At 45.5% G+C, this 144179-nt stretch overlaps 1 protein-coding gene across 1 annotated transcript; it reads left to right on the top strand.

The window, feature by feature from the left end:
- Nucleotides 1-77805: 77805 nt before the first annotated feature.
- Nucleotides 77806-143582, top strand: LOC121293342 (aldo-keto reductase family 1 member B1-like). Its single transcript, XM_041216306.1, has 10 exons — nucleotides 77806-77978; nucleotides 114550-114717; nucleotides 115366-115482; nucleotides 119483-119560; nucleotides 119853-119975; nucleotides 120129-120235; nucleotides 130974-131055; nucleotides 132645-132728; nucleotides 133806-133888; nucleotides 143107-143582. Exons 1-10 carry the CDS (start codon nucleotides 77919-77921, stop codon nucleotides 143147-143149), a joined length of 945 nt encoding a protein of 314 aa, XP_041072240.1. The 5' UTR covers nucleotides 77806-77918; the 3' UTR covers nucleotides 143150-143582.
- Nucleotides 143583-144179: the final 597 nt, after the last annotated feature.

Below are 144179 nucleotides of genomic sequence, written 5' to 3'. Positions count from 1 at the left end.
ACAGCTCTCATTATACAGACTTGGTGGTGAAAAAAACTCCCATTCGTGAAAGCATCAAAGCTTTTAAATCTCTTCAAATGGTTAATTCCTTATATAAGTGAGGGAGACCTAGGCCTAGAGATAAGGAGACCTAACCTAAGGATTTTTAACAGTCAGTTTTAAACATTCCTGTTGGACGTTGCAACATCCAGCTCTGTCCTAATCAGGCAACAGCCACTCCTGCGCTGGTCCTCTCAGCAACCACATGACCAAATACAGGTAATATCCAATTACATTGTGGCGTGTTGCTGTTCAGTGTACTTTGCCCCAGTGCCATAAGGACAGACATCACGGCAAAGTGTTGAGGGTCTGCTGAAACCACCTCCTCCTCTCCACTGTATAAGCATGGAGCATTCCATTCATAGAGTCGTAGAGGTCTACAGTGCAGAAAGAGGCCCTTTGGCCCATTGAGTCTGCGCCGGTCAAACAAGTACCTAACTATTCTAATCCCATTTTTCAGCACTAGGCCCAAAGCCTTGTATGCCATGGCATCACAAGTGCACATCCAAATACTTCTTAAAAGTTATGAGGCTTTCTGCCTTTACTACCCTTTCCAACAGTGAGTTCCAGAGTGGCACCACACTCTGGGTGCGAAAATTCTTCCTTATATCCCCTCTAAACCTCCTGCCCCTTACCTGAAATCTATGCCCCCTGGTTATTGATCCCTCCACCAAGGGTAAAAGTTCCTTCCTGTCTACCCTATCTATGCCCCTCATAATGTTATACACCTTAATCATGTCCCCCTCAATCTCCTCTGCTCCAGGGAAAATAACCCCAGTCTATCGAATCTCTCCTCATAACTAAAACTCTCCAGTCCAGGCAACATCCTCTGCACTCTCCCTAGCGCAATCATATCCTTCCTATAATGCGAATTCCAGAACTGCACGCAATACTCTAGCTGTGGTCTCCCTGCTCTTATATTCTATGCCTCGGCTAAGAGAGGCAAGTATCCCATATGCCTTCTTAACACCTTATCTCCCTGTCCCGCTACCTTAAGGAACCGGGGGACATGTACACTAAGGTCCCTCTGTCCTCGGTACTTCCCAGGGTCCTACCATTCATCGTGCATTCCTGTGCCTTGTTTGTCCTGCCCAAGTGCATCACATCACCCTTAGCCAAATTAAATTCCATTTGTCACTGATCAGCCCATCTGACCAGTTTTTATGCTCCTGTAATCTAAGGCTATCCTCCTCACTATTTACCACCCCACAATTTTCCTATCATGCACTAACTTACAGAACCACCCTCCTACATTCAAGCTTAAATCATTTATTTATACCACAAACAGCAAGGGACACAACATCAACCCCTGTGGACACACTGGACATAGGCATTCAGTCACAAAAACTCCCCTCGTCCATCACCCTCTGCTTCCTGCCACTCAGCCAATTCTGGATTCAATTTGCCAAATTGCCTTGGATCCCATGGGCTCTTACCTTCGTTATCAGTCTCTCATTCAGGAATATTTTAAGGCAAGAAGACTGGGGAATTGCTGGGGCATAATTCGAGCTGTTTTGTTTTATCTGGAACACTGCTCATGCTCTGGAAACTGCAAATGGAGGAGTACAGAATTATCAGGAGAGAGGCTACTGTAGAAAGAATCTGATTTCAGGACATATCACCCAAAATGTGTGTAAGGCCCCTGCAGAACTTCCCATTTGCTGACCTGTATGGGAATTGCCCGGAATGTTTGAACTTCACAATGTGCAATTCCCATGCTCCTCAGGACTCTCTTAAAAGTCTCCAACACTGAGTTAGACCAAGACTTCGGGCGGTTCCGATGCAGTTAACTGGATAGTTACCCAGGAAATGTTAGACAGAGCAAAGCTAATCTAACACCTGGGTAACGACAGATCTGACCCCCCCAATTAATCATACTCACCCTCAACTCTCCCCTGATCCACCAACCACCCTTCGCAACCTGAGTACCCCTGACACACCTACCCACTCACCCACGTACCAACCTCACCCACCACCCTACCCACTTTCCTCACCCACTTACCCACCAGACCACCTACCCATTCAATCACTTATCAATTCAACCAGTTCACTATCATTCAGACTGGACCTTTAAAGTTACCTAGATAGTGCTGTAAAAATGGTGAAGGACCTGTCACTCCTCACCCCCTCCCCCGCCGATGCTATAGCGCTGCGACTGAGTGTCCAGATGGAAGCTGCGCTCCGTATTTTTGGAGAGGCCGGGATCAGAAGACCAGGCAAGAAATGCGGAGCAGCATCTGAGGGTAAAGTTTGAGTGGAGCGGCAATCCAACAATGATTGCTGTTCACAGAAGATCTGGGACAATAACATTGGTGGATAATTTGTGCCCCAGATTGCTGAGGGAGGCGAGGGAGGAGATTGCAGGGGCTCTGACCCAAATTTTTAATTCCTCTCTGGCCACGGGGGAGGTGCCAGAGGACTGTAGAACAGCTAATGTGGTTCCGCTATTTAGGAAGGGCTGTAGAGATAAGCCAGGGAACTACAGACCAATGAGTCTCACGTCAGTGGTAGGGAAACTATTGGAGAACATTTTGAATCTATCTCCACTTGGAGAGGCAAGGTTTGATCAGAGATAGTCAGCATTGTTTTGTCAGAGGGAGGTCATGCCTAACAAATTTGATTGACTGTTTTGAGGAGGTGACCAGGTGTGTAGATGAGGTTAGTGCAGTTGATGTAGTTTACATGGATTTCAGCAAAGCATTTGACAAGGTCCCACATGGGTCACTTATAAGGAAGGTAAATGCACATGGGATACAGGGTAATTTGATAAGTTGGATTCAAAATTGGCTTAGCTGTGGCAGAGAGGGTGATGACAGAAGGATGCTTTAGGGGCATGTTTGTGGGGTGGAGAAAAAGGCATATTGGACTCATGCCTTAATCAGTCGAGGCATAGATTATAAAAGTAGGGGGGTCAGGTTGGAGTTGTATAGAACCTTGGTGAGGCCACAGCCGGAGTACTGTGTGCAGTTCTGTTCGCCACATTATAAGAAGGATGTGATTGCACTGGAGGAGGTGCAGAGGAGATTCACCAGGATGTTGTCTGGGATGAAACATTTAAGTTATGAAGAGAGGTTGGATAGACTTGGGTTGTTTTCATTGGAGCAGAGAAGACTGAGGGGCAACCTGATCGAGGTGTACAAGATAATGAGGGACATGGACAGGGTGGATAGGGAGCAGCTGTTCCCCTTAGTTGAAGGGTCAGTCACAAGGGGGCATAAGTTCAAGGTGAGGGGCAGGAGGTTTAGGGGGGATGTGAGGAAAAGCTTTTTTCCCAGAGGGTGGTGACGGTCTGGAATGCACTTTCTGGGAGGGTGGTGGAGGCGGGTTGCCTCACATCCTTTAAAAAGTACCTGGTTGAGCACTTGGCACGTCATAACATTCAAGGCTATGGGCCAAGTGCTGATAAATAGGATTAGGTAGGTAGGTCAGGTGTTTGCCATGTGTCAGTGCAGCCTCGATGGACCAAAGGGCCTCTTCTGCACTGTGTGATTCTGTGATTCTGTGAAAATTCTCCCTGTATCCTGGATGTTTGTAAATTGTACAAGGAGATTGCCTGGTTAGCTGTATTTATTCTAACTTCCCTGCGTCTTCACATCCCGAGTGTAGCAAGTAATCAAATTAGGAGATTGGGAGAGAGTTATACAAAGTAATGGAGGCTGGGAGAGAGTTATGTACAGGGCTGGATTTTGGTTACCAAGCAGGGTAGCTCTAGTCAGGAAATTTCCCGACTTGCCAGACGTGCCTCAGAATCGTGGGATTTTTGCCCGGGGTGGGGGTGGTTGTGGGATGAAGTCAGGGTCTCCGATCCCGGAAGCAGGTGCTAGGAGGTGATGGGGGAGGCTGCGTGCTGAGGCAGCCTGGCTAGAAGGCCAGCCTCTGTTCTTTTGGCATTGGGCCTAGTTATTTTAAAAGATTTTAAGTCCTCCAGTGCTTGCCCCTCGAGCCTATTCAACACCCCCATGGCCCCTTATGTTCCCCATACCAATTCAATCCCATTACCCCCAACCTTGGTCCTTCATACAACACCCCCCCCAACCCCCGCTACACACCTCCCTGTACCAACTCAATGCACAGTATCCAACAAGGGCAGACCTCAGGAGCCATATAGGCATTAAAATAGACTTCTAAAACACTCATACAGCTCTCATTATACAGAATTGGTATTGAAAAAAACTCCCATTCGTGAAAGCATCAAAGCTTTTAAATCTCTTCCAATTGTTAATTCCTTATATAAGGGAGGGAGACCTAGGCCTAGAGAGAAGGAGACCTAACCTAAGGATTTTTAACAGTCAGTTTTAAACATTCCTGTTGGAGGTTGCAACATCCAGCTCTGTCCTAATCAGGCAACAGCCACTCCTGCGCTGGTCCTCTCAGCAGCCACATGAACAAATGCAGGTAATATCCAATTACATTGTGGCATGTTGCTGTTCAGTGTACTTTGCCCCAGTGGCATAAGGACAGACAACACGGCAAAGTGTTGGGGGTCTGTTGAAGCATTTAGGATTTCATTTTCCTGGTTGCCACCTCCTCCTCTGCACAGTTATAAACATGGACCCCTCCATTCATAGAATCATAGAGGTCTACAGTGCAAAAAAAGGCCCTTCGGCCCATTGAGTCTGCACCGGTCAAACAAGTACCTAACTATTCTAATCCCATTTTCAGCACTAGGCCCAAAGCCTTGTATGCCATGGTATCATACATACACATCCAAATACTTCTTAAATGTTATGACAGTTTCTGTCTCTACCACCCTTTCAAGCAGTGAGTTCCAGATTCCCACCACCCGCTAGGTGAGAAAATTCTTCCTGACATCCCCTCTAAACCTCCTGCGCCTTAGCTTAAATCTATGCCCCCTGGTTATTGATACCCTATCTCTGCCCCTCATAATGTTATGCACCTTAATCATGTCCCCCCTCAATCTCCTCTGCTGCAGGGAAAATATCTCCAGTCTATCCAATCTCTCCTCATAACTAAAACTCTCCAGTCCAGGCAACATCCTCTGCACTCTCTCTAGTGCAATCATATCCTTCCTATAATGCGGATTCCAGAACTGCACGCAATACTCTAGCTGTGGCCTCCCTGCTCTTATATTCTATGCCTCGGCTATAAGAGGCAAGTATCCCATATGCCTTCTTAACCACGTAATCTCCCTGTCCCGCTACCTTAAGGAATCGGGGGACATGGACACTAAGGTCCCTCTGTCCTCGGTACTTCCCAGGGTCCTACCATTCATTGTGCATTCCTGTGCCTTGTTTGTCCTGCCCAAGTGCATCACCTCACACTTATCCAGATTAAATTCCTTTTGTCACTGATCAGCCCATCTGACCAGTCTTTATGCTCCTGTAATCTAAGGCTATTCGCCTCACTACCACCCCACCAATTTTCGTAACATGCACTAACTTACTGATCAACCCTCCTACATTCAAGTCTAAATCATTTATATGTACCACGAACAGCAAGGGACCCAACATCATTCCCTGTGGACCCACTGGACACTGGCATGCAGTCACAAAAACTCCCCTCGTCCATCACCCTCTGCTTCCTGCCACTCAGCCAATTCTGGATCCAATTTGCCAAATTGCCTTGGATCCCATGGGCTCTTACCTTCATTATCAGTCTCTCATTCAGGAATATTTTAAGGCAAGAAGATTGGGGAATTGCTGGGGCATAATTCAAGCTGTTTCGTTTTATCTGGAACACTGCTCATGATCTGGAAACTGCAAATGGAGATGTACAGAATTATCAGGAGAAAAGCTACTGTAGAAAGAATCTGATTTCAGGACATATGACCCAAGATGTGTGTAAGGCCCCTGCAGAATTTCCCACTCGCTGACCCATGTGGGAATTGCCCGGAATGTTTGAACTTCCCAGTGTCCAATTCCCCTGCTCCTCAGGACCCTCTTAAAAGTCTCCAACTCTGAGTTACACCGAGACTTCAGGCAGTTCCAATGCACTTAACTGTATAGGTACTCAGGAAATGTTAGACAGATAAAAGATAACCTAACACCTGGGTAACTACAGAACTGACCCGCCCCCCCCCTCGCAAATTAATCATACTCCCCCGCAACTCTCTCCTGACCCACCAACCATTCTTCGCAACCTGAATACCCCTGACCCACATACCCACGTACCCACGTACCCATCACACTCACCACCCTATCCACTTACCTCACCCATGTACTCACCTCATCCGCCTCCCTACCCACCCACCACACCCAAGTACACACCTCACCCATCACTCCACCCACTTACCTCACCCACTTTCCTACCCATTCACTCCCTTATCTATTCAACCAGTTCACTATCATTCAGACTGGACCTTTAAACTGACCATACAGCGGCTAGTGCTGTAAAAAGGGTGCAGGTCCTGTCACACCCCACCCCCTCCCCCACCGATGCTACAGCACTGCGATTGAGTGTCCAGATGAAGCTGCGCTGTGTTTTTTTGGAGAGGCCGGGATCAGAAGACCAGGCAAGAAATGCGGAGCAGCATCTGAGGGTGGTAAAGTTCGAGTGTGTGGAGCTGCAATCCAAGAATGATTGCTGTTCACAGAAGATCTGGGCCAATAACATTGGTGGATAATTTGTGTCCCAAACTGCTGAGGGAGGCAAGGGAGGAGATGGCAGGGGCTCTGACCCAAATTTTTACTTCCTCTCTGGCCACGGGGGAGGTTCCAGAGGACTGGAGAACAGCTAATGTGGTTCCACTATTTAAGAAGGGCTGTAGAGATAAGCCATGGAACTACAGACCAGTGAGTCTCACGTCAGTGGTAGGGTAACTATTGGAGAACATTTTGAATCTATATCCACTTGGTGAGGCAAGGTTTGATCAGAGATAGTCAGCATAGTTTTGTCAGAGGGAGGTCATGCCTAACAAATTTGATTGAATGTTTTGAGGAGGTGACCAGGTGTGTAGATGAGGGGAGTGCAGTTGAAGTAGTTTATATGGATTTCAGGAACGCCATTGACGAGGTTCCACATGGGAGAGTTATAAAGAAGGCAAATGCACATGGGATACAGGGTAATTTGATGAAGTGGAATCAGAATTGGCTTAGTTGTAGGAGAGATTGTCATGACAAAAGAATGCTTTAGTGACTGGAAGCCTGTGTCTAGTTGCGTACCACAGGGATCTGTGCTAGTTCCCCTATTATTCGTCATTTATATAAATGACATAGATGACTATGTGTGGGGTAGGATTAGTAAATTTGTGGATGACACAAAGATTGGCCAGGTGGTTAACAGCGAGGTTGAGTGTCTTGGGCTACAGAATATAGATGGGATGGTCAAATGGGCAGATAAGTGACAGATGGAATTTAATCCTGAAAAGTGTGAGGTGATGCACTTTGGAAGGAGTAATTTGACAAGGAAGTAATCACTGAATGTCATGACACTAGGAAGTTCTGAGGAACAAAGAGACCTCGGCATTTGTGTCCATAGATCTCCGAAGGAGGAAAGGCATATTCATGGGGTGGTGAAAAAGGCATATGGGACACTTGCCTTTATCAATTGGGGCATCAATTACATAAGTAGGGAGGTCATGTTGGATTTGTATAGAACCTTGGTGAGGTCACAGCTGGAGTACTGTGTGCAGTTCTGGTCACCACATTATAGGAAGGATGTGATTGCACTGGAGAGGGTGCAGAGGAGATACACCAGGATGTTGCCTGGGATGAAACATTTAAGTTATGAAGAGATGTTGGATAGACTTGGATTGTTTTGGTAGGAACATAGAAGACTAAAAGGGCAACCTGATCAAGGTGTACAGGATTATGAGGGGCATGGACATGGTGAATAGGGAGCAGCTGGTCCCCTTAGTTGAAAGATCAGTCACAAGGGGTCATAAGTTCAAGGTGAGGGGCAGGAAGTTTAGGGGGGATGTGAGGAAAAGCTTTTTTACCCAGTGGGTGCTGACGGTGTGGAATGCACTGACTGGGAGGGTGGTGGAGGCAGGTTGCCTCACATCCTTTAAAAAGTACCTGGATGAACAATTGGCACGCCATAACATTCAAGGCTATGGGCCAAGTGCTGGTAAATGGGATTAGGTAGGTAGGTCAGGTATTTCTCACGTGTCAGTGCAGACTCGATGGGCCAAAGGGCCTCTTCTGCACTGTGTGATTCTGTGATTCTGTGACAATTCTCCCTGTGTCCTGGATGTTTGTAAATTGTACAAGTAGATTGCCTGGTTAGCTGTATTTATTCTAACTTCCCTGCGTCTTCACATCCCGGGTGTTGCAAATACTCAAATTAGGAGATTGGGAGAGATTTATACAAAGAATTGGAGGCTGGGAGAGAGTTACATACAGGGCTGGATTTTGGTTACCAAGTGGGGAAGCTCAAGTCAGGAAATTTCCCGACTTTCCAGACGTGCCTCAGAATCGTGGGATTTTTGCCCGGGGTGGGGGTGGTTGTGGGATGAAGTCAGGGTCTCCGATCCTGGAAGCAGCTGCTAGGAGGTGATGGGGGAGGCTGCATGCTGAGGCAGCCTCGCTAGAAGGCCAGCCTCTGTTCTTTTGGCATTGGGCCTAGTTGTTTTAAAAGATTTTAAGCCCTCCAGTGCTTGCCCCTCACGCCGCTTCAACACCCCCATGGCCCCTTATCTTCCCCATACCAATTCAGTCCCACTACACTCACCCCTAGCCCTTCATACACAGCCCCCTCCCCACACACACCTCCCTGTACCAACTCAATGCACAGTATCCAACAAGGGCAGACCTCAGGAGCCATATAGGCATTAAAATAAACTTCTAAAACTCTCATACAGCTCTCATTATACAGACTTGGTAATGAAAAATACTCCCATTCGTGAAAGCATCAAAGCTTTTAAATCTCTTCAAATGGTTAATTCCTTATATAAGGGAGGGAGACCTAGGCCTAGAGATAAGGAGACCTAACCTAAGGATTTTTAACAGTCAGGTTTAAACATTCCTGTTGGACATTACAACATCCAGCTCTGTCCTAATCAGGCAACAGCCACTCCTGCGCCGGTCCTCTCAGCAGCCACATGAACAAATACAGGTAATATCCAATTACATTGTGGCGTGTTGCTGTTCAGTGTACTTTGCCCCAGTGCCATAAGGACAGACAACACGGCAAAGTGTTGAGGGTCTGTTGAAGCGTTTCAGATTTCATTTTCCTTGTTGCCACCTCCTCCTCTGCACAGTTCTAAACATCGACCCCTCCATTCATAGAGTCATAGAGGTCTACAGTGCAAAAAAAGGCCCTTCAGCCCATTGAGTCTGCACCGGTCAAACAAGTACCTAACTATTCTAATCCCATTTTCCAGCACTAGGCCCAAAGCCTTGTATGCCATGGTATCATACATACACATCCAAATACTTCTTAAATGTTATTACAGTTTCTGTCTCTACCACCCTTTCAAGCAGTGAGTTCCAGATTCACACCACCCTCTAGGTGAGAAAATTCTTCCTGACATCCCCTCCAAACCTCCTGTCTGTTAGCTTAAATCTATGCCCAATGGTTATTGATACCCTATCCACGCCCCTCATAATTTTATGCACCTTCAACATGTCCCCCCTCAATCTCCTCTGCTTCAGGGAAAATAACTCCAGTCTATCCAATCTCTCCTCATAGTGCAGTTGAAGTAGTTTATGTGGACATCAGGAAAGCCTTTGACAAGGTTCCACATGGGAGACTTATAAAGAAGGCAAATGCACATGGGATACAGGGTAATTTGATGAAGTGGATTCAAAATTGGCTTAGTTGTAGGAGAGATTGTCATGAAAAAAGAATGCTTTAGTGACTGGAAGCCAGTGTCTAATTGCGTAACACAGGGATCTGTGCTAGGTCCCCTATTATTCATCATTTATATAAATGACATAGTTGACTATGTGCAGGGTAGGATTAGTAAATTTGTGGATGACACAAAGATTGGCCAGGTGGTTAACAGTGAGGTTGAGTGTCTTGGGCTACAGGATATAGACGGGATGGTCAAATGGGCAGATAAGTGGCAGATGGAATTTAACCCTGAAAAGTGTGAGGCGATGCACTTTGGAACGAGTAATTTGACAAGGAAGTAATCACTGAATGTCATGACACTAGGAAGTTCTGAGGAACAAAGGGACCTTGGCATGTGTGTCCATATATCTCCGAAGGAGTAGAGACATATTCATAGGGTGGTGAAAAAGGCATATGGGACGTTTGCCTTTATCAATTGAGGCATAGATTACATAAGTAAGGAGGTCATGTTGGCGTTGTATAGAACCTTGGTGAGGCCACAGCTGGAGTACTGTGTGCAGTTCTGGTCACTGCATTATAGGAAGGATGTGATTGCACTGGAGAGGGTGCAGAGGAGATTCACCAGGATGTTGCCTGGGATGAAACATTTAAGTTATGATGAGAGGTTGAATAGGCTTGGATTGTTTTCGATGCAGCATAGAAGACTAAAGGGCAACATGATCGAGGTGTACAAGATTATGATGGGCATGGACAGGGTGGATAGGGAGCAGCTGTTCCCCTTAGTTGAAGGGTCAGTCACAAGGGGGCATAAGTTCAAGGTGAAGGGCAGGAGGTTTAGGGGGGATGTGAGGAAAAGCTTTTTTACCCAGAGGGTGGTGACGGTCTGGAATGCACTGACTGGGAGGGTGGTGGAGGTGGGTTGCCTCACATCCTTTAAAAGTACCTGGATGAGCACTTGGCATGTCATAACATTCAAGGCTATGAGCCAAGTGCTGATAAATGGGATTAGGTAGGTAGGTCAGGTGCTTCTCATGTGTCAGTGCAGACTCGATGGGCCAAAGGTCCTCTTCTGCACTGTGTGATTCTGTGATTCTGTGACAAATCTCCCTGTGTCCTGGATGTTTGTAAATTGTACAAGGAGATTGCCTGGTTACCTGTATTTATTCTAACTTCCCTGCGTCTTCACATCCCGGGTGTTGCAAATATTCAAATTAGGAGATTGGGAGAGAGTTATACAAGGTAATGGAGGCTGGGAGAGAGTTATATACAGGGCTGGATTTTGGTTACCAAGCGGGGTAGCTCTAGTCAGGAATTTTCTCGATTCGCCAGACGTGCCTCAGAATTGTGGGATTTTTGCCCGGGGTAGGGGTGGTTGTGAGATGAAGTCAGGGTCTCCGATCCCGGAAGCAGGTGCTAGGAGGTGATGGGGGAGGCTGCGTGCTGAGGCAGCCTGGCTAGAAGGCCAGCCTCTGTTCTTTTGGCATTGGGCCTAGTTGTTTTAAAAGATTTTAAGCCCTCCAGTGCTTGCCCCTCACGCCCCTTCAACAACCCCATGGCCCCTTATGTTCCCCATACCAATTCAATCCCACTACCCCCACCCTTGGCCCTTCATATACACCCCCCCCAAACCTCCCTGTACCAACTCAATGCACAGTATCCAACAAGGGCAGACCTCAGGAGCCATATAGGCATTAATATAAACTTCTAAAACTCTCATACAGCTCTCATTATACAGACTTGGTAATGAAAAAAACTCCCATTCGTGAAAGCATCAAAGCTTTTAAATCTCGTCAAATGGTTAATTCCTTATATAAGGGAGGGAGACCTAGGCCTAGAGAGAAGGAGACCTAACCTAAGGATTTTTAACAGTCAGGTTTAAACATTCCTGTTGGACATTACAACATCCAGCTCTGTCCTAATCAGGCAACAGCCACTCCTGCGCTGGTCCTCTCAGCAGCCACATAACCAAATACAGGTAATATCCAATTACATTGTGGCGTGTTGCTGTTCAGTGTACTTTGCCCCAGTGCCATAAGGACAGACAACACAGCAAAGTGTTGGGGGTCTGTTGTAGCCACCTCCTCCTCTGCACAGTTATAAGCATGGACCCCTCCATTCATAGAGTCAAAGAGCTCTACAGTGCAGAAAGAGTCCCTTTGGCCCATTGAGTCTGCGCCGGTCAAACAACTACCTAACTATTCTAATCCCATTTTTCAGCACTAGGCCCAAAGCCTTGTATGCCATGGCATCACAAGTGCACATCCAAATACTTCTTAAAAGTTATGAGGGTTTCTGCCTTTACCACCCTTTCAGACAGTAGGTTCCAGGTTCACACTACCATCTGGGTGAGAAAATTCTTCCTTATATCCCCTCTAAACCTCCTGCCCTTACCTGAAATGTATGCCCCCTACTTATTGATCCCTCCACCAAGGGCAAAAATTCCTTCTCGTCTACCCTATCTATGCCCCTCATAATTTTATACACCTTAATCATGTCCCCCCTCAATCTCCTCTGCTCCAGGGAAAATAACCCCAGTCTATCCAATCTCTCCTCATAACTAACACTCTCCAGTCCAGGCAACATCCTCTGCACTCTCTCTAGTGCAATCATATCCTTCCTATAATGCGAATTCCTGAACTGCACGGAATACTCTAGCTGTGGCCTCCCTGCTCTTATATTCTATGCCTCAGCTAATAGAGGCAAGTATCACATATGCCTTCTTACCCACCGTATCTCCCTGTCCCCGGTACCTTAAGGGACCGGGCACATGGACACTAAGGTCCCTCTGTCCTCGGTACTTCCCAGGGTCCTACCATTCATCGTGCATTCCTGTGCCTTGTTTGTCCTGCCCAAGTGCATCACCTCACACTTATCCAGATTAAATTCCATTTGTCACTGATCAGCCCATCTCACAAGTCTACATGCTCCAGTAATCTAAAGCTATCCTCCTCAATATTTACCACCACACCAATTTTCGTATCATGCGCTAACTTACTGATCAACCCTCCTACTTTCAAGTCTAAGTTACTTATATATACCACAAACAGCAAGGGACACAACATCAACCCCTGTGGACACACTGGACACAGGCATCCAGTCACAAAAACGCACCTCGACCTTCACCCTCTGCTTCCTGCCACTCAGCCAATTCTGGATCTAATTTGCCAAATTGCCTTGGATCCCATGGGCTCTTACCTTCATTATCAGTCTCTCATTCAGGAATATTTTAAGGCAAGAAGATTGGGGAATTGCTGGGGCATAATTCGAGCTGTTTTGTTTTATCTGGAACACTGCTCATGATCTGGAAACTGCAAATGGAGGAGTACAGAATTATCAGGAGAGAAGCTACTGTAGAAAGAATCTGTTTTCAGGACATATGACCCAAGATGTGTGTAAGGACCCTGCAGAATTTCCCACTCACTGACCTGTGTGGGAATTGCCTGGAAAGTTTGAAATTCCCAATGTGCAATTCCCCTGCTCCTCAGGACCCTCTTAAAAGTCTCCAACTCTGAGTTAGACCAAGACTTCGAGCGGTTCTGATGCACTTAACTGGATAGTTACCCAGGAAATGTTAGACAGAGCAAAGCTAATCTAACACCTGGGTAAGTACAGAACTGACCACCCCAATTTATCATACTCACCCGCAACATTCCCCTGACCCCCCAATCACCCTTCGCAATCTGACTATGCCTGACCCACCGACACACGTACCCACCTCACCCAACACCCTACCCACTTACCTCACCCACGTACCCATGTCACCAACCACCCTACCCACTTACCTCACCCATGTACCCATCTCACCAACCACCCTACCCACTTACCTCATCCACGTACCCACCTCACCCACCACCCTACCCACTTTCCTCACCCATGTACCCACCTCACCCACCACCCTACCCACTTACCTCACCCATGTACCCATCTCACCAACCACCCTACCAACTTACCTCACCCACGTACCCATCTCACCCACCACCCTACAACTTACCTCACCCACGTAGCCATCTCACTCACCACCCTACCCACTTACCTCATCCACGTACCCACCTCACCCACCACCATACCCACTTACCTCATCCACGTACCCACATCTTCCACCACACTATCCACTTACCTCAGCCATGTACCCACCTCCACCCACCACCCTACCCACTTACCTCACCCACTTATCCACCCGACCACCTACCCATTCACTCACTTATCGATTCAACCAGTTTCGTATTATTCAGTTTGGACCTTTAAACTTACCATACAGCAGCTAGTGCTGTAAAAAGGGTGCAGGTCCTGTCACTCCCCACCCCCTCCCCCACCGATGCTACAGCGCTGCGATTGAGTGTCCCGATGGAAGCTGCGCTCCGTATTTTTGGAGAGGCCGGGATCAGAAGACCAGGCAAGAAATGCAGAGCAGCATCTGAGCGTGGTAAAGTTTGAGTGGAGCTGCAATCCCACAATGATTGCTGTTCACAGAAGATCTGGGCCAATAACATTGGTGGATGATTTGCGTCCCAGACTGCTGAGGGAGGCAAGGGAGGAGATCGCAGGAGCTCTGTCCCAAATTTTTAATTCCTCTCTGGCCATGGGGGAGGTGCCAGAGGATTGGAGAACAGCTAATATGTTTCTGCCATTTAAGAAGAAGTGCAGTGTTAAGCCATGGAACTACAGGCCAGTGAGTCTCACGTCAGTGATAGGGAAACTATGGGAGAACATTTTGAATCTATCTCCACTTGGAGAGGCAAGAGATAGTCAGCATGGTTTTGTCAGAGGGAGGTCATGCCTAACAAATTTGATTGAATTTTTTGAGGAGGTGACCAGGTGTGTAGATGAGGGTAGTGCAGTTGATGTAGTTTATATGGATTTCAGCAAAGCCTTTGACAAGGTCCCACATGGGAGACTTATAAAGAAGGCAAATGCACAGGGGATACAGGGTAATTTGATAAGGCAGATTCAAAATTGGCTTAGTTGTAGCAGAAAAGGGTGTTGACAGAAGGATGCTTTAGTGACTAGAAGCCAGTGTCCAGTGGCGTACCACAGAGATCTGTGCTGGGTCCCCTATTATTCATCATTTATACAAATGACTTAGATGAATATGTGGGGAGAGGATTACTAAGTTTGTGGATGACACAAAGATTAGCCAGGTGGTTAACAGTGAGGTTGAGTGTCTTGGGCTACAGGATGTAGACGGGATTGTCAAATGGGCAGATAAGTGGCAGATGGAATTTAATCCTGAAAAGTGTGAGGTGATGCACTTTGGAAGGAGTAATTTGACAGGGAAGTATTCAATGAACGGCATGACACTAGGAAGTTCTGAGGAACAAATGGACCTTGGTGTGTGTGTCCATAGATCACTGAAGGCGGAGGGGCATGTTTGTGGGGTGGTGAAAAAGGCATATGGGACGCTTGCCTTTATCAATCGAGGCATAGATTACATAGGTAGGGAGGTCATGTTGGAGGTGTATAGAACCTTGGTGAGGTCACAGCTGGAGTACTGTGTGCAATTCTGGTCGCCACATTATAGGAAGGATGTGATTGCACTGGAGAGGGTGCAGAGGAGATTCACCAGGATGTTGCCTGGGATGAAACATTTAAGTTATGAAGAGAGGTTGGATAGACTTGAGTTGTTTTCGTTGGAGCAGAGAAGACTGAGGGGCAACCTGATCGAGGTGTACAAGATTATGAGGGGCATGGACAGGGTGGATAGGGAGCAGCTGTTCCCCTTTTTTGAAGGGTCAGTCACAAGGGGGCATAAGTTCAAGGTGAGGGGCAGGAGGTTTAGGGGGAATGTGAGGAAAAGCTTTTTTACCCAGAGGGTGCTGACGGTGTGGAATGCGCTGCCTGGGAGGGTGGTGGAGGCGGGTTGCCTCACATCCTTTAAAAGTACCTGGATGAGCACTTGGCAAGTCATAACATTCAAGGCGATGGGCCAAGTGCTGATGAATGGGATTGGGTAGGTAGGTCAGGTGCTTCTCATGTGTCAGTGCAGACTCAATGGGCCAAAGGTCCTCTTCTGCACTGTGTGATTCTGTGATTCTGTGACAAATCTCCCTGTGTCCTGGATGTTTGTAAATTGTACAAGGAGATTGCCTGGTTACCTGTATTTATTCTAACTTCCCTGCGTCTTCACATCCTGGGTGTTGCAAATATTCAAATTAGGAGATTGGGAGAGAGTTATACAAAGTAATGGAGGCTGGGAGAGAGTTATATACAGGGCTGGATTTTGGTTACCAAACGGGGTAGCTCTAGTCAGGAATTTTCTCGACTTGCCAGACGTGCCTCAGAATTGTGGGATTTTTGCCCGGGGTAGGGGTGGTTGTGGGATGAAGTCAGGGTCTCCGATCCCGGAAGCAGGTGCTAGGAGGTGATGGGGGAGGCTGCGTGCTGAGGCAGCCTGGCTAGAAGGCCAGCCTCTGTTCTTTTGGCATTGGGCCTAGTTGTTTTAAAAGATTTTAAGCCCTCCAGTGCTTGCCCCTCACGCCCCTTCAACAACCCCATGGCCCCTTATGTTCCCCATACCAATTCAATCCCACTACCCCCACCCTTGGCCCTTCATATACACCCCCCCCAAACCTCCCTGTACCAACTCAATGCACAGTATCCAACAAGGGCAGACTTCAGGAGCCATATAGGCATTAAAATAAACTTCTAAAACTCTCATACAGCTCTCATTATACAGACTTGGTAATGAAAAATACTCCCATTCGTGAAAGCATCAAAGCTTTTAAATCTCGTCAAATGGTTAATTCCTTATATAAGGGAGGGAGACCTAGGCCTAGAGATAAGGAGACCTAACCTAAGGATTTTTAACAGTCAGGTTTAAACATTCCTGTTGGACATTACAACATCCAGCTCTGTCCTAATCAGGCAACAGCCGCTCCTGCGCTGGTCCTCTCAGCAGCCACATGAACAAATACAGGTAATATCCAATTACATTGTGGCGTGTTGCTGTTCAGGGTAATTTGCCCCAGTGCCATAAGGACAGACAACACGGCAAAGTGTTGGGGGTCTGTTGTAGCCACCTCCTCCTCTGCACAGTTATAAGCATGGACCCCTCCATTCATAGAGTCAAAGAGCTCTACAGTGCTGAAAGAGGCTCTTTGGCCCATTGAGTCTGCGCCGGTCAAACAACTACCTAACTATTCTAATCCCATTTTTCAGCACTAGGCCCAAAGCCTTGTATGCCATGGCATCACAAGTGCACATCCAAATACTTCTTAAAAGTTATGAGGGTTTCTGCCTTTACCACCCTTTCAGACAGTAAGTTCCAGGTTCACACCACCATCTGGGTGAGAAAATTCTTCCTTATATCCCCTCTAAACCTCCTGCCCTTACCTGAAATGTATGCCCCCTACTTATTGATCCCTCCACCAAGGGCAAAAATTCCTTCCTGTCTACCCTATCTATGCCCCTCATAATTTTATACACCTTAATCATGTCCCCCCTCAATCTCCTCTGCTCCAGGGAAAATAACCCCAGTCTATCCAATCTCTCCTCATAACTAACACTCTCCAGTCCAGGCAACATCCTCTGCACTCTCTCTAGTGCAATCATATCCTTCCTATAATGCGAATTCCTGAACTGCACGGAATACTCTAGCTGTGGCCTCCCTGCTCTTATATTCTATGCCTCAGCTAATAGAGGCAAGTATCACATATGCCTTCTTACCCACCGTATCTCCCTGTCCCCGGTACCTTAAGGGACTGGGCACATGGACACTAAGGTCCCTCTGTCCTCGGTACTTCCCAGGGTCCTACCATTCATCGTGCATTCCTGTGCCTTGTTTGTCCTGCCCAAGTGCATCACCTCACACTTATCCAGATTAAATTCCATTTGTCACTGATCAGCCCATCTCACAAGTCTACATGCTCCAGTAATCTAAAGCTATCCTCCTCAATATTTACCACCACACCAATTTTCGTATCATGCGCTAACTTACTGATCAACCCTCCTACTTTCAAGTCTAAGTTACTTATATATACCACAAACAGCAAGGGACACAACATCAACCCCTGTGGACACACTGGACACAGGCATCCAGTCACAAAAACGCACCTCGACCTTCACCCTCTGCTTCCTGCCACTCAGCCAATTCTGGATCTAATTTGCCAAATTGCCTTGGATCCCTTGGGCTCTTACCTTCATTATCAGTCTCTCATTCAGGAATATTTTAAGGCAAGAAGATTGGGGAATTGCTGGGGCATAATTCGAGCTGTTTTGTTTTATCTGGAACACTGCTCATGATCTGGAAACTGCAAATGGAGGAGTACAGAATTATCAGGAGAGAAGCTACTATAGAAAGAATCTGTTTTCAGGACATATGACCCAAGATGTGTGTAAGGACCCTGCAGAATTTCCCACTCACTGACCTGTGTGGGAATTGCCTGGAAAGTTTGAAATTCCCAATGTGCAATTCCCCTGCTCCTCAGGACCCTCTTAAAAGTCTCCAACTCTGAGTTAGACCAAGACTTCGAGCGGTTCCGATGCACTTAACTGGATAGTTACCCAGGAAATGTTAGACAGAGCAAAGCTAATCTAACACCTGGGTAAGTACAGAACTGACCACCCCAATTTATCATACTCACCCGCAACACTCCCCTGACCCCCCAATCACCCTTCGCAACCTGGCTATGCCTGACCCACCGACACACGTACCCACCTCACCCAACACCCTGCCCGTTTACCTCACACACGTACCCATCTCACCCTCCACCCTACCCACTTACCTCACCCATGTACCCATCTCACCCACCACCCTACCCACTTACCTCATCCACGTACCCACCTCACCCACCACCCTACCCACTTTCCTCACCCATGTACCCACCTCACCCACCACCCTACCCACTTACCTCACCCATGTACCCATCTCACCAACCACCCTACCAACTTACCTCACCCACGTACCCATCTCACCCACCACCCTACAACTTACCTCACCCACGTACCCATCTCACTCACCACCCTACCCACTTACCTCATCCACGTACCCACCTCACCCACCACCATACCCACTTACCTCATCCACATACCCACATCTTCCACCACACTATCCACTTACCTCAGCCATGTACCCACCTCCACCCACCACCCTACCCACTTACCTCACCCACTTATCCACCCGACCACCTACCCATTCACTCATTTATCGATTCACCCAGTTTAGTATCATTCAGTTTGGACCTTTAAACTTACCATACAGCAGCTAGTGCTGTAAAAAGGGTGCAGGTCCTGTCACTCCAGCCTCTGTTCTTTTGGTATTGGGCCAAGTTTTTTTAAAAGATTTTAAGCCCTCCAGTGCTTGCCCCTCACGCCCCTTCAACAACCCCATGGCCCCTTATGTTCCCCATACCAATTCAATCCCACTACCCCTACCCTTGGCCCTTCATACAACCCCATCCCCACCCCCCCACACCTCCCTGTACCAACTCAATGCACAGTATCCAACAAGGGCAGACCTCAGGAGCCATATAGGCATTAAAATAAACTTCTAAAACTCTAATACAGCTCTCATTATACAGACTTGGTAATGAAAAATCTCCCATTCGTGAAAGCATCAAAGCTTTTAAATCTCGTCAAATGGTTAATTCCTTATATAAGGGAGGGAGACCTAGGCCTAGAGATAAGGAGACCTAACCTAAGGATTTTTAACAGTCAGTTTTAAACATTCCTGTTGGACGTTGCAACATCCAGCTCTGTCCTAATCAGGCAATAGCCACTCCTGCGCTGGTCCTCTCAGCAGCCACATGAACAAATGCAGGTAATATCCAATTACATTGTGGCGTGTTGCTGTTCAGTGTACTTTGCCCCAGTGGCATAAGGACAGACATCACGGCAAAGTGTTGAGGGTCTGTTGAAACATTTAGGATTTCATTTTCCTGGTTGCCACCTCCTCCTCTGCACAGTTCTAAACATCGACCCCTCCATTCATAGAGTCACAGAGGTCTACAGTGCAAAAAAAGGCCCTTCAGCCCATTGAGTCTGCACCGGTCAAACAAGTACCTAACTATTCTAATCCCATTTTCCAGCACTAGGCCCAAAGCCTTGTATGCCATGGCATCACAAGTGCAGATCCAAATACTTCATAAATGTTATGACGGTTTCTGTCTCTACCACCCTTTCAAGCAGTGAGTTTCAGAATCGCACCACCATCTGGGAGAGAAAATTCTTCCTTATATCCCCTCTAAACCTCCTGCCACTTACCTTAAATCTATACCCCCTGGTTATAGATCCCTCCACCAAGGGGAAAAGTTCCTTCCTGTCTACCCTATCTATGCCCCTCATAATGTTATACACCTTAATCATGTCCCCCCTCAATCTCCGCTGCTCCAGGGAAAATAACCCCAGTCTATCCAACCTCTCCTCATAACTAAAACTCTCCAGTCCAGGCAACATCCTCTGCACTCTCTCTAGTGCAATCATATCCTTCCTATGATGCGCATTCCAGAACTGCATGCAATACTCTAGCTGTGGCCTCCCTGCTCTTACATTCTACGCCTCAGCAAATAGAGGCAGGTGTCCCATATGCCTTCTTAACACCTTATCTCCCTGTCCCGCTACCTTAAGGGACAGGGGGACATGTACACTAAGGTCCCTCTGTCCTCAGTACTTCCCAGGGTCCTACCATTCATCATACATTCCTTTGCCTTGTTTGTCCTGCCCAAGTGCATCACCTCACACTTATCCAGATTAAATTCCATTTGTCACTGATCAGCCCATCTGACCAGTCTATATGCTCCTGTAATCTAAGGCTATTCTCCTCACTATTTAAGACCCCACCAATTTTCCTATCATCCGCTAACTTACTGATCAACCTCCTACATTCAAGTCTAAATCATTTATTTATACCACAAACAGCAAGGGACACAACATCAATCCCTGTGGACACACTGGACATAGGCATCCAGTCACAAAAACACCCCTCAACCATCACCCTCTGCTTCCTGCCACTCAGCCAATTCTGGATCCAATTTGCCAAATTGCCTTGGATCCCATGGGCTCTTACCTTGGTTATCAGTCTCTCATTCAGGAATATTTTAAGGCAAGAAGACTGGGGAATTGCTGGGGCATAATTCGAGCTATTTCGTTTTATCTGGAACACTGCTCATGCTCTGGAAACTGCAAATGGAGGAGTACAGAATTATCAGGAGAGAAGCTACTGTAGAATGAATCTGATTTCAGGACATATCACCCAAGATGTGTGTAAGGCCCCTGCAGAATTTCCCACTCACTGACCTGTGTGGGAATTGCCCGGAATGTTTGAACTTCCCAACGTGCAAATCCCCTGCTCCTCAGGACCCTCTTAAAAGTCTCCAACTCTGAGTTAGACCAAGACTTCAGGCGCTTCCGATGCACTGAACTGGACAGTTACCCAGGAAATGTTAGACAGAGAAAAGCTAATCTAACACCTGGGTAACTGCAGTACTGACCCCCGCAACCCCCCCCACCCAATTAATCATACTCACCCGCAACTCTCCCCTGACCCACCAATCACCCGTCACAACCTGACAACCCCCGACCCACATACCCACGTACCCACATACCCATCTCACCCACCACTCTATCTACTTACCTCACCGATGTACCCACCTCACCCACCTCCCTACACACTTACCCCACCCAAGTACACACCTCACCCATCAATCCACCCACTGACCTCACCCACTTTCCCACCCATTCATTCCCTTATCTATTCAACCAGTTCACTATCATTCAGACTGGACCTTTACACTTACCGTACAGCAGCTAGTGCTGTAAAAAGGGTGCAGGTCCTGTCACTCCCCACCCCCTCCCCCACCGATGCTACAGCGCTGCGATTGAGTGTCCAGATGGAAGCTGTGCTCCGTATTTTTAGAGAGGCCGGGATCAGAAGACCAGGCAAGAAATGCAGAGCAGCATCTGAGGGTGGTAAATTTCGAGTGTGTGGAGCAGCAATCCAACAATGATTGCTGTTCACAGAAGATCTGAGCCAATAACATTGGTGGATAATTTGTGTCCCAGACTGCTGAGGGAGGCAAGGGAGGAGATTGCAGGGGCTCTAACCCAAATCTTTAATTCTTCTCTGGCTACAGGGGAGGTGCCAGAGAACTGGAGAACAGCTAATGTGTTTCCGCTATTTAAGAAGGGCTGCAGAGTTAAGCCAGGGAACTACAGACCAGTGAGTCTCACGTCAGTGGTAGGGAAACTATTGGAGAACAGTTTGAAGGGGAGAATCTATCTCCACTAGGAGAGGCAAGGTTTGATCAGAGATAGTCAGCATGGTTTTGTCAGAGGGAGGTAATGCCTTACAAATTTGATTGAATGTTTTGAAGAGGTGACCAGGTGTGTATATGAGGGTAGTGCAGTTCAAGTAGTTTATATGGACTTCAGCAAAGCCTTTGACAAGGTTCCACATGGGAGACTTATAAAGAAGGCAAATGCACATGGGATACAGGGTAATTTGATCAAGCGGATTCAAAATTGGCTAAGTTATAGCAGAGATTGTCATGACAAAAGGATGCTTTAGTGAATGCAAGCCAGTGTCCAGTGGCGTACCACAGGGATCTGTGCTAGGTCCCCTATTATTTGTCATTTATATAAACGACATAGATGACTATGTGGGGGGTAGGATTAGTAAATTTGTGGATGACACAAAGATTGGCCGGGTGGTTAACAGTGAGATTGAGTGTCTTGGGCTACAGGATATAGAGGGGATGGTCAAATGGGCAGATAGGTGGCAGATGGAATTTAATCCTGAAAAATGTGAGGTGATGCACTTTGGAAGGAGTAATTTGACAAGGAGGTATTCAATGAATGTCATGACACTAGGAAGTTCTGAGGAACAAAGGGACCTTGGCATGTGTGTCCAAAGATCTCCGAAGGAGGAGAGGCATGTTCATGGGGTGCTGAAAAAGGCATATGGGATGCTTGCCTTTATCAATTGAGGCATAGATTACATAGGTAGGGAGGTCATGTTGGAGAATTATAGAACCTTGGTGAGGTCACAGCTGGAGTACTGTGTGTAGTTCGGTTCGCCGCATTATAGGAAGGATGTGATTGCACTGGAGAGTGTGCAGAGGAGATTCACCAGAATGTTGCCTGGGATGAAACATTTAAGTTATGAAGAGAAGTTGGATAGACTTGGATTGTTTTCGTTGGAGCAGAGAAGACTGAGGGGCGACCTGATCGAGGTATACAAGATTATGAGGGGCATGGACAGAGTGGATTGGGAGCAGCTGTTCCCCTTAGTTGAAGGGTCAGTCACAAGGGGTCATAAGTTCAAGGTGAGGGGCAGGAGGTTTAGTGGGGATGTGAGGAAAAGCTTTTTTACCCAGAGGGTGGTGACAGTTTGGAATGCACTGTATGGGAGGGTGGTGGAGGCGGGTTGCCTCACATCCTTTAAAAAGTACCTGGATGAGCACTTGGCACATCATAACATTCAAGGCTATGAGCCAACTGATGGTAAATGGGATTAGGTAGGTAGGTCAGGTGTTTCTCACGTTTCAGTGCAGACTCGATGGGCCAAAGGGCCTCTTCTGCACTCTGTGATTCTGTGATTCTGTGACAATACTCCCTGTGTCCTGGATGTTTGTAAATTGTACAAGGAGAGTGCCTGGTTACCTGTATTTATTCTAACTTCCCTGCGTCTTCACATCCCGGGTGTTGTAAATATTCAAATTAGGAGATTGGGAGAGAGTTATACAAAGTAATGGAGGCTGGGAGAGAGATATATACAGGGCTGGATTTTGGTTACCAAGCGATGTAGCTCAAGTCAGGAATTTTCTCGACTTGCCAGACGTGCCTCAGAATTGTGGGACTTTTGCCCTGGGTAGGGGTGGTTGTGGGATGAAGTCAGGGTCTCCGATCCTGGAAGCAGGTGCTAGGGGGTGATGGGGGAGGCTGCGTGCTGAGGCAGCCTGGCTAGAAGGCCAGCCTCTGTTCTTTTGGTATTGGTCCGAGTGGTTTTAAAAGATTTTAAGCCCTCCAGTGCTTGCCTCTCACGCCCCTACAATACCCCCCTGGTCCCTTATGTTCCCCATACCAACTCAATCCCATTACCACCACCCTTGGCCCTTCATGCACACCCACCGCCCCCCACACACACACCTCCCTGTACCAACTCAATGCACAGTATCCAACAAGGGCAGACCTCAGGAGCCATTTGGCATTAAAATAAACTTCTAAAACTCTCATACAGCTCTCATTATACAGACTTGATGGTGAAAAATACTCCTATTCGTGAAAGCATCAACGCTTTTAAATCTCGTCAAATGGTTAATTCCTTATATAAGTGAGGGAGACCTAGGCCTAGAGAGAAGGAGACCTAACCTAAGGATTTTTAACAGTCAGTTTTAAACATTCCTGTTGGACATTACAACATCCAGCTCTGTCCTAATCAGGCAACAGCCACTCCTGCGCTGGTCCTCTCAGCAGCCACATGAACAAATGCAGGTAATATCCAATTACATTGTGGCGTGTTGCTGTTCAGGGTACTTTGCCCCAGTGCCATAAGGACAGACAACACGGCAAAGTGTTGAGAGTCTGTTGAAACATTTAGGATTTCATTTTCCTGGTTGCCACCTCCTCCTCTCCACAGTATAAGCATGGAGCACTCCATTCATAGAATCATAGAGGTCTACAGGGCAGAAAGAGGCCCTTTGGCCCATTGAGTCTGCGCCGGTCAAACAAGTACCTAACTATTCTAATCCCATTTTTCAGTACTAGGCCCAAAGCCTTGTATGCCATGGCATCACAAGTGCACATCCAAATACCTCTTAAAAGTTATGAGGGTTTCTGCCTTTACTACCCTTTCCAACAGTGAGTTCCAGATTTGCACCACAATCTGGGTGAGAAAATTCTTTCTTATATCCCAACTAAACCTCCTGCCCCTTACCTGAAATCTATGCCCCATGGTTATTGATCCCTCTACCAAGGGTAAAAGTTCCTTCCTGTCTACACTATCTATGCCCCTCATAATTTTATACACCTTAATCAAGTCGCCCCTCAATCTCTTCTACTCCACGGAAATAACCCCAGTCTATCCAATCTCTCCTCATAACTAAAACTCTCCACTCCAGGCAACATCATCTGCACTCTCTCTAGCGCAATCATATCCTTCCTATAATACGAATTCCTGAACTGCACGGAATAATCTAGCTGTGGCCTCCCTGCACTTATATTCTATGCCTCGGCTAATAGAGGCAAGTATCACATATGTCTTCTTACCCACCTTATCTCCCTGTCCCGCTACCTTAAGGGACCAGGCACATGGACACTAAGGTCCCTCTGTCCTCGGTACTTCCCAGAGTCCTACCATTCATCGTGCATTCCCGTGCCTTGTTTGTCCTGCCCAAGTGCATCAACTCACACTTATCCAGATTAAATTCCATTTGTCACTGATCAGCCCATCTGACCAGTCTGCATGCTCCAGTAACCTAAGTTATCCTCCTCACTATTTACCACCCCACCAATTTTCATATCATGCACTAACTTACTGATCAACCCTCCTACTTTCAAGTCTAAGTTACTTATATATACCACAAACAGCAAGGGACCCAACATCAATCCCTGTGGACACACTGGACAAAGGCATCCAGTCACAAAAACACCCCTAGACCATCACCCTCTGCTTCCTGCCAATCAGCCAATTCTGGATCCAATTTGCCAAATTGCCTTGGATCCCATGGGCTTTTACCTTCGTTATCAGTCTCTCATTCAGGAATATTTTAAGGCAAGAAGACTGGGGAATTGCTGGGGCATAATTCGAGCTGTTTCGTTTTATCTGGAACACTGCTCATGCTCTGGAAACTGCAAATGGAGGAGTACAGAATTATCAGGAGAGAAGCTACTGTAGAAAGAATCTGATTTCAGGACATATGACCCAAGATGTGTGTAAGGCCCTGCAGAATTTCCCACTCGCTGACCTGTGTGGGAATTGCCTGGAATGTTTGAACTTCCCAATGTACAATTCCCCTGCTCCTCAAGACCTCTTAAAAGCCTCCAACTCTGAGTTAGACCAACACTTCGAGTGGTTCCGATGCACTTAACTGGATAGTTACCCAGGAAATGTTAGACAGAGCAAAGCTAATCTAACACCTGGGTAACTACAGAACTGACCACCCCAATTTATCATACTCACCCGAAACTCTCCCCTGACCCCCCAATCACCCTTCGCAATCTGACTGTGCCTGACCCACCAACACACGTACCAACCTCACCCACCACCCTACCCACTTACCTCACCCACGTACCCATGTCACCAACCACCCTACCCACTTACCTCACCCACGTACCCATCTCACCCACCACCCTACCCATTTACCTCACCCATGCACCCATCTCACTCACCACCCTACCCACTTACCTCATCCATGTACCCACCTCACCCACCACCCTACCCACTCACCTCACCCATGCACCCATCTCACTCACCACCCTACCCACTTACCTCATCCACGTACCCACCTCACCCATCACCCTATCCACTTACCTCAGCCATGTACCAACCTCCACCCACCACCTTACCCACTTACCTCAACAATGTACCCACCCAACCACCTACCCATTCACTCACTTATCGATTCAACCAGTTTACTATCATTCAGTTTGGACCTTTAAACTTACCATACAGCAGCTAGTGCTGTAAAAAGGGTGCAGATCCTGTCACTCCCCACCCCCTCCCCCACCGATGCTACAGCGCTGCGATTGAGTGTCCCAATGTATTTTTGGAGAGGCCGGGATCAGAAGACCAGGCAAGAAATGTGGAGCAGCATCTGAGGGTGATAAAGTTCGAGTGGAGCTGCAATCCAACAATGATTGCTGTTCACAGAAGATCTGGGCCAATAAAATGGTGGAAAATTCATGTCCCAGACTGCTGAGGGAAGCAAGGGAGGAGATGGCAGGGGCTTTGACCCAAATTTTTAAATCCTCTCTGGCCATGGGGGAGGTGCCAGAGAACTGGAGAACAGCTAATTTGGTTCTGCTATTTAAGAAGTGCAGAGATAAGCCAGGGAACTACAGACCTGTGAGTCTCAAGTCAGTGGTAGGGAAACTATGGGAGAAGGTTTTGAATCTATCTCCACTTGGAGAGGCAAGGTTTGATCAGAGATAGTCAGCATGGTTTTGTCAGAGGGAGGTCATGCCTAACAAATTTGATTGAATTTTTTGAGGAGGTGACCAGGTGTGTAGATGAGGTTAGTGCAGTTGATGTAGTTTATATGGACTTCAGCAAAGCCTTTGACAAGGTCCCCACATGGGAGACTTATAAAGAAGGCAAATGCACATGGGAGACAGGGTAATATGATAAGGCAGATTCAAAATTGGCTTAGCCGTAGGAGAGAGGCTGATGACAGAATGATGCTTTAGTGACTGGAAGCCAGTGTCCAGTGGCGTACCACAGGGATCTGTGCTAGGTCCCCTATTATTCATCATTTATATAAATGACATAGATGACTATGTGGGGGGTAGGATTAGTAAGATTGTGGATGACACAAAGATTGGCCAGGTGGTTAACAGTGAGGTTGAGTGTCTTGGGCTACAGGATATAGATGGGATGGTCAAATGGGCAGATAAGTGGCAGATGGAATTTAATCCTGAAAAGTGTGAGGTGATGCACTTTGGAAGGAGTAATTTGACAAGGAAGTATTCAATGAACGGCATGACACTAGGAAGTTCTGAGGAACAAAGTAACCTTGGTGTGTGTGTCCATAGATCTCTGAAGGCAGAGGGGCATGTTTGTGGGGTGGTGAAAAAGGCATATGGGACACTTGCCTTTGTCAATCGAGGCATAGATTACATAGGTAGGGAGGTCATGTTGGAGTTGTATAGAAACTTGGTGAGGTCATAGCTGGACTACTGTTTGCAATTCTGGTCGTCACGTTATCGGAAGGATGAGATTGCACTGAAGTGGGTGCAGAGGAGATTCACCAGAATGTTGCCTGGGATGAAACATTTAAGTTATGAAGAGAGGTTGGATAGACTTGAGTTGTTTTCGTTGGAGCAGAGAAGACTGAGGGGCGACCTGATCAAGGTGTACAAGATTATGAGGGGCATGGACAGGGTGGATAGGGAGCAGCTGTTCCCCTTAGTTGAAGGGTCAGTCACAAGGGGTCATAAGTTCAAGGAGAGGGGCAGGAGGTTTAGGGGGGATATGAGGAAAAACTTTTTTTCCCAGAGGGTGATGACGATCTGGAATGCACTGTCTGGGAGGGTGGTGGAGGCGGGTTGTCTCACATTCTTTCAAAAGTACCTGGATGAGCACTTGGCACGTCATAACATTGAAGGATATGGGCCAAGTGCTGATAAATGGGATCAGGTATGTAGGTCAGGTGTTTCTCACGTGTCAGTGCAGACACGATGGGCCAAAGGGCCTCTTCTGCACTGTGTGATTCTGTGATTCTGTGACAATACTCCCTGTGTCCTGGATGTTTGTAAATTGTACAAAGAGATTGCCTGGTTAGCTGTATTTATTCTAACTTCCCTGCATCTTCACATCCCGGGTGTTGCAAATACTCAAATTAGGAGATTGGGAGATAGTTATACAAAGTAATGGAGGCTGGGAGAGAGTTATATACAGGGCTGGATTTTGGTTACCAAGCGGGGTAGCTCAAGTCAGGAAATTTCCTGACTTGCCAGACATGCCTCTGAATCGTGGGATTATTGCCCGGGGTGGGGTTGGTTGTGGGATGAAGTCAGGGTCTCCGATCCCGGAAGCAGCTGCTAGGAGGTGATGGGGGAGGCTGCATGCTGAGGCAGCCTGGCTAGAAGGCCAGCTTCTGTTCTTTTGGCATTGGGCCTAGTTGTTTTAAAAGATTTTAAGCCCTCCAGTGATTGCCCCTCACGCCCCTTCAACAACCCCATGGCCCCTTATGTTCCCCATAGCAGTTCAATCCCACTACCCCCACCCTTGGCCATTCATACAACCCCCAACCCCTACACCCCTACACCTCTCTGTACCAACTCAATGCACAGTATCCAACAAGGGCAGACCTCAGGAGCCATATAGACATTAAAATAAACTTCTAAAACTCTAATACAGCTCTCATTATACAGACTTGGTAATGAAAAAAACTCCCATTCGTGAAAGCATCAAAGCTTTTAAATCTCATCAAATTGTTAATTCCTTATATAAGTGAGGGAGACCTAGGCCTAGAGATAAGGAGACCTAACCTAAGGATTTTTAACAGTCAGTTTTAAACATTCCTGTTGGACATTACAACATCCAGCTCTGTCCTAATCAGGCAACAGCCACTCCTGCGCTGGTCCTCTCAGCAGCCACATGAACAAATACAGGTAATATCCAATTACATTGTGGCGTGTTGCTGTTCAGTGTACTTTGCCCCAGTGCCATAAGGACAGACAACACGGCAAAGTGTTGAGGGTCTGTTGAAGCATTTAGGATTTCATTTTCCTGTTTGCCACCTCCTCCTCTGCACAGTTATAAACATCGAATCCTCCATTCATAGGGTCATAGAGGTCCACAGCACAGAAAAAGGCCCTTCGGCCCATTGAGTCTGCGCTGGTCAAACAAGTACCTTACTATTCTAATCCCATTTTCCAGCACGAGGCCCAAAGCCTTGTATGCCATGGTATCATACGTACACATCCAAATAATTCTTAAATGTTATGATGGTTTCTGTCTCTACCACCCTTTCAAGCAGTGAGTTCCAGATTCCCCTCACCCTCTAGGTGAGAAAGTTCTTCCTTATATCCCCTCTAAACCTCCTGCCCCATACCTTAAATCTATACCCCCTGGTTATTGATCCCTCCACCAAGCGGAAAAGTTCCTTCTTGTCCACCCTATCTATGCCCCTCATAATGTTATACATCTTAATCGTGTCTCTCCTCAATCTCCTCTGCTCCAGGGAAAATAACCCAGTCTATCCAATCTCTCCTCATAATTAAAACTCTCCAGTCCAGGCAACATCCTCTGCACCCTCTCTAGTGCAATCATATCCTTCCTATAATGCGGGTTCCAGAACTACATGCAATGCTCTAGGTGTGGCCTCCCTGGTCTTATATTCTATGCTTCGGCAAATAGAGGCACGTGTCCCATATGCCTTCTTAACCACCTTCTCTCCCTGTCCCGCCACCTTAAGGGACAGGGGGACATGTACACTAAGGTCCCTCTGTCCTCGGTACTTCCCAGGGTCCTACCATTCATCGTGCATTCCTCTGCCTTGTTTGTCCTGCCCAAGTGCATCACCTCACACTTATCCAGATTAAATTCCATTTGATATTGATCAGCCCATCAGACCAGTCTTTATGCTCCTGTAATCTAAAGCTATCCTCCGCACTATTTACCAGCCCACCAATTTTCGTATTGTCCGCTAACTTATTGGTCAACCCTCCTACATTCAAGTCTAAATCATTTATATATACCACAAACAGCAAGGGACCCAACATCAATCCCTGTGGCCCCACTGGACATAGGCATCCAGTCACAAAAACTCCCCTCGACCATCACCCTCTGCTTCCTGCCACTCAGCCTAATCTGGATCCAATTTGCCAAATTGCCTTGGATCCCATGGGCTCTTACCTTCATTATCAGTCTCTCATTCAGGAATATTTTAAGGCAAGAAGATTGGGGAATTGCTGGGGCATAATTCGAGCTGTTTTGTTTTATCTGGAACACTGCTCATGCTCTGGAAACTGCAAATGGAGGAGTACAGAACTATCAGGAGAGAAGCTACTGTAGAAAGAATCTGATTTCAGGACATATGACCCAAGATGTGTGCAAGGCCCCTGCAGAATTTCCCACTCGCTGACCTGTGTGGGAATTGCCCGGAATGTTTGAACTTCCCAACGTGCAATTACACTGCTCCTCAGATTCCTCTTAAAAGTCTCCAACTCTGAGTAAGACCGAAACTTCGGGCGGTTCCAATGCACTTAACTGCATAGTTACTCAGGAAATTTTAGACAGGGAAAAGCTAATCTAACACCTGGGTAAGTACAGAACTGACCGCACCCCCCACTTTAGACATACTCACCCGCAACTCTCTCCTGACCCACCAGCCACCTGTCACAACCTGACAACCCCCGACACGCAAACCCACGTACCCACGTACCCATCTCACCCACCACCCTATCCACTTACCTCACCAATGTACCCACCTCACCCACCTCCCTACCCACTTACCTCACCCAAGTACACACCTCACCCATCAATCCACCCACTTACCTCACCCACTTACCTACCCATTCACTCCCTTATCTATTCAACCAGTTTACTATCATTCAGACTGGACCTTTACACTTACCATACAGCAGCTAGTGCTGTAAAAAGGGTGCTGGTCCTGTCACTCCCCATCACCTCCCCACCGATGCTATAGCGCTGCAACTGAGTGTCCAGATGGAAGCTGCTCTCCGTATTTTTGGAGAGGCCGGGATCAGAAAACCAGGCAAGAAATGCGGAACAGCATCTGAGGGTGGTAAAGTTCAAGTGGAGCGGCAATCCAAAAATGATTGCTGTTCACAAAAGATCTTGGCAAATAACATTGGTGGATAATTTGTGTCCCAGACTGCTGAGGGAGGCAAGGGAGGAGATTGCAGGGGCTCGGACCCAAATTTTTAATTCTCCTCTGGCCACGGGGGAGGCGCCAGAGAACTGGAGAACAGTTAATGTGGTTCCACTATTTAAGAAGGGCTGCAGAGATAAGCCAGGGAACTACAGGCAAGTGAGTGTCACGTCAGTGGTAGGGAAACTATTGGAGAACATTTTGAAGGGGAGAATCTATCTCCACTTGGGGAGGCAAGATTTGATCAGAGATAGTCAGCATGGTTTTGTCAGAGGGAGGTCATGCCTAACAAATTTGATTGAATGTTTTGAGGAGGTGACCAGGTGTGTAGATGAGGGGAGTGCAGTTGAAGTAGTTTATATAGACTTCAGCAAAGCCTTTGACAAGGTTCCACATGGGAGACTTATAAAGAAGGCAAATGCACATGGGATACAGGGTAATTTGATAAAGCGGATTCAAAATTTGTTTAGTTGCAGCAGAGATTGTCATGACAAAAGGATGCTTTATTGACTAGAAGCCAGTATCCAGTGGCGTACCAAAGGGATCTGTGCTAGGTCCCCTATTATTCATCATTTATATAAACGACATAGATGACTATGTGGGGGGTAGGATTAGTAAATTTGTGGATGACACAAAGATTGGCCAGGTGGTTAACAGTGAGGTTGAGTGTCTTGGGCTACAGGATATAGATGAAATGGTCAAATGGGCAGATAAGTGGCAGATGAAATTTAATCCTGAAAAGTGTGAGGTGATGCACTTTGGAACGAGTAATTTGACAAGGAAGTAATCACTGAATGTCATGGCACTAGGAAGTTCTGAGGAACAAAGGGACCTTGGCATGTGTGTCCATAGATCTCCGAAGGAGGAGAGGCATGTTCATGGGGTGGTGAAAAATGCATATGGGACACTTGCCTTCATCAATTGAGGCATAGATTACATAAATAGGGAGGTCATGTTGGAGTTGTGTAGAACCTTGGTGAGGCCACAGCTGGAGTACTGTGTGCAGTTCTGGTCACCACATCATAGGAAGGATGTGATTGCACTGGAGAGGGTGCAGAGGAGATTCACCAGGATGTTGCCTGGGATGAAACATTTAAGTTATGAAGAGAGGTTGGATAGACTTGAGTTGTTTTCGTTGGAGCAGAGAAGACTGAGGGGCGTCCTGATTGAGGTGTACAAGATTATGAGGGGCATGGACAGGGTGGATAGGGAGCAGCTGTTCCCCTTTGTTGAAGGATCAGTCACAAGGGGTCATAGATTCAAGGTGAGGGGCAGGAGGTTTAGGGGGGATGTGAGGTAAAACTATTTTACCCAGAGTGTGATGACGGTTTGGAATGCACTGTCTGGGAGGGTGGTGGAGGCGGGTTGCCTCACAGTCTTTAAAAAGTACCTGCATGAGCACTTGGCACATCATAACATTCAAGGCTAAGGGCCAAGTGCTGGTAAATGGGATTAGGTAGGTAGGTCAGGTGTTTCTCACGTGTCAATGCAGACTCAATGGGCCAAAGGCCCTCTTCTGCACTGTGTGATTCTGTGATTCTGTGACAATACTCCCTGTATCCTGGATGTTTGTAAATTGTACAAGGAGATTGCCTGGTTACCTGTATTTATTCTAACTTCCCTGCATCTTCACATCTCGGGTGTTGCAAGTAATCAAATTAGGAGATTGGGAGAGAGTTATACAAAGTAATGGAGGCTGGGAGAGAGTTATATACAGGGCTGGATTTTGGTTACCAAGCGGGGTAGCTCAAGTCAGGAAATTTCCCGACTTGCCAGACGTGCCACAGAATTGTGGGAATTTTGCCCGGGGTGGGGGTGGTTGTGGGATGAAGTCAGGGCCTCCGATCCCGGAAGCAGGTGCTAGGAGGTGATGGGGGAGGCTGCGTGCTGAGGCAGCCTGGCTAGAAGGCCAGCCTCCGTTCTTTTGGCATTGGTCCGAGTTGTTTTAAAAGATCTTAAGCCCTCCAGTGCTTTCCCCTCGAGCCCATTCAACAACCCCATGGCCCCTTATCTTCCCCATACCAATTCAATACCATTACCCCCACCCTTGGCCCTTCATACAACACCCCCGCACACCCAACACCTCCCTGTATCAACTCAATGCACAGTATCCAACAAGGGCAGACTTCAGGAGCCATATAGGCATTAAAATTAAATTCTCAAACACTAATACAGCTCTCATTATACAGACTTGGTAATGAAAAAAACTTCCATTTGTGAAAGCATCAAAGCTTTTAAATCTCTTCAAATGGTTAATTCCTTATATAAGTGAGGGAGACCTAGGCCTAGAGATAAGGAGACCTAACCTAAGGATTTTTAACAGTCAGTTTTAAACATTCCTGTTGGACATTACAACATCCAGCTCTGTCCTAATCAGGCAACAGCCACTCCTGCGCTGGTCCTCTCAGCAGCCACATGAACAAATGCAGGTAATATCCAATTACATTGTGGCATGTTGCTGTTCAGTGTACTTTGCCCCAGTGCCATAAGGACAGACAACACGGCAAAGTGTTGAGGGTCTGTTGAAGCATTTAGGATTTCATTTAACTGGTTGCAACCTCCTCCTCTGCACAGTTATAAACATCGACCCCTCCATTCATAGAGTCATAGAGGTCTACAGCACAGAAAAAGGCCCTTCGGCCCATTGAGTCTGCGCCGCTCAAACAAGTACCTAACTGTTCTAATCCCATTTTCCAGCACTAGGCCCAAAGCCTTGTATGCCATGGCATCACAAGTGCACATCCAAATACTTCTTAAATGTTATGACAGTTTCTGTCTCTACCACCCTTTCAAGCAGTGAGTTCCAGATTCGCACCGCCCTCTGGGTGAGAAAATTCTTCCTGATATCCCCTTTAAACCTCCTTCCCCTTATCTTAAATCTATGCCCACTGGTTATTATTGATACCTTATCTATGCCCCTCATAATTTTATACACCTTAATCATGTCCCCCCTCAATCTCCTCTGCTCCAGGGAAAATAACCCCAGTCTATCCAATCTCTCCTCATAACTAAAACTCTCCAGTCCAGGCAACTCTCTCTAGTGCAATCATATCCTTCCTATGATGCGCATTCCAGAACTGCACCCAATACTCTAGCTATGGCCTCCCTGCTCTTATATTCTATGCCTCGGCTAATAGCGGCAGGTATCCCATATGACTTCTTAACCACCTTATCTCCCTGTCCCGCTACCTCACGGGGCCGGGGCACATGGACACTAAGGACCCTCTTTCCTCATTACTTCCCAGGGTCCTACCATTCATCGTGCATTCCTGTGCCTAGTTTGTCCTGCCCAAGTGCATCAACTCACTTATCCAGATTAAATTCCATTTGTCACTGATCAGCCCATCTAACCAGTCTTTATGCTCCTGTAATCTAAGGCTATCCTCCTCACTATTTACCACCCCACCAATTTTCCTATCATCCGCTAACTTACAGAACCACCCTCCTACATTCAAGTCTAAATCATTTATATATACCACAAACAGCAAGGGACACAACATCAATCCCTGTGGACCCACTGGACATAGGCATCCAGTCACAAAAACACCCCTTGACCATCACACTCTGCTTCCTGTCACTCAGCCAATTCTGGATCCAATTTGTCAAATTGCCTAGGATCCCATGGGCTCTTGCCTTCGTTATCAGTCTCTCATTCAGGAATATTTTAAGGCAAGAAGACTGCGACTTGCTGCGTCATAATTCAAGCTGTTTGGTTTTATCTGGAACACTGCTCATGCTCTGGAAACTGCAAATGGAGGAGTACAGAATTATCAGGAGAGAAGCTACTGTAGAAAGAATCTGATTTCAGGACATATCACCCAAGATGTGTGTAAGGACCCTGCAGAATTTCCCACTCACTGACCTGTGTGGGAATTGCCTGGAATGTTTGAACTTCCCAATGTGCAATTTCCCTGCTCCTCAGGGCCCTCTTAAAAGTCTCCAACTCTGAGTTAGACCGATACTTCGAGTGGTTCCGATGCACTTAACTGGATAGTTACCCAGGAAATGTTAGACAGAGCAAAGCTAATCTAACACCTGGGTAACTACAGAACTGACCACCCCAATTTATCATACTCACCCGCACCTCTCCCCTGACCCCCCAATCACCCTTCGCAACCTGACTGTGCCTGACCCACCGACACACGTACCCACCTCACCCACCACCCTACCCACTTACCTCACCCACGTACCCATGTCACCAAGCACCCTACCCACTTACCTCACTCACGTACCCATCTTATCCACCACCCTGCCCACTTACCTCACCCATGTACCCATCTCACTCAATACCCTACCCACTTACCTCATCCACATACCCACCTCACCCACCACCCTACCGACTTACCTCATCCACGTACCCACCTCACCCATCACCCTATCCACTTACCTCACCCATGTACCCACCTCCACCCACCACCCTACCCACTTACCTCACCCACGTACCCACCCGACCACCTACCCATTCACTCACTGATCGATTCAACCAGTTTACTATCATTCAGTTTGGACCTTTAAACTTACCATACAGCAGCTAGTGCTGTAAAAAGGGTGCTGGTCCTGTCACCCCCCACCCGCTGATGCTACATCGCTGCGATTGACTGTCCCGATGGAAGCTGCGCTCCGTATTTTTGGAGAGGCCGGGATCAGAAGACCAGGCAAGAAATGCGGAGCAGCATCTGAGGGTGGTAAAGTTCGAGTGGAGCTGCAATCCAACAATGATTGCTGTTCACAGAAGATCTGGGCCAATAACATTGGTGGATAATTTGTGTTCCAGACTGCTGAGGGAGGCAGGGGAGGAGATTGCAGGGGCTCTGACCCAAATTTTTAATTCTTCTCTGGCCACGGGGGAGGTGCCAGAGAACTGGAGAACAGCTAACGTGGTTCCACTATTTAAGAAGCGCTGCAGAGATAAGCCAGGGACCTACAGACCAGTGAGTCTCACGTCAGTGGTAGGGAAACAATTGGAGAACATTTTGAAGGGGAGGATCTATCTTCACTTGGGGAGGCAAGGTTTGATCAGAGATAGTCAGCATGGTTTTGTCAGAGGGAGGTCATGCCTAACAAATTTGATTGAATGTTTTGAGGATGTGACCAGGTGTGTAGATGAGGGTAGTGCAGTTGAAGTAGTTTATATGGACTTCAGCAAAGTCTTTGACAAGGTTCTACATGTGTGTCTTATAAAGAAGGCAAATGCACATGGGATACGGGGTAATTTGATCAAGCGGATTCAAAATTGGCTTAGTTGTAGGAGAGATTGTCATGACAACAGAATGCTTTAGTGACTGGAAGCCAGTGTCCAGTGGCGTACCACAGGGATTTGTGCTAGGTCCCCTATTATTCGTCATTTATATAAACGACATAGATGACTATATGGGTGGTAGGATTAGTAAATTTGTGGATGACACAAAGATTGGCCAGGTGGTTAACAGTGAGGTTGAGTGTCTTAGGCTACAGGATATAGACGGGATTGTCAAATGGGCAGTTAAGTGGCAGATGGAATTTAATCCTGAAAAGTGTGAGGTGATGCACTTTGGAACGAGTAATTTGACAAGGAAGTAATCACTGAATGTCATGACACTAGGAAGTTCTGAGGAACAAAGGGACCTTGGCATGTGTGTCCATAGATCTCCGAAGGAGGAGAGGCATGTTCATGGAGTGGTGAAAAAGGCATATGGGACACTTGCCTTTATCAATTGAGGCATAGATTACATAAATAGCGAGGTCATGTTGGAGTTGTATAGAACCTTGGTGAGGCCACAGCTGGAGTACTGTGTGCAGTTCTAGTCGCCACATTATTGGAAGGATGTGATTGCACAGGAGAGGGTGCAGAGGGGATTCACCAGGATGTTGCCTAGGATGAAACATTTAAGTTATGATGAGAAGTTGGATAGACTTGGATTGTTTTCATTGAAGCAGAGAATACTGAGGGGCGTCCTGATCGAGGTGTACAAGATTATGAGGGGCATGGACAGGGTGGATAGGGAGCAGCTGTTCCCCTTAGTTGAAGGGTCAGTCTCGAGGGGGCATAAGTTCAAGGTGAGGGGCAGGAGGTTTAGGGGGGATGTGAGGAAAAGCTTTTTTACCCAGAGGGTTGTGACAGTTTGGAATGCACTGTCTGGGAGGGTGGTGGAGGTGGGTTGCCTCACATCCTTTAAAAAGTACCTGGGTGAGCACTTGGCACATCATAACATTCAAAGCTATGAGCCAAGTGCTGGTAAATGGGATTAGGTAGGTAGGTCAGGTGTTTCTCACATGTCAGTCCTCTGCACTCTCTCTAGTGCATTCATATCCTTCCTATAATGCGAATTCCAGAAATGCACGCAATACTCTGGCTGTGGCCTCCCTGCTCTTATATTCTATGCCTCGGCTAATAGAGGCAAGTATCACATATGCCTTCTTACCCACCTTATCTCCCTGTCCCGCCATCTTAAGGGACCGGGGACATGCACACCAAGGTCCCTCTGATCCTTGGTACTTCCCAGGGTCCTACCATTCATCGTGCATTCCCGTGCCTTGTTTGTCCTGCCCAAGTGCATCAACTCGCATTTATCCAGATTAAATTCCATTTGTCACTGATCAGCCCGTCTGACCAGTCTATATGCTCCTGTAATCTAAGGTTATCCTCCTCACTATTTACCACCCCACCAATTTTCATATCATGCGCTAACTTACTGATCAACCCTCCTACTTTCAAGTCTAAATTACTTATATATACCACAAACAGCAAGGGACACAACATCAATCCCTGTGGACCCACTGGACATAGGCATCCAGTCACAAAAACGCACCTCAACCATCACCCTCTGCTTCATGCTATTCAGCCAATTCTGGATCCAATTTGCCAAATAGCCTTGGATCCCATGGGCTCTTACCTTCATTATCAGTCTCTCATTCAGGAATATTTTAAGGCAAGAAGATTGGGGAATTGCTGGGGCATAATTCGAGCTGTTTTGTTTTATCTGGAACACTGCTCATGCTCTGGAAACTGCAAATGGAGGAGTACAGAACTATCAGGAGAGAAGCTACTGTAGAAAGAATCTGATTTCAGGACATATGACCCAAGATGTGTGCAAGGCCCCTGCAGAATTTCCCACTCGCTGACCTGTGTGGGAATTGCCCGGAATTTTTGAACTTCCCAACCTGCAATTTCCCTGCTCCTCAGGGCCCTCTTAAAAGTCTCCAACTCTGAGTTACACCGAGACTTCGGGCGGTTCCAATGCACTTAACTGGATAGTTACCCAGGAAATGTTAGACAGATAAAATATAATCTAACACCTGGGTAACTACAGAACTGACCCCCCCCAATTAATCATACTCACCCCCAACTCTCCCCTGATCCACCAACCACCCTTCACAACATGACAATCCCGACCCACATACCCATGTACCAACGTACCTCCTCACCCACCACCCTACCCACTTACCTCACCGATGTACCCACCTCACCCACCTCCTACCCACTTACATCACCCATGTACCCACCTCACCCACCACGCCACCCAATTACCTCACCCCCTTACCCACCCGACCATCTACCCATTCACTCCCTTATCTATTCAACCAGTTCACTATCATTCAGCCTGGACCTTTAAACTTACCATACAGCAGCTAGTGCTGTAAAAAGGATGCACGTCCTGTCACTCCTCACCCCCTCCCCCGCCGATGCTACAGCACTGCGACTGAGTGTCCAGATGGAAGCTGCGCTCTGTATTTTTGGAGAAGCCGGGATCAGAAGACCAGGCAAGAAATGCGGAACAGCATCTGAGGGTGGTAAAGTTCGAGTGTGTGGAGCAGCAATCCAACAATGATTGCTGTTCACAGAAGATCTGAGCCAATAACATTGGTGGATAATGTGTGTACCAGACTGCTGAGGGAGGCGAGAGAGGAGGTTGCAGGGGCTCTGACCCAAATTCCTCTCTGGCTATGGGGGAGTTGCCAGAGGACTGGAGAACAGCTAATGTGGCTCCGCTATTTAAGAAGGGCTGCAGAAATAAGCCAGGGAACTAGAGACCAGTGAGTCTCACGTCAGTGGTAGGGAAACTATTGGAGAAAATTTTGAAGGAGAGAATCTATCTCTAATTGGAGAGGCAAAGTTTGATCAGGGATAGTTAGCATGGTTTTGTCAGAGGGAGGTCATGCCTAACAAATTTGATTGAATGTTTTGAGGAGGTAACCAGGCGTGTAGATGAGTGTAGTGCAGTTGATGTAGTTTATATGGATTTCAGCAAAGCCTTTGACAAGGTTCCACATGGGAGACTTATAAAGAAGGCAAATGCAAATGGGATACAGGGTAATTTGATAAAGCGGATTCAAAATTGGCTTAGTTGTAGGAGACAGAGGCTGATGACAGAAGGATGCTTTAGTGACTGGAAGCCAGTGTCCAGTGGCGCACCACAGGGATTTGTGCTAGGTCCCCTATTATTCTTCATTTATATAAATGACATAGATGACCATGTGGGGGGTAGGATTAGTAAATTTGTGGATGACACGAAGATTGGCCGGGTGGTTATCAGTGAGGTTGAGTGTCTTGGGCTTCAGGATATAGACGGGATGGTCAAATGGGCAAATAATTGGCAGATGGAATTTAATCCTGAAAAGTGTGAGGTGATGCACTTTGGAACGAGTAATTTGACAAGGAAGTAATCACTGAATGTCATGACACCAGGAAGTTCTGAGGAACAAAGGGACCTTGGCATGTGTGTCCTTAGATCTCTGAAGGCAGAGGAGCATGTTCGTGGGGTGGTGAAAAAGGCATATGGGACACTTGCCTTTATCAATCGAGGCATAAATTACATAAGTAGGGAGGTCATGTTGGAGTTGCATACAACCTTGGTGAGGCCACAGCTGGAGTACTGTGTGCAGTTCTGGTCGCCACATTATAGGAAGGATGTGATTGCACTGGAGGAGGTGCAGAGGAGATTCACCAGGATGTTGACTGGGATGAAACATTTAAGTTATGAAGAGAGGTTGGATAGACTTGAGTTGTTTTCGCTGGAGCAGAGAAGACTGAGTGGCTACCTGATCGAGGTGTACAAGATTATGAGGGGCATGGACAGGGTGGATAGGGAGCAGCTGTTCCCCTTAGTTGAAGGGTCAGTCACAAGGGGGCATAAATTCAAGGTGAGGGGCAGGAGGTTTAGGGGGGATGTGAGGAAAAGCTTTTCTACCCAGAGTGTGATGACGGTTTGGAATGCACTGTCTGGGAGGGTGGTGGAGGCGGGTTGCCTCACATCCTTTAAAAACTACCTGCATGAGCACTTGTCACGTCATAACATTCAAAGCTATGAGCCAAGTGCTGGTAAATGGGATTAGGTAGGTAGGTCAGGTGTTTCTCACGTGTCAGTGCAGACTTGATGGGCCAAAGGGCCTCTTCTGCACTGTGTGATTCTGTGATTCTGTGACAATACTCCCTGTGTCCTGGATGTTTGTAAATTGTACAAGGAGATTGCCTGGTTAGCTGTATTTATTCTAACTTCCCTGCGTCTTCACATCCCGGGTGTTGCAAATACTCAAATTAGGAGATTGAGAGAGAGTTATACAAGGTAATGGAGGATGGGAGACAATTATATACAGGGCTGGATTTTGGTTACCAAGCGGGGTAGCTCAAGTCAGGAATTTTCCTGACTTTCCAGACGTGCCTCAGAATCGTGGGATTATTGCCCGGGGTGGGGTTGGTTGTGGGATGAAGTCAGGGTCTCCGATCCCGGAAGCAGGTGCTAGGAGGTGATGGGGGAGGCTGCGTGCTGAGGCAGCCTGGCTAGAAGGCCAGTCTCCTTTCTTCTGGCATTGGTACTCGTTGTTTTAAAAGATTTTAAGCCCTCCATCCAGTGCTTGCCCCTCACGCCCCTTCAACACCCCCATGGCCCCTTATGTTCCCCATACCAATTCAATCCCACTAGCCCCACCCCTGGCCCTTCATACACCCCCTCCCCCAAACCTCCCTGTACCAACTCAATGCACAGTATCCAACAAGGGCAGACCTCAGGAGCCATACAGGCATTAAAACAAACTTCTAAAACTCTAATACAGCTCTCATTATACAGACTTGGTAGTGAAAAAAACTTCCATTCGTGAAAGCATCAAAGCTTTTAAATCTCTTCAAATGGTTAATTCCTTATATAAACAAACTTCTGTTCATTTACCATTTACGTTCATAGCCTCTGTCAGCTGTAAATCAGACTGTGAACTCGGAACACCTGTTGAGATATTTATAGCTTTTGAAACACAGGCAAGCATTCATAATGAATAACCCTTGCGAACATGTTTAAAGATAGCTCTATTGAAACTGCTGCAACAGATGCTACACCAGCTGGCTTGTCAATCAAAACATTCCAACAGAGGGTTTGCTTTAACCATCACTGAAAGATGCAGCCAGCCCTTTTTTTACAGTTTCAAGAGCAGGAAATTTATAAAACATCATATCATGACAATTAAACAAACCTTATCCACCCTTAGTGAAACTTGATGTTCACTCCAACAATTTGTGACTCCCAAACTATGGGCAGAATTTTATGACAGCAGGATATTACGTTCCCGTTATCGTTAATGGGATTTATAACAGCCCGTCGGATTTTATGGCCCAATCTCCACCGAAACAGGGCCGTAAAATTCTGCCCTGTGAGTTAAGGGAAAATGGTTGTCTGCTTGAACTCAGCAAGAATTTCAAATGACCCTGCTGAGCTTGTGTTTCCCTCCTCTGTGATTCACACTCCAGCCCTTTACCCCTACCGGCAACAATGATAACTGTTGGAAATGGGGTGGGACTTCTGCATCCAGTCCCGCCCGCCATTTTCAAAGGTCTACCTTACTCTGTGAAAATCTGGCCTAGAGAGTAAGAGAGGAATGTGAGTAAGGTATACAGAGTAATGGAGGAACGGGAGTAAGTTATACAGAGTAATAGAGGAATGGGAGTGAATTACACAGACTAATGGAGGAATGGGAGTGAGTTATACAGAGTAATGGAGGAATGGCAGTGAGTTACACAGGGTAATAAAGGAATGGCAATGAGTTACACAGAGTATTGGAAGAATGGGAGTAAGGTATACAAAGTAATGGAGGAATGGGAATGAGTTATACAGAGTAATGGAGAAACAGGAGCGAGTTATACAGAGTAATGGAGGAATGGGAGTGAGATTTACAGAATAATAGAGGAATGGGAGTGAGTTACACAGAGTAATGGAGGGATGGGAGTGAGTTACACAGAGTAATGGAGGGATGGGAGTGAGTTACACAGAGTAATGGAAGAATGGGAGTAAGGTATACAGAGTAATGATGGAACGTGAGTGAGTTATACAGAGTAATAGAGGAATGGGAGTGAGTTATACAGAGTAATAGAGGAAAGGGAATGAGTTATACAGAGTAATGGAGAAACAGGAGCGAGTTATACAGAGTAATGGAGGAATGGGAGTGAGTTATACAGAGTAATGGAGGAATGGGAGTGAGTTATACAGAGTAATGGAGGAATGGGAGTGAGTTATACAGAGTAATGGAGGAATGGGAGTGAGTTATACAGAGTAATAGAGGAATGGGAGTGAGTTATACAGAGTAATGGAGGAATGGGAGTGAGTTATACAGAGTAATAGAGGAATGGGAGTGAGTTATACAGAGTAATGGAGGGATGGGAGTGAGTTACACAGAGTAATGGAGGAATGGGAGTGAGTTATACAGAGTAATGGAGGGATGGGAGTGAGTTACACAGAGTAATGGAGGAATGGGAGTGAGTTATACAGAGTAATGGAGGAATGGGAGTGAGTTACACAGAGTAATGGAGGAATGGGAGTGAGATTTACAGAATAATAGAGGAATGGGAGTGAGTTACACAGAGTAATGGAAGAATGGGAGTAAGGTATACAGGGTAATGATGGAACGTGAGTGAGTTATACAGAATAATGGAGGAACGGGAGTGAGTTATACAGAGTAATAGAGGAAAGGGAATGAGTTATACAGAGTAATGGAGGAAAGGGAATGAGTTATACAGAGTAATGATGGAACGTGAGTGAGTTATACAGAATAATGGAGGAACGGGAATGAGTTATACAGAGTAATGGAGGAAGGGGAGTGAGTTATACAGAGTAATGGAGGAAGGAGAGTGAGTTATGCAGAGTAATAGAGGAAGGGGAGTGAGTTATACAGAGTAATAGAGGAAGGGGAGTGAGTTATACAGAGTAATAGAAGAAGGGGAGTGAGTTATACAGAGTAATAGAGGAAGGGGAGTGAGTTATACAGAGTAATGGAGGAAGGAGAGTGAGTTATACAGAGTAATAGAGGAAGGGGAGTGAGTTACACAGAGTAATAGAGGAAGGGGAGTGAGTTATACAGAGTAATAGAGGAAGGGGAGTGAGTTATACAGAGTAATAGAGGAAGGGGAGTGAGTTATACAGAGTAATGGAAGAATGGGAGTAAGGTATACAGAGTAATAGAGGAACGTGAGTGAGTTATACAGTGTAATGGAAGAATGGGAGTAAGGTATACAGAGTAATAGAGGAAGGGGAGTGAGTTATACAGAGTAATGGAAGAATGGGAGTAAGGTATACAGAGTAATAGAGGAAGGGGAGTGAGTTATACAGAGTAATGGAAGAATGGGAGTAAGGTATACAGAGTAATAGAGGAAGGGGAGTGAGTTATACAGAGTAATAGAGGAAGGGTAGTAAGTTATGATAAACCTGACTTATAGGACAGGATTTTCAGGTTGTCGGGTGGGCGGAATGGGTGGGCTCGGGAGCGGCAGGGAAACGGTCCCTTGCCCGCGATCGGCCCCTGACCGCGATTTCACGCTGGCTGACCAATTAAAGGCCACGCTGAAATGCTCAGCGCTGCAGGGGTGGAGGTCGATCGCTGAAGTCAGCGCGGTCGTGGGGGAGCACGGAATGAAAGCTCCCTGAAGGCAGGGATCTGAAAAATTTAAAAATCAAAAATGAAGATTTTGAAAATCTGAAAAAATTGTCCCCACGTAGGACTCACTCACACGAACATAAACATTATAGAAATTAGGTCAAAATCTTTTTTAAAAATTATTGACGGAACTATCATCCTGCCCATAGATGAGGTTTCCTCAAAAATGCAAAGGCCGCCTGTCCGATTCGCCCGCCCACCAACCTTAACGTTGGACAGGCAGCGAAAAGTCTCTCAGTTAATCATGTAATGGCCTTAATTGGCCTCTTAATTGTTGCCGGGCGCACTGCTGACTCTTGCACAGGCCCGCCAAGAGAAATACCATGTGAGTGCACGATGACATAGGGACGCTCACCTGACATCATCACGCACTATTTCACTCCTGATCAGGTTGGGCACGCACCTGCCCGCGGGACTTAAAATTCTGCTCATAATTCTTTGACCTGCAGATTAACAAACTGACCCACTCAAGATGTTGTTAGGGTTAATGGGGCTAGTCACAGACTTGACATTGGCGCTGTTGGGAAATGGTTACCGGAACTGATTACAGATTTAATGAGTTGTGATAAGAGGAGAAAAGAAAATGCAGCAGCTGCTTTGTTAACTTTACTCCCAGCCAATCAACTCTTCACTGATATCTAGCATCAGAATGCTCAAATATGTTACTTTATTTTCAGCAAGTAGATACTCCGCCAATATATAGCTCAAGTATGCTATTAATGTTGGTCATACGACCACCAGAAGTGGCCAGCTCCTGTGGTTGTAGACTCTTTTCCTGATGATCACTCAGACTTTCTCTTTGAGATCTCCGTCAAACAATTTAGTGGGGTCTTCTTCTGTCGACTACAGACCAGGTCTCCGATGTGCTCAATCTTTTACACCTTTTTTCAGGGAATGGGATTGGTTTATTACATCGACCAGCCACGCTGTCCTATGTGTTTCAAGTTGAAGGACACCTGTGCTTCTTGGTGAGAGTCTTTCTCACACGGCCTGCATCATGGCTGCCGCAGATGTTCCTTCATGGCAGAGGCCACAAGACTATGGCAAGCCAGGTAGTACACTTAGAAATGACTGCATTGCAAAACCAAACATCCCGCTTTTCAAACCAACAAAAAGATGCAAACATCCCCTTTTCCCTGCGAACAAAAGAGGAAGTTGCTTGCAATGGTTTGGCAGTCTTATCCAACTGAAATTTGGTTTTCTGCCATTTCTCCTTGAGCTTTTCACTCACTCCTATTACTACTTCTGGTTTCAGTAGCTTTTTTGCTATTGGAAGAGTAGTTTATGTGCAGCGTGATGTTAGTCTTTGGACTGGACTACTTTCCAGGCCTTCAGTTGGTGTTTTCTCCACTTGAGGATTGCCTTTTATACATCTGTGCTAGATTTGCTTGATTTCTTTGGTGATTTTCACTGCTGCCTCAGCCTTTCTATTTGACTGGGGATGGTGCGGAGATGATGTGTAGTGCTGAATTTCCCAATCCTTTGTGAATTGGCTGAATTTTTCACTCGTGAACTGAGAGCCATTGTCACTGATCAGAATTTCTGGAATGCCATAACAACTGAAATGTGCTTTCAGGCATTCTACTATCTCTCATGTCATTGTTGAAGTCAGCTGGTCTAACTCCCAGTGGTCTGAATAGTAGTCAACAGTGACATGATAATCATTCCTGCAAGAGTGAAGAGGTCTACTCTCAGCTTCATCCATCGTCTGTCTGGGATGTCATGCGTCATCAACAGCTCTCTAGCTTGTTTAGCTTGGTGCTCATTACAAGCACCGCACTGGCCAATGTGGTCTTTAATTTCATTGCTCATGTTTGGCCAGTAGAGCACTTCTCTTACCTTCCTCTGACCTGATTCAATTCCTTGATGGCTTGTATGGATTCGCTTCAACATCTCTCCTCACATCTCCTTAGGGATGATGACTCAATTTTCTTTGTACAAGATGCATTTTGGGCTTTCAATTCATCTTGGTTTGCCCAATATGGCCTTGTGACCACTAGTGTGTACATGATGTTCTCAGCCATCCTTTCATTACTGTAGCACTTGGAGAGTTACATTTTGTTGAGTAGTTCACTTGATTTGAGCAAGGCACTTGTCTGTCAGATTCACTGTCTCTGCTGGGTTGATGATTTCCAGCGCATGTCCAGCTGCTGCTTCACATTGAATGTGGAAGATTTCACACTCTGTTGTCACGTCGTCAACTTGCTTCATAGGGAGCGCTGCTCTTGATAGCTTGTCAGCGATTTACATGTCTCCCTTGCTTGTATATCATATCCAGATGATATAGAGCCATAAAAACCATAGAAAAGTTATGGTGCAGAAAGAGGCCATTCAGCCCATCATGTCTGCACCAGCCAAAAAGAGAGGAAAAATTAAACTAGCTGCTCATTTTTAATCCCACTTTCCAGCCCCTGGTCCATAGCCTTGCAGGTTACAGCACTTCAGGTGCAGATCCAGGTACTGTTTAAATGAGCTGAGTGTTTCAGCCTCATGCTCCAATTCAGGCAGCGAATTCCAGATACCCACCACCCCGGGTGAAAAATTTTTTCCTCGTGTCCGCTCCAATCCTTCTACCAATCCACTTAAATCAATGCCCCCTGGTAAATGACCCCCCAGCTAGGGGAAACAGGTCTTTTCTATCTACCCTGTCTAGGCCCTCATAATTTTGTACACCTCAATTAGGTCACCTCTCAGCCTCCTCTGTTCTAAGGAAAACAGCCCCAGCCTATCCAAACTCTCCTCATAGCTGCTGTTTTCCAGCCCTTAGTAAACAAAGTAACAATCTTCACAGACGCTTTGGAGCAGGTGATAGCAGTTTGAGAAAAATGCGTTGTGGTTAGGCTCCACTATTACTTTGTCTCTTCCAAACAGGTGTTGATGAAAATGCTCACCAGCAAAGACAATAGCCAGGCCCTCTTTCTCGATCTGAGCGTAGCATCGTTCTGCCTGCATTAAGGCCCTGGATACAAATACGACCAATTGACCTTGCTGTATTAGAGTTGCTCCCAGACCCGTCTCACTGGTATCATACTGCAAGGTGACTTCATCACTGCCAGCATAGTACCTCAGGCATCTTCAGTTGCAAATTTTTCTTGTTCAGCTTTAGGTTCATCTGGCGAGCTCTCTCTAGCAGTTGTATTAAATTCTGATCATGATCAGTTATGGCTTCTTCCATTGTGTCTCCACATCCATGGACTAGTAGATCATCCACTATGGCTTCCATTCCAGGAAGATCACTATCTCATGCTGTCTGCATGGATACTCTTCTGGAGTCATGGAAATGACAAACAGCATGCACAACCAAATGTATCTCCCGAACGATGTCCAGAATGTCATTAGAAAACTGCTGATCTCATCCAGCTTCACCTGCCAGTAACCATCCTTTGCATCCACGGTATTGAATATCTTTGCCTTGGCAAGTTGTGGCAAAATTCCTTTGATGTTTGTCATGGGGTAGTGAGATCACTTTATTAAGATCCTTTGGGTCTATGCACACTCACAGCTTTCCAGGCTGTTTCACTGTTACCATGCTTCTAATCCAGTCTGTACTGGAGCTGTCACTTTCTTGATTACTCCCCTCTTTTCCAGCTCTTCCATCGTGTGTGAGAAATGCTTCTGCTTCTTGCAGTTAAAACACTGCTTTCCCCATGAGAGACAATCCTTCTTTTCCTTTATATACTGCCCTCTATAGTATTTGCATCCTGCCCTTTGCCTGCAATTGCTCTGCTCTTTTGGCCTATAATGTCTCTCGGTATAATGCATCTCCTGGTCTGCTCTGCCATACGTGTGCTCCAATTGACTTTTCACAAATTCCGCATTTTGACACATCTGTTGCTTTCTTTAGTGTCAGTTTCTCATATTTCATTGGACTTGCTCTCACTGAGGGGTATCTCACACCTAAGACTAATCTATCTTTAACAAAGCCATCTTTTAGCTTTCCAAATTCACATGATTCTGCAAGCTGCATTACATGCAGTTCAATAGTCTCATTTTCACTCTGAGCTCTAGTATTGATGACATAGCATTCATATGTAATATTCACTTAGGGTTCAAAGCATTCATTCAAGACTTTCAAAATCTCTGCCACCTGTTTTCTTTGTCAGTTAGATTTAGGGAGGTATACACTTTGCAGCAATCCCTCCCCAGCAGTGTTAGAAGTGTGGCCACTCTTATCAGTTCAGGATTATTTATTAAGGCTGTTGCAATCTCGTAGTTTTGACATTGCAAGTGGAAAAACTGCAAATGTTGCCATGTATCTCCCTTCATTCCTGCCGGAGAAGGGTGTGGAAAATTTACTGCAGCCATGTTACTCATTCAATAATTTACAGAATCACAGCATCGCACAGTGCAGAAGAGGCCCTTTGGCCCATTGAGCCTGCATTGCCACGTGAGAAACACCTGACCTACCTACTTAATCCCATTTACCAGCACTTGGCCCATAGCCTTGAATGTTATGATATGACAAGTGCTCATCCAGGTGCTTCTTAAAGGATGTGAGGCAACCCGCCTCCACCACTCTCCCAGACAGCGCATTCCAGACTTTCACCACCCTCTGGGTAAAAAAGTATTTCCTCACATCCCCCCTAAACCTCCTGCCCCTCACCTTGAACTTATGTCCCCTTGTGACTGAGCCTTCAACTAAGGGGAACAGCTGCTCCCTATCCACCCTGTCCATGCCCCTCATAATCTTGTACACCTTGATCAGGTTGCCACTCAGTCTTCTCTGCTCCAATGAAAACAACCCAAGTCTATTCAACCTCTCTTCATAATTTAAATGTTTCATCCCAGGCAACATCCTGGTGAATCTCCTCTGCATCTCCTCCAGTGCAATCACATCCTTCCTATAATGTGGCGACCAGAACTGCACACAGTACTCCAGCTGTGGCCTCACCAAGGCAAAACTGCTGCCTTACTTGCAGCCTTCAGTTTGTTTGTTTTTCCTTAACTCCTTTTTTCCCCCATTCTTTCCTTTTGTCCTTTCCAGCAGCTTTGTGCTTCATCAGTGCTATATCCTTCACAACTTTTTAGCCACCTTTTTTGCTGATTTGAACATTCCTGTGTGCCTTTCTGAGCTGTGGCTTCTTTGTACCAGGTCCAGTGTTCAAAAATCTATTTTGTTTCCACTTCTGACACCATGTTTCAAGTTAAAAGACAACAGTACTTCTCAATGCCTTTCTCAGTGAGAGTCTTCATTGGACTGCCTGCAACATGGCCGCCCCAGACTTTCCTTCATGGCAGAGGTCACATGACTATGGTAAGCCATTAGTAATGATTGCATTTCAAAACCCAAATGCTATGAAGCTTCTTTTCAATTATGTTCTGCAGCCTTTATTTTACAAGTGATTTGAATCCATCCAGAAGTTGTCCATCTTTCCTTTGCTTCATTTAGCATTATGCCTTTTTGTGAAGCCCCTTATAGTCATTTTTTCAGGAAGAGATGTTTCTATTTTGCTGGAACACCTTATATCAATTCAAGACCTAGTCTTCGTAACTAAACCACAGGTATCTCCGGCTTGCCTGTAACCTATGCTGTTTTAATTAATGGCATTTGTTTTGGTCTCTTGGCTTGGTTTCTTTTAGAAAAATTGCTGCACAAAAGCTGCTTCCTCAGTTCAGGGCATTTTATCACAAACCTGATGGTCAGCTTTCTCAGTCACTGCCCTGAATTCATCTAACAGGCTTTTTTGTTTTGCCTAAGACAGAGGCTGGAAGTGGAATAAAATTCTCTCAGAGCCCAGCCCACAAGGCTGCAGCAGCAGGTTGTTGGAAGTTCTGGGCTCGAGCGTCAGATCAGATCATGTGAGCTCTTTAGAGTCCAGCTGAAGAACCTTAATGAACCTGTAGAAGTATTACATTAATGAACCTGTAGAAGTATTACAAGATGAAATCTGGTGAACTGACAAAAACCTCATACCCAATTTTAATAGGGTTTTGGTTACAGAATTGTTGAAAAGTAGAAAATCCCCAGGGTCCGGCCTCATTGACCAACTCCACAAGCCAGGCTGGTAAACATGACTCTCTGTCTGTTCAGATGGTTGCACAATTGATGAGGTAGGATTTTTTGCAGTATTCTCTTTCATCCAACGCAGCACAGCTGTCCCATGTTTCCTTCCATCCAGTGCAGCACAGCTGTCCTAGTGTTCCCTTCCATCCAGTGCAGGCACAACTGTCCCAGTGTTCCCTTCCATCCAGTGCAGGCACAGCTGTCCCAGTGTTCCATTCCATACAGTGCAGCACGGCTGTCCCAGTGTTCCCTTTCATGCATTGCAGCACAGCTGTCTCAGGGGCCCCTTCCATTCCAGTGCAGGCACAGCTGTCCCAGTGTTGCCTTCCATACAATGCAGCACAGCTGTCCCAGTGTTCCCTCCCATACAGTGCAGTACAGCTGTCCCAGTGTTGCCTTCAATACATTGCAGCACAGATGTCCCAGTGTTGCCTTCCATACAATGCAGCATAGCTGTCCTAGTGTTCTCTTCCATACATTGCAGCACAGCTGTCCTAGTGTTCCCTTCCATACAGTGCAGCACAGCTGTCCTAGTGTTCCCTTCCACCCAATGCAGCACAGCTGTCCCAGTGTTCCCTTCCATCCAGTGCAGGCACAGCTGTCCCAGTGTTCCATTCCATACAGTGCAGCACGGCTGTCCCAGTGTTCCCTTTCATGCATTGCAGCACAGCTGTCTCAGGGGCCCCTTCCATTCCAGTGCAGGCACAGTTGTCCCAGTGTTGCCTTCCATACAATGCAGCACAGCTGTCCCAGTGTTCCCTCCCATACAGTGCAGTACAGCTGTCCCAGTGTTGCCTTCAATACATTGCAGCACAGATGTCCCAGTGTTGCCTTCCATACAATGCAGCATAGCTGTCCTAGTGTTCTCTTCCATACATTGCAGCACAGCTGTCCTAGTGTTCCCTTCCATACAGTGCAGCACAGCTGTCCTAGTGTTCCCTTCCACCCAATGCAGCACAGCTGTCCCAGTGTTCCCTTCCACCCAATGCAGCACAGCTGTCCCAGTGATCCCTTCCATACATTGCAGGCACAGCTGTCCCAGTGTTCCCTTCCATACAGTGCAAGCACTGTTGTCCCAGTGTTCCAGACCATCCAGTGCAGCACAGCTGTCCCAATGTTGCCTTCCATACAGTGCAGGCTCCTGTTTGCCTCTCTACCTCACTTTCCTCCTTTAAGACACTTCTTAAAACCTACCTCTTTGATCAAGCTTTTACCATTTCCTAATATTACCTAATATCTCTTGATGGGCTCAATGTCTTTTATGTCTTGAGTCTATGAGTTCACTATTCGAGTAAACTCAAATTGCACGCCTTCATGTACACTTGTTAGTTGATGCTTGCAATAAATAATGGAGAGAGACCGACATAACAATAGACTATGATTGTTTATTGCATCAGAGGGCAATCCTTGTGTGCTCCTACAACCCACCTCTACCTCTAGGCTTACAGTTAACCAGTAGCCCACACTGTACATTGATTGGTCAATACTGTCACATGGTTAGTGAATTGCATTCTCTTAAAGGTATATGGTGTTCCACTTAACCACAATGTCATACTTAAAATGCCCCAGCAAAGTTCCTTGGATGTTTCATTATCTTAAAGAGCTATATAATTATAATGTGTTCTAATCATCAATTCCTTTGCTAACTGCATCAAAACCATTCCCATCCATCACTGCTACTGTGATGATACCTGTTGAACAAGTCCTTTCCAGGTGGGGTATGCTACAATTGATCAACAGCAATAAGGGTGTCAGTGATGAAAGTGATGTGTGCAATGCTGGGGATAGGTCAGAATTTCACGTCCTCCATCACCTTCAGGCTTTCAGCCAAAACCTGGCCAAAGCAATAAGTCTTAAAGCAGAAGAGAGGGGTGATGAGGTTTGTAGAGGGGAGGAGTTGGAGGGAATTCAGAGCTCAGGGCCTAAGCAGCTAAAGCTACGGCCATCAATAGTGAGGCAAAGAAAATCAGGGATGATCAAGAGGCCAGAAGCGTGGAGATCTCAGAGGGTGAAGGGCTGATGGATAGGGGTGAGGCCATACATGGATTTGAACACAACGATGAACATTTTAATTTAAGCTGTTGCTGCACGAGGTGAAAATGTTGTTCAACAGGGTGTGGTGGGTGGGTGGGTTTGGTTGGGGGGGAGGCGCAATGAGGGAATGTGATATGGTGTGAGAGTGGATAAGGGACCTGAGCATCCTCAGATACCTTGTGCTGCTACAGGAGAATGAGTGTCTTGCTAGGCTGCTGTGATTAGCTGCAAAGCCCATTAGCAGCTTGTGATCCCACCCTGGGTACTGGAACTCTGCTATTGAAGTTGGTTGATGGAATTTAAACAGAGCCACTGCTGTTTGGAGAGCAGAAGGCAATGTGTAACAACTAATGAGGCGTTCATGGAGGGGGGAATACCATTTGGTAATTGATCTTTTCCTTTGTGCCAACACTTTTAATATAGATTTGGTGCCTGTAAGAGCTGATAATGTCACAGGAATAAAAGTCAACATTAGCTACAGACAGAATCTCTGTAGTTGTTAATTAATGGCCTCCTCTTACTCTTCTTTCAATAAGCCGTACATACAGAATCCATTTAGAATGATACAGCACAAAAGGAGGTCATTTTGACCCATCATGACCATGCCAGCTGTTTGAAAGGGCCATCCAATTAGTTCCATATAATCCAACAAATTTTCCCCTTCTAGCATTTAACTTTAATTCCTTTGTGAAAATTGTTATTGAATCTGCTTCTGCCACTCCTTCAGACACTGCATTCTAGATCATCATAACTCGCTGCATAAAGCAATTCTCCTCATTTCACCTCCCAATTATTGTCAAACTGTGTCATCTGGCTATTAGCTCTCATTCTACTGAAGACAGTTTCTCCTTAGTTATTCTTTCATAACCTTTCATGATTTTGAATGCACCTAATAAATCTGCCCTTCAATTCTGTTTTTTTCTATTCATTCATGGCATTGCTGGAAAGCCAGCATTTATTACCCATCCCTAATTGTCCTTGAGAAGGTGGTGGTGAGCTGCCATCTTGAACCGCTGCAGTCCATGTGGTGTAGGTACACCCACAGTGCTGTTAGGGAGGGAGTTCCAGGATTTTGACCCAGCGACAGTGAAGGAATGGTGATATATTTCCAAGTCAGGATGGTGAGTGGCTTGCAGGGGAGCGTCCTGGTGGTGGTGTTCCCGTCTGTCTGCTGCCTTTGTCCTTCTAGATGGTAGCGAACACTGGTTTGGAAAGTGCTGCCAAAGAAGCCTTGGTGAGTTGCTCCAGTGCATCTTGTAGATGGTACACATTGCTGCCACTATGTGTCGGTGCTGGAGGGAATGAATGTTGGTAAAGTGGTGCATGGGATGTCAGTCAAGTGGGCTGCTTTGTCCTGGATGGTGTCGAGCTTCTTGAGTGTTGTTGGAGCCGCACTCATCCAGGCAAATGGGGATTATTTCATCACACTCCTGACTTGTGCCTTGTAGATAGTGAACAGGCTTTGGGGAGACAGAAGGTGGGTTACTCACTACAGAATCCCCAGCCCTTGACCTGCTCTTGTAGCCATAGTATTTATATGGCTGGTCCAGTTCAGCTTCTGATCATTGGTAATTGTTGGGACTTGTGAATCCCAGTTGCAAGCTTGTTGTGGGATGGCCAAGTTGATACTATAGATAGAATTTATCAGCAGACACTTCTTAGGTGGAACACATTCTGTTTATTTACAAAGACACTCAGCAGCTACTCATGTGTGCTTTCACATCAAACCCTATCTCCATACTACTGACTATTAACTACAGACTGACTACTGAGGTAGCCCATGCTACTCTTCTATTGGTTACACAAGATCATGTGATCTTCCTTTATAACATTCTTCTTAAAGGTATACCACACATTTGGAGAAAACCATAATTACCACATTCCTCCCCCTTTGCTCGGAAATACATTTTACATTTACAATTACAATTTTCTCAAAATAGCAAATTATTTACACTGGTAAGTAATTTACAAATTCAGTCTTTCTGGGGGTTTCTTTTGTCATGTTGAATGCCTCAGTTATACAACTTCAGAATCTTTGTCAGGAACCTCCTTTTCTGGGGTTGTCTGAATATCAGGATCTTCAGTGGGCACCTGCAGATCTGTTTCCTCAGCTCTTGCAGGTACAACAGATACATCTGACACATCTGTACTAGGTTAAGTTCTCTCAACAAGAAACGTTGACCCGGCCAAGAGCACTGGTGGAATCATTTCTTGGTGATTTGTTTCTTTCTTCCTTAGATGATCCACTTGTCTCCGCATGACTCAGCCTTCCACCTCCACGAGGTAAGATAGAGGTCCAGTCACTACACTTAGTAACTACTTTGGTCCTTCTCCAAAGTTCTTCACATATACTGTCTCTCCCACGGTAAATTTCCTCTCATGACTATGACAGTCACGTCTATTTTTCTGGTTTCCCTGACTCCTTTCCAACTCCCCTCTAAATTCGGCATTATTAAGCTCAATCTCATCCTGAGACAGCATTTCAACAATAACTCTGTAGGTGTGGCACCTGTTGTTGTGGGAGGGGTGATCCTATAATGAAAAAGAAAGCATGCTAGCTCAGCTGCTCAGGAATCTCCTGTTAACCTTTTCATGCCTAACTTGAATGTTTTTGAACCGTCCTTTCAACCAGTCCATTTGGGGAAGGGTGGTACGGTGAAGTTTTTACATAAGTGATACCGTTGAGGCTGATAAACCGCTGAAACTCAGCAATCGTAAATTCTGTGCTGTTATCAGAAACGATCACTGCTGGTAGTCCATTAATTGCAAAACTTTGATGTAGCTTCTCAATTGTAGCAGAAGAGGTTGGTGATTTCACTTCATATATGTCCATCCATTTTGAGTGGGCATCAACAATGAGCATAAACATTGTTCCCATGGAAGATCCCACATAGTCAATGTGTAATCATACTCATGGCCTTCCTGGCCACTCCCAAGGGTGTAACGGAGCTGTTGAAGGTAACTTTTGCAACTGCTGATGCTGCACACAGTTCTTCATTAAGCTTTCTATTTCTCCATCCTTCCCAGGCCACCATAGATAGCTGCGTGCTATAGTCTTCATTCGGAAAATTTCTGGGTGTGCACTGTGTCGTTCAATTAACAATGGCTTTCTTCCCTTTGAAGGAACTATCACTCATGCTTCCTACAATAAGATACCATCCTGGCTGGTTATTTCATGTCTTCTGTTGAAGTACAGTTTCATTTTGCCAGATACAGGCTCTTGTGACCAACCATGAAGTACTTGTTTTCATACTTGAGATAGGACTGGGTCCCCACTTGCCCAGTCTCTGATCTGTCTAACACATATCAGTGATGAATCTAAGAAATTTAACAATGACACCAGTTCTTATAGAACTGGGGCACCTTCATTATTTTCTTGTAAAGGCAAATGACTCAGTACATTGGTGTTTGTGATTTGATTTCCAGGCCTACCAACAAAATTGTATTCATATGCTGCCAGGATTAAAGCCTTATTTGTGTTTCTGTATCTACTTTCTATGTGTCTTCTTCTTTCTAACAATGACTTTAGACTCAGCCTTCTTTTCGACTTCCATATTGGCCAGGCTACTCTCAGATGTAAGCTCTACTTGAGTGAACTCAGTGGCTGAGTCTCCCAGGATTTCATCACCTGTCTGCTCCTTAGAAAATTCAGCCACTTTTGCCCCCAAAGTTTCTTTGACTTCATGTAGCTGATCCTCCAGTTCTTTCATCTCTCTTTTGTATTTGTTTGGTGCCTCCTGGAATATTGAGCATTGTTCTGTCTTCTCTGCCAATTCATCCTTCGGTTTATTCAGAGAAGTGTTGAATTCTTTCTGTTTCTTTTCATACTTTTACAGAGGTACAAACTTTGACCTGAGGGAATCGTGTAGTGTATGAAGGCCTTTCAGCAGGTTTTCTTTTCCCTTTCGAAGGTTGCTCACCTCATCTCGAACTCTGTCATTAGGCATGGTCACTTCGAGTTACTTTTGCTGTTCTACCATGTTTTGACTTAAGGCAGCCTGTTTCTCTTCAGGGTGTTACATCCTTACATACTCTTTTTCCAAAGCAGAGACATTTCCAGCTTCCTTTTGGAATCTCAGTGGCCAATCAAGGTTGATTTCCCTCAGCCAGTTTTGCCCTAGAAGTCTTGGTCCTCTGCATCTCAATACCAATGCTGGTAGCTTTGCTGATTGGCTTCTGTAATGGACAGTAACTCTGCTTATGCCTTTGACTGGGATATCTTCACCCATGTAAGTGTTTGATTTGGCATCATTTTTTTCCAAATTTAATTTATATTCACCATAATTCAGATGCTTGAAGGTGTGTTCACCAATTACTGTAGTGGAAACCCCTGTGTCTACTTCCATTCTAATGGGTCTGCCATTCACTTTCACTGTTACATATGTTGGTTCTGTCTTTCCAACCTTCAGATTAAATAATGAATAAATATCTGAATTTTTTGCTTCAGGCTCTTCCACAATGTAAATCTGGGCTTTTTCTTTTGTTTGAAAGTCTGCCTGACTCTTTCTTTGCACTGTCTTAATATGTGTCCATTTCGATGACAATAAAAACATTCGATTTCTTTAAACTGCCAATCATTATAAGTTTGCTTGTTTTCACTGCTAAGTCATTTCTTTTTATTTTTCTGCTAGCGGTGGCTGTTTCCCGCTTCTCGGCATTTTCGTGCCCCTTTTAGCTGGCGCTTCCCACCCAAATTGGAGGACGACAACACTTTGCGCTCCCTGTATGGCTTTTGAATCCTTTATTGTGCTTTTCATGGCCAGTGCTATCTGTAGCACCTTCTTAAAATCCAAATTTGTTTTGGACAGTAATTCCTTCCGAATCGTATCCTTATTCACATTACACACTAAACGATCTCTAAACGTGTTGTTTAGAGATGTACCAAACTCACAATGTTCTGTTAACTGTTTCAAACTTGCCACATAACAAGCAACTGTCTTTCCCCAGGGCTCTATTTCTAGAGTTAAACTTGAACCGTTGCATTGTTACCGAAGGTTTTGGCTGGTAATGATCCTTCACAAGGTCCACCGATTCATCAAATTTTTTTGGATCAGGGCACTGGGTGCTGTAGGCTTTATTCCCATGTGTAGATAAGAGGATCACTCACCTCTTCTCTTCCCCATAATGTCGCTTGCTTGGAAAAAGGATGTGAGGCATTCAATATAATGAGACCGATCATCCGTGGTTGGATCGACAGGATCAATTCTTCCAAATTGCGACATTCTCTGAGGGGATTGCTTTGACAATTTGGACAGAAATTCTACTTACAATTACCGTGTGAGGTATAGCCCCATTTCCTTTCTCTTGAGTTATTTTCCGCTGAATTATTTTACTCTCGACACTAACTTGTTGTATCTTTGCTTAATCCACACTTTATCCTTGCTTCATCCTTGCATTATCCTCATTTTGTCCTCGTCGCCAGTTTGTTGGGACTTGTGAATCCCAGTTGCACACTTGTTGTGGGATGGCCGATTTGTACTATAGAGTTGATCAGCAGACACTTCTTAGGTGGAACACATTCTGTTTATTTACGAAGGTACTCAACAGCTACTCATGTGTGCTTCACATCAAACCCTATCTCCATACTACTGACTACTAATTACTGAGGTAGCCCACGCTACTCTTCTATTGGTAACACAAGATTATGTGATCTTCTTTTATAACATTCTTCTTAAAGGTATACTACACATTTAGATGAAACCATAATTCCCACAGTAATCCTCCCACCCCAAGATGTTGATAGTGGGGGATTCAGCGGAGGTAATGCCATTGAATGTCAAGGGGAGATGGTTGGATTCGCTCTTGTTGGAAATGGTCATTGCCTGGCACTTGTGTCGCATGAACTTATCTGCCAAAGCCTAAATGTTGTCCAGGTCTTGGTGCATTTGGACATGGACTGCTTTAGTATCTGAGGAGTCACAAATGGTGCTGAAAATCATCAGTGAACATCCTCACTTTTGACCTTATGATGGAAGGAAGGTCATTGATGAAGCAGCTGAAGTTGGCTGGGCCTCAGGAGCTCCTGCAATGATGTCCTCGGACTGAGTTGATTGACCTCCAACAACCATAACCACCTTCCTTTGTGCTTGGTATGACTCTAACAAGTGGAGAGTTTTTCTCCTGATCTCCATTGACTCCAGTTTTGCTAGGGCTCCTTGATGCCACACTCGGTCAAATGCTGCCTTGATGTCAAGGGCAGACACTTTCACCTCATCTCTGGAGTTCAGCTCTTTTGTCCATGTTTGAACCAAGGCTGTAATGAGGTCAGGAGCTGAGTGACCCTGGCAGAACCCAAACTGAGTCTCAGTGAGAAGTTTATTTCTGAGTAAATGCCACCTGCTAGCACTGTCGATGGCACCTTCCATTACTTTACTGATCATCGAGAGTAGACTGATGGGGTGGTAATTGGCCAGGTTGGATTTGTTCTGCTTTTTGCGTACAGGACATACCTGGGCAATTTTCCACACCGCCAGGTAGATGCTAGTGTTGTAGTTGTACTGGAACAGCTTGGCTAGGGGCGCAGCAAGTTCTGGAGCACAAGTCTTCAGTATTATTGCCGGAATATGGTCAGAGCTCACAGCCTTTGCAGTATCCAGTGCCTTCAGCTGTTTCTTAATATCACATGGAGTGAACCAAATTGGCTAAAGACTGGCACCTGTGATGCTTGGGACCTCCGGAGGAGGTCAAGATGGATCATCCACTTGGGTCTTCTGGCTGAAGATTGCTGCAAATGCTTCAGCCTTATCTCTTGCATTGATGTGCTGGGCTCCTCCATCATTGAGAATGGAGATATTTGTGGAGTGTCCTCCACCAGTGAGCTGTATAATTGTCCACCACCATCACGACTGGATATGGTAGGACTGCAGAGCTTAGATCTGATCTGTTGGTCATGTGATCTCTTAGCTCTGTCTATCGCATGCTGTTTCTGCTGTTTAGTATGCATGTAGTCCTGTGTTTTGGCTTCAACAGGTTGACATCTCATTTTATATGTGCCTGGTGCTGCTCCTGGCATGCTCTCCTGCACTCTTCATTGAATCAGGGTTAATCCCCTGGCTTGGTGGTAATGGTAGAGTGGGGGATACGCCAGTTTGTGGTTGTATACAATTCTGCTGCTGCTGATGGCCCACAGCCCCTCATGGATTCTCAGTTTTGAGCTGCTAGATCTGTCCAAAACCTATGCCATTTAGCGCTGTGATGGTGCCACTCAAAACAATGGAGGTATACGCAACGTGAAGACAGTGAGGTGGAAGAGAGGTTCAGTGTCAGTCACGGCCCAACAAGGAACATCATCAGTTTGAAGATGCACTTCCGCTGTCTCAATCACCGTGGGTTGTCTCCAGTATGACCCAGTGAAGGTGTCACATATAATTGTTGTGTGCTGCACACTGTACAACATTGCCACTCAGAGGGGTGACAACATCAAGAAGAGGGGGCAAAAGCCTCATTTGTTGAAGAGGATGGGGAAGTGGAAAGTGAAATGAAAGGGGATCCACAGCCACAGGGTGCTGAGCATGTCTGAGCCAATCTGGTTGACTCACAAGAAGAAAGGCACCATGTCATGCTGACCTGCTCCCAACCACCTGGTCACCATTAAGGGCCATATATTCATCCACCTTACCCTGTCTCCATGGGTGGCACATATTCTTGCAATGAAACCCTCACATTGATCTTCCTCTGTCATCACTCTTCATTTTCGAGTGAGCAGTCGGTGCCCCTTGTCCACATAATAATGTGCATCATAATTTCTTAAAGGGGCAACATTATGAGGCCCTCATATGAAGTAGTGCATGCAAGCTAAAGCACAACAATATTCTAATGTGACAATAACACTCCTTCGTTATATAAATACCAGCGCTACCTCAACGAGTGAAAGTGAACTTCTTGAAATGTTTCCGAGTGTTGCAGTGAGCTGCATCCCCATCCCCAAGATCTGCAGATATGGTGGGAGCAGGTGCCTATCTCGATGCCCTGTGGCCTGTAATGACCCATGGCTGGCATCCTGTGACAGCCCCAGGCCTGGATGGGCCAGGGCATCTAAGACTGTCCTACACCAGTCAGGGGAAGTTGGTTATATATAATTTTTCCTAATCTTTACCCAAATAAACTCTGTCATCCCCGCCCCCCCACTGATAGTTGTCCAGTGACCATATCCTTGGACCAGGATTTCGAGCTCAGCGTGTGGGCACGCACCCAACTGTAAAATAACACATGACGATGTCCCAACATCATCATGCACTCACGCGATATTTCGGTCAGTGGGCGCATGAGAGTTGGCAGTGCGCCTGCCAACAATTAACACAGGTTAACAAGTAATTAAGAAGAATTTTTCACTGCCCATTCAATCTTACAGTTGGCGGGCGGGCGAATTGGCCAGGCCGCGGCCTTTGCACTTTTTGCAAAACCTCATCCACGGGCGGGATGGGGTTTCCAGCAGTGAATAAAAAAAAACCAAACCATTTTTAAGAAACTCATTTTTAACATGTCCCTCTTCATGTGACTGAATCACATGTGGGGACGTGTTTATATTATTTGCAGATTCTTCTTCATTTCTCATTCTAAAAATCTTCAGCTCCCCTGAGGCAACTCGGTGCCTTCAGGGAGATTTCAGTGCGCGCTCTCTCTCGCGCACGTGCACGCTTCAGCGCTCGCGCTCCTCCCACCCCCCCCTCACCCTGGCAGTGCTGAGGCTCTCAGCGCGCCTTTCACGTCGGTAATTGTCCAGCATGAAATCGCGGTTGGGGCCCGATGGTGGGAGGTGGACCGTTTCACAGCCACTCCAGGGCCCACCTGCCACACTCACCTGACACTCTTCTTTGTGAAGAATCAAGTCAGTTTTCTATTTGAGGGGTACTACTTAGCTGAAAGTTGCTCCTAACTTCTCAGGTATGAATGTTGCTTGAAATAGGCTTTGCACATCAGATTCTGTGCAGCAGTAATCACTTCAAACCCTGTGCAGGGGATGTTATTTCAAGTGCCTGGCAGTGAATGATTCCGTCAGCAAATCCGGACTGGGAAGGTGCCCTCCCCCGGCATTGCTTCCCAATGGATTATAGCCAAGCCAGTCAGCCAGCTGGATTTTCAATCTTGCATCCTGGTTGGAGTGGGCTCCTTATAGAACCTGTCTAATTATCATCCCATTGGTTTTGAGCCTGGTGATAGGAAAGTTAGGGCTGATATCAGGGAGTTTGTCTTCACATTGGGCCTGAATTTTATCAAAGGGGCAGATGAAATGTGGTAAAGTGAGGTACCCTGTCCCTTTAAGAGAATGCAAGAGTACTGATCATAGCAATTGGGAACTGTAAGGCTAGTTCTGGAGGTTTCTGAGTGAGCACGTATGATCTGGCACTCTGACCTATGTCTCAATAAACCCTCACTGTTTATTCTTACATCAGTCTCTCCCCATTATTGATTGCAAGCAGCAATTAGCAGCACTTGAGGAGAACATAGCATGCAGTTAGAGTTCAATTGGCCAACAAACTCATTTACCCAAGACATATAAGTGGCGAGGAAGATAAAGAACAAAAGAAAATAAATTTCAAGGCAGGCTGAGCAAGCATTGGAAAGGGCATTTGTACTTATCTTATAAAATAGGTGACAGTCGGCAATCGGAGCAGAAAGCAGTGCTGCAGTTTAACATTAAAAAAAACCTGCGGAATCATGATTGTGGGGATCCTGCCAAAACCTGAAAAGAGTGTGAAACCCAGCAGAGAAAAGCCGACAGCTACAGAGACAGAGTTAAAAGAAAAGGTGACTGTGCTTAAAGCAGCAATACATTTAAACTGGTAAATATATGAAAAACAGCTGGACAGAAAATTATAAGAGACCCCAGAGAGAGGGCAACTCCGTATTAAGCCAAACACCTAAATTCGTCATCACCTTGAAAGCCTATCGGAAGTGCCGTCTCCTTGCAGTCATTCACAATACCGCAGTTCGGGCGTGTCGATCCATTCGACCCCATTACAGATGACTGTTCTCACTATGATGAACACTTAGTGTTCTTTTTTACCGCTAATGACATCGCGGGGGAGGAGAAGAGGGCGATTCTTTTGTCCTCATGCGGGAGCAAAACGTGCGGACTGGTCCGCAGCCTTACGTCCCCTAGCACCCCAGACTCAAAGTCTTTCAACGAGTTAATAAAAATTGTACAAAACCACCTGAGACCAAAGCCCTCAGTTTCTAGGCAGCGCTTCAAGTTCAATTCAAGGAACAGGATTCCAGAGGAGACAATAGCTGACTATGTGGCCATTTTAAAGGCATTAACTGAACATTGTGAATTCGGAACGTCCATTAGTGATATGTTGAGAGACCGGCTGATATACGGGATTTGAGATGAAACTATCCAAAGGCATTTGCTCGCCGAACCTAGTCTAGACTTCAATAAGGCATTAGAATTAGCTATCATGATGGAGAGTGATGTTAAAAATTCCAAAATTATAAAAGAGACCCAAAATGGCGCTGTCCAACTGGTTGAGAAAGACAATCTGGCAACAAAAGGTGCAGAAACTTCGGACTCCATGGAAAGACAGGAAACGCTCCCTAGCTCCAGATCACTGAAAACATCAGTACTGCAGTGAAAACCCACTAAATGAGTGAGAGAAATACATCCAGGCCTCCTGTGAGCAAATGACAACTCAAACAAGTTGGGTGCTTTTTCTGCCACTGCTATGGTCACATAATGCGGCACTGCAGAGAAAGGATAAAACAACACTATAAAGGCAGAAGGAAAAATCGTGAAATATGCCTCATGAGAGAGCCACAAGAAATAGAAAACAAAAACAAAAATACCTGGAGAAACTCAGCAGGTCTGGCAGCATTGGCGGAGAGGAACACAGTTAACATTTCAAGTCCGAATGACCATTCAACAGAACTTGTAAAGTCATGTAAAGTCAAGGTGCAATATGAGGAACAGTTTGCAAAATTACCCCTATTTTTAACGTCAGGTAGGGGACTGAGTCCCCTCGGCTGGGAGAGATAAATCTTGAGGGCCCACTAAGTTCCCAATTTGAAACCAGAAATGTTGCTGCAAGGAAAAATGAGTACACAAAGACCCAATGGGAGAAAACTGTAGAAGCGTTACACCGGGACAGAGTTCAAGATGAAGTCAGCGTCCTTCGAAAGGAAATGGAAAATCTATTAAAGAACTTTTGTGCGTGACAAAATTCAATCAGCTTCCAATTTGTGCCACAAAAAAGAACTGAAGAAGAAAAGGAAGAATTAAGCCTGTCTCTGGCCAAGTTAAGGAATGAATTAGCTGAGAAGGGGCAACGATATGCGATCCTCCAGGAAACTATCAATAAGAATAGGAAAGAATTGGAACAGCTGAAGCAGCAGCTGCATAAAAGCCCTGAAGTGTTAAAGCTAGAAGGCCCTGAATTCTCAGGAGAGCTGTCGGAAAACCCAACTACTGAGCTCAGTCACGTTCAGCTCATGCCTGAGTCTAGTCTAACCAACGGCGAAATTAAAGACAGAGATACAGGTCAGTGCTACCAAAAAAAGGACATGCAGGAAGAAAAAGAGAAATTATTGACAGTCCTCAGAAAGAAAAACAAAAATCTCTTTTTTTTCCTTTTCCTCTCCTCACACATCATGTAGCTCATTGCTGTATTGCTTTGTGCTTGCTGCCCTTTATCTGTTTCAGCTTGGAGGGGAGGGGCAGCAGGAGTGAACATGACTGCACCCGGAAGGTGGTGAAATCATCCACTGAGGGACCTAGTGGGCAACTGCCCCTGAAAAGGAGGTCTCAGAAACACCCCAGCCGAGGTTGTTGGGCTACAACACTCAACCCATCAAAAAGGCCTCCTGAGAGCCTTGACCTGTAAATAGTTATCATGTAAATAGTTAATGTGTTTTAAGCTTGCTAGTTGTACTTTTAAGTAAAGGGGGAGGGTTGTGGTAAAGTGAGGTACCCTGTCCCTTTAAGAGAATGCAAGAGTACTGATCATGTGACAGCACTGATGAATCACTGTACAGCATGGGCAACTGAGAACTGTAAGTCTAGTTCTGAAGGTTTCTGAGTGAGCACATATGATCTGGTGCCCTGCCCTATGTCTCAATAAACCATCACTGTTTATTCTTACGTCAATTTCTCCCCATTATTGATTGCTGTTGTGGAGAACATAGGAAGGTATGCAGTTAGAGTTCAATTGGCCAACAAACTCATTTACCCAAGACATAAAATGACCCAACAATAGATTAGAATATAAAAGTAAGGTTATAATGTTGGAATTGTATAAAACATTGGTGAGGCCACAAATGGAGTATTGTGTGCAGTTCTGGTCACCACATTACAGGAAGGACGTAATAGCTCTGGAGAGAGTGCCGAAGAGGTTTACAAGAATGTTGCCAGGGTTAGAAAAGTGTAGCTACGAGGAGAGATTGGATAGGTTGGGGTTATTTTTCCTTAGAAGAAAGAAGGCTGAGAGGTGACTTGATTGAGGTGTACAAAATTATGAGGGGAATAGATAGAGTGGACAGGATAAAATTGTTTCCCTTAATGGAGAATTCCAGAACCAGGAGACATAGGTTCAAGATAAGTGGTAGAAGGTGTAGGGGGGACATGAGGAAGAACTTTTTTACGCAGAGGGTAGTGGGTGTCTGGAATTCACTGCCCAAGTTGGTGGTAGAGGCAGAAACTTAAAACTCTTTAAAAAAGTACCTGGATCTGCACCTAAAATGCTATAAGCTGCAGGGCTAAGGGCCGGGTGCAGGAAGGTGGGATTAGAAAGGGCACCTGGGTGTCCTCGGGCTGGCATGGACAAGATGGGCTGAATGGCCTCCTTCTGCGCTGTAACTTTTCTATGGCTCTATGGTTCTAACAACACAAACAACAACAACAACTTATATTTATATGATGCCTATTATGTTTTGTGATTCCCAGAAGTCTGGAATAGTCTCACTTTTAGACACAGATATTGGAACTGACATCGAATGTATTTCTCAGGTCTTGCCATGTGCTGCAGACTGATTCATTGTTAGTGGGTGCACAGGCTGTGGTGCAGTTGTGAGTGATGTGGCATCCTGGATACTTCTGCATACACGCCCAGAGGAATATAGTTCCTAACTATTTTCAACTATATAACAATTTAACAGACCCTTTGAAATGTCCCTAGGTGCTTCACAGGAGAATTACAAGAGGAAGTATGACATTGAGCCGCTTAAGGAGATATTAGATCAGATGAGCAAAAGCTTGGTCAAAAGCATATTTAAGAAGTGCCTTAAAGGAGGAAAGTGAGGCAGAGAGGTATAGGGAGGGATGTAGAATTCTAGAGACAGGGATCTAAGCAACTGAAGACACAGCCATCAACGGTGGAGCAGTTATAATTTGAAAAGCAGAAGAGGCCAGAACTGGAGGAATGCAGATATATCAGAGGGTTGTGGGATTGAACAAGATTACACTGATAGAGCCAAAGATCGTGGACGGATTTGAAAAAAGGATGAGGGTTTTAAAATCAAGACATTTCTTGACTAGGTGCCAATGTAGGTCAGCAAGTGCAAGGATGACAGGGTAACAAGTTAAGACACGGGCAGCAGAGCTTTGGGTGACCTCAAGCTTATCAAGTGTGGAATGTGGGAGACCAACCAGGAATGTGTGGAATAGAGCCGGTAACAAAGGCACGGATGAGAGTTTCAGCAGCAGGTGAGCTGAGACAGGGGTGAAGTTGAGCAATGTTACGAAGGCAAAAATAGGCGCTCTTAGAGATGATGTAAATATGAGACCAGACTCTCATCTCGGGATCAAGTGCAACTTTGGGGAGATATCTAGTTTCGTGGCCTGCGTGGCAGTACTTCCTCAGTGATTTTTCAAGGAAGAGCCAATTAAGGGCGAACAAGGGGGGGTGTGGCCAGTTGAGGGTAGCGGGTGTGTCATATGCCGGCAGCTCACCATGAGGCACTATTTTTAAAGCCACATGTGCAGCATCCAGGAAGGCCTACAGACACACGTCAAAAGGAGGGGTCCTACAACAATGGAGGCAGTGGAGGAATGGCTTCAACATGAGGAAGGGTCATGATTCAGGACCCCCACCTCTGCCTCCATTCCTGCCACCACAAGGTCAGTAAAATTCTGCCCTTGGAGTGGACTCAGTTTTGGGCACGAAAATCATTAAGTAGGTGATATGGGGACTGGAGGTTTCCTGGATGTGCAGAAGGCATTTGTCAGAATGGTTCCAGGGATGGGGGATTGGAAAATCTGGGCTTGTTCTCCTTGAAGGAAAAGAGAATGAGAGGAGATTTGATGCATATGTACAAGATCATGATAGGTTTCGATCAGAGCTGGGGTCTGGACAGAGTAAATAGGGAGAAGCTGTTCCCATTCATGAAAGTATTGAGAATGAGAGGGCACAGATTTAAAGTAATTGGCAAAAGAAGCAAAAGTGATATGAGGAGAAACATTTATACACTGCGGCAAGTGGTTAGGTCCTGGAATATACTGCCTGAGAGTGTGGTGGGTACAGGGTCAGTCGGGACATTAGGGTCTGGAATGCACTGCCTGAGAGTGTGGTGAAGACGGGGTCAATCGAGTGCTTAAGACCTGGAATATGCTGCCTGAGAGTGTGAGGGAGGCAGGTTCAATTGTAGCATTCAAAAGGGAATTAGACTGTTATCTGAAAAGGAAGAATAGTTATGGGAGAAGGAGGGGCATTGGTATTAGCTGAATTGCTCAATCAGAGAGCCAAAGCAGATACGATGGGCCAAATGGCCTCCTTCTGTTCTATAACAATTCTGTGGATAAGGACGACCAAAAAAAGCTGTCCCCATTAGCTGGTGGCACAAAAACTAGGGGACACAGGTTTAAGTATTTTGGAAAGAGATGCAAGGGGAATGTGAGGAGGAACATTTTTTTAGATAGTGATAGGTATGACCTGAAATTCACTGATCACAAGAATGGTGGAAGCAGAAACAATAAAATATTTCAGAAGAAATTTGTATGCTGGGCAGTTGAAGGAAACTAGTCTGCAGGTCTATGGGGATAGAACAGCGTTTGTCTGACTGACTGACTGACTAGAATGCTCTACAGAAAGCCAGGATGGACTTGATGGGCCGAATGGACTCATTCTGTGGGTGGGCCAACTTGCCTTTCTGATGTGCATTTATCTTGAGATTTTGAGAGGCATTTGGCATTAATTCCTTCTGACATTCTGCATATTTCTCTATGGCACTGTGGAGTTTTTATAGGAATCAGCTACGGTAGTGTGGAATCCATTCTCCCTCCATCCTGTTTCATGAATGAGGCCGAACCATAAAACCAGATGCTTTGGTTGTTTAGAGAGACACTTTCATGTCAAAATAAATGATTTGCAGAATAAAATGAATTGGCCCTCATAAAAAAACAGGTACGATAAAGACTTGCATATCATGAGGTGAGATAAAATGTAAAGCACTGATAGTTAAGGGTAATAACAGAATTGGCTGAGAGACTGAAAATACGTACAAAATTGTTTTTCTCTCTCTATTGTGACTATAAAGGAAGACAAAAGATGGAAATATTCCACACCCCTTTTCCAGAACAATCTATGGCATCAATCACAAAGCTATCTCTGTCTGTCGCAAAACCTGGCATGGATTTTTCACAAAGCAGGAAATGGCTGCTTCTCCCTGGAAGCAAAAGCTATCTCCCAGCTTACTGTAGGAGTGACATTTGGACATTGAGCCTAGGGCTGCAGGGAAATAAAACCAAACCTGATTAGCTCAAGACTTGTGCTATGCTGAGGCCAATATCAGGAGGCAATTAGTTGAGCTAAACTTAGTCTCAGCATCCTTTGAATATAGAAGAAAGGATCATCTAAGATTCCCATGATGATTTGCTATCCAATGCTAGACGTGAATGTGGGAGAGAATTTGGTTACCATGGCACCAAGGTCACTGGGTTGAGGTATCACCCGCAGAACTGTATGGAAGCCTGAGTTAGTACCTTCACGAGTCAACAGGCGATGCGAGTCAGCAGGTAAATGCAGGGGTTTTTTTATACACAAGGTGGTAATGGAATTGGGTAGGGTCAACCATGGTTCAGTAGCAGCACTTTGCCTTTATATCAGAAGGTTGGGTTGGGTATTCAAGTTCCATTCCAGAGACTTGAGCACATAATACAAGCTGACATTGCCAGTGCAGCACTGAGGGAGTTTTTATTCTTTCATGGGATTCAATCATGCCTTTGTGCTCTTGAATTGTTGCCACATCGGAGGTGCCATCTTTCAGATGTGATATTGAACCGAGACTCCTCTGCCCTCTTGGGTAAACGTACTCACTGATTACACCTCTTCTAAACACCAAAGAACGCTTAACAAAAAATCGATTACTCTGAAGTACAGTAACTCCCGTTATTTAGGCTAGAGCCACATTCTAATGGGCTTTGACCTCAGCGGAGCTTCTTTAATAGAATTCCTTCACCCCTCAGTTTCCTGCCCTTTTATGATGGCACCATAATGGGTACAGTGCCCAAGCGGTTATGGTTCTGGATTGCCAACCTGGATCCTACCAAAGAAAGCGCTTGCCTTTATTTTGCACCTTACACAACCTCAAGTCATTGCAAAGGGCTTCACAGCCAATGAAATTCTTTTGAAGTGTAGTCACTGCTGTAGCACAGTCAAACCAAGTCAGAATATGAAATTGATTTAAATAAATCTGATCATTTATGGACTGAAACCAGGAAAATGAAAAGCTGCTATCTTATTATAAAAGCCCAGCAGGCTCACTAACATCCTTCAGAAAAGCAACGTGCCATCTCTCCCAGCTCTGACCTACAGATGACTGCATTCTCATTCTCTGTGGTCTAGGCTTCCTGGTATCAAAGATCTGGAGATGGGGGAATAGATAGTGGCTGTGTCAGTGTCATCCAGAAATAATTTTACAGTCCAGGAGGGGCCCCTCAGCTCATCATGATTCTGCTGTCTTGTTGAAAGAGTTATCTGATGAGTCCCACTGCTCAGCTCTTTACCCTAACTCTGTAAAGTTTTTTTCCAAACATCCAATTCCCTTTTGATGGTTACTGTTGGATCTGCTGCTACCAGACTTTCAAGCAGCATGTTCCAGATAATATCACCCAAAAACAAATGTTAAAATACTTCGCTCCTACTGTCCTGAACATTTTATCTATTTGATGCCCAATTTTTGGCATCACTGCTAAGCAAACTCTTGCGTGATGTGTGATGCACATCTATTTCAGATGCCAAGTGCATTCACCACTCATTCATCTTCTGATAACACTTCAGCTTAGTCTATTCCCATCTGGTGAGCTTAATTCCACCCGACATTTTGCATTAACTCTGCTTCATCCCATTTTAGGCCAATAGAATGATCACATTAACAATCTCTGCATGAGAGGAATGGGCAGAGATTCGAACGTCCAATAATCTGCCACTCCCTTCCCCCGATGGGTGGCATGGGACTCTCAGAAAACGATGGCCTATTTATTTGGCAGCTGGTACCATTTTTCTTTCAGAAAGGCAGACCCTTACAAATTATTTGCTGAACCACAGCAGACTGTTAAGATTTTATACCGAGTGCCGTGAGGAGGCAGGCCCCGACTCTACCTCAGCCAGAGCAGGGATTGAACCCTGTGCATTAATCTGATCCACATGCACATGCTAGCCAGCTGAGCTAATGTTGGCAATCACCCGAGCCATCTTTCCCTTTATCTGGAAGTTGGAAATGATCGTGTCCGCAGGGAACAAGCCTCTGGTTAAAGGGGGGTTTAAAACGTACCCAACATTGCCCTCATCCTGATGGCCACTTTTGTGTGCGGCTGCATCAAGCTGTGCATAGTCTCTCACTACGCAAACACCAAGTGTCACTACGTGCTAAGGTTCTACCTGTTGCCGATGTTGCAAAGGATGGATCTGGCCAAGCTGCTGCGGAATGCTCCAAGTAGTTGCACCGTGCTGTTCCACCTGTCCCTCAAGGAAAAATTTATGCAGAGAAACACCTTTGACCACAAAGCCATCAGGCAGTGGTCAGCACGTAACGTCTTAGAGGCCCTGTGGGAAAAGGAGATGGTGGATCCTATCAGCTGGTTCCCTGAGCAGACTGTCAAAGTCATTTGGCAGAATGCCTCATCGCCAGAACTTTCCAACAAGCACCAAGACCTAGCTTGGCTGGTGGTGAGAAAGGCCCTCCCCATCAGATCCTTCCTACACACCAGGAGTCTCACCCCCTCTGCACTTTGCCCTCGAGGTGGCTGTGGTGGGAAAGAGACCATTGTTCACCTCCTTGTGGAATGTACCTTTGCAAAGAAGGTCTGGAGAGAGATGCAGTGGTTTTTGTTGAGGTTCATCCGGAGCAGTGCTGTGACACAGGACTCTGTGCTCTACAGGCTGTTCCCAGGGACACTCACCGAGACAAACATCAACTGCAGCTGGAGGATCATCAACTCGGTGAAAGACGCTCTTTGGTCTGCCCGAAACTTGTTGGTCTTCCAGCGCAAAGAGTTGTCCCCGACCGAGTGTTGCAGACTGGCACATTCCAAGGTCCAGGACTACTTGCTGAGGGACGCACTAAAGCTTGGGGCAGTCGCTGCAAGGGGGCAATGGGGAAAGGTTGCTATCTAAGACCTTTCTGTCATAGTGCACCGAGGGACTGGAAATTGTATAGACCCCTCAGATTGTACAGCTCACAATAAACGTATTCGTTGAATACTATTTGTATTATAATTGTACTGAAGCACCTCAGAGTGTAACATGATGTATGTTGGTAATTCCAATCCCATTGCACTGTCTGACTGTCTGTAATGACCATATTGAAATGATTGTAATATTCATTGTATTGAATCACGTCGTGATCCACATGTAAAAGTTGAATCCGATTGCACTTTTCGTGATGGCCATTTAGAAATGTTTTGTAATGTTATTTCAGATATTTTATGAATAAAGTATATTTTTTAAAAAAACAGAGCTAATGTATCATAATTGTACTGAAGCACCAAACAGTGCAACATGATGCATGTTGACAACTCCAAAACCATTGCACTGTCTGACTGTCTGTAATGACTATATTGAAATGTCTGTAATATTTGTTGATTGTATTGAAGCACCTCGTGATCCATGTGTAAAAGTTGAATCTGAGTGCAATTTTTGTGATGGCCATTTGGAAATGTTTTGTAATGTTCTTTCAGATAGTTTATGAATAAAGCATATTTTTCCAGACAAAAGCTGAGCCAACCAGCCTCCATGTTCTCAGTACACAAGCTAACACAACATTAATTCAGACAACTGGAATGTGCTGGTTTATCCAATGCTTGTTTGCAACCCTCATTTCAAAATCCCTTCCCTATAGCCTGCGTGCTTAACAATTTCCTTTCCCACACAATTGTTATTTATTTGAAAGCTTCAGCCTTCACATATTTCCCATGTCTCTTAAGCCTATATGAATTCTCTCAGTATCAGCTTACATCCTCTGTTAATGCCATTTCACCTAATTAAACACTTTCTGCTTTATCTTCAAAGCTTGTTACTTTCCATATGTGCGTGTGCTGGTTGTGTCTTGATGTGTGTGTATGTGTGCATGTGTGTGTTGTGTTGATGTTTGTGTGTGTTTGTGTTAATTGGTTTGTGTGCTGGTGTCTGAGGTGGTTTGAATATTTGAGTCTGCCTTGACGTTTTTTATGTTCATGAGCGGTTGGGGGTCCATATGTGAGTTCTTTGAGTTGGTGTGAGTATTGGTGTTTATGTGTGTGTTTTGTTTGTGTTGGTATTTATGGGTTTGTGTTAATGTTTATGAGTTGTTTGTGTTGGTGAATATATTGGTTGATGTTTATGTTTGCTGGTACGCATTTTTTACAGAAGACCATACTGCAGGAGGTGCATGCAGTATGCTTTTGTGCGTGTTTGTATGTTGGTGTGAGTTGATGTTGCTGTATGTGTTAGTGTGCATTTGTATGTTGGTGTGTTTGTGTTTGTATTGGTGTGTGCTCTTCAGTGTGTTTCTGTGCGTATGGATGTATTTGAATGTGTGTGTGTGTGTGTGTGTGTGTGTCCTTGAAGTCTGTTACAATCTGCCTCTGTCTCATTTGTTTATTGCATTTTTTGAATTTCGTATCTTCTGCAGTTTTTAAAATGATGTCCTGTATAACTATGTCCAAGCCATGTATATTAAAGACATATCACAAATGTATGTCACACGTGTGTGCATTGACCTCTGCCCAGGCTATATGTGTCTGTTGGTGTGTATGTGTTGTGTTGGAGTATGTATTGGTGCTTGTGTGTTGGAGTGTATGTGTTCGTGTGTGTGCTGTTCTGTATGTGTGTTTAACCTGTTTCTTTTTAAATGCAATTCATAACCACCACCCACCCTCCTGCTTTGAAGAAATGTAATTTCTTCCTTCTCTCCAAATTCGCTGCTTAAGGCTGAGAGATTACAACATTCCCTGTTTAAAGTTCAGACTTCCAACATTTGCAGCTTGTTCTTAAGAAATTTTTCACCAGTGCATAACTCCTTTAACTCACTCTTTCTTGCTAGCTGTGCCCAAATTCTTTAACTGGCACTGCCTTCGCCCCAGGCAAATAATATCCCTTCAGCTATGAAGAGCATCTGAGTATGAAACCATGTGATACAGAGCAGGAAAGAAAACTTGGAAAAAGGTCAAAGAAAAACACAAGGAGAGTGGGAAAATGAGAAATAAAGATTAAAATACTGTGGAAAGAAAAAAATGAACAGACATTTACATAATACTTCATGAGGATATACTAAAGTCATTTGCAACTGATGAAGCACTTTTGAAGTGTAACTGCTGTTGATATATTTGCAAACACAGTAGCCAATTCGTGAACAGCAAGATTTCTAAAACAGTAAGTGAGATGAGTGACACAAATCCACTACGTACTTCAGTCTATTCTTAACTGGAACTATACACAGCTGTGGTCTGACTGGGGCAATGTACAACTCCAGCATGGCTTCTGCAGATCAGAACTCAACTGATTTAGCAATATAATAACACCATTCCTCTCGCTTTATCTCTGCTTCACAGCATTTTAGACAGATTCCTGGAATGCCCCAATGCAATATTTACTTCACTGCATTGACAAAGTAGAGAGTAAGGTGAGGATGTTAGGTCAGAATGTTAATGCTGTGTCAGGCCAAATGATCCATTAGTTTGGGCATGGAGAAAATTAATGCTCAATTCAGATTGGGATTATCCCGATGTTTTGAAACCGCAGGCTCCTCTCATAGAATGTTCCAGCATATTTCTCTCATTGAGGGCGGGGCTTGGGAGAGTTAGGCGCAACTGGTGCAAAACACTCAGGGCCTGGGGGCTGGGTGAGGTGTCCTGGGCTCAGTGTTGATTTCAATCCAAGTTGAGCAACCTGAGCTGCACACCTGTATGACCAGTTTAAAAAAATTCAGAACCACCAGCCTTGCAGTTCAGATGTTTTTTGAAGTCGGTCTATCAGGTCAGTTTCACTGAGTTGCTGTTCTGCTTCTTCCGAGCTTTGGGCAGCTTCGTGATTCCGACTTTTTATTTGAGTCAGTCAACCATGAAGCTGCCCAAAGATCAAACTGACAGCAGAGCTGTGATTGGAGGAGCAGCAGAGGCAGCAAAGACAGAGTTGCTGCTCCAATGGTGACCTTTCTTCTCCCACTAGCCTCCAAAATTCTTCTAATAATCTTCAGTGAATATAGGTTATTTACTTTTTAAAATCAATTATTCCGGGATTTATGAACCCAACTCATGGGAACAAGAGGAAACAAGGGTGATCAGAAAAGGAGGATGTGGATTTAGGTAGGGCCAGGGGAAAGTCAGATGGAGGTGGCTGGAGAGAGAGAGCCAGAGGTAGGGTTGGAAATAGAACCTCCATCTATAATCACATCAGCCATGGTGAGCAGAAGATGGACAGAAGTTAATATCTCTCACATTTTGCAGGTATCCTTTGGGGGGAAGGTGGTTATCTTTCAAAATCCTTTAGATTCTGGAAAGGTTCCTGCAAATTGGAAAGTAGCAAATGTAACCTCACAATTTAAGAAGGGAGGAAGAAGGAGAATGGAGAACTACAGACCTGTTAGTTGACATCAGCAGTAGGGAAAATGGTAGAATCTATTGTGAAGGATGTGATAACTGGACATTTAGAAAGGAATGATAAAATTACGCATAGTCAACATGGATTTATAAAAGGGAATAAACGGATCATTCTCAGGATGGCAGGCTGTTATTAGTGAAGTATCGCAAGGATCAGTGCTGCGGTCACAGCTGTTCACAATCTATAGAAATGGTTTGGATGTGGGGATCAATTGTAATGTTTCCAAATTTGCTGATGAAACCCAGCTGGGTGGGAATGTAAGTTGTGAGGAGGATGCAAGGAGGCTTCAAGAGGACTTGGACAGGTTAAGTGAATGGGTTAGAACATGGCAGGTGGAATATAATGTGAATAAGTGTGAAGTTATTCACTTTGGCAGAAAAAACAAGAAGGCAGAGCACTTCTTAAATGGTGAGAGGTTGGGAAGTGTGTCTGTTCAAAGGGACCTGGGTGTCCTTGTTCAAGAGTCACTAAAAGCTAGCATTGCAGGTGTAGCAAGCAATTAAGAAGGCAAATGGCATGTTGGCCTTCATCATGAGAATATCTGAGTACAGGAGTAAGGACGTCTTGCTGAAGTTATATAGAGCCTTGGTGAGACCTCACCTGGACTATTGTGCACTGTTTTGGTCCCCTTAGCTAAGGAAGGATATACTTGCCGTAGAAGAAGTGCAATGGAGGTTCACTGGATTAACCCCTGGGATGGTAAGATTGTCTTATGAGGAAAATTTGAGGACACTGGCTCTGTATTCCCTAGAGTTTTGAAGAATGAGGGGTGACCTCATTGAAACTTACAAAATTCTTACATTGCGTGACAGGATGGATGTAGATAAGATGTTTCTCCTGGTTGGTGAATTTAAAATCTGGGGACGTAATCTCAGGATAAAGGGTAGGCCATTTAGGAGAGAGATGACGAGGAATTTTTGGAATTCTCTAACCCAGAGAGCTGTGGAAGCTCAATCATTCAGCATGTTCAAAACAGAAATCAATAAATTTCTGGAGACCAATGACATCAAGGGACATGGAGAAAGTGCTGGAAAGTAGCTTTGAGGTACATGATCAGCCATCATCAAATTGAATGGCAGAGCAGGCTTGATGGGCCGAATAACCTACTCCTGTTCCTATTTCCTATGACTAAAACAGCTGGAATCAAACTGGTCTGTTTTTAAAGTTTCAGTGGAAACCTGGCTGTTGTGTTTTCACTGGAATCAGATAAATAGTTGTGTTTTTGAACTTAAAAATACATTAAAATAAAACTAACATTCTTAAGGAACCAGGGCCAGGGGAGATCCACAGAGTGACATTTCTGTTGATGTAAGTGATTGTTTGTAAACCATTATAAATGGTTCGGGTTTTCAGCAGCATCAGGTTAATGGGCCTAAAAGGCTAAGGCCACCATGCAGTAGTATTTCAGCTGCACTGAACGATTTATGACAACATTTTCCAGGAGGCCAAGGTGAAGAAGCAGACAGTGAAAGAACAGGATGGAGTCTCCGCCAGTAATGAGGCAGGAGCAGGCCCAAAGGAGCAGGCCCAGGGGAGCAGGACCAAGGGAGCAGGCCCGGGGGAGCTGTCATGCAGCCTTGCGCCGGACTGGACCTGGCTGTCATCTACCTCCGCAACACCAACCATTCCCCGGGGAACTGGAACTTCGCTTCTAGTGATACAGAGTTATCATGAGCGAGGTGAGTGAGTGCTGTGTCAGTGTGTCCGAGGAGTGTGGAGGGAGCTTAGGCGGCAGCAAGTGAATGGGACTGTCCCCTCTCCTCCTCCCTTCACTTTCTCAGTCCCTCCCTCTTTCCTTTCTATAACTCTCCAATAATAAAACAATGCGAGCAGCAGCATGGAGATGGTCTTTCTTTTCTATACAGATCAGGTAGTCATTTCTTTTCTATACAGATCAGGTAGTCAAAATATATAAAACAAAACCTGAAAGGTTTTCTTGCAATCTGGGTTGCAAGTATTGAATCTATCCCCCAAATTTGAATTTACTGTCAGTGTCCATATGGTGCAATACACAGAACATGTTAATGAGGCACTCACCAAAATCACTGTTACTGTCTTTGGTGTTACCAATAACTAATAGGATATTTTCCTGTCAAATTAACAATATTGCACGGTGTTGTTAAGGTAAAATTTGTACACTCTGGTTTGTTAATCGTTGGTGTGGAATCATCTTTAAGGCGCGCACACAAATTAACACTGCATTGTGGCTGGTCTTAATATTAATGAACCATGCTGCATATGTCTCAGATGATACTTGTAACCAGGTGCCAGCAATGGGAATTATCATGTTATTAGGACTTTTTTGTGATTGTTTGGTGAATGTTGAAAGAGGAAAAAAAAACATGCACAGTTGACTGGGAGGGTTAAAGTGGGGGAGGGAAGAAGGGTCCCAGGAACAGGAGAAGCCTGGGGCTCATGATTTCGCTTCCTTGGTTGAGGGTAACAACTTATGTCAATAAGTCCATTTCGCAACCAAAAAGCGCTTCACCGACAATTAGTGCAAGAATAGTCAAGATAGGAAATGTGGCAGCTCTTTTACACAGCAAGCTCCCATAAGTTGCAATGAGATAATAACCAGGTACGTTCTGACCAAAGGCCATCCACCTGAAATGTTTATATCTCTTCACTGATATTGCCTGGCTTGCTGAATACTTTCCAAACATTTGCTCCTACCAATAACCATACAATTTGTGTGTGTTTTTTTATGATATTGATTGAGAGTTGGACATTGGCCACAGGGCATCCAGCCTCCTTCTGTGTCCTAAATGACAGGGCAGACAGCAGTCTGAGTTTAATGTCTACAAAAAACAAAAAACTGCGGATGCTGGAAATCCAAAACAAAAACAGAATTACCTGGAAAAACTCAGCAGGTCTGGCAGCATCGGCGGAGAAGAAAAGAGTTGACTTTTCGAGTCCTCATGACCCTTCGACAGAACTAGGCGAATCCCAGGAAGGGGTGAAATATAAGCTGGTTTAAGGTGGGGGGGGGCAGTTGGCAGGGGGAGAGAAGTGGAGGGGGGTGGTGTGGTTGTAGGCAAAAGCAGTGATAGAAGCAGATCATCAAAAGATGTCAGAGACAGCAGAACAAAAGAACACATAGGTGTTGAAGTTGGCGATATTATCTAAATTAGCACATTCATTTAGATAATATCACCAACTTCGACACCTATGTGTTCTTTTGTTCTGTTGTTTGTGACATCTTTTGATGATCTGCTTCTATTACTGCTTGTTTGTCCCTACAAGCACACCCCCCCTCCACTTCTCTCCCCCCCCCCCAACCCCACCCCCCCACCCCCCCCCCCCCCAACTTAAACCAGCTTATATTTCAACCCTTCCTGGTATTCGCCTAGTTCTGTCGAAGGGTCATGAGGACTCGAAACGTCAACTCTTTTCTTCTCCGCCGATGCTGCCAGACTTGCTGAGGTTTTTCCAGGTAATTCTGTTTTTGTTTTGAGTTTAATGTCTGGTCTGACAATGCAGTATTCCTGGATTGTGATGCTGGAGCCTCTGGAGTTGGGGCTGCCAAGCCCTACCTCCATATCTCAGGATGAGTGAAGCCAAATGGCAGCCCCGCCCCCTCCAGGGGAAAGGGGCGGGGCTCCTGCCGTGGGTTGGATTGACACGGCGTGCGGGCCAATGGGAGGCGGGGCCCAGGGGGGCCGGTCCCGCCCAAGTGGCGGCTCGAGCCTCTGGTTCCTATTTAAAAAGGGTAACGGTAGCGGGCAGGGAGCTCAATCTGGAAGCTTCGATCTGCTGGCGGACATGTCGATTCGGCTGCGCGATGGAGTCTGCATACCCATCATCGGCCTGGGCACATGGAAGGTGAGTGAGGGAGGGAGTGAGGGAGGGGAGCCGAGCCCCTCTCTCCGGTACTGGTCGAGGCCGGGCCGGGCCGCCCCCTCCGGGTAGGGAGCGGAATATGAGGCCAACAAAACCCTCAGGGTGGCCCCGGGGGTGTAACTAACCCGTGTGCGTATTGGGCAGGAGGGGGGCTGGCAGGTAAATAAGTGGATATTGGGGATGAGGTTGATTATTGGGCAGGGCTGGTTGATATTGGGGATGAGGGTGATTATTGGGCAGGGCTGGTTGATATTGGGGATGAGGGTGATTATTGGGCAGGTGCTGGTGGATTTTGGGGATGAGGGTGATTATTGGGCAGGGCTGGTTGATATTGGGGATGAGGGTGATTATTGGGCATAGCTGGTGCATATTGGGGATGAGGGTGATTATTGGGCAGGTAAGTGGGTATTGGGGATGAGGGTGATTATTGGGCAGGTAAGTGGGTATTGGGGATGAGGGTGATTATTGGGCAGGTAAGTGGGTATTGGGGATGAGGGTGATTATTGGGCAGGTAAGTGGGTATTGGGGATGAGGGTGATTATTGGGCAGGTAAGTGGGTATTGGGGATGAGGGTGATTATTGGGCAGGTAAGTGGGTATTGGGGATGAGGGTGATTATTGGGCAGGTAAGTGGGTATTGGGGATGAGGGTGATTATTGGGCAGGTAAGTGGGTATTGGGGATGAGGGTGATTATTGGGCAGGTAAGTGGGTATTGGGGATGAGGGTGATTATTGGGCAGGTAAGTGGGTATTGGGGATGAGGGTGATTATTGGGCAGGTAAGTGGGTATTGGGGATGAGGGTGATTATTGGGCAGGTAAGTGGGTATTGGGGATGAGGGTGATTATTGGGCAGGTAAGTGGGTATTTGGGATGAGGGTGATTATTGGGCAGGTAAGTGGGTATTGGGGATGAGGGTGATTATTGGGCAGGTAAGTGGGTATTGGGGATGAGGGTGATTATTGGGCAGGTAAGTGGGTATTGGGGATGAGGGTGATTATTGGGCAGGTAAGTGGGTATTGGGGATGAGGGTGATTATTGGGCAGGTAAGTGGGTATTGGGGATGAGGGTAATTATTGGGCAGGTAAGTGGGTTTTGCGGATGAGGGTGATTATTGGGCAGGGGTGGTGGATATTGGAGATGAGGGTGATTATTGGGCATGAGTGGTTGTTATTGGAGATGAGGGTGATTATTGGGCATGAGTGGTTGTTATTGAGGGTGCGGGTTATTATCCGGCAGGTTAGTGGGTATTGGTGTTGAGGGTGATTATTGGACAGGGGTGGTGGTTATTGGGGATGAGGGTAATTATTGGGCAGGTGCTGGTGGATATTGAGCATGAGGGTGATTATTGGGCAGGTAAGTGGGTGTTGGAGATGAGGGTAATTATTGGGCAGGGTTGGTGGGTATTGGAGATGAGGGTGATTATTGGGCGGGGGTGGTGGATATTGGGGATGAGGATGATTATTGGGCAGGCTGGTAGATATTGGGGATGAGGGTGATTATTGGGCAGGTGCTGGTGGATATTGGGGATGAGGGTGATTATTGGGCAGGGCTGGTTGATATTGGGGATGAGGGTGATTATTGGGCAGGGCTGGTGCATATTGGGGATGAGGGTGATTATTGGGCAGGTAAGTGGGTATTGGGGATGAGGGTGATTATTGGGCAGGTAAGTGGGTATTGGGGATGAGGGTGATTATTGGGCAGGTAAGTGGGTATTGGGGATGAGGGTGATTATTGGGCAGGTAAGTGGGTATTGGGGATGAGGGTGATTATTGGGCAGGTAAGTGGGTATTGGGGATGAGGGTGATTATTGGGCAGGTAAGTGGGTATTGGGGATGAGGGTGATTATTGGGCAGGTAAGTGGGTATTGGGGATGAGGGTGATTATTGGGCAGGTAAGTGGGTTTTGCGGATGAGGGTGATTATTGGGCAGGGGTGGTGGATATTGGAGATGAGGGTGATTATTGGGCATGAGTGGTTGTTATTGGAGATGAGGGTGATTATTGGGCATGAGTGGTTGTTATTGAGGGTGCGGGTTATTATCCGGCAGGTTAGTGGGTATTGGTGTTGAGGGTGATTATTGGACAGGGGTGGTGGTTATTGGGGATGAGGGTAATTATTGGGCAGGTGCTGGTGGATATTGAGCATGAGGGTGATTATTGGGCAGGTAAGTGGGTGTTGGAGATGAGGGTAATTATTGGGCAGGGTTGGTGGGTATTGGAGATGAGGGTGATTATTGGGCAGGGTTGGTGGGTATTGGAGATGAGGGTGATTATTGGGCAGGGGTGGTGGATATTGGGGATGAGGATGATTATTGGGCAGGCTGGTGGATATTGTGGATGAGGGTGATTATTGGATAGGGGTGTTGCACATTGGGGATGTGGATGATTTTTGGGCAGGTAATTGGGTATTGGGGATGAGGCTGATTATTGGGTGGTAAGTGGGTATTGGGTATAAGGGTGAATATTGGGCAGGGCTGGTGGATATTGGGGATGAGGGTGATTATTGGGCAGGGCTGGTGGATATTGGGGATGAGAGTGATTATTGGGCAGGTAAGTGGGTGTTGGGGATGAGGGTGATTATTGGGCAGGTAAGTGGGTATTGGTGATGAGGGTGATTATTGGGCAGGTGCTGGTGGATATTGGGGATGAGGGTGATTATTAGGCAAGGTTGGTAGATATTGGGGATGAGGGTGATTATTGGGCAGAGGTGGTGGATATTGAGGATGAGGGGGATTATTGGGCAGGTAAGTAGGTATTTGGGATGAGGGTGATTATTGAGCAGTTATGTGGGTATGGGGATGAGGGTGATTATTGAGCAGGGGTTGGTGTATATCGGAGATGAGATTGATTATTGGGCAGGGTTGGTAGATATTGGGGATGAGAGTGATTATTGGGCAGGGGTGGTGGATATTGGGGATGAGGGTGATTATTGGATAGGGGTGTTGCACATTGGGGATGTGGATGATTTTTGGGCAGGTAATTGGGTATTGGGGATGAGGCTGATTATTGGGTGGTAAGTGGGTATTGGGTATAAGGGTGAATATTGGGCAGGGCTGGTGGATATTGGGGATGAGGGTGATTATTGGGCAGGGCTGGTGGATATTGGGGATGAGAGTGATTATTGGGCAGATAAGTGGGTGTTGGGGATGAGGGTGATTATTGGGCAGGTAAGTGGGTATTGGGGATGAGGGTGATTATTGGGCAGGTGCTGGTGGATATTGGGGATGAGGGTGATTATTAGGCAAGGTTGGTAGATATTGGGGATGAGGGTGATTATTGGGCAGAGGCGGTGGATTTTGAGGATGAGGGGGATTATTGGGCAGGTAAGTAGGTATTTGGGATGAGGGTGATTATTGAGCAGTTATGTGGGTATGGGGATGAGGGTGATTATTGAGCAGGGGTTGGTGTATATCGGAGATGAGAGTGATTATTGGGCAGGGTTGGTGGATATTGGGGATGAGGATGATTATTGGGCAGGCTGGTGGATATTGGGGATGAGGGTGATTATTGGACAGGGGTGTTGCACATTGGGGATGTGGGTGATTTTTGGGCAGGTAATTGGGTATTGGGGATGAGGCTGATTATTGGGCTGGTAAGTGGGTATTGGGTATAAGGGTGAATATTGGGCAGGGCTGGTGGATATTGGGGATGAGGGTGATTATTAGGCAGGGCTGCTGGATATTGAGGATGAGGGTGATTATTGGGCAGTAGGTATTGAGGATGATTATTGGGCAAGGGTGGTGGATATTGGGGATGAGGGTGATTATTGGGCAGGTAAGTGGGTATTGGGGATGAGCATGATTATTGGGCATTGTTTGTGGATATTGGGGATAAGGTGATTATTGGGCAGTGGGTATTGAGGATCAGAGTGATGATTGGGCAGGGGTGGTGGATATTGGTGATGAGGGTGATTATTGGGTAGGGCTGGTGGATATTGGGGATGAGGTTGATTATTAGGCAGGGCTGGTGGATATTGGAGTTGAGGGTGATTATTGGGCAATGGGTATTGCGGATCAGGGTGATTATTGGGGAGGAGTGGTGGGATATTGGGGATGAGGGTGATTATTGTGCAGCGTTGGTGTCTATTGGTGATGAGGGTGATTATTGGGTAGGGCTGGTGGATATTGGGGATGAGGGTGATTATTTGGCAGGGCTGGTGGATATTGAGGATGAGTTTGATTATTGGGCAGGGCTGGTGGATATTGGGGATGAGGATGATTATTTGGCAGGGCTGGTGGATATTGGGGATGAGGGTTATTATTGGGCAGGTAAGTGGGTATTGGGGATGAGGGTGATTATTGCGTAGGGGTGGTGAATATTGGGGATGAGGGTGATTATCGGGCAGGGGTGGTGGATTTGAGAATAAAGATGATTATTGGGCAGAGTTGATGGACATTCGGGGTGAGGGTGATTATTTGGCAGGGCTGGTGCATATTCGGGGTGAGGGTGATTATTGGGCTGGTAAGTGGCTATTGGGGATGAGGGTGATTATTGGGCAGGTAAGTGGTTGTTGGGGATGAGGATGATTATTGGGCAGGGGCTGGTGGATATTGAGGATGAGGGTGATTATTGGGCAGACGTGGTTATTGAGGATGAGGATGATTATTGGGCAGGTAAGTAGGTATTTGGGATGAGGGTGATTATTGGGCAGGGGTGGTGGGTATTGGGGATGAGGATGATTATTGGGCAGTGCTGGTCGATATTGGGGATGAGAGTGATTATTGGGCAGTGGATATTGAGGATGAGAGTGATTATTGTGCAGGGGTGGCAGATGTTGGGGATGAGGGTGATTATTGGGCAGGGGTGGTGAATATTGGGGATGAGGGTGATTATTCGGCTGTGGTGGTGGATATTCAGGATGAGGCTGATTATTGTGCAGGGCTGGTAGAAATTGGGGATGAGGTTGATTATTGGGACAGGGCAGGTGGATATTGGGGATGAGGTTGATTATTGGGGAGGGGTGGTGGATATTGGGGATGAGGGTGATTATTGGGTAGGGCTGGTGGATATTGGGGATGAGGGTGATTACTGGACATGGGTGTTGAACATTGGGGATGTGAGTGATTATTGGGCAGGTAAGTGGTTATTGGGGTTGAGGGTGATTATTGAGCTGGTAAGTGGGTATTTGGGATGAGAGTGATTATTGAGTATTGTGGATGAGGGTTATTATTGGGCAGCGGTGGTGTCTATGCGGGATGAGGGTGATTATTGGGCTGGTAAGTGGATATTGGGGATGAGAGTGATTATTGGGCAGGGCTGGAAGATATTGGGGTGAGGGGTGATTATTGGGCAGTGGGTATTGAAATGTGTTTGATTATTGGGCAGGGGCTGGTGGATATTGGGGAAGAGGGTGATTATTGGCCAGGGCTGATGGATATTGGGGATGAGGGTGATTATTTGGCAGGTCTGGTGCATATTGGGGTGAGGGTTAATATTGGGCAGGTAAGTGGGTATTGGGGATGAGGGTGATTATTAGTTAGGTGTGGTGAATATTTGGGATGAGGGTGATTATCAGGAGGGGTGGTGGATTTGGGAATAAGGGTGATTATTGGGCAGGGGTGGTGGATATTGGGGATGAGGGTGATTATTGGGCAGTGGGTATTGAAATGAGTTTGATTATTGGGCAGGGGCTGGTGGATATTGGGGATGAGGATGATTATTTGGCAGGGCTTTTGCATATTGGGGATGAGGGTGATTATTGGGCACGGGTGGTGGATTTTTGGAATAAGGGTGATTATTGGGCACGTGTGGTGGATATTGGGAATGAGGGTGATTATTGGGCAGTGGTGGTGGGTATAGGGGATGTGAGTGATTATTGGGCAGGGCAGGTGGATATTGGGGATGAGGGTGATTATTGGGCAGTGGGTATTGAAATGATTTTGATTATTGGGCAGGGGCTGGTGGATATTGGGGATGAGGATGATTATTTGGCAGGGCTGTTGCATATTGGGGATGAGGGTGATTATTGGGCACGGGTGGTGGATTTTTGGAATAAGGGTGATTATTGGGCACGTGTGGTGGATATTGGGAATGAGGGTGATTATTGGGCAGTGGTGGTGGGTATAGGGGATGAGGGTAATTATTGGGCAGCGGCTGGTGGATATTAGGTATGAGGGTGATGATTGGGCAGCGGCTGTTAGACATTGGGGATGAAGGTGATTATTAGACAGGGGTGGTGGACATTGGGGATAAGAGTGATTATTGAGCTCTAAGTGGCTATTGGGAATGAGGTTGATTATTGGGCAGGGTTGGTGGATATTGGGGATGAGGGTGATTATTGGGCAGTGGGTATTGAGGATGAGGGTGATTATTGGGCAGTGGCGATGAATATGGGGGATGAGGGTGATTATTGGGCACGTGCGATGGACCTAGGGGATGTGGGTGATTATTGGGCAGGTAATTGGGTATTGGGGATGAGGATGATTATTGGGCAGGTCTGGTGGATATTGGGGATGAGGGGGATTATTGGGCTGGTAAGTGGGTATTGGGGATGAGAGTGATTATTGGGCAGGGCTGGAAGATATTGGGGTGAGGTGTGATTATTGGGCAGTGGGTACTGAGGATGAGGGTGATTATTGTGTAGGGGTGGTGGATTTTGGGGATGAGGATGATTATTGGGCAGGGCTGGTGGATATTAGGGATGTTGGTGATTATTGGGCAGTACTGCTGGATATTGGGGATGAGGGTGACTATTGGGCAGGACTGGTGGGTATTGAGGATGAGGGTGATTATTGGGCAGCGGTGGTGTCTATGGGGGATGAGGGTGATTATTGGGCAGCGGTGGTGTCTATTGGGAATGAGGGTGATTATTGGGTAGGGCTGGTGGATATTGGGGATGAGGGTGATTATTGGGCAGGTAAGTGGATATTGGCGATGAGGGTGATTATTGGGCACGGCTGGTGGATATGAATTAAGGGTGATTATTCGGCAGGAGTGGTGAATATTGGGGATGAGGGTGATTATCGGGCAGGGGTGGTGGATTTGGGAATAAGGGTGATTATTAGGCAGTGGTGGTTGACTTTGGGGATGAGGTTAATTATTTGGCAGGGCTGGTGCATATTGGGAACGAGGGTGATTATTGGGCAGAGCTGGTGGATATTGGGAATGAGGGTGATTATTGGGGAGGGGTGGTGGATATTGGGGAAGAGGGTGATTATTGGGCAATGGGTATTGAGGATGCGGATGATTATTGTGCAAGGGTGGTGGATATTTGGGATGAGGGTGATTATTGGGCTGTGGTGCTGGATATTCGGAATGAGTGTGATTATTGGGCGGACCTGGTAGAGATTGGGGATGAGGGTGATTATTGGGCAGACCTGGTAGAGATTGGGGATGAGGGTGATTATTGGGCAGACCTGGTAGAGATTGGGGATGAGGATGATTATTGGGCAGAGCTGGTGGATATTGGGAATGAGGGTAATTATTGGTGAGGGGTGGTGGATATTGGGGAAGAGGGTGATTATTGGATAGGGTTGGTGGATATTGGGGATGACGATTATTGGGCAGGGCTGGTGGATATTGGAGATGAGGGTGATTATTGGGCAGGGCTGGTGGATATTGGGGATGAAGGTGGATATTGGGCAGTGCTGCTGGATATTGGGGATGAGGGTGACTATTGGGCAGCGGTGGTAGATATTGAGGATGAGGGTGATTATTAGGCAGTGGGTATTGAGGATGAGGGTCATTATTGGGCCGGGGCAGTGGATATTGGGGATGAGGGGGATTATTGGGCATGTGTGATGGACCTAGGGGATGAGGGTGATTATTGGGCAGGTAAGTGGGTATTGGGGATGAGGATGATCATTGGGTAGGGGTGGTGAATATTGGGGATGAGGGTGATTATTGGGCACTGGTGGTGGATTTGGGAATAAGGGTGATTATTGGGCAGGGGTGGTGGATATTGGGGATGAGGGTGATTATCGGGCAGGGGTGGTGGATTTGGGAATAAGGGTGATTATTGGGCAGGGGTGAAAATATTGGGGATGAGATGATTATTTGGCAGGGCTGTTGCATATTGGGGGTGAGGGTGATTATTGGACTGGTAAGTGGCTATTGGGGATGAGGGTTATTATTGTGTAGGGGTGGTGAATATTGGGAATAAGGGTGATTATTGGGCACGGGTGATGGATATTGGGGATGAGGGTGATTATTGGGCAGGGGCTGGTGGATATTGGGGATGAGGGTGATTATTGGGTAGGGGCTGGTGGATATTGGGGATGAGGGTGAATATTGGGCAGCGGCTGGTAGATATTGGGAATGAGGGTGATTATTAGACAGGGGTAGTGGACATTGGGGATGAGAGTGATTATTGGGCACAAAGTGGGTATTGAGGAAGATGGTGATTATTGTGCAGTTAAGTGGGTATTGGGAATGAGGGTGATTATTGGGCAGGGCTGGTGGATATTGGGGATGAGGGTGATTATTGTGCAGTGGGTATTGAGAATGATGGTGATTTTTGAGCACGGGTGGTGGACATAGGGGATGAGGGTGATTATTGGGCAGATAGGTGGGTATTGGGGATTAGGATGATTATTGGCCAGGGCTGGTGGATATTTGGGGATGAGGGTGATTATTTGGCAGGGCTGGTGCATATTGTGGCTGAGGGTTAATATTGGGCAAGTAAGTGGGTATTGGGGATGAGGGTGATTATTGGGTAGATGTGGTGAATATTGGGGATGAGGGTGATTATTGGGCACTGGTGGTGGATTTGGGAATAAGGGTGATTATTGTGCAGGGGTGGTGGATATTGGGGATGAGAGGTGATTATCGGGCAAGGGTGGTGGATTTGGGAACAAGGGTGATTATTGGGCAGGGGTGGTGGATATTAGGGATGAGGGTGATTATTTGGCAGGGCTCGTGCATATTGGGGATGAGGGTGATTATTGGGTAGGGGTGGTGAATATTGGGGATGAGGGTGATTATTGGGCACGGGTGTTGGATATTGCGGATGAGGGTGATTATTGGGCAGGGCTGGTGGATATTGGGGATGAGGGTGATTATTAGGCAGTGGGTATTGTGGATGAGGGTTATTATTGGGCAGCGGTGTTGTCTATTGGGGATGAGGATGATTATTGGGCAGCGGTGGTGTCTATTGGTGATGAGGGTGTTTATTGGGTAGATGTGGTGAAAATTGGGGATGAGGGTGATTATTGGGCACTGATGGTGGATTTGGGAATAAGGATGATTATTGTGCAGAGGTGGTGGATATTGGGGATGAGCGTGATTATCGGGCAAGGGTGGTGGATTTGGGAACAAGAGTGATTATTGGGCAGGGGTGGTGGATATTAGGGATGAGGGTGATTATTTGGCAGGGCTCGTGCATATTGGGGATGAGGGTGATTATTGGGTAGGGGTGGTAAATATTGGGGATGAGGGTGATTATTGGGCACGGGTGGTGGATATTGCGGATGAGTGTGATTATTGGGCAGGGCTGGTGGATATTGGGGATGAGGGTGATTATTAGGCAGTGGGTATTGTGGATGAGGGTTATTATTGGGCAGCGGTGGTGTCTATTGGGGATGAGGGTGATTATTGGGCAGCGATGGTGTCTATTGGTGATGAGGGTGTTTAATGGGTAGGGCTGGTGGATATTGGGGATGAGGGTGATTATTGGGCAGTTAAGTGGGTATTGGGGATGAGTATGATTATTGGGCAGGGGCTGGTGGATATTGGGGATGAGGGTGATTATTTGACAGGGCTGGTGCATGTTGGGGGTGAGGGATGTTATTGGGCAGGTAAGTGGCTATTGGGGATGAGAGTGATTATTGGGCACTGGTGGTGGATATGAAATAAGGGTGATTATTGGGCAGGAGTGGTGAATATTGGGGATGAGGGTGATTATCGGGCAGGGGTGGTGGATTTGGGAATAAGGGTGATTTTTGGGCAGTGGTGGTTGACTTTGGGGATGAGGGTGATTATTTGGCAGGGCTGGTGCATATTGGGGGTGAGGGTGATTATTGGGCTGGTAAGTGGCTATTGGGAATGACGGTGATTATTAGGTAGGGGTGGTGAATATTGGGGATGAGGGTGGTTATTGGGCAGGGCTGGTAGATATTGGGGATGAGGGTAACTATTGCGGAGGGGTGGTAGATATTGGGGATGAGGTTGATTACTGGGCAGGGCTGGTGGATATTGGGGATGAGGGTGATTATTGGACAGGGGTGTTGAACATTGGGGATGTGAGTGATTATTGGGCAGGGCTGGTGGATATTGGGGATGAGGGTGATTATTAGGTAGTGGGTATTGAGGATGAGGGTGATTATTGGACAGATAGGTGGGTATTGGGGATTAGGATGATTATTGGCCAGGGCTGGTGGATATTTGGGGATGAGGGTTAATATTGGGCAAGTAAGTGGGTATTGGGGATGAGGGTGATTACTGTGCAGGGGTGGTGGATATTGGGGATGAGGGTGATTATCGGGCAAGGGTGGTGGATTTGGGAACAAGGGTGATTATTGGGCAGGGGTGGTGGATATTAGGGATGAGGGTGATTATTTGGCAGGGCTCGTGCATATTGGGGATGAGGGTGATTATTGGGTAGGGGTGGTAAATATTGGGGATGAGTGTGATTATTGGGCACGGGTGGTGGATTTTTGGAATAAGGGTGATTATTGGGCACGGGTGGTGGATGTTGCGGATGAGGGTGATTATTGAGCAGGGCTGGTGGATATTGGGGATGAGGGTGATTATTAGGCAGTGGTATTGAGGATGAGGGTGATTATTGGGCAGGTCTGGTGGATATTGGGGATGAGTGATTATTGGACAGGGTTGCTGTATATTGGGGATGAGGGTGATTATTGGGTAGGTAAGTGGGTATTGGGGATGAGGGTGATTATTGGGTAGGGGTGGTGAATATCGGGGATGAGGGTGATTATCGGGCAGGGTGGTGGATTTGGGAATAAGGGTGATTATTGGGCAGGGGTGGTGGATATTGGGGATGAGGGTGATTATTTGGCAGGGCTGTTGCATATTGGGGATGAGGGTGATTATTGGGCATGGGTGGTGGATTTTTGGAATAAGGGTGATTATTGGGCATGGGTGGTGGATTTTTGGAATAAGGGTGATTATTGGGCACGGGTGGTGGATTTTTGGAATAAGGGTGATTATTGGGCACGTGTGGTGGATATTGCGGATGAGGGTGATTATTGGGCAGTGGTGGTGGGTATAGGGGATGAGGGTGATTATTGTACAGGGGTGTTGAACATTGGGGATGTGAGTGATTATTGGGCAGGGCTGGTGGATATTGGGGATGAGGGTGATTATTGGGCAGTGGGTATTGAAATGAGTTTGATTATTGGGCAGGGGCTGGTGGATATTGGGGATGAGGGTGATTATTTGGCAGGGCTGGTGCATATTGGGGTGAGGGTTAATATTGGGCAGGTAAGTGGGTATTGGGGATGAGGGTGATTATTAGTTAGGTGTGGTGAATATTTGGGATGAGGGTGATTATCAGGCAGGGGTGGTGGATTTGGGAATAAGGGTGATTATTGGGCAGGGGTGGTGGATATTGGGGATGAGGGTGATTATTGGGCAGGGCTGGTGGATATTGGGGATGAGGGTGATTATTGTGCAGTGGGTATTGAGAATGATGGTGATTTTTGAGCACGGGTGGTGGACATAGGGGATGAGGGTGATTATTGGGCAGATAGGTGGGTATTGGGGATTAGGATGATTATTGGCCAGGGCTGGTGGATATTTGGGGATGAGGGTGATTATTTGGCAGGGCTGGTGCATATTGTGGCTGAGGGTTAATATTGGGCAAGTAAGTGGGTATTGGGGATGAGGGTGATTATTGGGTAGATGTGGTGAATATTGGGGATGAGGGTGATTATTGGGCACTGGTGGTGGATTTGGGAATAAGGGTGATTATTGTGCAGGGGTGGTGGATATTGGGGATGAGGGTGATTATCGGGCAAGGGTGGTGGATTTGGGAACAAGGGTGATTATTGGGCAGGGGTGGTGGATATTAGGGATGAGGGTGATTATTTGGCAGGGCTCGTGCATATTGGGGATGAGGGTGATTATTGGGTAGGGGTGGTGAATATTGGGGATGAGGGTGATTATTGGGCACGGGTGTTGGATATTGCGGATGAGGGTGATTATTGGGCAGGGCTGGTGGATATTGGGGATGAGGGTGATTATTAGGCAGTGGGTATTGTGGATGAGGGTTATTATTGGGCAGCGGTGTTGTCTATTGGGGATGAGGATGATTATTGGGCAGCGGTGGTGTCTATTGGTGATGAGGGTGTTTATTGGGTAGATGTGGTGAAAATTGGGGATGAGGGTGATTATTGGGCACTGATGGTGGATTTGGGAATAAGGATGATTATTGTGCAGAGGTGGTGGATATTGGGGATGAGCGTGATTATCGGGCAAGGGTGGTGGATTTGGGAACAAGAGTGATTATTGGGCAGGGGTGGTGGATATTAGGGATGAGGGTGATTATTTGGCAGGGCTCGTGCATATTGGGGATGAGGGTGATTATTGGGTAGGGGTGGTAAATATTGGGGATGAGGGTGATTATTGGGCACGGGTGGTGGATATTGCGGATGAGTGTGATTATTGGGCAGGGCTGGTGGATATTGGGGATGAGGGTGATTATTAGGCAGTGGGTATTGTGGATGAGGGTTATTATTGGGCAGCGGTGGTGTCTATTGGGGATGAGGGTGATTATTGGGCAGCGATGGTGTCTATTGGTGATGAGGGTGTTTAATGGGTAGGGCTGGTGGATATTGGGGATGAGTATGATTATTGGGCAGGGGCTGGTGGATATTGGGGATGAGGGTGATTATTTGACAGGGCTGGTGCATGTTGGGGGTGAGGGATGTTATTGGGCAGGTAAGTGGCTATTGGGGATGAGAGTGATTATTGGGCACTGGTGGTGGATATGAAATAAGGGTGATTATTGGGCAGGAGTGGTGAATATTGGGGATGAGGGTGATTATCGGGCAGGGGTGGTGGATTTGGGAATAAGGGTGATTATTGGGCAGTGGTGGTTGACTTTGGGGATGAGGGTGATTATTTGGCAGGGCTGGTGCATATTGGGGGTGAGGGTGATTATTGGGCTGGTAAGTGGCTATTGGGAATGACGGTGATTATTAGGTAGGGGTGGTGAATATTGGGGATGAGGGTGGTTATTGGGCAGGGCTGGTAGATATTGGGGATGAGGGTAACTATTGCGGAGGGGTGGTAGATATTGGGGATGAGGTTGATTACTGGGCAGGGCTGGTGGATATTGGGGATGAGGGTGATTATTGGACAGGGGTGTTGAACATTGGGGATGTGAGTGATTATTGGGCAGGGCTGGTGGATATTGGGGATGAGGGTGATTATTAGGTAGTGGGTATTGAGGATGAGGGTGATTATTGGACAGATAGGTGGGTATTGGGGATTAGGATGATTATTGGCCAGGGCTGGTGGATATTTGGGGATGAGGGTTAATATTGGGCAAGTAAGTGGGTATTGGGGATGAGGGTGATTACTGTGCAGGGGTGGTGGATATTGGGGATGAGGGTGATTATCGGGCAAGGGTGGTGGATTTGGGAACAAGGGTGATTATTGGGCAGGGGTGATGGATATTAGGGATGAGGGTGATTATTTGGCAGGGCTCGTGCATATTGGGGATGAGGGTGATTATTGGGTAGGGGTGGTAAATATTGGGGATGAGTGTGATTATTGGGCACGGGTGGTGGATTTTTGGAATAAGGGTGATTATTGGGCACGGGTGGTGGATGTTGCGGATGAGGGTGATTATTGAGCAGGGCTGGTGGATATTGGGGATGAGGGTGATTATTAGGCAGTGGTATTGAGGATGAGGGTGATTATTGGGCAGGTCTGGTGGATATTGGGGATGAGTGATTATTGGACAGGGTTGCTGTATATTGGGGATGAGGGTGATTATTGGGTAGGTAAGTGGGTATTGGGGATGAGGGTGATTATTGGGTAGGGGTGGTGAATATCGGGGATGAGGGTGATTATCGGGCAGGGTGGTGGATTTGGGAATAAGGGTGATTATTGGGCAGGGGTGGTGGATATTGGGGATGAGGGTGATTATTTGGCAGGGCTGTTGCATATTGGGGATGAGGGTGATTATTGGGCATGGGTGGTGGATTTTTGGAATAAGGGTGATTATTGGGCATGGGTGGTGGATTTTTGGAATAAGGGTGATTATTGGGCACGGGTGGTGGATTTTTGGAATAAGGGTGATTATTGGGCACGTGTGGTGGATATTGTGGATGAGGGTGATTATTGGCCAGTGGTGGTGGGTATAGGGGATGAGGGTGATTATTGTACAGGGGTGTTGAACATTGGGGATGTGAGTGATTATTGGGCAGGGCTGGTGGATATTGGGGATGAGGGTGATTATTGGGCAGTGGGTATTGAAATGAGTTTGATTATTGGGCAGGGGCTGGTGGATATTGGGGATGAGGGTGATTATTTGGCAGGGCTGGTGCATATTGGGGATGAGGGTGATTATTGGGTAGGTAAGTGGGTATTGGGGATGAGGGTGATTATTGGGTAGGGGTGGTGAATATTTGGGATGAGGGTGATTATCGGGCAGGGTGGTGGATTTGGGAATAAGGGTGATTATTGGGCAGGGGTGGTGGATATTGGGGATGAGGGTGATTATTTGGCAGGGCTGTTGCATATTGGGGATGAGGGTGATTATTGGGCATGGGTGGTGGATTTTTGGAATAAGGGTGATTATTGGGCACGGGTGGTGGATTTTTGGAATAAGGGTGATTATTGGGCACGTGTGGTGGATATTGCGGATGAGGGTGATTATTGGGCAGTGGTGGTGGGTATAGGGGATGAGGGTGATTATTGTACAGGGGTGTTGAACATTGGGGATGTGAGTGATTATTGGGCAGGGCTGGTGGATATTGGGGATGAGGGTGATTAATGGGCAGTGGGTATTGAAATGAGTTTGATTATTGGGCAGGGGCTGGTGGATATTGGGGATGAGGGTGATTATTTGGCAGGGCTGGTGCATATTGGGGTGAGGGTTAATATTGGGCAGGTAAGTGGGTATTGGGGATGAGGGTGATTATTAGTTAGGTGTGGTGAATATTTGGGATGAGGGTGATTATCAGGCAGGGGTGGTGGATTTGGGAATAAGGGTGATTATTGGGCAGGGGTGGTGGATATTGGGGATGAGGGTGATTATTGGGCAGCGGTGGTGTCTATGGGGGATGAGGGTGATTATTGGGCAGCAGTGGTGTCTATTGGGGATGAGGGTGATTATTGGGTAGGGCTGGTGGATATTGGGGATGAGGGTGATTATTGGGCAGGTAAGTGGGTATTGGGGATGAGGGTGATTATTGGGTAGCGGCTGGTGGATATCAGCGATGAGGGTGATTATTGGGCACGGCTGGTGGATATGAAATAAGGGTGATTATTGGGCAGGAGTGGTGAATATTGGGGATGAGGGTGATTATCGGACAGGGGTGGTGGATTTGGGAATAAGGGTGATTATTAGGCAGTGGTGGTTGACTTTGGGGATGAGGGTGATTATTTGGCAGGGCTGGTGCATATTGGGGACGAGGGTGATTATTGGGCAGAGCTGGTGGATATTGGGGAAGAGGGTGATTATTGGGCAGTGGGTATTGAGGATGCGGATGATTATTGTGCAAGGGTGGTGGATATTTGGGATGAGGGTGATTATTGGGCTCAGGTGGTGGATATTCGGAATGAGTGTGATTATCGGGCAGACCTGGTAGAGATTGGGGATGAGGGTGATTATTGGGCAGACCTGGTAGAGATTGGGGATGAGGGTGATTATTGGGCAGAGCTGGTGGATATTGGGAATGAGGGTAATTATTGGTGAGGGGTGGTGGATATTGGGGAAGAGGGTGATTATTGGATAGGGCTGGTGGATATTGGGGATGAGGTTGATTATTGGGCAGGGCTGGTGGATATTGGAGATGAGGGTGATTATTGGGCAGGCCTGGTGGATATTGGGGACGAAGGTGGATATTGGGCAGTGCTGCTGGATATTGGGGATGAGGGTGACTATTGGGCAGCGGTGGTAGATATTGAGGATGAGGGTGATTATTAGGCAGTGGGTATTGGGGATGAGGATGATCATTGGGTACGGGTGGTAAATATTGGGGATGAGGGTGATTATTGGGCACTGGTGGTGGATTCGGGAATAAGGGTGATTATCGGGCAGGGGTGGTGGATATTGGGGATGAGGGTGATTATCGGGCAGGGGTGGTGGATTTGGGAATAAGGGTGATTATTGGGCAGGGCTGGTGGATATTGGGGGTGAGGGTGATTATTGTGCAGTGGGTATTGAGGATGATGGTGATTTTTGAGCACGGGTGGTGGATATAGGGGATGAGGGTGATTATTGGGCAGATAGGTGGGTATTGGGGATTAGGATGATTATTGGCCAGGGCTGGTGGATATTTGGGGATGAGGGTGATTATTTGGCAGGGCTGGTGCATATTGTGGCTGAGGGTTAATATTGGGCAAGTAAGTGGGTATTGGGGATGAGGGTGATTATTGGGTAGATCTGGTGGATTTGGGAATAAGGGTGATTATTGTGCCGGGGTGGTGGTTATTGGGAATGAGGGTGATTATCAGGCAAGGGTGGTGGATTTGGGAACAAGGGTGATTATTGGGCAGGGGTGGTGGATATTAGGGATGAGGGTGATTATTTGGCAGGGCTCGTGCATATTGGGGATGAGGGTGATTATTGGGTGGGGTGGTGAATATTGGGGATGAGGGTGATTATTGGGCACGGGTGGTGGATTTTTGGAATAAGGGTGATTATTGGGCACGGGTGGTGGATATTGCGGATGAGGGTGATTATTGGGCAGGGCTGGTGGATATTGGGGATGAGGGTGATTATTAGGCAGTGGGTATTGAGGATGAGGGTGATTATTGGGCAGGGGCGGTGGATATTGGGGATGAGGGTGATTATTGGGCAGGTGTGATGGACCTAGGGGATGAGGGTGATTATTGGGCAGGTAATTGGGTATTGGGGATGAGGATGATTATTGGGCAGGTCTGGTGGATATTGGGGATGAGGGGGATTATTGGGCTGGTAAGTGGGTATTGGGGATCAGAGTGATTATTGGGCAGGGCTGGAAAATATTGGGGTGAGGTGTGATTATTGGGCAGTGGGTACTGAGGATTAGGGTGATTATTGTGTAGGGGTGGTGGATATTTGGGATGAGGGTGATTATTGGGGAGGGCTGGTGGATATTGGGGATGTTGGTGATTATTGGGCAGTACTGCTGGATATTGGGGATGAGGGTGACTATTGGGCAGGACTGGTGGGTATTGAGGATGAGGTGATTATTGGGCAGCGGTGGTGTCTATGGGGGATGAGGGTGATTATTGGGCAGCGGTGGTGTCTTCTGGGGATGAGGGTGATTATTGGGTAGGGCTGGTGGATATTGGGGAGGAGGGTGATTATTGGGCAGGTAAGTGGGTATTGGGGATGAGGGTGATTATTGGGTAGCGGCTGGTGGATATTGGCGATGAGGGTGATTATTGGGCAAGGCTGGTGGATATGAAATAAGGGTGATTATTGGGCAGGAGTGGTGAATATTGGGGATGAGGGTGATTATCGGGCAGGGGTGGTGGATTTGGGAATAAGGGTGATTATTAGGCAGTGGTGGTTGACTTTGGGGATGAGGGTGATTATTTGGCAGGGCTGGTGCATATTGGGGATGAGGGTGATTATTGGGCAGAGCTGGTGGATATTGGGAATGAGGGTGATTATTGGGGAGGAGTGGTGGATATTGGGGAAGAGGGTGATTATTGGGCAGTGGGTATTGAGGATGCGGATGATTATTGTGCAAGGGTGGTGGATATTTGGGATGAGGGTGATTATTGGGCTGTGGTGGTGGATATTCGGAATGAGTGTGATTATCGGGCAGACCTGGTAGAGATTGGGGATGAGGGTGATTATTGGGCAGACCTGGTAGAGATTGGGGATGATGGTGATTATTGGGCAGAGCTGGTGGATATTGGGAATGAGGGTAATTATTGGTGAGGGGTGATGGATATTGGGGAAGAGGGTGATTATTGGATAGGGCTGGTGGATATTGGGGATGAGGTTGATTATTGGGCAGGGCTGGTGGATATTGGAGATGAGGGTGATTATTGGGCAGGGCTGGTGGATATTGGGGACGAATGTGGATATTGGGCAGTGCTGCTTTATATTGGGGATGAGGGTGACTATTGGGCAGCGGTGGTAGATATTGAGGATGAGGGTGATTATTAGGCAGTGGGTATTGAGGATGAGGGTCATTATTGGGCAGGGGCAGTGGATATTGGGGATGAGGGGGATTATTGGGCACATGTGATGGACCTAGGGGATGAGGGTGATTATTGGGCAGGTAAGTGGGTATTGGGGATGAGGATGATCATTGGGTAGGGGTGGTGGATATTGGGGATGAGGGTGATTATTTGGCAGGGCTCGTGCATATTGGGGATGAGGGTGATTATTGGGTAGGGGTGGTGAATATTGGGGATGAGGGTGATTATTGGTCACGGGTGGTGGATTTTTGAAATAAGGGTCATTTTTGGGCACGGGTGGTGGATATTGCGGATGATGTGATTATTGGGCAGTGCTGGTGGATATTGGGGATGAGGGTGATTATTGGGCACGTGTGATGGACCTAGGGGATGAGGGTGATTATTGGGCAGGTAAGTGGGTATTGGGGATGAGGATGATTATTGGGCAGGTCTGGTGGATATTGGGGATGAGGGTGATTATTGGACAGGGTTGCTGTATATTGGGGGTGAGGGTGATTATTGGGTAGGTAAGTGGGTATTGGGGATGAGGGTGATTATTGGGTAGGGGTGGTGAATATTGGGGATGAGGGTGATTATTGGGCACTGGTGGTGGATCGGGAATAAGGGTGATTATTGGGCAGGGGTGGTGGATATTGGAGATGAGGGTGATTATCGGGCAGGGGTGGTGGATTTGGGAATAAGGGTGATTATTGGGCAGGGGTAAAAATATTGGGGATGAGGGTGATTATTTGGCAGGGCTGTTGCATATTGGGGGTGAGGGTGATTATTGGACTGGTAAGTGGCTATTGGGGATGAGGGTGATTATTATGTAGGGGTGGTGAATATTGGGGATGAGGGTGATTATTGGGCACTGGTAGTGGATTCGGGAATAAAGGTGATTATTGGGCAGGGGTGGTGGATATTGGGGATGAGGGTGACTATCGGGCAGGGGTGGCGGATTTGGGAATAAGGGTGATTATTGGGCAGGGGTGAAAATATTGGGGATGAGGGTGATTATTGGACACTGGTGGTGGATTTGGGAATAAGGGTGATTATTGGGCAGGGGTGGTGGATATTGGGGATGAGGGTGATTATCGGGCAGGGGTGGAGGATTTGGGAATAAGGGTGATTATTGGGCAGGGTGAAAATATTGGGGATGAGGTGATTATTTGGCAGGGCTGTTGCATATTGGGGGTGAGGGTGATTATTGGGCTGGTAAGTGGCTATTGGGGATGAGGGTTATTATTGTGTAGGGGTGGTGAATATTGGGGATGAGGGTGATTATTGGACAAGGGTGGTGGATTTGGGAATAAGGGTGATTATTGGGCACGGGTGATGGATATTGGGGATGAGGGTGATTATTGGGCAGGGGCTGGTGGATATTGGGGATGAGGGTGAATATTGGGCAGGGCTCGTGCATATTGGGGATGAGGGTGATTATTGTGTAGGGGTGGTGAATATTGGGGATGAGAGTGATTATTGGGCACGGGTGGTGGATATTGCGGATGAGGGTGATTATTGGGCAGGGCTGGTGGATATTGGGGATGAGGGTGATTATTAGGCAGTGGGTATTGTGGATGAGGGTTATTATTGGGCAGCGGTGGAGTCTATTGGGGATGAGGGTGATTATTGGGCAGCGGTGGTGTCTATTGGGGATGAGGTGATTATTGGGCTGGTAAGTGGGTATTGGGGAAGAGGGTGATTATTGGGTAGGGCTGGTGGATATTGGGGATGAGGTTGATTATTGGGCAGGGCTGGTGGATATTGGAGATGAAGGTGATTATTGGGCAGGGATGGTGGATAATGGGGATGAAGGTGGATATTGGGCAGTGCTGCTGTATATTGGGGATGAAGGTGACTATTGGTCAGAGGTGGTAGATATTGAGGATGAGGATGATTATTAGGCAGTGGGTATTGAGGATGAGGGTGATTATTGGGCAAGGGCAGTGGATATTGGGGATGAGGGTGATTATTGGACAGGTAAGTGGGTATTGGGGATGAGGATGATCATTGGGTAGGGGTGGTGGATATTGGGGATGAGGGTGATTATTTGGCAGGGCTCGTGCATATTGGGGATGAGGGTGATTATTGGGTAGGGGTGGTGAATATTGGGGATGAGGGTGATTATTGGTCACGGGTGGTGGATTTTTGAAATAAGGGTCATTTTTGGGCACGGGTGGTGGATATTGCGGATGATGTGATTATTGGGCAGTGCTGGTGGATATTGGGGATGAGGGTGATTATTGGGCACGTGTGATGGACCTAGGGGATGAGGGTGATTATTGGGCAGGTAAGTGGGTATTGGGGATGAGGATGATTATTGGGCAGGTCTGGTGGATATTGGGGATGAGGGTGATTATTGGACAGGGTTGCTGTATATTGGGGGTGAGGGTGATTATTGGGTAGGTAAGTGGGTATTGGGGATGAGGGTGATTATTGGGTAGGGGTGGTGAATATTGGGGATGAGGGTGATTATTGGGCACTGGTGGTGGATCGGGAATAAGGGTGATTATTGGGCAGGGGTGGTGGATATTGGAGATGAGGGTGATTATCGGGCAGGGGTGGTGGATTTGGGAATAAGGGTGATTATTGGGCAGGGGTGAAAATATTGGGGATGAGGGTGATTATTTGGCAGGGCTGTTGCATATTGGGGGTGAGGGTGATTATTGGACTGGTAAGTGGCTATTGGGGATGAGGGTGATTATTATGTAGGGGTGGTGAATATTGGGGATGAGGGTGATTATTGGGCACTGGTAGTGGATTCGGGAATAAAGGTGATTATTGGGCAGGGGTGGTGGATATTGGGGATGAGGGTGACTATCGGGCAGGGGTGGCGGATTTGGGAATAAGGGTGATTATTGGGCAGGGGTGAAAATATTGGGGATGAGGGTGATTATTGGGCAGGGGCTGGTAGATATTGGGGATGAGGGTGAATATTGGCCAGTGGCTGGTAGATATTGGGGATGATGGTGATTATTAGACAGGAGTGGTGGCCATTGGCGATGAGAGTGATTATTGGGCGCTAAGTGGGTATTGAGGAAGACGGTGATTATTGGGCAGTTAAGTGGGCATTGGCAATGAGGGTGATTATTGGGCAGGCTGGTGGACATTGGGCGTGAGGTTGATTATTGGGCAGTGGGTATTGAGGATGACGGTGATTATTGGGCAGGGGTGGTGGAGGATGACGGTGATTATTGGGGAGGGGTGGTGGACAAAGGGGATGAGGGTGATTATTGGGCAGGGGTGGTGGACATAGGGGATGAGGGTGATTATTGGGCACGGGTGGTGGACATAGGGGATGAGGGTGATTATTGGCCAGGTAAGTGGGTATTGGGGATGAGAATGATATTTGGCCAGGGCTGGTGGATATTGGGGATGAGCGTGATTACTTGGCAAGGCTGGTGCATATTGGGGGTGAGGGTTATTATTAGGCAGGTAAGTGGGTATTGGGGATGAGGGTGATTATTGGGTAGGTGTGCTGAATATTGGGGATGAGGGTGATTATTGGGCACTTGTGGTGGATTTGGGCATAAGGATGATTATTGGGCAGGGGTGGTGGATATTGGGAATGAGTGTGATTATCGGGCAGGGGTAGTGGATTTGGGAATAAGGGTGATTATTGGGGATGAGGGTGATTATTGGGTGGGGGTGGTGAATATTGGGGATGAGGGTGATTATTGGGCACGGGTGGTGGATATTGGGGATGAGGGTGATTATTGGGCAGTGGTGGTGGTTATTGGGGATGAGGGTGATTATTGGGCAGTGGCTGGGGATATTGGGGATGAGGTTGATGATTGGGCAGCGGCTGGTGGATATTGGGGATGAAGGTGATTATTAGACGGGGCGGTGGACATTGGGGATGAGAGTGATTATTGGGCGCTAAGTGGCTATTGGGAATGAGGATGATTATTGGGCAGGGCTGGTGGATGTTGGGGATGAGGGTGATTATTGGGCAGGGCTGGTGGATGTTGGGGATGAGGGTGATTATTGGGCAGTGGGTATTGAGGATGAGGGTGATTATTGGGCAGGGGTGGTGGATATTGGGGATGAGGGTGATTATTGGGCAGGTGTGATGGATCTAGGGGCTGAGGGTGATTATTGGGCAGGTAAGTGGGTATTGGGGATGAGGATGATCATTGGGCAGGGTTGGTGGATATTGGGGATGAGAGTGATTATTGGGCAGGGCTGTTGCATATTGGGGATGAGGGTGATTATTGGGTAGGGGTGGTGAATATCGGGGATGAGGGTGATTATCGGGCAGGGTGGGTGGATTTGGGAATAAGGGTGATTATTGGGCAGGGGTGGTGGATATTGGGGATAAGGGTGATTATTTGGCAGGGCTGTTGCATATTGGGGGTGAGGGTGATTATTGGGCACGGGTGGTGGGTTTTGGGGATGAGGGTGATTATTGGGCAGGGCTGTAGATATTGGGAATGAGGGTGATTATTGGGCAGAGCTGGTGGATATTGGGAATGAGGGTGATTATTGGGGAGGGGTGGTGGATATTGGGGAAGAGGGTGATTATTGGGTAGGGCTGGTGGATATTGGGGATGAGGTTGATTATTGGGCAGGGCTGGTGGATATTGGAGATGAGGGTGATTATTGGGCAGGGTTGGTGGATATTGGGGATGAGTGTGATTATTGGGCAGTGCTGGTGGATATTGGGGATGAGGGTGATTATTGGGCACGTGTGATGGATATTGAGGATAAGGGTGGTTATTAGGTAGTGGGTATTGAGGATGAGGTTGATTATTGGGCAAGGGCAGTGGATATTGGGGATGAGGGTGATTATTGGGCAGATAAGTGGGTATTGGGGATGAGCATGATCATTGGGTAGGGGTGGTGTATATTGGGGATGAGGCTGATTACTGGCAGGTAAGTGGGTATGGGGGATGAGGGTGATTATTGGGTAGGTGTGGTGGATATTGGGGATGATGGTGATTATTTGGCAGGGCTCGTGCATATTGGGGATGAGGGTGATTATTGGGTAGGGGGTGATGAATATTGGGGATGAGGGTGCTTATTGGTCACGGGTGGTGGATTTTTGAAATAAGGGTCATTATTGGGCACGGGTGGTGGATATTGCGGATGAGTGTGATTATTGGGCAGTGCTGGTGGATATTGGGGATAAGGGTGATTATTGGGCACGTGTGATGGACCTAGGGGATGAGGGTGATTATTGGGCAGGTAAGTGGGTATTGGGGATGAGGATGATTATTGGGCAGGTCTGGTGGATATTGGGGATGAGGGTGATTATTGGACAGGGTTGCTGTATATTGGGGGTGAGGGTGATTATTGGGTAGGTAAGTGGGTATTGGGGATGAGGGTGATTATTGGGCACTGGTGGTGGATTCTGGAATAAGGGTGATTATTGGGCAGGGGTGGTGGATATTGGGGATGAGGGTGATTATCGGGCAGGGGTGGTGGAATTGGGAATAAGGGTGATTATTGGGCAGGGGTGAAAATATTGGGGATGAAGGTGATTATTTGGCAGGGCTTTTGCATATTGGGGGTGAGGGTGATTATTGGGCTGGTAAGTGGCTATTGGGGATGAGGGTGATTATTGTGTAGGGGTGGTGAATATTGGGGATGAGGGTGATTATTGGGCACTGGTAGTGGATTCGGGAATAAGGGTGATTATTGGGCAGGGGTGGGGGATATTGGGGATGAGGGTGATTATTGGGCAGGTGTGATGGCCCTAGGGGATGAGAGTGATTATTGGGCAGGTAAGTGGGTATTGGGAATGAGGATGATTATTGGACAGGGGTGCTGTATATTGGGGATGTGTGATTATTGGCAGGTAAGTGTGTATTGGGGATGAGGGTGATTATTGGGTAGGGGTGGTGAATATTGGGGATGAGGGTGATTATCAGGCAGGGGTGGTGGATTTGGGAATAAGGGTGATTATTGGGCAGGGGTGAAAATATTGGGGATGAGGGTGATTATTTGGCAGGGCTGCTGGATATTGGGGATGAGGGTGATTATTGGGCAGGGGTGCTGTATATTGGGGATGAGGGTGATTATTGGGCAGGTAAGTGGGTATTGGGAATGAGGATGATTATTGGACAGGGGTGCTGTACATTGGGGATGTGTGATTATTGGCAGGTAAGGGGCTATTGGGGATGAGGATGATTATTGGGTAGGGGTGGTGAATATTGGGGATGAGGGTGATTATTTGGCAGGGCTGGTTCATATTGGGGGTGAGGGTGATTATTGGGTTGGTAAGTGGCTATTGGGGATGAGGGTGATTATTGTGTAGGGGTGGTGAATATTGGGGATGAGGGTGATTATTGTGCAGAGGCTGGTTGATATTGGGGATGCGGGTGAATATTGGGCAGCGGCTGGTAGATATTGGGGATGAGGGTGATTATTAGACAGGGGTGGTGGACATTGGCGATGAGAGTGATTATTGAGCGCTAAGTGTGTATTGAGGAAGACGATGATTATTGGGCAGTTAAGTGGGTATTGGGAATGAGGGTGATTATTGGGCAGGGCTGGTGGATATTGGGCATGAGGGTGGTTATTGGGCAGTGGGTATTGAGGATGAGGGTGATTATTGGGCAGGGGTGGTGGATATTGGGGCTGAGGGTGATTATTGGGCAGTGGTGGTGGGTATTGGGGATGAGGGTGATTATTTGGCAGTGCTGGTGCATATTGGTGGTGAGGGTTAATATTAGGCAGGTAAGTGGGTATTGGGGATGTGTGATTATTGGGTAGGTGTGGTGAATATTGGGGATGAGGGTGATTATTGGGCACTGGTAGTGGATTTGGGAATAAGGGTAATTATTGGGCAGGGGTGGTGGATATTATGGATGAGGGAGATTATCAGGCAGGGGTGGTGGATTTGGGAATAAGGATGATTATTGGGCACGGGTGGTGGATATTGCGAATGAGGGTGATTATTGGGCAGTGGTGGTGGGTATTGGGGATGAGGGTGATTATTGGGCAGCGGCTGGTGGATATTGGAGATGAGCGTGATGATTGGGCAGCGGCTGGTAGATATTGGGGATGAAGGTGATTATTAGCCAAGGTGGTGGACATTGGGGATGAGAGTGATTATTGGGCGCTAAGTGGCTATTGGGAATGAGGGTGATTATTGGGCAGTGGTGGTGGGTATTGGGGATGAGGGTGATTATTGGGCAGCGGCTGGTGGATATTGGAGATGAGCGTGATGATTGGGCAGCGGCTGGTAGATATTGGGGATGAAGGTGATTATTAGCCAAGGTGGTGGACATTGGGGATGAGAGTGATTATTGGGCGCTAAGTGGCTATTGGGAATGAGGGTGATTATTGGGCAGGGCTGGTGGATATTGGGGATGAGGGTGATTATTGGGCAGGTAAGTGGGTATTGGGGATGAGGATGATTATTGGACAGGGATGCTGGATATTGGCAATGTGTGATTATTGGCAGGTAAGTGGGTATTGGGGATGAGGGTGATTATTGGGTAGGGGTGGTGAATATTGGGGATGAGGGTGATTATTGGGCACTGGTGGTGGATTCGGGAATAAGGATGATTATTGGGCAGGGGTGGTGGATATTGGGAATAAGGGTGATTATCAGGCAGGGGTGGTGGATTTGGGAATAAGGGTGATTATTGGGAGGGGTGAAAATATTGGGGATGAGGGTTGATTATTTGGCAGGCTGCTGGATATTGGGATGAGGGTGATTATTTGGCAGGGTTGGTGGAAATTGGGGATGAGGGTGATTATTGGGCAGCGTTGGTGGATATTGGGGATGAGGATGAATATTGGGCAGGGCTGTTGGATATTGGGGATGAGGGTGATTATTGGGCAGTGGGTATTGAGGATGAGAGTGATTATTGGGCAGGGCTGGTGGATGTTGAGGTTGAGGGTGATTATTGGGCAGGTAAGCAGGTATTGGGGATGAGGGTGATTATTGGACAGGGGTGGTGGTTATTGCGAATGAGGGTGATTGTTGGACAGGGGTGGTGGTTATTGCGGATGAGCATGATTATTGGGCAGGGATGGTGGGTCTTGGGGATGAGGGTGATTATTGGACGGGGGTTTTGGTTATTGGGGATGAGGGTGATTATTGGGCAGGGGCTCGTGGACCTAGGGGATGAGGGTGATTATTGGGCGGGTTTGGTGGATATTGGGGATGAGGGTGATTATTGGGCAGGGTGGGTGGGTATTGGGGATGAGGGTGATTATTTGGCAGTGCTGGTGCATATTGGTGGTGAGGGTTAATATTAGGCAGGTAAGTGGGTATTGGGGATGAGTGTGATTATTGGGCAGGGGTGGTGGATATTGGGGATGAGGGTGATTATCGGGCAGGGGTGGTGGATTTGGGAATAAGGGTGATTATTGGGCAGGGGTGGTGTATATTGCGAATGAGGGTGATTATTGGGCAGTGGTGGGTATTGGGGATGAGGGTGATTATTGGGCAGCGGCTGGTGGATATTGGGGATGAGGGTGATGATTGGGCAGCGGCTGGTAGATATTGGGGATGAAGGTGATTATTAGACAGGGTGGTGGACATTGGGGATGAGAGTGATTATTGGGCGCTAAGTGGCTATTGGGAATGAGGGTGATTATTGGGCAGGGCTGGTGGATATTGGGGATGAGGGTGATTATTGGGCAGTGGGTATTGAGGATGAGGGTGATTATTGGGGAGGGCTGGTAGATATTGGAGATGAGAGTGATTATTGGGCAGGGGTGGTGGATTTTGGAGATGAGGGTGATTATTGGGCAGTGCTGTTGGATATTGGGGATGACGGTGATTATTGGGCAGGGTTGTTGGATATTGGGGATGAGGGTGATTATTGGGCAGTGGTGGTGGATATTCGGGGTTAGGGTGATTATTGGGTAGGGTTGGTGGAAATTGGGGATGAGAGTGATTATTGGGCAGGGGTGGTGGATATTGGGGATGAGGCTGATTATTGGGCATGGATGTTGGATATTCGGGATGAGGATTATTATTGGGCAGGGGTGGTGGGTATTGAGGATGAGGGTGATTATTGTGCAGTGGGTATTGAGGATGAGGGTGATTATTGGGCAGGGGTGGTGTGTATTGGGGATGAGGGTGATTATTGGGCAGGGCTGTTGGATATTGGTGATGAGGGTGATTATTGGGCAGGCCTGGTGGATATTGGAGATGAGGATGATTATTGGGCAGGCCTGGTGGATATTGGGGATGAGAGTGATTATTGGGCTGTGGATATTGAGGATGATGGTTAATATTGGGCAGGGGCTCGTGGATATTGGGGATGAGGGTGATTATTGGGTAGTGGGTATTGAGGATGAGGGTTATTATTGGGTAGGGGTGGTGGATATTGGGGATGAGGGTGATTATTGGGGAGGTGTGGTGGATATTGGGGCTGAGGTTGATTATTGGGCAGGGCTGTTGGATATTGGGGATGAAGGTGATTATTGGGCAGTGGTGGCGAGTATTGAGGATGAGGGTGATTATTGGGCAGTGGGTATTAAGGATGAGGCTGATTATTGGGCAGGGCTGGTCGATATTGGGGATGAGGGTGATTATTGGGCAGGGCTGGTCGATATTGGGGATGATGGTGGTTATTGGGCAGTGGTGGTGCACATTGGGGATGAGGGTGATTATTGGACAGTGGTTTTGGATATTCGGGATGAGGATGATTATTGGGCAGGGCTGGTGGATATTGGGGATGAGGGTGATTATTGGGCAGTAGGTATTGAGGATGAGGGTGATTATTGGGCAGGGGTGGTGGTTATTGAGGATGAGGGTGATTATTGGACAATGGGTATTGAGGATGAGGGTGATTATTGGGCAGGGATGGTTTGTATTGGGGATGAGGGTGATTATTGTGTAGGGCTGGTGGATATTGGGGATGAGGGTGATTATTGGGCAAGTAAGTGGGTATTGGGGATGAGGGTGATTATTGGGCAGGGGCTGGTGTATATCGGGGATGAGTGATTATTAGGCAATGCGTACTGAGGATGAGGTTGGTTATTGGGCAGGGCCTGGTGGATGTTGGGGATGAGAGTGATTATTGGGCAGGGCTGGTGGATATTGGGGATGAGGGTGATTATTTGGCAGGGCTGTTGCTTATTGGGGGTGAGGGTGATTTTTGGGTAGGTACATGGGTCTTGGGGATGTGGGTGATTATTAGGCAGTGCGTATTGAGGATGAGGTTGATTATTGGGCAGGGCCTGGTGAATATTGGGGATGAGGGTGATTATTGGGCACGGGTGGTGGATTTGGTAATAAGGGTGATTATTTGGCAGGAATGATCGATATTGGGGATGAGGCTGATTATTTGGCACGGGTGGTGGATTTGGGAATAATGGTGATTATTGGGCAGGGGTGTTGGATATTGGGGATGAGGGTGATTATTTGGCAGGGCTGGTGCATATTGGGAATAATGGTAATTATTGGGCAGGGGTGGTGGATATTGGGGGTGAGGGTGATTATTGGCCTGGTAAGTGTGTATTGGGGATGAGGGTGATTATTGGGCACGGGTGGTGGATTTGGGAATAAGGGTGATTATTGGGCAGGGGTGATAGATATTGAGGATGAGGGTGATTATTGGGCAGGGATGGTGGGTATTGGGTGTGAGGGTAATTATTGGGAAGGGTCTGGTGTGTATTGGGGATGAGGGTGATTATTGGGCAGGGTGTGGTGGATATTTGGGATGATGGTGATCATTGGGCAGGTAAGTGGGTATTGGGGATGAGGGTGATTATTGTGCATGGGGTAATGGGTGTGTATGTTTGGTGTGGATATTAGTCAGGAGTATTGAGTATCTGGGTCCATTTAAGGGTGGGAAATGAGCAGGGGGTGTCAGGTCTTTGGGTGGGTACTACTGAGGGTATCAGGTCGCGGTGGATATTAAGCAGAGGTATTAGGTAAAAATGTGGGGGGATTATTAACAAGGGTGGATAAGAGTTAATGGGTGGATATTGGGGAGGTAGCATTTGATGTTTGGGTGTGGTGGGGGTTAGGTGTTATTATTCATAAAGAGCTAGGAACTAATTATGTTAGGGGTGACTAGAATTTGGTTTCAAAATTAGGTGTTACATTTTTAGGACAGATAGGGAGAATTTTTTTCTCTCATGGTTGTGTGAAAGCAGTGGACGTGGGGTCACTGAATACTTTTAAGGCAAGGCTAGATAGATTCTTGTTAGGCAAGGGAATCAAAGGTTATTGGGGGTAGATGAGAATGTGGAACTCGAAACACAAACAAATCAGCCATGATCTTAATAATGGTGGGGCAAGCTCAAAAGGCTGAATGGCCTATTTCTGCTCCTGTCTCCTGGGAGGGGGAGGATCCAGTTGTTGTGGTCCACGTCGGGACAAATAACATAGGTAAGACTCGGAAAGAGGACCTGTTTGGGGATTATCAGGAACTAAATTAAAGAACAGGTCCTCCAGGGTTATAATCTCCAGATTACTACCCGAGCCACGAGCAAATTGGCATAAGAACGCGAGAATAAGGGAAGTAAACACGTGGCTAAAGGAGTGGTGCGGGAAAGAGGGGTTCCATTTTGTGGGGCACTGGAATCAGTACTGGAACAGGAAGGATCTGTACTGTTGGGATGGTCTCCAACTGAACTGATCTGGGACCAATGTTCTATCGAAAAGGGTGGTCAACAGGGTGGTCAACAGGACTTTAAACTAGAAAGTGGGGGAGGGGTGCGGAGGGTAAAACTCCAAGAAGTATGACTAATGGGAAACAAGGCAGCAGGTTAGCGTGTGGGGGGGGTGGATTCAACTTCATGGAAAATTATGAAAAAGCTGAAAAGAAAGGAGAGCCCAGGAGAGGCTATTAAAGTCTCCAGAACACAAAATAGGACAGTGTTTTGAAAGGGCTAAGAATCTAACTTCAAGCACATCAGATAAAGGGACGACAATGAGAAAGGGGACGGGAAATACAGGACTGAAGGTGTTGTATCTGAATGCACGCGGTGTACGAAATAAGGTAAATGAGCTTGTGGCGCAGATTGAAATTGGCAGGTATGATGTGGGCATTACGGAGACATGGCTGCAAGGCGATCAGGACTGGGAGCTAAATATGCAAGGATATACATCTTATCAAAAAGATAGGCAGGTTGGCAGAGGGGGTGGGGTTGCTTTGTTAGTAAGAAATGAAATTAAATCAATAGCAAGAAATGATTTAGGGTCAGATGATGTAGAATCTGTGTGGGTAGAATTGAGGAATCGCAAAGGCAAAAAAACCATAATGGGAGTTATGTACAGGCCTCCGAACAGTAGTCAGGATGTGGGGCACAAGATACACCAGGAGATAGAAAAGGTGTGTAAGAAAGACAAGGTTACAGTGATCATGGGGGATTTCAATATGCAGGTAGACTGGGAAAATCAAGTTGGTAGTAGATCCCAAGAAAAGGAATTTGTGGAATGTCTACGAGATGGCTTTTTGGAGCAGCTTGTGGTGTAGCCCACTAGGGAACAGGCAATTCTAGATTTAGTGATGTGTAATGAGGCAGATTTGATAAGGGAGCTTAAGGTGAAGGAACCCTTAGGAGGATGTGACCATAATATGATAGAATTTACTCTGCAATTTAAGAGGAAAAAGCTGGAATCAGATGTAATGGTATTACAGTTGAATAAAGGCAACTACAGAGGCATGAGGGAGGAGCTGGCCAGAATTGACTGAGAGATGAGCCTAGCAGGAAAGACAGTGGAACAGCAATGGCAGGAGTTTCTGGGAGTAATTTGGGAGACACAGCAAAAATTCATCCCTAGGAAGAAGAAGCATACTAAAGGGAAGATGAGGCAAAATCGCTAATGTAACCCCCCTGTTTAAGAAGAGAGTGAGGCAAAAGACGGGAAATTACAGGCCGATTAGCCTGACCTCGGTCGTTGGTAAGATTTTAGAGTCCATTATTAAGGATGAGATTTCAGAATACTTGGAAGTGCATGGTAAAATAGGGCAAAGTCAGCATGGTTTCATCAACGGAAGGTCATGCCTGACAAATCTGTTAGGATTCTTTGAGGAGGTAACGAGTAGGTTAGACAAAGGAGAACCAATGCATGTTATCTACTTGCACTTCCAGAAGGCCTTTGACAAGGTGCCGCACAGGAGGCTGCTCAGTAAGATAAGAGCCCATGGTGTTAGAGGCAAGATACTAGCATGGATAGAAGATTGGCTGTCTGGCAGGAGGCAGAGAGTGGGGATAAGGGGGTCCTTCTCAGGATGGTGGCCGGTGACTAGTGGAGTTCCGCAGGGGTCAGTGTTGGGACCACAACTTTTCACTTTATACATTAATGATCTAGATGAAGGAACTGAGGGCATCCTGGCTAAGTTTGCAGATGATACAAAGATAGGTGGAGGGACAGGTAGTATTGAGGAGGCGGGGATGCTGCAGAAGGATTTGGACAGGTTAGGAGAATGGGCAAAGAAGTGGCAGATGGAATACAACGTGGGGAAGTGTGAGGTCATGCACTTTGGTAGGAAGAAAAGAGGCATGGACTATTTTCTAAATGGGGAGAGAATTCAGAAATCTGGAGTGCAAAGGGACTTGGGAGCCCTAGTCCAGGATTCTCTTAAGGTTAACTTGCAGGTTGAGTTGGTAGTTAGGAAGGCAAATGCAATGTTGGAATTTATTTCGAGAGGACTAGACTATAAAAGCAGGGATGTGCTGCTCAGGCTTTATAAGGCTCTGGTCAGACTACATTTAGAATATTGTGAGCAATTTTGGGCCCCGTATCTCAGGAAGAATGTGCTGGCCCTGGAGAGGGTCCAGAGGAAGTTCACAAGAATGATCCTAGGAATGAAAGGCTTAAGATATGAGGAACGTTTGAGGACTCTGGGTCTACGCTCGATGGAGTTTAGAAGGATATGGGGGGATCTGATTGAAACTTACAGAATACTGAAAGGCCTGGATGGAGTGGACGTGGGGAAGATGTTTCCATTAGTAGGAGAGACTAGGACCCAAGGGCACAGCCTCAGAGTAAAGGGAAGACCTTTTAGAACAGAGATGAGGAGAAACTTCTTTAGCCAGAGAATGGTGAATCTATGGTATTCATTGCCACAGAAGGCTGTGGAGGCCAGGTTATTGTGTATTTAAGACCGAGATAGATAGGTTCTTGATTGGTAAGGGGATCAAAGGTTACGGGGAGAAGACGGGAGAATGGGGTTGAGAAACTTATCAGCCATGATTGAATGGTGGAGCAGACTCGATGGGCCGAATGGCCTAATTTCTACTCCTATGTCTTATGGTTTCATATGTTCATACTGTTGCATGTATCCTCTCAAGTACAACACAGTGTGTAATATGATTTTGTTTAAAATTTCAAATGCCAAATTCATGTTAGCTGATATTTGATGTGTTTGTGTATGTTTTTATTCTTACATCTTGAAAGTACCTTCCGACGTAATGAAATGTGGCCAAAGTGCTTCACATTGGAGAGAATACTCATCAATCATTAATGGGACAAGTTGGGAGAAATTGAATTTTGGGAGGGAGTTCCAGAGATTAGGACTGTGATGGCTGAGTGCCAGAGTTAGGAGCAAGAGTGTGGTTTCACAGAGGACAGACAGAAAGACATGTTTTAAGTTTTTTTTTTTACATTGTTATTAGTATGGCAAGTCATTGAATGAGCAAACTGATAATGCTCTGCGGGAAGTAGCATCTGTGACCTGAGTGAACAGGATTTGAATTTGTATCTCAGGCAATCATGAAAGCTTTGTGAAATTAACACTGTGAGGGCTGAGAAAGAAGTGTAAATTTGAGTGGGTGAGTTCACCATCATTGGGTATAGAAATGGAAAGCAAGATTTAATTGAGAGGAAAATAGGAGAAAGGAAAAATAAAACGATTTAACTCTTTTAAAAACTTTAGTAACAATTTAAAACTTAAGGAACAAGACTCTAGGGTTATAGTAATTTTCAGTGCCAGTAAGGTTCATGAATGGATAGTAATGAATATCTACACGTTCTTAAAAAGATAGCTGTGCATGAAATCACAGGACTTAACTTTGTGGCAAGTTTAATTTATCCATATAGCAAGTCCAGAGGTCTATGTCGACATGGATTTTACTGACAATGGGGGTAAGTTAGTCATGATATTATGAAGATGGGAATTGGCGGTGTTGATAATAGGTGGAATGTAGTATTTGAAGCTTGGTCTTAGTTGAACAGAATCCCCTAAATCCCCTGAGATTTTGCTTATCCTAAGGGGCAGCCGGGGAGGGTGGCTCAAGGGAGCAGAGTTTTCAGTGGTGAAAAAAATTGACTTCAGGCATTCCGATACGAATGCAAAATACTGCTGTTGCTAGAAATCAAATAAAAACGCAAAATGCTGGAAATGTTCAGCAGGTCAGGCAGTGTTTTTGGAGGGAGGTAAAGGGTTAACAGGTCATCAACTTGAAATGTTAATTCTGTTCCTCTCTTCACAGATGTTGCCTGACCTGAAAATTTCCAGCATTTTCTGCGTTCTTTTGTCATTTGGATCAGTTAGAAAAAATTATGACTTGTCCACTTCTTAATATTAATAGATATGCAGCCCAAATGCAGGTGTGTGTAGTGAGAGAGCTGGATGTGATTAGTAAGTTATAGGAAATTGTTATTGAGGGTCAATGTTATTAAGGAAGGGTCCAAAGATAGATATTGAGGAAACCCCAGATGGATTCTCTTTAGTGGAGGCAGAATTACTGTGGATAATCCTATCAGGCTACCAGGTTTGGAAGTTATGCAGATACCTTATAGTGCTGCAAAACCTCGTTCCCAGCACCCTTGCTAGTCAGTAATTCTTGGGCTTAAAATGGGTAAGTTGAAAACATTGGTAATTAAACCCCTGAAGAGACTATAAGGCATAATCTCAACCCATTTGTTACTTTGTAGCTTAACTTTTCACACCGAAGTTGTTGGGCATGCAGGGAGGGAGAGAAAACACAAGCAAAAAAATGTATTCGGGGATGTAGACTAATCGAGGGGTAAATGTGCAGAAGTATGGAATTGTGTATTCAAAAAGGGGATCCCTGCAGTCAGAGACTGAGATAGATATGGTGGGGACACAGTGAGACAAACATGCCCTTAGAGAGTGGCCAGACTAATTGGGAGAGTGAAACAAAAACAAAAATAGCTGGAAAAACTCAGCAGGTCTGACAGCATCTGCAGAGGAACACAGTTAACGTTTCAAGTCCATATGACTCTTCATCAGAACTAAAGAAATATAGAAATTTGGTGAAATATGAGCTGGTAGGGGGGGGTGGGACAGGTAGAGCTGGATAGAGGGCCAGTGATAGGTGAAGGCAAAGAAGAGATTGCCAGAGATGGCGTAGACAAAAGGACAAAGGGTTGTTGATGGTGGTGATATTAGCTAAAGGATGTGCTAATGGTGACATTAAGGATAGAAAGCAGGACAAACAAGTGGCAGATGGCCCTAGTGGGAGTGGGGTAGGGGGAAGGGATTGAAATAGGCTAAAAGGTGGAGATAAAACAATAGATTTAAAAGTAGGTGGTGTGATGCATTTTGTAGAGAGATCAGTGTTAGGGATGCAAACATGAATGTACAAACACTTGCAGAGAGAATTGGTGTACTGTGTGGAAGGATGGAGGGAAGAATGCTTAGGCAGGGAAGGGATAGGAGGGCTAGGAGTGAGAGATAGCTGAGCGTGCACTCAATAGATAGTCTGGAATACAGACTGAGGAAGGGACGTGCATAAATAGAGTTTTTGGGATCAACGTATTGAGAGACAGGTGGGATGAAAAATGCATGTAGAAGAATGCAGGTACAGACAGAGGGCGGCATGTGTGTGGAGATTGGAGGTGATATACACATACCTGAGATGGAGTTATGCATGTAGGGAATGATGTAAGGGCACCTTGGGCACGTGCAGAAACAAGGAGCGGAATGTGTACATTAGTCGTTTGGTAGTACAGAACTTGAGTATTGCTGAAAAAAGACATTTTGTTGAAGTTTATAATCTTACACTCAGCAGGCCAATCGCAAGAATACCATTGTCGTAGAGTCATAGAGGTCTACAGCACAGAAAAGGCCCTTTGGCCATCGAGTCTGTGCCAGTCAAACAAGTACCTAACTATTCTAGTCCCATTTTCCAGCACTAGGCCCATAGCCTTGCATGCCATGGCATCACAAGTGCACTTCCAAATATTTCTTAAATGTTATGACGGTTTCTGTCTCTACCACCCTTTCAGGCAGTGAGTTCCAGATTCCCACCACCCTCTGGGTGAAAAAATTCTTCCTCACATCCCCTCTAAACCTTCTGCCCCTTATCTTAAATCTATGCCCCTTGCTTAATGATCCCTCCACCAAGGGGAAATGTTCCCTTCTGTCCACCCTATCTATGCCCCTCATAATTTTATACACCTCAATCATGTCCCACCTCAATCTCCTCTGCTCCAGGGAAAATAACCCCAGTCTATCCAATTTTTCCTCATAACTAAAACTCTCCAGCCCAGGCAACTGATAAATCTCTTCTGCACTCTCTCTAGTGCAATCACATCCTTGTGTCTGGGGAAGCAACAACTGTACTATATCAGAAGAGAGTGCTGATTGGTTGGCAAGTGGACTCTGATTGGTAGAGATGTTGCCATGGAGAATGCACCAGTTACTGACAGTTAAATGCCAAGCAAAGTTTGAAATTCAAACCAGATAACTTGACTTTGGTCAAGGCATTGCCCTGAGGAATGAACCAGTGAATGTCCATCCAGTGCAATGTGTGTACATGTTCTTTCTATCTGCCAATGCTTGGCATTTAACTGTCAGTAACTGATACATTCTCCATGGCAAGGCCTCTACCAGTCAGTCCACTTGCCAACCAATCAGCACTCTCTTCTCATACAGTATAAAGTTGTTGCTTCCCCTGACATTGGTATTCTTGCGATTTCCTGATGAGTGCAAGAAGAGGAGCTTTGACAAAATTGTCTTTTTTCAGCAATACTCATTGCGTGCATTGTGAGACTGCTGGCAGGGGAGATGGGAGAGTGGGAGAAAGGCATTGATTTGTGCAGAAGGATGGAGTTACAAATACTTACTGAGGGAATAGTGTTTAGGCTAGAAGAGATGGGTAAGTCCAACAAGAGAGATACAGACCTGGGTACAGAGTGTGGAAATACACAGAAAAGGACATTGTCCAGTGGCATAGGAAGAGTGGAGGCCATGCATGTTCAAAAATGGGGAGTTAGGGACTTACGCACAGAGAGAGATGCATGTTTGCAGAGAGTGGTGATAAATGCTGAGTGTGGAAAGACATTACCTGAGAAAGAGAGACATTCATGAAGTGACAGGAAGGATTGGGAACAACCATTCGCCTAAGTGTTCTACACAAACTTTGCTTTTGATTTGATTTTGTTTTTGATGAGCACTTTGCTTTGTTCAGTCCCAACCAGGTCAAGTGACTGAAGCAGTGAAGGAGGCCATTGCCATTGGTTATCGTCACATTGATGGTGCATATGTTTATAAGAATGAGAAGGAAGTGGGTGAAGGCATACACCAAAAGATCATGGACGGTGTTGTAAAGCGTGAAGACCTCTTCCTTGTCAGTAAGGTAAAGTGGAGAGTTTTGAAAGTTATTCACCAACCTTCCACCAATTTAAACATTTACTCCCTCCACCACCAATGCACAGTGGTAGCAGTGTCTGCATCTACAAGATGCACTGCAGCAACTTGCCAGTGCTCCTTTGACAGTACCTGCCAAACCTGTGTTCTCTACCACCTAGAAGGACAAGGATGGCAGATGCATGGGAATGCCATCACCTGTAAATTTCCCTCTGAGCCCCACGCCATCCTGATTTGGACATGCATTGCTGTTCCTTCACTCTCACTGGATCAAATTCCTAGAACACCCTAACATCACATCACAAGGACTGCAGCGGGGTTCAAGAAGGCAGCTCACCACCACCTTCTCAAGGACAATTCACAATGGACAATAAATGTTGGCCTTGCCAATGATGTCCCAATCCCATGAAAGAGATAAAATAAAGCATTTATTTTGAGAAAGGACGACAGATAATGTATTTCATTTACCACAGGTGAATTCTGAGCTCATTTAACTGACTGCAAAGTATTCACATCTGTTACAAAGAATTCCACACTTCAGAGAGAAATGGGTTCTTCTGGGAGGAGGTTAAAAGTGCATTTTTTTAATACTTTGATCTTGAAGCTGTGCTAATGTTAGTTTCTATTAACCTATTAGCTGTGGAGCACTTTTCATGCAAAAGACCAGGTGCAGGAGGCTTGTTCTAAAACTCTGTGTGACCTGAAAGTGGAATATTTGGATCTCTACCTTATTCACTGGCCCATGGGATTCCAGGTAAAGTATCCCACTGTGACATTTTTATACATCTTTCTTTTAATTGGACTTGTGTTCTAACACTGTGTCAAATTTGTTCACTGGGTTGTTTGTAGTATTGATTTGATTTTAAAGTGGAGGGAACATTGGCCAGGTGGTGGGCAGAGCAATTTCAACCCCATTGCCGCTAAGGAGTGTGTTACAACCCTATTAGGGTCCATCAACATTTAAAGAGAAAACTAACATTTTGTTTTAACCAATAGATCAATGCCACAAGATTTCATGTTTTTAAACAAAAACTTTATGTAGAAGACTTAAGCAAAACAAGCACTATAACTTAATATACATAGTTATAAACCATATTATGATGCCCTCAGTTTTACTTCTCACTTGCCCCAGGAATTCTCTTATATTTGATATTTTAGAATTATTTACTTCTGTCAGGACCACCCTAAGCATGCTACAGTCCTATGGTAATTACTTTAATTCTCCTCCGTTCCAGCTATTTTCCGAGTTAAGACTTTATTTACCATCACTTGACTGTAGACGCCTCAGTCCCTTGTTTGGGTTGCTGCCTTGATACTTCCAAGCTATTTTGCTGGTTGCTTTCTTTTGCAACAAGACTTTTGTGAGGACTACTAGATACTTCCACTAGCTGCAAGCTAGCACAAATCTTCCAGATTCTGTTCCCTCACAAAATCCAAACTGAGTTTAAGCCTCAGCCACTTTCCATGCAGTGAATCATGAAGTTAGCAGGCCTAATTAACTGTCATTTACTTTGGCTATATTCTCTGTGAACTGCAAACTGCACACACCAGGTCCAAGCTGTAAGCAAAACTCTCAGCAAATGCCCAGATAAATTGAAACCAGAGAATCTCCCTAAGCTCTACCCACTCCATGACAACCTGACACATGTGTTTATTCCCAGGTAGAAAAGCAAACTAACTTTCTTTTAATTCCAAAGTATTCCTTAATTCTGGGAAATCACATGAATAACTTTTATCCTTTTACTGGAATAACTGCAGATGTCATGTCTCCAGTTCTTTAGCTACCTAATTTTATGATCTTATCTTTTCTAACTGTTACTCTCTTAATTCAACATGGACCCGATCTTTTAATAAACTTCAAGTTTGTTTGAGTTGCATTTATTTCGGGATTATTACCAGTTTTTCCATCAGATGTTTCTACTTCTCCACCATTAACCTTTTAACTCCAACCTAAAAGATGTATTCCCAAACTAAAAATCATAATCTAAAACTACATATTCCTGATGTATGAAAGTGGTTAGCTGCCAGAACTGACTTAGGCAATTTGTGATTCTAATGGGGTGGGGATGGGAGCAAGGTACCTGGGAACCCATTAATAAATCAGAGTTGTTTGAAGTTGATTTAAGGGAGAGGGCCTGGCTGACTTTTTAAAATAAAAGGTGTAACTTTTATTGTTCCCCTACCACTCACCAAAGGAAACAATGCATTGCATTTTGGAAGCCTCTAGCCGTTATCTGTTTGGTCAGGACTGAGGAGAAAGGGGCTAATACAACAATGATCGTTCCAGGAATTCAGTTATGTGGGTATATTAGAGAGTCTATGCTGGTTCTTTAAAAAGCAAATTGAGAGGAGGTTTAATAATCAAAATCATGAGGGGTCTAGACACCGTAGGTAGAGAGGAATTGTTCCCATTAGTGGATAGTTGTGAACCACAGGACACCGATGTAAGGTGACTGGCAAAAAAACCAAAGGCAACGAGAAGAATTTTTTTTATTATAGCAAGCGTTCAAGGTCTGGGATGCACGGTCTGACAGTGAAGCAAATCCAATTTTGGCTATCAAAAGAGAATTGGGTGAGTGCCTGAATGGAGTAAAAAATTGCAGAGCTACAGGGAAAGACACTGAATAGCCTCTGACCTATAACCATTCTATGATTGTAAGCAGCTGGAGTACTATGGCAAATTTGGATGACCACAATTTAGGAAGAGAGGGTGTAGACAAGACTTACCAGGGATGAAAGACTTCAGTTATGTGGAGACTGGAGAGCCTGGGGTTGTTCTCATGAGAGCAGAGAAGGGCAAGAGAAGATTTAACAAGGTTGTTCAGAAATTGAATGATTTTTAAAGGATAAATAAGTAGAAACTGTTTAAAGTAGCAGTAGGGTCAGTAACTAGGGAACTAAGATTTAAAAAGAACCAAGTGGACTGGGGAGGAAATTTGCACTGAGTTATGATGATATGGAAATGCACTGCCTGAAGGAGTGGTGGAAGCAGATTCAACAATAATGTTCAGAAGAGAACTGGATAAATACCGGAAGAGAAAAACTTGCACAACTATGGGGAAAGACCAAGAGGGTGGGATTAATTGCATAGCAAAGAGCTGACATAAGCAGGTTGGGCTATTTGGCTGCTTCCTATGGTATCATTTCATGATATTTAAAGAAATTCGGGGATATGAGGATAGTGAAGGACAGCGGAGTTCTGGTAGAAGATCAACCATGATTTTGTTGAATGGGGGAGCAAGTTCAAAGGACCATTAGTCCAATCCTGCTCCCATTTCATATGTTCATTTGATATGGTGAGGAAGGTAAGATGATAACTATTAGCATGTGGGATTTGAACTCCTGACCTTTAGGTTGCTAGATTACTGCAATAGCCTTTGGATTAGCTTTGTGGAGGTCTAGTTCAGTGTGTCTAGTGATATTTAGGTAAATTGTCTACACATTCTGCCTTCATTACATTGGGTCCATTTAGGGCTTATTTATTTTATTAATTATTTTGTGGATGCCACTATTTATATTTGTTCAGGGAATATTTGTTTGATTAATTAATTTTGTCCAATTTGTAATGTTTGGTTTGAAATATAGTACCATGTCTGAGACCTGGAATTATCTCACCAGGATCCTCAAAAGTCTGGTTTATTATTTATTCATCTAGTGTCTTATGACCCACTCAAAAGTGCAATGCAATTTTTGCAGGCAAGATTATTTTTGACATTGGGCAATTGATTCAGTAGCAAGTGTCCACTTTGGTAATAGAGGAAGGAGCAGGAGCTATGGAAGAATAGTTTGGGAGCAGGAAGATGTTGAGATATGAGTTGAGGCAAAAGGACGGCTGAGGGGGTAGATGGTGGATAACCATGGAGCACCATAAAACACAGCAATGAGTGACATATTACAGTGAGAGAAGATCAGAAGTAGCATGGAAACCTTATACCCAACAAGTCAGAGAACAAAGAACAAAGAAAAGTACAGCACATGAACAGGCCCTTTGGCCCTCCAAGCCTGCGCCGATCATATTGCCTGTCAAACGAAAACATTTTGCACTTCCGGGGTCCGTATCCCTCTATCCCATCCTACTCGTGTATTTGTCAAGTTGCCTCTTAAACACCACTATCATACCTGCTTCCCCCACCTCATCTTGCAGCGAATTTCAGACACTCGCTACCCTCTGCATAAAAAACTTGCCCCGCACATTTCCTCTGAAGTTTTCTCCTCTTACCTTAAATCTATGTCCCCTAGTAATTGACACTTCCATCCTGGGAAAAAGCTTCTATCTACTCTGTCCATGCCACTCATAATTTTGTCAACTTCTATCAAGTCGCCCCTCAATCTCCGTCGCTCTAGTGAGAACAATCCGAGTTTCTCCAACCTCTCCTCATAGCTAATAACCTCCAGACCAGGCAGCATCCTGGTAAATCTCCTCTGCACCCTCTCCAACGCCTCCATATCCTTCTGGTAATGTGGCAACCAGAATGCAACCCAATTCAAGAACCTTGAATCTAACAGAGCATCTATGTTGATTTGAAACATTTTGCATAAAGTAAAGTTTGTGAACTGGTGTTTATGCCATATGCAAAATAAATGAAAGTTTTCCAATAATTATCTACTAACTCTTGTCTTCCATTCACCAACTTTTTTCATATCTTTCTCTTAGCAACCTCAGCCATGTCTTTTGTTTCTTTCTTGAGTTTCTATTCTCCTGTAAGCTTCAGGAATATACTTTTAAAAATGATGTTGTAAACATCTCTTTTAAGGCTGGTGATGAGGATCTTCCTTTGGATGAGACTGGGTTGATTATACCAAGTGACACTGATTTTGTCAACACCTGGGAGGTAAGTGTTCGAGTTTGATTTAATTCTTTGGTTTCATTTTAGATGAAAATTGAGCATCACATGCTTATAATTTCTAATTTAGATTAAAATGGAAAGAATGTCTACAGGGATTTTTTTTTTGTTTGAAGCTCATCTTGAAATCTCTATGTATTTCCCACCCTGGCTGCTCCAGTGACTTCATTTACACAATGTAACTGCATCCTGGAGAGCCCTTGTGTTAATCTGGCATTGGTTATCTATTTTTATTCTAATTGAAATATGCATTAAGAGCAACATAGTTTTTCCTTCACAGGCTATGGAAGATTTGGTTGACAAAGGTATGGTTAAAGCTATAGGAGTGTCCAACTTTAACCAGGAGCAGATTGAGCGAATCCTGAATAAACCAAACCTGAAGTATAAACCTTCAGTCAACCAGGTAATGGCTAGACCTTTTTCTTGATCATTGGATTCTAGGTTTTTACTACTGATTCCTCGATAGCATTCAGTAGTCTGCAATATTTCTTTGTGAAACTAAATCAGTGGCCTGCTGAGGGTTGATTTTTTTTTCCTCTTCTACTTGCTTTGATAGATTGAATGCCACCCTTACCTGACTCAAGAAGACCTGATCGCCTATTGCCATTCAAAAGATATCGTTGTGACTGCCTATAGCCCACTGGGATCTCCAGACAGACCATGGTATCTGATTATATTAGCTCATTAACCTTCACATAATCTAACGCAGAAAAGGCTGCTAACCTAGTTTAAAGACCCTCAGTAATTTATTTAAAAACACTTGCACCTGTGCATACTTCTGGTTCTGGAATCTGGTGCTGATGTGTGTGTGTGTCAAGGAGGTTGGTCTAGTGAATGGTGAAAGGAGACGTGTTGTATTTAATATTTAGGATTTCCTTCAGAGTAGAGGTGAAAAACCACTGTACTTGATGTTTCCAACTTTCTTGACTTGACGTGTATCACCTATGCTTGAGTGTGATTTCATCTTATTCCAGTAATAGACCTTTAATGACATGTTGCCAGAATTCTCCTCGTTAATAAAGACAGATAAAAAGTACTTCTTTAGTACCTAAGTCATTACCTCTGTCTCCGCAAGTATATCTTCTTTTTGGTCCCTAACCTCACCTTTTTCTTGTTTTCTTTTTTTTTTATTTTTCCTTTTAACTCGCAGAGGTTACTCCTCTTTCAATTAAGTGTTTTTACACATGATATGTTCCTTGCCCTTTTCCATAGCCATTACAAACCTGATGTCATTGCGATCACTGTTTGCCATATGCTTTCCACTTAATGCATCATTTGTCCCACTTCATTCCCCAAACTAGATCCAGCACTCTCTCCCTCATTGTTAAGCTGCAAACACACTGATTAAGAAAGTTCTCTTGTACACGTTTTCAGGAATGCCTCCATGTCTTTGTCTTTTACACTGTTGTTATCCCACTCTGTATTAGGATAACTGAAGTCCCCCATTAACACTACTCTGTAGTTCTTGTATCTTCCGGTAATTTGCCTTCTCCTCTACCTTCTTTCCACTCTTTGTGGCTTCTAGTCAGTAGCGTAAAAGCTCTTCTATCCCTTAATTCTAGCCAAATAAACTATGACTTTGTTTGATTCCAACTCACCAGTCCTATTTAACTCATTATTGTGAGACTACTGTAATGTCTGATTTTGTTTATTGTACTACTATCCTATTTTGGAAGACTTCCTCCATTTAAGGAGGAGAAATATGGTTTATTCTGAGGAATTGGACAATTAAAAATATGGCAGTAGGCATCTGAATTCCCGTTGTTTGGCTGTATATCTTTAGAAGAGAGATGAGCAAGCATTCCCACATGGCTACCTGAACTTGCAGCCCATCAACCTTATTTATCGTACTCCTGTACATTCGCATGCATGCATAGCGACTTCAATTCAAGCCTTATAGCACTTTCTTTGACCTCAGCCTTACTGTACTGGGGGTCCGCTGTAATACAATCCACGGGGGCCATATCTTGAGATTGCATCATAGATGCCATCGATAAATTGTGTTGCCAACACCTGTCAGTTTTTCTTCGCCCTTGAGATGAAGTCAAAGGAAGCTGTAAAAGTTAGAAACGTTGCTGCTGTGCTTTACCTTTATGACACAGATGATCATTGACAAGGGAGTGTTTGAAGACTGGGGGCAGTATTTTCTGGCCATGACACTGGTGGACAGCATCGCAGACAGGGTGGGAAAATTTGGAGAGCTATTAAAAGTCAACAACTCTCCAAATTTTCCTGCCCCGCCTGCGACAGTGCCCACTGGTGTCTGGGCCTGAAAATCCTGCCCTGGACCTTGCCACTGAAAAATGAACACTTACGAAAGATCTTGTGATCTTTATGGTTTTGACTTCAACTAGAAGTACAGTAAGTCCCCATTTAACATCAGTAAATTAATGGGGCTTGTAATCTCGTTCAGTGTTGCGAGATTTGTTTTGATGCTATTTTCCATGTGACCCGATTGGCATCATTTTGGAGTGGCCCCTGTCAAAGTCAATGTTCATACATTGAGAAAAGGATGAATCTGGAGCCAGTCTTATTTTATTTTAAAATTTATTTCATTTACCAATGTGGAATTTAGTAATGTAAAGTATTTCAACTTACAGGGTATAATGTTTTAATGTTTTCTTTCTGATAATGAAGGTCCTACAGAACCTAACTTCAGTTTTAACATTGATTCCAATGGGAACCTATGGCTGGATTTTCAGGCCATGCCCACTGCCAGGATCTTCCGGTCCTGCCGAGAGCCGATGCACTTTGGCTGGCCTACTGCTTTCCCCATGGTGAGGCTGGAAAATCCCAGCCTATGTTTCACTTAGTCATTTCACCTTAAAGTCGCAATTTTCAGGAAAACAACCACAACTTTAAGTCAGGACTTAACTGTAGTTCTAATTGCATCTGTCCATCCTGTTTCCATATCCCCTGATTTCCCCATTGATCCTATATCCAACCTATTCTTAATGTTGGCATGATCTCTGGTACTTTCCACAAACTAGGTTAAAAAAGTTCCTCCTCTTATGTTTAATCTTTTATCCATGTTCTTAGTTATAAATCCCTAAATGAGATGGTGCTGTAGTGGCAATGTCACTGGACTAGTGCTCCAAAGGCCCAGGCTCATGCTGTGGGGGCACGGGTTCAAATTCCACCATGGCAACTGGTGGAATTTAAATACAATTAATAAAATCTGGAATTGAAAGCTAACCTCAGTAATGGTGACTGTGAAACTATCATTGATTATTGTAAAAACCCATCTGGTTCACTAATGCCCTTTGGGGAAGGAAATCTGCCATCCCTACTTGGTCTGGCCTACATGTGACTTTAGACCCACAATAATGTCGTTGACTCTTAACTGCCCTCTGAAATAACCAAGCAAGCTACTCAGTTCAGGGCAATTAGGGATGGATAACAAATCCTAGCCTTTCCCATGATGCCCACATGTCATGAAAGAATAAAAGAAAAAAAATATTGGAAGTAGACTGGCCTTTTCAGAAAACTTTAATCCCTGAGGTCAAAGTCAAATTTTGGTGACAAAGACAGACTCATATTATACCTACTTTAGTGTTATCTGTCTCTCCCAATTCTTTGTATACCTTGTTTTTTTCCCTCTATTCTCCCGCATCCCATCCCCCAGCCAAGTTAGTTGAACCCAGTAGATGTAGCAAACTAACCCACAAGGAAATTAGCCCCGGTTCTGTTCAGGTGCAACCCATCTGGCCAGTAAAGGTCCCATCTCTCGCAGAAGCAGTCTGAATGTCCTGGGAATCTAAAGCCTGTGCTATTATTTTCTTTGTAACTGCTATTTTGCTTACATTAATTTTGAATCTCTGCCCCTGATTCAATATTAGCTTCCTTGGGAATTCTGGTATGCTGACTCTGCTGTGAATCTGACACAAAATGATTAATTAATTATATCTGCCATTTCCTTATTTTCATTGAAAACTAATACGGCAATATTGTCAAAGTGCCATATTGCTCCTGACCAGCCTTTCATTTCCTAACAAGTTTTTTAATGAATTGTTTTGATGTTGATATCCCTTATTTTCACACTGCCCATCCTTTTCTCTTTCATTTTGACAAATGAGTAAGATGGAGTGCTATTTTGCATTTTTTTAATGGTTTTTTCCTTAGTTTTATACTGTCTCTTGCCTCTTTAGTTGTCCATATTTTTTTTGATAAGTAGAGCTCTGGACCCTTGGTGGTTATAAACATGTGCGTTCTGTGCTATATTAGGGTTCATTTTTGAACACCTCCCACTGATCTCTCATTTTACCCTTGAACACATTTGCCCAGTTTATTTTGGCAGTCTCTGCCTCATCGCATTGAAGTCGACCTAAGCCAAGTCTACCATATTGGCTGTTTTGTGTTTCTCCCTTTCAAACACTATTGAATTGATCACTCTAAGATAATTATGCATGCACCATTAGGCTGTTAACTAAACATGATTCATTGGTCATTATATCTAAAATGGCATGCTACTTGTTTCTAGGATACTTTGCTGTAGAAAACTTGTCCTGGACACACAAATTCAAATCTTTCTAACATGAGCTAGTCTCCTTATCCCAATCTCTATGAAAGTTAAAATCTTCCCATTAAAACCACACTATATTTGCTATGTGCTTGTAAGACCATAAGAAATAGGAGCAGGAGTAGGCCTTTCGGCCCCTCAAGCCTGCCCTGCCATTCAGTAAGATCATGGAGGCCCCAGGCCTCCACTCCTCTTTCATGCCAGCTCCTCATAGCCCTCAACTCCCTGACATTTCAAAAATCTGTCTATCTCCTCTTTAAATACTTCCAGTGATCTCACCTCCACAACTCTCTGGGGTAGAGAATTGCAGACATTCACTACCCCTGAGATAAGAAATTCCTTTGCATCTCAGTTTTAAATGTGTCCCCTTATTCTGTAACTATTCTGGCCAACCATGTGTGCAGGAAGTGCCACCAGCTGCAGCTTCTTGAGCTCCGAGTTTCGGAGCTTGAGCAGCAGCTGGAGGAACTGAGGTGCATCCGCGCAGCTGAGAGTTTCATGGATAGCATGTTTTCAGACGTAGTCACCCCGCAGCTTACGGAAGTGCAGACAGAGAGGGAATAGGTGACCATCAGTCAAAAGAAAGGTGTCAGGCAGGTAGTCAGAAAATCCCCAGGGTGCATCTTGCTCGAGGACCGTTTTTCTGTGTTGGAAAATAGTGAGAGTGATGGTTCCTCTGGGGAGTGCAGCCACGCTCATAACACTGAGTGTCTCAGCTGCATGGGGTGGGGAGGAAAAAGAGGGGAAGAGCAATAGTGGTAGGAGACTCGATAGTAAGGGAAAGACAGGCGTTTCTGTGGCCATAGACGTTACTCCAGGATGCAGTGTTGCCTCCCTGATGCCAGGGTCAAGGATATCACTGAATGGCTGTGGGGCATTCTAAAGGTGGAGGGCTAATAGACAGAGATCATGCTACATATTGATACCAACAACATAAGTAGAAAGAGGGATAAGGTCCTGCAAGCAGAATTTAGGGAGCTAGGAAACAGGTTGAAAAACAGGACCTCAAAGGTAGTAATCTGTGGATTACTTCCGGTGCCATGTGCTAGTGAGTATAAAACTAGGAAGTTAGTCCAGATGAATGCATGGCTGGAGAGAGAGTGCAGGAGGGTGGGCTTTAGATTTCTGGGACATTAGGACTGTTTCTGGAGGCGGAGGGACCTGTACAAGGCAGATGGGTTGCACCTGAACCGGAATGGGACCAACATCCTTGCGGGGAGGTTTGTAAGTGCTGTTGGGGAGAGTTTAAACTAACTTGGCAGGGGGATGGGATCCTGAGAGGAGGTTCAGCAGGGGGAGATGCACAGCCAAAATTAGAAGAGAGAGCATGTGAGTCTGGAAGGCATGGAAATTCTAGGCTAGTTAAGGCACAAGGGAGTTTGGCAAGGTTGGATGGTATTTATTTTAATGCAAGGAGTCTGACGAATAAGGCAGATGAGTTGAGGGCACAAATTAACACATGGAAGTATGATGTCATTGCCTTTACAGAGACATGACTGAGAGAGGGGCAGGATTGGCAGCTCAATATTCCAGGATATAGGGTCTTCAGGCGAGGTAGGGAAGGAGGTAAAAGAGGAGGGGGTATTGCAATATTGATCAAGGAATCAATTACAGCAGTAAGGAGGGATGACATCTTAGGAGGCTCCTCAAATGAAGCCATATGGGTAGAACTGAAAAACAAAAAAGGAGCAATCACATTGCTGGGAGTGTACTATAGGCCCCCAAACAGTCAGAGAGAAATAGAATAGCAGATATGTAGGCAAATTTCAGAGAAGTGTCAAAATAATAGGGTAGTAATAGTGGGGGATTTCAACTTCTCCAACATTAACTGGGTTAGTCATAGTGTGATAGGTTTAGAGGGAGCGGAATTCTTAAAATGCATGCAGGAGAGCTTTTTAAGCCAGTACATAGGTCCTACAAGAGACGGGGCCTGGACTTAATTTTAAGGAATGAAGCCAGGCAAGTGGAGAGGTATTAGTGGGGGAGCGTTTTGTGGACAGTGATCATAACTCTGTTAGATTCAAGGTTGTTATGGAAAAGGACAAGGGTGGGCCACAAACCAGAGTTCTAAATTGGGGGAAGGCCGATCTTAATAAGATCAGATATGATTTGGCCAGAGTGGACTGGGAGCAGCTACATTTAGGTAAATCTGCGTCAGAGCAGTGGGACTCATTCAAGAAAGAGATATGGAGAGTATAGGACCAACATATTCCAGTAAAGATAAAGGATGGGAACAACAAATCCAGGGAACCCTTAATGTCGGGTGAAGTACAGGATTGGATAAAGAGAAAAAGGGAGACTTATGGCAGATACCGAGGGCTCAAAACAGTGGAAGCCCGAAAGGAGTATAGATTGTGTAGGGGAGAAACTTAAAAAGGAAATTAGGAGAGCAGAAAGGGGACATGAAAAAACATTGGCAGGTAAAATAAAGGAAAATCCAAAGTTATTTGACAAGTACATTAAGAGTAAGAGGATAACTAGAGAAAGAGTAGGGCCCATTAAGGACCATTGTGGTAATTTGTGCATGGAGCCGGAAGAAGGAGGTAGGGTTCTAAGTGAATACTTTGTGTCAGTGTTCACAAGTGAGCGGGACGACGTGGGCATGGAAATCAGGCAGAAGGACTGATATAATTAAAGAAATTAGCATAGAAAGGGAGGAGGTTCTAAGTGGTCTGGCAGGCTTAAAAGTAGATAAGTCTCCAGGCCCGGGTGAAATGTATCCCAGGCTGTTGTGTGAGGTAAGGGAGGAGATAGCAGGGGCACTGGCAATACTTTTCAATATTTCTCTGGCCACAGGAGAGGTGCCAGAGGCCTGGAGGATAGCCAATGTGGTACCGTTATTCAAGAAGGGAGGAAGGGATAAACCAGGGAACTACGGGCCAGTCACTCTAACCTCAGTGGTGGGGAAACTATTGGAAGCAATTCTGAGGGATAGAACTAATCTACACTTGGAGAGGCAGGAATTATGGTTTTGTTAAGGGGAGGTCATGTCTGACCAACTTGACTGAATTTTTCAAAGAGGTGACCAGGTGTGTAGATCAGGGCAATGCATTTGACTTAGTCTACTTGGACTTCAGCAAGGCCTGATAAGGTCCCGCATGGGAGACTGATAACGAATGGGATCCAAGGCAAGTTTCTCAAATTTAATCCAGAATTGGCTCAGTGGCAGGAAGCAGAGGGTGATGGTCAAGGGGTGTTTTTGTAACTGGATGCCTGTGTCCAGTGGAGTTCCACAGGGATCGGTGTTGGGTCCCTTGCTGTTGGTGGTTTTTATAAATGATTTAGACTTGAATGTAGGAGGGTTGATCAGTAAGTTCGTGGATGACACGAAAATTGGCAGGGTGGTAAATAGTGAGGAGGATAGCCTTGGATTACAGGAGGATATAGACGGGCTGGTCAGATGGGCTGATCAGTGGCAAATGGAATTTAATCTGGATAAGTGTGAGGTGATGCACGTGTGTAGTACAAACAAGGCACTGGAATACACGATGAATGGCAGGACCCTGCGATATACCGAGGATCAGTGGGACCTTGGTGTACATGTCCACTGGTCCCTTAAGGTAGTGGGACAGATAGTTAAGGTGGTTAAGAAGGCGTATGAGTTATTTGCCTTTATTAGCTGAGGCATAGAATATAAGAGCAGGGAGCCAAACTGGAACTGTATAAAACGCTGGTTAGGCCACGGCTAGAGTACTGCATGCAGTTCTGGAATCCACATTATAGGAAGGATAAGATTGCACTAGAGAGAGTGTGGAGGAGATTCACCAGGATGCTGCCTGGACTGGAGAGTTAATTATGAGGAAAAATTGGATAGACTGGGGTTATTTTCCCTGGAGCAGAGGAGATTGAGGGGGGACATGATTGAGGTGTATAAAATTGAGGGGTTTATATAGGGTAGAAAGGAAGGAACTTTTCCCCTTGGTGGAGGGATCAGTATCCAGGGGACATAGATTTAAGATAAGGGGCAGGAGGTTTAGAGGGGATGTGAGGAATTTTTTTCACCCAGTGGGTGGTGGGAATCTGGAACTCACTGCCTGAAAGGCAGAAACCCACATAACTTTTAAGAAGTATTTGGATGTGCACTTGCGATGCTATGGCATACAAGGTATGGGCCTAGTGCTGGAAAATGGGATTAGAATAGTTAGGTACTTCCTTGAGCAGCGCAGACTTGATGGGCCAAAGGGCCTTTTTCTGTGCTGTAGAAACATAGAAAATAAGAGCATGAATAGGCCATTCGGCCCTTCGAGCCTGCTCCGTCACTCATTATGATCATGGCTGATCATCCAACTCAATAGCCTGCTCCCACTTTCTCTCCATATCCTTTGATCCCTTTTGCCCCAAGAGCTATATCTAACTCCTTCTTGAAAACATAGAATGTTTTGGCCTCAACTACTTTCTGTGGTAGCAAATTCCACAGGCTCACCACTCTCTGGGTGAACATCCTTCATGCATCCACCCTGTCTAGTCCTGTTAGAATTTTATAGGTTTCTACGAGATCCCCCCGTCATTCTTCTGAACACCAGGGAATACAAAATACAATACTGTTACAAGATCTTTCCTTCCATTAGCTCCTTGCTTGTCTGATATCTTTCGGATATTTATAGTGTCCTCCACGGTGAAGACCGAAGCAAAATAATCATTTAAATTATCTGCTATTTCCCTGTTCCCTGTTATCAGTTCTCCACTTGCATCCCCCAAGGGTCCCACGCTCACTTTAGCCACTCTTTTTATATATCCGCAGAAGCTCTTACTGTTTGTTTTTATATCTCTTGCTAATTTACTTTCAAAATCAATTTTCTCCCTCTTTATTAGTGCTTTAGTCATCTATTACTGATTCCTAAAAAATTCCCAATCCTCTGGCCCACCACTAGTTTTTGCCGCTTTGTATGCCTTAGATTTTGATTGGTCACCCTCCTTGACTGCCTTTGTTAACAATGGGTGGTTCATCCTACTCATTGAGTCCTCCTTCATGACTGGGATAAATTTTTGCTGAGCGTGATGAAATATCTGCTTAAATGTCTGCCACTACTCATCTACTGACCTTCCCTTAGCCTATTTTCCCAGCCCGCTTTACACAACTCTTTCTTCATACTTCAGTAATTGCCCTTATTTAAGTTGAGGACATTGGTTTGAGATCCGAGTTGCTCACCCTCAGACTGAATTTGAAATTCAACAATGTTGTGATTGCTACCCCCTAGAGGATTCTTAACTTCAAGATCTCTCTTATTAATCCTACCGCATTACACATTGCTAGATCTAAAATAGCCTGTTCCTGGGTAGGTTCTGCAACATTCCTGAAGCACTCTACAAATTCATCTTCCATGTTACCCCTGACAAATTGATTTATCAATATGCAGATTTATATCACCCATGACAATTGTAGCGCCCTTCTTGCATGCCTCCGTTATTTCCCGATTTACACTTTATCCGACAGTGAAGCAACTCTTCAGAGGTCTATAGACAGCTCCCACCTGTGACTTCTTCCCCTTGCTATTCCTTATTTCCACCAAACTGATTCCACATCACGATCTATTGCACCTCTATCACTACTCACCATTGCACTGATACCTTCCTTTATTAACAAAGCTACCCCACCTCCTTTTTGCCTATTTTTCCAGAACGTTGAATACCCTTGAATATTGAGTTCCCAGTCTTGGTCACCCTGCAACCATATCTCTGTAATAGCTATCAAGTTGTATTCATTTATTTCTATTTGTGCTGTCAACTCATCTATCTTGTTACAAGTGCTATGTGTATTCAGATAAAGAGTCTTAAGCTTTGACTTTTTACCATTGTTATTCATCCTGGTTCTAATTTCTGCTGCACTCTTCTGCTTATATTTTCTGCCCCTTCCTGTCATTTTGATTATCATTCGCCTCTTCACTACCCTGTACCGCTGCTCGCTCGTTTCTTTTTGATTTTCTAAACTTTCTTTCAATCGACAACTGGATCCTTCCCCTCCTACTCCAAGTTCCTCTCCAGCCCAGAAGAGATGTCCTTAACTTTGGCACCAGGTAGGCAACACAGCCTTCGGGACTCTCTTTGCTGCAAGGAACAGTATCTATTCCCCTAACTATGCTATTCCCTATTACTACTACATTTCTCCTTTCTTCCCCCACATAAATGGTGCTCTGTACCACGGTGCTGTGGTCAGTTTGCTCATCTCCCTGCAGTCTGTGCCCTCGTCCACACTGGGAGCAAGAACCTTACACTTATTGGACAAGGGCACTGGCTGAGGCTTCTCCAAAGATAAATTGTAGATCCCCATACCTGCCTTACTCGCAGTCACACCCTCCTGTCCCTGACCACGGACCAAATTTGATGTAATTAATCTAAGGGGTGTGACTGCCTCCTGAAACATAGTGTGCAGATAATTCTTCCCCCTCCCTGATGTGTTGCAGTGTCCACAACTCAGACTCCAGCTCATCAACTCTGAGCAGAAGTTCCTCAAGCCACCAACACTTGCTGCAGGTGTGGTCACCGTGGATCGCATCCAGCTTCCGCCAGCTCCAACATACTACAGCTGCAACACATCACATGAAAGTGAAGAGAGTAGAGTGACAGTCAGAAATTGGCCTGCAGGCAATACAGATAAAGGGGAAACTCACATGATTGAACTAGAGAAAAATTAGAAATATATGGAGTAAAATATTAGATCTGAAGGGCTAAGACACTTGATTTAAATAGGTGTTCTTTATACAAATGGTTAGAGTATAAATTGAATGAATTGCTAGCACAACTTCAACTTGGGAGGTATGACAGCATAACAAATTACTGAGAGACAGCTGCAAGGCAGTCAGGAGTTGGGGTTCATCATGCTATTAGGTTTTAATTTCTGGAAAATGCAAATTTGAGTAACTCGGTTTCCTTTCATTGCTCTAGGGCGAAAGCAGGCGAACCAAATCTCCTTGATGATCCTAAGCTCAAGAAAATAGCTTGTAACCATAAAAAAACAACAGCACAAGTACGGGCTCATTTATTAAATCTGCAGCAGTGTGGCATCTGGTTTGAGTACAATTCAACAATTTTAGTCTATGCTCTTGAGTTTGACGTTATGTAATGTAATTACTATTAACTTTACCGAAAGAAAATGAATCAATGTTTCATGTGCTTATAATGCATTTTCTTTGATTTATAATGCTACTTTCTGATTGGTTTATTGGGGGAGGCAGTGGCATAGTGGCATTGTCACTGGACTAGTAATCCAGAGACCCAAGGTAATGCTTTGGGGTTTGAATCCCACCATGGCAGATGGTGAAATTTGAAATCAGTAAAAAATCAATAGAATAGAATTAAAAGTCAGCTAATGACCATTAAAACATTGCCAGTTGAGGTGAGGCGAGAGTGACTTGATGTCAAGGCCACATTTGACCAAGTGTGACATCGAGGAGCCTGAGCAAAACTGGAATTAGTGGGAATCGGGGGCATGGGTGGAGACTTTCTACTGGTTGGAGTCATACCTAGCACAAAGGAAGATGGTTGTGGTTGTTGGAGGTGAACCATCTCAGTTCCAGGACATCACTGAAGGAGTTCCTCAGGGTCATGTCCTCAGCCCAACCATCTTCAGCTGCTTCATCAATGACCTTCCTTCCATTGTTAGGTCAGAAGTAGGGATGTTTGCTGGTGATTGCACAATGTTCATCACCATTCACAACGACTCCGATACTGAAGCAGTCCATGTCCAAATGCAGCAAGACATGGACAATATCCAGGCTTGGGCTGAGAAGTGGTAAGTAGCATTTGCGCCATAAGTGCCGAGCAATAACCATCCCGAGCAAGAGAGAATTAACCAACGCCCCTTCATGTTCAATGGCATTACCATCGCTGAATCCCCCACTATCAACATCCTGAGGGTTACAACTGTCTAGAAACCAAACTGGACTAGCCTAATGAATACTGTAGCTACAAAAGCAGGTCAGAGGCTAGGAATCCTTTGGCATGTAACTCACCCCCTAACTCCCCAAAGCCTGTCCACCATAAACAAGGCACTGATCAGAAGTGTGATGGAATACTCTCCACTTGCCTGGATGAGTGCAGATCCAACAACACTTGAGAAGCTTGACACCATCCAAGACAAAGCAGCCCGCTTGACTGACACCACATTCACTCCATCCACCACTGACACACAATGGTAACAATGTGTACCATCTACAAGAAGCACTGCAGGAACTCACCAAGGCTCCTTAGACAGCACCTTCCAGACCCATTACTGTTACCACCTAAAAGGGCAGCAGACACATGGGAACACCGCCAGCTGGAAGTTCCCCTCCAAGTCACTCACCATCTTGACTTGGAAATATATTGCCGTTCCTTCACTGTTACTGAGTCAAAATCCTGGAACTCGCTCCCTAACGGTACTGTGGGTGTGCCTACACCACATGGGCTGCAGCGGTTCAAGAAGGCAGCTCAACATCACCTTCTCTGCGCCAATTAGAAATGGCAATAAATGCTGGCCTAGCCAATGACACCCACACTCCATGAATGAATATTTTTTTAAAAGGTTTTTATAGTTTGTGGTGCATTTGTTCTAATTTTGTGGAATTTTTGTTTCAGGTCTTGATCCGTTTCCAGATTCAGAGAGGTCTGATTGTAATTCCAAAATCTGTTAACAAAAAACGCATTCAGGAAAACTTTGAGGTAGGTGAGCCTCGGTGTGGGGGAGATCTAAAATCCTAAAGTCTATGGCATAGCGGGTGCAGAGGGACTGAAATAAAAACAAAACGCTAGAAAAAGTCAGGTCTCATAACTCTGTATTGCTCTTCACAGACGCTAACGTTTCGAGTCCAATATAACTCTTCAGAAGTAAAGAGAGGCAGGAATGTGATAAGTTTTATACTGTTAAAAGGTTGGAGTGTTGGGAGGGTCAGGTGGAGCAAAAAGGGAAGGTCATAGAAGTATTAGAGGCAGAGGGACTGAGATTTGATGGATTAGCACCCACTCCTTAAGATATAATTGCATTTGAAGCAGTACAGAGAGGGTTCACGTGACTGCTTACTGGAATGAAGGGGTTGTATTATGAGGAAAGATTGGACAGGCTGGACCTGTATCCATTGGTATTTAGAAGTATGAGAGCTGATCTTATTGAAACATAAGATTCTGAGGAGACTTGGATGTTTCTCCTATGGGAGAGGCTAGAACCAAGGGACACAGTTTAAAAAGTTAGGGTGTCCCATTTAAGACTGAGATAAGGAGAAATATTTTCCGAGGATCATTAGTCTGTGGAATTCTCTTCTCCAGAAAAACAGAGTCATTGCATATTTTTAAGGCTCAGTTAGATTGACTTCCTTGTCAAGCAAGAATCTATCAAGGGAAACAAGGAGTTAGATAGGAAAATAAAGTTGAGGCCAAAAGCAAATCAGCTATGATCTTATGAAATGGTAGAGCAGGCTCAAGGGCTGAAAGGCTTACTTCTGCTCCTTGTTCATACTTTGAATTTCTTCATTCTGTACCAAAGAATTGAAGATGAGAAAAATTTGGGATGTTGAAAAAAAAAACTTTAGAAACAAAACTGGCCATCTTGGGATTCCTGTGTTGAAGACCAAGGTGCCATCATTACTCATTAGCTTTACTGGTATATCTGGATATTTTTTTAAACGGGCTACTTATTAAAAGATTCTATATGCGTGTTCCTGTATAGTAGTAGTGGTGTGGTACTTTACCACATTTCCACAAGCTTTGTGTCGCATTATAAAGAAAGGTTTGTGCTTTATGCAGGTTTTTAATTTTAAATTGAGTGATGAGGATATGGAGTCTATACTGTCCTACAACAGGAACTGGCGATGCTGCCCAATGCTTTGGTGAGTTGCCATTAACAAATTATATATTCTCGTTTCATTATTTTTGATGCAATCTTTTGCATTGCTCTGAATGTGGAACACAATGATTGCAGAATTGAGTGCTTCGTAAATAGTGATAAAGCCAGTAATTTGGTGCGGAGGGTATAGAAGATGCTTTTTGTAAAAACTTTCGGTAGCTGGTGAACGTTCCTCCCTCTTCCCTCAGCTAGGAAACTTGACTTGCTATTGCTTTAACTAATTAGCTAATCAAATAAATAAGATAAGGTAGACATCTCAAAACAGGTGGTGTGTCATAACTGCAGGATGTGGAAGTTCATGGAGAGCATTGTGATCCTGGACAACCGTGTCTGTTTGTACCTTCAGGAACTGCAAAGCAGAGTTGTTGAGCTGGAGTCTCAGCCGCAGACTTTGCAGGGCATCAGGGAGGGGGAAGGGTTACCTGGACACTTTGTTCCAGAAAAGTCACCTGCTTTAGATTAAGTAGAATGTTAAAGTTGGACAATGATATGGGATAGAAAGGTGTAACCATGAGTCAGGCACGGATAGGCATTAGGATTTAGTAATGGAGAAGCCTTGGCCCTTGAATTTAACTAATAAGGTACTTGCTACCTGTCTGGATGAGAGTAAAGAGTGGAGGGTGGATGTGTAAATTGACCATTGTGTAGGCAGCCATTCAAGCAAGGAGAATGAAAAGTAATGTTGAGGTGCCCAGGACAGTACTGTATAATTTGGAGAACAGATACTGTTCCCTGAAACAGAGTTCAGAAGGCTGCATTGTCTGCCTGGTGACAGGGCTCAGGACATCATGTGACTGGAGAAGAACCTGGAGGGGGGAGAATCCAATTATTGCGATCCATATTGGAACCAATGACATGGATTAGAATTTAGAATGAGATTCTGTGGAGGGAGTTTGAGGAACTAACTTCTAAATTAATAAGCAGAGCCTTAGGGGTAGTAATCTCTGGATTGCTACCTGAGCCAGGTGCAAATTGGCATAGGGTCAGAAGAATTGGAGAATTAAACAAGTGGCTCAAAGAATGACATGGGAAGATGGGTTCTTAATTCATGGGGCACTAGCTGGCACTGGGGAGAAAGGGAACTGTTCCATTGGGATATGCTCCACTCAAATCGTGCTGAGATCAGCATCCAGGCAAATTGTATAACTAAGGCAGGATAGGGCTTTAAACTAAAAAGTGAGGTGAGAGGGGTCAGATGAAAGGAAATTTAGAAATCTAATCTGAAAAGTCAAGGCAATAGACCAGTTTAGCAATTTGGACAAAGATGAGCAGTCTGACACAGAGAATTTAATGGTAGTAGTGCATAAGCAAATAAGATACTGCAAAGAATAGTGCCCCAAAAAAGTTTCTTTATCTGAATGCACAAAGTATTTGCATCAAGTTAGACAAATTGGAGGCACAAATGGGCTTGACCTAATTGCCATGACAGAGAAGTGGCTGGGAGGTGACCACAGTTGGGAAATAAATATTCTCAGATACAAATTTCAAAAAGGCAGGCAGAATGAAAAAGAATAAGTAGGCCTGATGATAAAGGATAACATTAGCACAGTAGTTCTTTTAAAAAAGGATCTTGGCTCAGAAGCTCAGGACGTAGGTTCAGTATGGGTGGAGATTAGAAATAACAAGGATCACAAAACACTGGTGGGAGTAGTTTATAGTCCTCCTAAAAGTAGTTATACCATTGGACAGAGTATTAAGCAAGAAATAATTGGAGTTTGTTACAAACTCCATGTGATAATTGCGCAGGACTTGAATCTTCATATATAGACTGGACAAATCAAATTGGCGCAAAGTGACTATAGCACCATAGTGAAAGCTGAGTTAGTAGAAAGCTTTTGAGAAAGGTTCAGGAGAAAGCTGTTTTAGATTTTGAATTGTGTATTGAGGTAGGTTTAATCAGAAATTTCATAATAAAAGATAGTGATCAGAATGCAATTGATAAGTTTGAAACTGACATTCACCAGTCTAAAACAAGAATCTTAAACCTAAACAAAGTCAATTACACAGGTATGAGGAGAGAGATAGCTAAAGCTGATAGGGTAAATGGACTGAAAGGTAGAGCAATAAATAAGCAATGGGAAGAATTTAAAGAAATGATTCAAAATGTTTAACAAAATCTCTGGGAGTGATCCATTTGTGGCTTACTAGGGAAGTTAAGGATGGTGTTAGATGAAAAGAAGCTCACCTCATAACGTTGCCCAACTTTGCCCGTATCTCAGCTCAAGCATTGTGATCATGCCCTCTTCTGCGTTTCCCAGGGCAGATTGCAAGTGCAGTGGGGAATCTCTGTCAATCTGATGCAATGCAATTAGTGGTGAGTTTATGCATGGATTTTTCCCAACAGCATATGAGATACATGCTTTGTCTACAACCTGACAGATTAGAGAAGGCAAGTACACAGTGACAAAATTTTTACCTTGGCAGCAAGCATTCCGACGTCAAAGCGCAGTTGCGCAATATTTCGGTCGGTGGGCACGTACCGGAGCCGGCAGCATGCCCATCGACAATTAAGAGGTCCGCTAAGGCCATTAATGAGGTAATTGAAAGAAATGTTTTGTTGCCCATCCAATCTTACAGTTGGCGGACAGGCAAAAAGGCCAAGTGGCCTTTGCACTTTTTAGGAAACCTCATCCGCAAGTGGGATGAGGTTTCCGAAAGCTAATAAAAATAGCGTCATAGGGGTCTACAGCACAGAGAAAAGCCCTTCGGCCCATCAAGTCTGCACTGGTCAAACAAGTACCTAACTATTCTAATCCCATTTTCCAGCTCTAGATTCATAGCCTTGTGTGCCATAGCATCGCAAGTGCACATCCAAATATTAAATGTTATGAGGGCTTCTGCCTCTACCACCCTCTGGGTGAAAAAATTCTTCCTCCCATCCCCACTAAACCTCCTGCTCCTTACCTTAAGTCTATGCCCCTTGGATATTGAATCCTCCACCAAAGGGAAAAGTTCCTTCCTGTCTACCCTAATCCATTTGCCATTGTTCAGCCCATTTGACCAGCCCGTCTATATCCTCCTGTAATCTAAGGCTATCCTCCTCACTATTTACTGCCCCACCAATTTTCATGTCATCCACAAACTTACTGATCAACCCTCCTACATTCAAGTCTAAATCGTTTTATATATACCACAAATGGCAAGGGACCCAACACTGATCCCTGTGGAACCTCATTGGACACAGACATCCAGTCACAAAAACACCCCTCGACTATCACCCTCTGCCATCAGCCAATTCCGGATCCAGTTTGGACAAATTGCCTTGGATCCCATGGGCTCTTACCTTTGTTATCAGTCTCCCATGCGGGACCTTATCAAAAGCCTTGCTGAAGTCCAAGTAGACTACGTCAAATGCATTGCCCTGATCTACACACCTGGTCACCTCTTTGAAAAATTCAGTCAAATTGGTCAGATATGACCTCCCCTTAACAAAACCATGCTGACTGTCCTTGATTAATCCTGCCAATCCAAGTGTAGATTAATTCTGTCCCTCAGAATTGCTTCCAATAGTTTCCCCACCACTGAGGTTAGACTGACTGGCCTGTAGTTGCCTGGTTTATCCAATCCTCCCTTCTTGAATAACGGTACCGCATTGGCTGTCCTCCAGGCCTCTGGCACCTCTCCTGTGGCCAGAGAGGTAATGAAAATTATTGCCAGCCCCCCTGCTATCTCATCCCTTACTTCACACAACAGCCTGGGATATATTTTATCCAGGCCTGGAGATTTATCTACTTTTAAACCTGCCAGACCACTTAGAACCTCCTCCCTTTCTATGCTAATTTCTTTAATTATATCACAGTCCTTCTGCCTGATTTGCCTACCCACATCATCCCTTTCGCTTGTGAACACCGACACAAAGTATTCATTTAGAACCCTACCTATGTCTTCCGGCTCCATGCACAAATTACCACAATGGTCCTTAATGGGCCCTACTCTTTCCCTAGTTATCCTCTTACTCTTAATGTGCTTGTCAAATAACTTTGGATTTACCTTTATTTTACTTGCCATTGTTTGTTCATGCCCCTTTTTGCTTTCCTACTTTCCTTTTTAATTTTCCCCTTACACATTTTATGCTCTTCTAGGGCTTCCACTATTTTGAGCTCTCTGTATCTGCCATAAGCCTCCTTTTTTCTCTTTATCCAATTCTGTATATCCCTCGACACCCAGGGTTCTCTGGATTTGTTGTTCCCACCCTTTGTTTTTACTGGAATATGTTGGCCCTGTACTCTCCCTATTTCCTTCTTGAATGAGTCCCATTGCTCTGATGCAGATTTATCTAAAAGTAGCTGCTCCCAGCCCACTGTGGCCAGATCATATCTGATCTTATTAAAATTGACCTTCCCCCAATTTAGAACTCTGATTTCTGGCCCACCCTTGTCCTTTTCCATAACAACCTTGAATCTAACGGAGTTATGATCACTCTACAAAATGCACCCCCATTGATACCTCTCCACTTGCCCAGCTTCATTCCCTAAAATTAAGTCCAGGACCACCCCCTCTCTTGTAGGACCTTCTACTGGCTTAAAAAGGTCTCCTGGATGCATTTTAAGAATTCCGTTCCCTCTAAACCTATCACACTATGATTGACTCAGTTAATGTTGGGGAATTTGAAATCCCCCACTTTTACTACTCTATTATTTTGACACTTCTCTGAAATTTGCCTGCATATCTGCTATTCTATTTCTCTCTGACTATTTGGGGGCCTATAGTACACTCCCAGCAATGTGATTGTTCCTTTTTTGTTTTTCAGTTCTACCCATATGGCTTCATTTGAGGAGCCTTCTAAGATGTCATCCCTCCTTACTGCTTTAATTGATTCCTTCATCAATATTGCGATACCTCCTCCTTTTTTACCTCCTTCCCTGCCTTGCCTGAAGACCTTATATCCTGGAATATTGAGCTGCCAATCCTGCCCCTCTCTCAGTCATGTCTCTGTAAAGGCAATGACATCATACTTGCATGTGTTAATTTGTGCCCTCAACTCATCTGCTTTAATTGTCAGACTCCTTGCATTAAAATAAATACCATCCAACTTGCCAAACTCCCTTATGCCTTAACTGGCCTAGAATTTTATGTCTTCCAGACTCACTTGCTCTCTCTTCTAATTTTGGCTGTGCATCTTCCCCTGCGGAACCTCCTCTCAGGATCCCATCCCCCTGCCAGGTTAGTTTAAATCCTCCCCAACAGCACCAGCAAACCTCCTGCAAAATGTTGATCCCATTCCGGCTCAGGTGCAACTTGTCCGTCTTATAAAGGTCCCACCACCTCCAGAAATGGTCCCAATGTCCCAGAAATCTAAAGCCCTCCCTCCTGCACCATCTCTAGGGCCACACATTCATCTGGACTGACCTCCGACTTCTATACTCACTAGCGCGTGGCACCAGAAGTAATCCAGAGATTACAACCTTTTTGAGGTCCTGTTTTTTAATCTGCTTCCTAGCTCCCTAAACTCTGCTTGCAGGACCTCATTCCTCTTTCTATCTACATCATTGGTATCAACATATACCACGATCTGTCCCCACTCCCTGTAGAATACCCTGCAACCGTTCAGTGACATCCTTGACCCTACCACCCTGGAGTCACATCTATGTCCGCAGAAACGCCTGTCTGTTCCCCTTACTCTCAAGTCCCCTACCACTATTGCTCTTCCCCTCTTTTTTTCCTTCCCCGCCCCGTGCAGCTGAGCCACTCAATGCCATGAGCTTGGCTGCACTCTCCAGAGGCAGCATCACTCTCACCATTTTCCAACACAGAAAAACAGTTCTCAGAACAAGATGCACCCTAGGGATTTCCTGACTACCTGCCATGCACCTTTCTTCTGACTGATGGCCACCCATTCCCTCACTGTCTGCACTTCTGTAAACTGTGGGGTGACCATGTCTAAAAACGTGCTATCCATGAAACTCTCAGCCTCGCAGATGCACCTCGGTGCCTCCAGCTGCTGCTCAAGCTCCGAAACTCAGCTCAAGTAGCTGCAGCTGGCAGCACTTCCTGCACACGTGGTCAGTCAGAGCGCAAGAAGAGTCTATGACTTCCCACATGTTGCAGGCAGTACATAACATGGGACTGAGCTGCCCTGCCATGCCTCTAGTTGGAAAAAAAACCCTTTAAGTTAAATACAGTTTTAAAAAAAAGGCATATTGTTTATGTACTTTAAATAAACACTAGAACTCTTACCTTTCCTTAGCTTAATCTATTTTAAACACGAGAAAAACTGGAGAAAAACACATCCACACTACTCAGCAATCAGCTCTCACCTTCATGCTGACGTCACTTTTTGAAGCTTCCCTGCACTCGCATTGGTTCTGATCCTTCCACCGCTCTCTCGTGCTGTTTTGTGATGTCACTCTTCTTATTTTCAATGATTGACTGCAGGACACTCTTCCCAGGCTTAATTAAATTTCATCTTTAATCTGAAACTTTAATTAAAATAAAACTTTAATTAATAACATGTCCCTGCTCGTGTGGCAGAGTCACATTTCTTTATTTTTTAAAAACTCTTCATCTCCCTGAGGCAGTTCTGTGCCTCAGGGAGGTTATCAAGCACAAACCCGCGTGCATGCTCAAAGTTCGCGCTCTCCCTCCAGCCCCCTTGCCCGCACATGCAGCGCTGAGCACTGCCGCTTGTGTTTCATGCTGGGCGGACCTTAATTGACCTTAAGTGAAATCACCTTCCAGCTTTGATCATGGGCGGCGGCTGGCTTCCCGACCACCCTCGCCGAGTCTGCCTGACAAGGGCAAAATTCTGCCCAGTGAGAAGTCATTAATGACTGAAACTGACCTGATATGTGCAATATAAAGGGTGAAACTGGCAAGCCTGATCTCAGTCACCTGGAAAGACTTGCACTGACAAGCCTAAACTTAATAAATTTGTGCGGAGCCAGCAACTTTGTGCCAATTATTTCAAGTGCTTTTGAAACCTGTGTGGCAAACCACCTTATCGTCTGTGAGGTTTTCCCTGTGCTTGGGGTCCATATATTCTGCAGTTTCTTGGATCGTTAAGGTGATACAGCATCCTCCAGCTCAGAAGCCGCAGGAAAAGGGACAGCAACTTAAGAGTAGCTACAGCATTCTGCACAGCCACTTGAAGCTGGATGGACAAAGGGTTGCATGTCGAAGGAAGCAATAACTTCCGCACAGGGTTTATGGGTGAAGGATCAGCTTTCCCGATCTCTGAGCAGCAGTGGCTCCAACACACGGCAGGTAGTTACAGACTTCTACACCGTCCTGGTAGAAGACCCTTGGTCAATAGGAGCAGGTGGCCACCAATTGCCCATGGCTATCAAGATGACCATAGCCTGCAATTTTTTTTGTATCCAGGCACAGACACAATGGGACTCTTTCTGTGTCATAAACTTTCTACGATTCTACATTCCAGGCCTCACCTGCTGAAATATGTAGAATCTCGCAATCTGTATCAACCAGTTAACGGGTATTTTGTTTACATGGCTTTTCAACAGTGTTAACTATGAGAAAGATGCGGCCGGTTGGAGCCTGAGAGCTGTTGGCTTTATCTCTATTGTGTCCCTGGCATTTTAAATCACGCCTAATGTGGCAATCGGGCTGCTATCAGAACAGCCAGTTGAACAGTCAATCAGAAGAGATTCCACACCTTTAGTGTGTATCTAGTATGTTACCACACAAGAGGATCATTCAAGTGTGTGCCAAATATTCAGGGAGCTGCCATGATTCACTCACCCTTTGGTAATCTCAACTCTCCAGCTGTTCTCTTCATAGCTAGCTTCAGCAGTTGACTCCTAGGACTCGAAGACTGGCTGATGACCCCAGTGATGAGCATACTATAGAGGCATAGGAAAGATGCAACGGGAACTATCATATCACTAGAGCTGGAATAGATCGAGCCATTGCAGATAGGCGGCAATGGTTCAAGAAGGTGGCTTGCCACTACCTTCTCAAAGGCAATGAGGAATGAGAAACAAATGCTGGCCTTTCCAGTGATGCCCACACCCATGAAAAAAATTAATGTAGGTTGTAAATAGCTGAGGCCCCAGCACTAATCTTTATGGCACTCCACTCATCACAGCTTGCCAACTTGAGAATTTTTATTTTGTTCACCCATGGGTTATGGGCATCACTGGCTAGGCCAGCATTGCCCAACCCTATTTGCGCAGAATGCCCTGTTTATCCCTACTCCTTGTTTCCTGCCCTTTAACCAATGTCTATCCATGCTAACATATTACCCACAGTTCTGAGCCCTTAACTTGCATATTAACTTTAGCCATGATTTGATTGAATGACAGAATGTTCTCTTGCCCTGTGCGCTAAACCAGCTCCAGTTTTCTAAGACCATTTTTAACGTCAGTTTTATTGCTGCTGTAGTTGATGTTATAAAACTAAGCATTCAAAAGATATGCCTGGCACCAACATGTGTGTAATGCTCAGTCAGCAGCGTTGTAGAATGAAGAGGGCGTATAAATGTATCCACTAAATCATGGAGGGGAAGTTGCAGCCGTTGGAAAAATTATTTGGTGAAATGGTGAAATTAGTGGCACTTAGTTTTGGCTGTGGGAAATCCAACAACTTCTAGGTAAATGTGGAAATAAGGAAGTTGTTATTCGAAATGTCCTGCTACTCCAGTGACTGCACGATTACAGCTTCTTGCCAGGAGGTTTAACTGTTCAGATACATTGAATATGTAAAGTGGCTATACTTAGCTGATAGATATATATATATATATATATATACACTAAATTCACCAGAAAATGTTAAGCTTGTCCATTTTGATGTAAGTACCCTTTCAACAGTGTGATAACTCTCAATTGTTGCCAAGCAACCTCTTAAGTTTTTTTTTTCATCTCTTCCCTTTCTCTCTTAATCCCACCTTTCTGCCTTAATTTCATTTTCTGTATCTGATTTGTTTTTGAATTTAATATTCTAACTGCGACTTCCTGGTTCAATCTCCCCGCTGGTCCTTAAAGATTCTTCAATACGATTAGGTAAAGAGATCCATTTTCTTACCATGTTCCCACCAGTCCCAAATGCCCTGAGGAGACACTGTGCTTTTTGGATGGTTGGCAGACAGGAAATCCTGACACAAAAGCCCATTGAAAGTCTTGGGGCAAATTCAAGTCTAATGTTCATTCACCATTGCAAGCAAAATCCTCTTGGCATGAGTCAATTTTATTCTTTCTTCTTGAATTATTAGACCTATCTCTAACTTTATTCTCTTGATATTTTTAGGTGTATTAAGCACAAGGCGTATCCATTCAAAGAAGCGGTTTAAACCTGTACTTCAAGTGAGACATCCTGGTCATGTATTTTGAAGATTTGTGGCTTCTCTATTTGTAGACTTGAACAGCAGAATTAATCTAATGTTCTTAAAACAACTGAAACACTCCATTTTAGCTATATGGTATATTTTGGAAGCTTTGTGACCTTTTGATTATGTCCATGATGAACAACTGAAACACTCTTCTGTAAACATAGTGATATATTTTAGAAGCTACTTGACTTTTCTTATTATGTCCACGATGCAAATAAACATTTTTAGAGGGTAATTTTCCATTTCTGGTGGAATGCCTCATTGTCTTGCTGTGCAAATCTGGGAACTGCAGTCATACTGCCCATAATATCCTGATATGCATGGTTGGCAGGTGAAGCTCCTGCTGTTAACATCAGCTTGGAAAATTGACCTTTTCTAATCCTAAGCAATTTAACCTTTTGACTTGTGTTTTATTACTTTGTGCTTTTATCACTGGGCTTGATTATTTCAGAAACTGATGAAGGGAGCCTTAAAACAAAGTACAAAGATTCTGATAAAGTTTTATTTGTTGGCCCCCAAGCCAGCATTAAACTGAGCAGAGCCTTGTCATGTGTGAAAACAGATCAACTTTGTATTGCATCTTAGGATTTTAGATAGCCAATTTTTAAATACTTATTGTGTATAAGTCTATGTTCTTTTTGACTTTTATCTTGAATAATTAACTAATAACATAAGAAATAGGAGCAGGAATAGACCAAGCAGCCCATCAAGCCTGCTCCGCTATTCAACTAGATCATGGCTGATCTTGAGCTTCAACTCCATTTTCCTGTCTGCTCACAATATCCCTTAATTCCCTGAGACCCCTAAATCTCTGTCTATCCCAGCCTTAAATGTATTCAACAGTGAAGCATCCACAGCTCTCTGGGGTAGAGAATTCCAAAACTTCACTCTGCAACCCTTTGAGTGAAGAAATTTCTCCCCATCTCAGTCCTAAATGATCACCCCTATTCTGGGACTGTGTCCCTGGGTTTTAGATTACCCGATCAATGGA

The sequence above is a fragment of the Carcharodon carcharias genome, chromosome 21 (assembly GCF_017639515.1).
Source record: "Carcharodon carcharias isolate sCarCar2 chromosome 21, sCarCar2.pri, whole genome shotgun sequence".
Lineage (NCBI taxonomy): Eukaryota > Metazoa > Chordata > Chondrichthyes > Lamniformes > Lamnidae > Carcharodon > Carcharodon carcharias.
The sequence above is the reverse complement of the archived record's forward strand: the minus strand, read 5'-3'. Positions and strand labels throughout refer to the sequence as shown.

Excerpts from the sequence above, each read along its gene's own strand:
- LOC121293342 (XM_041216306.1), top strand. The coding sequence starts at position 77,919 with ATGTCGATTCGGCTGCGCGATGGAGTCTGCATACCCATCATCGGCCTG. Across the intron at positions 119,561-119,852 it reads ATTTTGTCAACACCTGGGAG|GCTATGGAAGATTTGGTTGA; the intron begins GTAAGTGTTCGA and ends TTTCCTTCACAG. Across the intron at positions 132,729-133,805 it reads GCATTCAGGAAAACTTTGAG|GTTTTTAATTTTAAATTGAG; the intron begins GTAGGTGAGCCT and ends TGCTTTATGCAG.